Source organism: Pseudorca crassidens, chromosome 4 (genome assembly GCF_039906515.1).
Source record: "Pseudorca crassidens isolate mPseCra1 chromosome 4, mPseCra1.hap1, whole genome shotgun sequence".
Lineage (NCBI taxonomy): Eukaryota > Metazoa > Chordata > Mammalia > Artiodactyla > Delphinidae > Pseudorca > Pseudorca crassidens.
Genome location: NC_090299.1, coordinates 22283432 through 22415724, shown reverse-complemented (window position 1 = coordinate 22415724; position 132293 = coordinate 22283432). Strand labels below are relative to the sequence as shown.

The 132293-nt window shown below is 40.0% G+C and overlaps 1 protein-coding gene and 1 long non-coding RNA gene across 3 annotated transcripts; one reads left to right on the top strand and one right to left on the bottom strand.

The window, feature by feature from the left end:
* Window positions 1–20869: 20869 nt before the first annotated feature.
* SEC24D (SEC24 homolog D, COPII coat complex component) lies at window positions 20870–132081 on the bottom strand. 2 transcript variants are annotated; one of them, XM_067735192.1, is made up of 23 exons: window positions 131928–132081; window positions 129596–129754; window positions 121261–121390; window positions 116109–116257; window positions 114286–114564; window positions 113873–114003; window positions 97914–98025; window positions 88014–88141; window positions 64864–65002; window positions 61333–61448; window positions 51877–52001; window positions 47096–47287; window positions 46050–46143; window positions 38365–38481; window positions 37187–37357; window positions 36067–36163; window positions 35789–35934; window positions 34657–34795; window positions 33747–33865; window positions 28404–28583; window positions 25937–26128; window positions 24885–24974; window positions 20870–21704 (listed from the first exon to the last, which is right to left on the bottom strand). In XM_067735192.1, exons 2-23 carry the CDS (start codon window positions 129711–129713, stop codon window positions 21564–21566), a joined length of 3105 nt encoding a protein of 1034 aa, XP_067591293.1. In that variant the 5' UTR covers window positions 129714–129754; window positions 131928–132081; the 3' UTR covers window positions 20870–21563. The 2 variants fall into 2 exon arrangements, with proteins under 2 accessions (XP_067591293.1, XP_067591294.1); XM_067735193.1 differs by having other exon boundaries at window positions 113873–114000.
* LOC137223459 (uncharacterized) lies at window positions 21701–25222 on the top strand. Its single transcript, XR_010942883.1, has 2 exons — window positions 21701–22801; window positions 22932–25222. It is a non-coding gene; the product is annotated as an uncharacterized lncRNA (long non-coding RNA).
* Window positions 132082–132293: the final 212 nt, after the last annotated feature.

Here is a 132293-nt window from a genome sequence, read left to right as displayed (position 1 = left end):
ACAGCAAAATCAAATCCCATAACTGCTGGGTGGGTGACTCACAGACTGGAGAACAGTTATACCACAGAAGTCCACCCACTGGAGTGAAGGTTCTGAGCCCCATGTGAGGCTTCCCAACCTGGGGGTCTGGCAATGGGAGGAGGAATTCCTAGAGAATCAGACTTTGAAGGCTAGTGGGATTTGATTGCAGGACTTCGACAGGACTGGGGGAAACAGACTTCACTCTTGGAGGGCACACACAAAGTAGTGTGTGCATTGGGACGCAGGGGAAGGAGCAGTGAACCCAGGGGAGAATGAACCAGACCTACCTGCTAGTGTTGGAGGGTCTCCTGCAGAGGTGGGGGGTGGCTCTCTTTCACCATGGGGACAAGGACTGGCAGCAGAAGTTCTGGGAAGTAGTCCTTGGTGTGAGCCCTCCCAGAGTCCACCATTAGCCCCACCAAAGAGCTGGGTAGGATCCAGTGTTGGGTCACCTCAGGCCAAACAAGCAACAGGGAGGGAACCCAGCCCCACCTGTCAGCAGACAAGCGGATTAAAGTTTTACTGAGCTCTGCCCACCAGAGCAACACCCAGCTCTACCCACCACCAGCCCCTCCCATCAGAAAACCTGCACAAGCCTCTTAGATAGCCTCATCCACCAGAGGACAGCAGAAGCAAGAAGAACTGCAGTCCTGCAGCCTGTGGAACAAAAAACACATTCACAGAAAGATAGACAAGGTGAAAGGGCAGAGGGCTATGTACCAGATGAAGTAACAAGATAAAACCTCAGAAAAATAACTAAATGAAGTAGAGATATGCAACCTTCCAGAAAAAGAATTCAGAATAATGACAGTGAAGATGATCCAGGACCTTGGAAAAACAATGGAGGCAAAGATGGAGAAGATGCAAGAACTGTTTAACAAAGACCTAGAAGAAATAAAGAACAAACAGATGGACAATACAGTAACTGAAATGAAAACTACACCAGAAGGAAACCATAGCAGAATAACTGAGGCAAAATAATGGATAAGTGACCTGGAAGACAGAATGCTGGAATTCACTGCTGCAGAACAGAATAAAGAAAAAAGAATGAAAAGAAATGAAGACAGCCTAAGAGACCTCTGGGACAACATTAAACGCAACAATGTTTGCATTAATGGCGTCCCAGAAGGAGAAGAGAGAGAAAGGACCCGAGAAAATATTTGAAGAGACTATAGTCGAAAACTTCCCTAACATGCGAAAGGAAATAGCCACCCAAGTCCAGGAAGTGCAGCAAGTCCCATACAGGAGAAACACGCTGAGACATATAGTAATCAAATTGGCAAAAATTAAAGACAAAGAAAAATTATTGAAAGCAGCAAGGGAAAAACAACAAATAACATACAAGGGAACTCCCATAAGGTTAACAGCTGATTTCTCAGCAGAAACTCTACAAGCCAGAAGGGAGTGGCATGATATAAAAGTGATGAAGGAGAAGAACCTACAACCATGATTACTCTACCTGGCAAGGATCTCATTCAGATTCGATGGAGAAATCAAAAGCTTTACAGACAAGCAAAAGCTAAGAGAATTAAGCACCACCAAACCAGCTCTACAACAAATGCTGAAGGAACTTCTCTAAGTGGGAAACACAAGAGAAGAAAAGGACCTGAAAAAACCCAAAACAAGTAAATGGTCATAGGAACATACATATTGATAATTACCTTAAACGTGAATGGATTAAATGCTCCAACCAAACGACACAGGCTTGCTGAATGGTTACAAAAACAAGACCCATATATTTGCTGTCTACAAGAGACCCACTTCAGACCTAGGGACACATACAGACTGAAAGTGAGGGGATGGAAAAAGATATTCCATGGAAATCAAAAGAAAGCTGGAGTAGCAGTACTCATATCAGATAAAATAGACTTTAAAGAAGGTTACAAGAGACAAGGAAAGACACTACATAAAGATCAAGGGATCAATCCAAGAAGAAGATACAACAATTATATATGCACCCAACATAGGATCACCTCAATACATACGGCAACTGCTAACAGCTGTAAAAGAGGAAATTGACAGCAACACAATAATAGTGGGGGACTTTAACACCTCACTTACACCAATGGACAGATCATCCAAAATGAAAATAAATAAGGAAACACAAGCTTTAAATGACACAATAGACCAGATAGATTTAATTGATATTTGTAGGACATTCCATCCAAAAACAGCAGATTACACTTTCTTCTCAAGTGCGCACGGAATATTCTCCAGGATAGATCACATCTTGGGTCACAAATCAAGCCTCAGTAAATTTAAGAAAATTGAAATCATATCAAGCATCTTTTCTGACCACAACGCTATGAGATTAGAAATGAATTACAGGGGAAAGCATGTTAAAAAAACACATGGAGGCTAAACAATACGTTACTAAATAACCAAGAGATCACTGAAGAAATCAAAGAGGAAATCAAAAAATACCTAGAGACAAATGACAATGAAAACACCACAATCCAAAACCTATGGGATGCAGCAAAAGCAGTTCTAAGGGAAGTTTATAGCTATACAAGCCTACCTCAAGAAACAAGAAAAATCTCAAATAATCTAACCGTACACCTAAAGGAACTAGAGAAACAAAGACAAACAAAATCCAGTTATCAGAAGAAATCACAAAGATCAGAAATAAATAAAAACAAAGAAAACAATAGCAAAGATCAATAAAACTAAAAGTTGGTTCTTTGAGAAGATAAACAAAATTGATAAACCATTAGCCAGACTCATCAAGAAAAAGAGGGAGAGGACTCAAATCAATAAAATTAGAAATGAAAAAGAAGTTACCACAGAAATACAAAGCATCCTAAGAGACTACTACAAGCAACTCTATGCCAATAAAACGGACAACCTGGAAGAAATGGACACATTCTTAGAAAGGTATAACCTTGCAAGACTGACCCAGGAAGAAACAGAAAATATGAACAGACCAATCACAAGTAATGAAATTGAAACTGTGATCAACAATCTTCCAACAAACAAAAGTCCAGGACCAGATGGCTTCACAGGTGAATTCTATCAAACATTTAGAGAAGAGCTAACACCCATCCTTCTCAAACTCTTCCAAAAAATTGCAGAGGAAGGAACACTCCCAAACTCATTCTATGAGGCCACCATCATCCTGATACCAAAACCAAAGATACTACAAAAAGAAAATTACAGACCAATATCTCTGATGAATATAGATGCAAAAATCCTCAACAAAATACTAGGAAACAGAATCCAACAACACATTAAAAGGATCATCCACCATGATCAAGTGGGATTTATCCCAGGGATGCAAGGATTCTTCAATATATGCAAATCAATCAATGTGATACACCGTATTAACAAATTGAAGAATCAAAACCATATGATCATCTCAATAGATGCAGAAAAAGCTTTTGACAAAACTCAACACCCATTTATGGTAAAAACTCTCCAGAAAGTGGGTATAGAGGGGACCTACCTCAACATAATAAAGGCCATATATGACAAACGCACAGCAAACATCATTCTCAATGGTGAAAAACTGAAAGCATTTCCTCTAAGATCAGGAACAAGACAAGGATGTCCACTCTCACCGCTATTATTCAACGTAGTTTTGGAAGTCCTAGCCACGGCAATCAGAGAAGAAAAAGAAATAAAAGGAATACAAATTGGAAAAGAAGAAGTAAAACTCACTGTTTACAGATGACATGATACTATACATAGAGAATCCTAAAGATGCCACCAGAAAACTACTAGAGCTAATCAATGAATTTGGTAAAGTAGCAGGATACAAAATGAATGCACAGAAACCTCTTGCATTCCTATACACTAATGATGAATTATCTGAAAGTGAAATTAAGGAAACACTCCCATTTACCATTGCAACAAAAAGAATAAAATACCTAGGAATAAACCTACCTAGGGAGACAAAAACCTGTATGCAGAAAACTATAAGACACTGATGAAAGAAATTAAAGCTGATAAGAACAGATGGAGAGATATACCATGTTCTTGGATTGGAAGAATCAATATTGTGAAAATGACTATACTACCCAAAGCAATCTACAGATTCAATGCAATCTGTATCAAATTACCAATGTCATTTTTTACAGAACTAGAACAAAAAATCTTAAAATTTGTGTGGAGACACAAAAGACCCCGAATAGCCAAAGCAGTCTTGAGGGCAAACAATGGAGCTGGAGGAATCAGACTCCCTTACTTCAGACTATACTGCAAAGCTACAGTAATGAAGACAATATGGTACTGACACAAAAACAGAATCATAGATCAATGGTACAAGATAGAAAGCCCAGAGGTAAACCCATGCACCTATGGTCAACTTATCTATGACAAAGGAGGCAAGGATTTACAATGGAGAAAAGACAGTCTCTTCAATAAGTGGTGCTGGGAAAACTGGACAGCTACATGTAAAAGAATAAAATTAGAACACTCCCTAACACCATACACAAAAATAAGCTCAAAATGAATTTGAGACCTAAATGTAAGACGACACTATAAAACCCTTAGAGGAAAACGTAGGAAGAACACTCTGACATAAATCACAGCAAGATCTTTTTTGACCCACCTCTGAGAGAAATGGAAATAGAAACAACAGTAAACAAATGGGACCTAATGAAGCTTAAAAGCTTTTGCACAGCAAAGGAAACCCTAAACAAGACGAAAAGACAACCCTCAGAATGGGAGAACATATTTGCAAATGAATCAGCGGACAAAGGATTAATCTCCGAAATATATAAACAGCTCATGCAGCTCAATATTACAAAAACAGACAACCCAAACCAAAAATGGGCAGAAGACCTAAATAGACATTTCTCCAAAGAAGTCATACAGATGGCCAAGAAGCACATGAGAAGCTGCTCAACATCACTAATTACTAGAGAAATGCAAACAAAAACTACAATGAGGTATCATCTCACACCAGTTAGAATGGGCATCATCAGAAAATCTACAAACAACAAATGCTGGAGAGGGTGTGGAGAAAAGGGAACCCTCTTGGCACTGTTGGTGGGAATGTAAACTGATGTAGCAACTATGGAGAACAGTATGGATGTTCCTTAAAAAACTAAAAATAGAATTTCCATACAATCCAGCAATCCCACTACTGGGCATATACCCAGAGAAAACCACAATTCAAACACATGCACCCCAATGTTCATTGCAGCACTATTTACAATAGCCAGGTCATGGAAGCAACTTAAATGCCCACCGACAGATGAATGGATAAAGAAGATGTGGTACATATATGCAATGGAATATTACTCAGTCCTAAAAAGGAACAAAATTGGGTCATTTGTTGAGACGTGGATGGATCTAGAGACTGTCATACGGAGTGAAGTAAGTCAGAGAAAAACAAATATCATATATTAACGCACATATGTGGAATCTAGAAAAATGGTACAGATGAACTGGTTTTCAGGACAGAAATTGAGAGACAGATGTAGAGAACAAACGTATGGATACCAAGGGGGAGAAGGCGGAAGTGGTGGTGGTGGTGGTGGTGTGATAAATTGGGAGATTGGGATTGACATGTATACACTGATGTGTATAAAATTGATGACTAATAAGAACCTGCTGTATAAAAAAAAAAAAAAAAAAGAGATGCTCCAGTTGCTCAGTGTAGGTCCTTAGAAATATCAGCTAGGGAGTGACTCTGTTCTTTAAACAGGACTGTAGTCTGGTCCATGCCCTGGGCCTAGCCAAGAGACGCAGCATTTCTGGTACTTAGCTGCTCTAGTCATCTGTGAGATCTGTATCATAATGTCATCTTACAGAGAGTTAGGAATGGCTTTTTTGTAGATTGAAAGTTAAAAGGAGCCACAGCCCACCATATTTAGAATAGAGTAAATAAGAAAAGAGTAGGTGTCAGGAAAAAAAAAGTAAGGCCTAGAATTTCTCTTCGACAATGTAATGATCATTTTTATAATGGGATGGAATTGACCTACTAGTTTTGCTACCCTTCACTTTCAGTAAAGGTTGGGATATCAGTTTTACAATAGATCTGCATTCATTGAGGAACGGTTTCCAATGAAAACTCAGTTACTCTGACCTCTTCTGACTTTTGGTCATCTATTTATATTGATCATTTTTATATGTCACAGAATCATCCAGGGATCACCAAAAATGATTTTTAGTTGCTTTATTTACTAATTCCTTATGGAGGATTGAAACCGGTAACTCTGTAATAACCCTAAACTTTTTTAGTTTAAAAATTTTAAGATCAGCATTCCTAGTATTATACATAATTACAGTTCTAGGTATCTTAAGCTAAATGTTGATGTTTATTTTCCTTGGCAACAGTTTTCCCTGTTACCTGTCTCCTTTCAGAGGATGGAGATTAGGAGGCCCAAAGTACTTTTTGACTTTCCTCACTGTGTAGAATAGAAAAGGGGAGCAGGTTGATGGTGTCAGATAGGGTAGAGTTCGTGGTGGGGAATATCATACCCAAATACTGCTGCACCAGATTAGACCAAGGAATTGTAGAGATGTCAATCAAAGTGTGGAATGAGACAGCACAGTGCAAGAGGTGTCAAGCTGGTGAGCAGGGGATCAAGTCTGGCTTGGCAGCCAGGTCACATATCCAGAGTTGGAGTGGATCAGTACTGCACCAGCAGTATACTGCTGATACTTTGGTAAGTAGAAGAGCCACCTATGAGTGCCTAGATCATAAATGTAGAAACTTAAACTGTCAATACATGTCTCTCTTATTCGAAAACCCAGTAAGCATTATGCCACAGTTTCATTTTAAGTTGACGGAGTCGTAATGGTAGGATGCTTGTGAGTTTGAGTGTGCTGTTGATAGCTGAGAGTCTTGTGTCATGGCTGTTACTAGGAATGATTCTTTTTCATGTCTCTTAAAATACTTCCTACCCATCTTAATTGATAAATTACAATGTTCTGATTAGTTACAGCAGCTTATTTTAAAACACGTACTATTTTCATCCTGAATTTGAGAACATAAGATTTGGTCTTTGAAGTATAGTTCTAGATTTACCAATTTAATGTAATTTTTATTAACTTGACAAAATGATGGCCCAGTTGGGATTCATTCTGAATAGTAGTCCTTGATCTGAAAGTGTTTCATATTTGTGTGAGCTATTAAAAACATAAGACTTTGCTTATAAGAAAGGCCTTTCTTAGAACAATCCTGAATCTTGGAGTCCATGTAGGACTTTTAGCATTATCCTGTCTTTGATGTTTAGTGATAGGGATTGAATTGTCCAACTTGGGTCTCAAGTATCTGCCATCAGTTTTGAAGCTATAAATTTGGGACTCACCAGAATGTTAGAACATTAATCCAGCAAATTGAGCCCATCGAAGACTCCATTTCTGAAAAAGTCACATTGCTTCTGCTCTCAGGGTCCCCAGTCAATTACTCAAATATAAACATTTCTAGCTACAGTGCACAGAGAAAATACTACCTCATTTACTCTAGATGTTCATTTACAGTAAGCCCTTTTTCTAGAGTTAGGCAAAATGTCAAAATGATCAGTTTAAGTATGTGCTACAGTTCTTGCCTCTAACTGGAGGTGCTAATAAACAGTGAAATCAGATAAGGTAGGTTTTTTCCAAAAATACCTCTAAAAAATTGAAATCAAAGTCAATGATGTAAAACACATATAGGACCTAAGCATGTAATATAAATCAGTGAAACAAGCCATGAGTTTGTAGTGGAATAATTCTTTTTTAGACACATTTTATTTGCATACTTAATGTGGGAGTATTTACTTACATTCATTTACTTTCTCCCTTTTGTCTGTGCTGTTTTCCCACATTGGTGGATTTTCTCAGCTCCTCTCTAAGAAAAGCGGAGCAGCCCAGAGCCCCTTAATAAACATACACTGACTTGATCTCAGGGCCATGGAGACCTGAGAGGGAGATGGGGAGAGACCTCATTCCCTAGGTAAGGTGGACATCACTACTCAACTCCAACTGATTGTCACCACAGAGGGAAGACGGTAAGTCTGAAATGTTCATGTGAAATCTCCCTAGATGTTGGCAATTAAAATAGTTTGGTGGGGGCTTCCCTGGTGGCACAGTGGTTGAAAGTCCGCCTGCCGATGCAGGGGACATGGGTTGGTGCCCCGGTCTGGGACGATCCCACATGCCGCGGAGCGACTGGGCCCGTGAGCCATGGCCACTGATCCTGCGTGTTGGGAGCCTGTGTTCCGCAATGGGAGAGGCCACAACAGTGAGAGGTCTGCGTACGGCAAAAAATAAATAAATAAATAAAATAGTTCGGTGTCCTTGCTTATATTTTCCTTTCATAGAACTAAAATTTTTAAAAATTAATTTGACTAGCTAAATACTCCATGCATATTTTAAATTCAGGCTTCTAAATACTATGACCAAATTTACTTGAAAAAAAATATTTACTTGAAGAAAAAACTTTACTTGATTAGGACAGAAACCATCACCTTTGAAAACAAGTTATGTAGTTGGTATACTTTGGAACACACAAATAAGTGCAGACATGGACTAATACTTTAAAGTTGAATACAGTGATGTTACTACAGCCATTCATGCATCTGTCCAGTGGAGAAAATGTGGAGGTATAGACCTGTGCTGTCACACCTTTTATAGAATTCCACATCTGCACAAGTCTTTAGTTTATAATTACAGTTGTTAATATCATAAAAGAATACATCATTATTCTACCTTTTTTGCGTGTTCTTTTTGTTTTCTTTGTCTTTTTAAAGCAGAGGACAAAATGTCAAACACAGTTTTGTTCAGAGATGCCCAGTTTAGTAGTTTATGCTGGTTAAATTTCCAAGGTAATTGCTTAAATGTCTTACAGAATTTGCCATCATTTTATAGGTTTATGCTTTTCAAGACAACTGGGTAGGTACATACTTTCATATTAAGTAAAGGATTGTTTTTTTTTTTTTAAGAAGATGTTGGGGTAGGAGTTTATTAATTTATTTTTGCTGTGTTGGGTCTTCGTTTCTGTGCGAGGGCTTTCTCTAGTGGCAAGCGGGGGCCACTCTTCATCGCGGTGCATGGGCCTCTCACTATCGTGGCCTCTCGTTGCGGAACACAGGCTCCAGATGCGCAGGCTCAGTAGTTGTGGCTCACGGGCCTAGTTGCTCCGCGGCATGTGGGATCTTCCCAGACCAGGGCTCGAACCTGTGTCCCCTGCATTAGCAGGCAGATTCTCAACCACTGCGCCACCAGGGAAGCCCCAAGGATTGGTTTTTGATGTAATCATGTTGACTATGATTCAGATAAGCTGCATAGGTGGAGGGATTATTTGGCCTTGTTCAAAAAGCAAGGCATATATATATGCATGGTAAATAGGAGCTCAAGATTATAGCTTACTTTTCTACTGCTATGTCTTATTGAAATAAAAATGTTAAAGCATATAAGCATGATTAAGAATATTTATAAAAATAATTCTAAAGCAAAATTTAAGAAAATATAAGCACATGTAAGCTTGTCAGCCAACTGACTTCCTAAATTTTAAATCCCACCCACCTCCTTGAGATGATACTGACAGGAGATTGGGTCAGAATGGCATTAGAACCTCTTTGGGGAACATTCCCAGTTCTGATTGCTTTCGAGTGATTACTTCTTAAGTGAAAGATTCCCGTTCCATTTGATAACCTGTCTTTGCGGGCTCATTTAGTTCTGAGTTAATAACCCTGCTGCTCATGCTCTTAGCAATTGGTCTGTGTCATTGACTTTATAAAGGCAGCAGGATGCTTTCTCAGCGTCTACTGTGTGACACATAGTAAGTGCTCAATAAATAAATAATCCTTTACTCTTTGCTTGACTAATAATTGTAAGTAATTCCCAGAGGATTTTTTAATAACCTTCTCTTTTCACTTCTTTTCCCTTCTGTTGTTACTTTCTTGCTGCATAAGAGTAATGTGTTTCTCTAGTAGGGATTTTTTTTCTCTCAAATAACAGAATATCATCTTTGAGGCTGAGGAAACAAAGTAATTTCCACTGACTTACTACTTATCAGTGGACTTACAGAATCAATTTACTTTGGTCTGACTTTAAAAGCATCTGACTCTTTCCCCAGGAACAAATTTTTAAAATACTTGTGCCAGATGCAACCTATTAAAAACAAAGTATTTAACCACATCTGTATCACCTTGTTAATAATGGCTTAAGTAAAAAGTTGGACTGTATGCCTCCTATTTGTAACAGTGGACCCAAGGGAGAGTAGATTGCCTGAGAGTGAGGAGAGGACAGGATGGTTGAGGACGGGCACAGGGTGGCTCCCAGGAGTCCTGGGAAACTGCTGCTGGTCGGTAATATTGCCTCAGGGAGAGATGACCTCACCGGGAGGTAGCTGAGTTGCGCACAGAGGAAAGTGTCGTCCCCAGGCTACACATTCATTTCCCCAAAACACAACGTGGAAGCAGAGGAGCCCTGGACTTCAGGAGACTGTGGGGCTTTGACACTAGTCATCAGTATGGACCAAAGATAGGAAATCTTACCTGCCAGTCCTATGAAATAGAGATTCTGATTCAGTTAGGTTGATTTTTTTAAAAAATATTTATTTTTGGCTGCGTTGGGTCTTTGTCGCTGCGCGTGGGCTTTCTCTAGTTGCGGAGAGTGGAGGCTACTCTTCGTTGCAGTGCGCGGGCTTCTCGTGGTGGCTTCTCTTGTTGTAGAGCATGGGCTCTAGGCGCATGGGCTTTAGTAGTTGTGGCTCGCGGGCTCTAGAGCACAGGCTCGGTAGTTGTGGTGCACGGGCTTAGTTGCTCCACGGCATGTGGGATCTTCCCTGACCAGGGATCAAACCTGTGTCCCCTGCATTGGCAGGCAGATTCTTATCTACTACACCACCAGGGAAGCCCCAATTAGGTTAATTTTTTTTTTTTTTGCGGTACGCGGGCCTCTCAGTGTTGTGGCCTCTCCCGTTGTGGAGCACAGGCTCCAGACGCGCAGGCTCAGCGGCAATGGCTCACGGGCCTAGCTGCTCTGCGGCATGTGGGATCTTCCCGGACCGGGACACGAACCTGTGTCCCCTGCATCGGCAGGCGGACTCTCAACCACTGTGCCATCAGGGAAGCCCAATTAGGTTGATTTCTAAAACATGACTTTTTTTTGTACACTAAAGTTTACTGCTGCAAATTTATATCAGTATGCTGAATCTGATTTCCCCGAATTTATAAATGTAATAACCTTTCTGCCAAATAGGCATATTAAGTCCCTAAAACACTGATTGGGTAACATTCTAAATCCCATGGGGTATCCTAAAACTATTTTTCAAACATTAATATGTTTCCAAAGAAACAGTTTTTCATGGACCCAAAGGATACCTCAGTTTGAAAAATACTGACTTCAAAGTCTTATTCTGTAAAAGGTCTTAAAATTGAAAATTCTTATCATAAAAGAGCTGTGTGTTTATAACTCGTAACAATTTTTTTAAATGTCTTGAAAATAAAAAGTACACCCTAGAAATTCTTGCACAAGTCATACTAGTGGGATTGGATCTGCAGTCACTATTATAATGATAGTTCCCTAAACTAGACACTAGTCATTTTGCTTCCCAAATTGAGTTTGTTCATTATGTGATTTAAAACTGGATTTTATTGTATTAAGTTGGGATGACAATGGCTCTGGAAATTATGTTCATGAGGACATACTTTGGGAATTGGGAGAGTTTGGCCTGGACAAGGGACATGATAGGGATACGTGATAGCCTTTGAACTATCTGAAAACTGCCATCAGGTGGAAGAAGAATTCACCTGTGCCCTCAAAAGACAGTTTGCACAAAAAGGGGATATTTCAGTAAAACAGTCTGCTAAGTATGATTTTCTAACAGAACTGTTCATAAATGGCTGCTTGGGAAGGAGTAAGCGTCTCATCACTTTTTTTTTCAAGCAGAGGCCAGAAAACATCTGTTAGAGATGATGACTAGGGGATTTCTCTTGCCTTTTCAATTAAGATTTTTTTTCCTTTTTATCCAGGTTATTCAGTATTACATCTTAGGTTTTCAGCAATTATAAATCACATTTAATTCTCCCCAAAGAATTGTCTTCTCTGGAAGATTACTGACGAAGCTTTTTGGAAGCTTTCAGACACTATAGTGTGTAATGCCTCCTAGAGGAGCTGAAGTTCAATTTCAGATTATCCTTGAACATGATGTAAATTTTGATCCTTACTCCTCATTATTACATTAATAGAGAACCATGTTTCCATCTGACAACATTACAAAAAAGACTAATATACTGTTCCTAATTCTCAACCTACTGTCATTAGGTTAGATTTCTAGGAAGTGAAATCTCTGAAACCATCTTTTAACTGGACCCTTCTATAGCATTTAAAGATGCTTGGTTTTAAGGATATAAATTAAGATTCTCATGGCATGTAGGAGTCCGATTAGTCCTACTTTTCATGATCCTTAGCAAGTTTAATTTAAAAACCTAATAAAATAATAACGGCAATGAACTGTGATGCCTGGGTGCCACACTGTGCCAGGGACTGTTCTAAACCTTTTACACTTATTAACCTAATCCTTGAACAACCTAGTAGGAAACCGAGGCACAGAAAGGTTTCTAATTCACCTGTATCACACAGCTGTGTGGTAGAGCTGGTATAGAAATCTGTGTGGTTGGTTCTGGAGCTCATGCTCTTAGCCATTATGTTCTAGTGCCTCTCAAGGTTTGGGGGAAGGCGTGACTGTTTCAAAACACCATGGGTCAGCACTCACACCATTTTTGGCAAGTGGTCATTCAGGATTCACTGGAGCAGTTCCATTATATATTGGGTTCTTCTACCATTGAAATCGAATCTCTCCATTTGTACTCTGTATTATATTCCCTTCTGTCCTCCAAGTCTTGCTCTTCTAAGGGTTTTGTTTGTTTGATTGGTTTTGTTTTTTTTTGTTTTTTTCTGTTTTCAATCTTCAACATTCTTTAGAGTTGAAGAATGGAAGAGTACTGCCACTATTTTTTTTTCCAACATAATACTGGACTCTCCACCAGCATTTAAATGTCAAATCATCCCTGCCCGTCCTAAACAACAAAATCCTCCCTTCTGTCTGTGACCCTCTCTCATCCCCTTCTTGAGTTGCCGCCATTCTGCCCCCCATTTCTCAAGCTATTCCAATCTAGCATTTAAGCTCGTTGACCCAGTAAAACTGCTCTCACCAGTTCCCCATGACCTTTTTACTAATTTCAACATGTTTTAGTCTTCTTAGCTTGCCTTTGGGAAGCCTGCAACTTGGCTGCCCACCCTCCCTGCACCCCTCCTTTCCCTTGGCTTTGTGACATCCTCTCACCAGGTTTTCCTTCTTACTTCTCTGGCCCTTCCTCACCAGTCTCTTCAGGTTTCTGTTTCACTCTGTCAAGGATTTGCTGTGCTCTCACTACAGTGTTGCCCTGTTTTTTTCATCCATTTGTGTAGCTTTTTTCCCCCTCTTTATGTAGGTGGCTTGCAAATTTCCAGCCCAGAGTTCTCTCCTGAGCCTCAGACCCCATATATTTAGGTGCTGTAGTTGATCTCACTTGCATAGCTTACAAGGGACCTCAGCATGTACAGATGTGAACTACTGCCCCTTACCCCTTACACACAGAGAGACACACATATGCACAATCTGCTTCAACTCCTCTGTTTCTTAGGGAATGGTCTCACTGTCTACCTAGCTGCCCAAAGCAGTAATCATTTTCAGACACTTCCTTTTCCCTCACTAACTCCAATTCCTCCCTGTCCCCCTCTGTCAGGTACCCTTATTTTAGTTCAGGCCACCACATGTATCCTCAATGGACTACTCTGAGAGCCGCCTAAATGGGCTCTCTGCTTCTAGTTCTGCCACCTTACACCCCCGAAGTGATCTTCCTAGAGTGTGATATTTTCACTCTTGCTGAAGTCACTGAATGTCTCCAGTTTGCCTTTAGGCTTAAGTCCAAACTCCCCCTTGACTAGGACTCACTCAGTTTTATCTTTTGCCACTTTTTTTCTCCTTAGTAAGTTCCAGTCAACTTTAAACTTAAAATCCTTTGAGTTTATTGAAAGGGTAATATATGCCCTCTCTCACTCTGGGCCTTCATGCGTATTTTTCCCTCTTCTGGAATATTTACCAATACTCCCAATGACCTGGCAAATGTCTACTAAATTTTCCAGGTCCCAGCTTCAGTGTAACTACTGTGAAATCTTTACTGACTACACCCTGCCCCCTAGCTAGACTAGGTCAGATATCCCTAGTATATATGCTACATATATATTTGCATATCAGGAATACATATACATACAATATATATATAGCATATCATGACATTTATGAAACTTTAGTTGTAGGGGTGGCAGGGATTTGGTTTGTGCTGCTTACTGTTGTCTGTCTCCCCAGTAGAGGGCATAGTGCCTGGCACATAGCAGGTGTGAAATAAATATTTGTTAAGTGAGAACATACTGCCTCTTTGAACAGCACATTCTTTGAGCACCTAATTACTTAGGTTCTTCTTTCAGTTGAGCAGCACCTTGTCACTTCTATTTATTGGTTCTATTTCTGTACCCTTGGGAACACACAGGGCAGTCATTAGACTATCTTTTTATTTTTTTTAAAGTTGTACCCCACTTATAGTTATTATGAAATATTGGCTATATTCCCTGTGTTGTACAGTATATCCTTGTAGTTTATTTTATATGTAGTAGTTTGTACCTGTTAATGCCCTACCCCTACCTTGCTCTCCCCCCATTCCCTTTACCCACTGGTAACCACTAGTTCTCTATATCTGTGAGTCTTTTTTTTTGTTATATTTACTAGCTTGTTTTAATTTTTAGATTCTACATGTAAGTGATAACATACAGTGTTTATCTTCTCTGACTTATTTCACTAAGCATAATACCTTCCAAGTCCATCTATGTTGTTGCAAACGGCAAAATTTCGTTTTCTTTTTATTGCTGAGTAGTATTTCATCGTATATGTATTCCACATATTTACCTATTCATCTGTTGATGGACACTTAGGTTGCTTCCTTATCTTGGCTGTTGTAAATAATGCTGCTGTGTACATTGGGGTGCATGTGTCTTTTCAACTTAGTGTTTTTGTTTTTTCCAGATATGTACCCAGGAGTGGAATTGCTGGGTCATATGGTAGTTCTGTTTTTAGTTTTAGTTTTCCACATTGGCTGCACCAATGTACATTCCCACCAGCAGTGTACAAGGGTTCCCTTTTCTTCACATCCTCGCCAACATTTGTTGTGCCCTTTTCGATGCTAGCCATTCTTTTTTTTTTAAATCTTTATTGGAGTATAATTGCTTCACAATACTGTGCTATTTTCTGTTGCACAACAAAGCAAATCAGACATATGCATACATGTGTCCCCATATCCCCTCCCTCTTGAGCCTCCCTCCCATCCTCCCTATCCCACCCCTCTAGGTCATCACAAAGCACCGAGCCCATCTCCCTATGCTATGCTGCTGCTTCCCACCACCTAAGTGTTTTACATTTGGTAGTGTATATATGTCGATGCTACTCTCACTTCGCCCAAGCTTCCCCCTCCCACCCCATGTCCTCAAGTCCATTCTCTATGTCTGCCTCTTTATTCCTGCCCGGGAACTAGGCTCATCAGTACCATTTTTTTTTTTAATTCCATATATATGTGTTAGCACATGGTATTTGTTTTTCTCTGACTTACTTCACTCTGTATGACAGACTCTAGGTCCATCCACCTCACTACAAATAACTCAATTTCGTTCCTTTTTATGGCTAATATTCCACTGTATATATGTGCCACACCTTCTTTATGCATTCATCTGTTGATGGACACTTAGGTTGCTTCCATGTCCTGGCTATTGTAAATAGTGCTTCAATGAACATTGTGGTACATGACTCTTCTTGAATTATGGTTTTTTCAGGGTATACGCCCGGTAGTGGGATTACTGGGTCGTATGGTAGCTCTATTTTTATTTTTTTAAGGAACCTCCATACTGTTCTCCATAGTGGCTGTATCAATTTACATTCCCACCAACAGTGCAAGAGGGTTCCCTTTTCTCCACACCCTCTCTTCGGTATTTACTATTTGTAGATTTTTTGATAATGGCTATTCTGACTGGTGTGAGGTGATACCTCATTGTAGTTTTGATTTGCATTTCTCTAATAGTGATGTTGAGTACCTTTTCATGTGTCTTTGGCCATCTGTATATCTTCCTTGGTGAAATGTCTATTTAGGTCTTCCACCCACTTTTTAACTGGATTGTTTGTTTTATTGATATTGAGCTGCATGAGTGGTTTGTATATTTTGGAGATTAATCCTTTGTCTGTTGTTTCATTCGCAAATATTTTCTCCCATTCTGAGGGTTGTTTTTTTGTCTTGTTTATGAGGCTAGCCACTCTAACAGGTGTGATATCTCATTGTGGTTTTGATTTGCATTTCTCTGACGATTAATGATGTTGAGCGTCTTTTCATGTGCCTGTTGGCCATCTGTATGTCTTGGAAAAATGTCTATTCAGGTCTTCTGCCCATTTTTTTAGTTTTTTTTAAAAATTTATTTATTTATTTTTGGTTGCATTGGGTCTTTGTTGCTGTGCAGAGGCTTTCTCTAGTTGTGGCGAGTGGGGGCTACTCTTTGTTGAGGTGTGCAGGCTTCTCATCGTGCTGGCTTGTTGTGGAGCACAGGCTCTAGGCACGTGGGCTTCAGTAGTTGTGACACTCGGGCTCAGTAGTTGTGGCTCGCGGGCTCTAGAGTGCAGGCTCAGTAGTTGTGGCGCATGGGCTTAGTTGCTCCGTGGCATGTGGGATCTTCCCAGACCAGGGGTTGAACCTGTGTCTTCTGCATTGGCAGGTGGATTTGTAACCACTATACCACCAGGGAAGTCCTGGGTTGTTTGTTTTTTTGATGTTGTATGAGCTGTTTATACATTTTGTATGTTAATCCCTTATCGGTTATATCATTTGCAAACATTTTCTGCCGTTCAGTACTTGTCCTTTCGTTTTGTTTATGGTTTCCTTTGCTGTGCAAAAGCTTTTACATTTAATTAGGTCCCATTTGTGTTTTTGCTTTTATTTCCTTTACTTCAGGAGACAGATACAAAAATGTATTGCTACAGTTTATGTCAAAAAGCATTCTGCCTATGTTTTCTTCTAGGAGATTTATGGTTTCTGGTCTTACATTTAGCTGTGTAATACATTTTGAGTTTATTTTTGTATATGGTGTTAAAGAATGTTCTCATTTCATTCTTTTACATGTAGCTGTCTTGTTTTCTCAGCATTATTGAAGAGATCGTCTTTTCCCCATTGTGTATTTTTGCCTACTTTGTCATAGATTAATTGCATAAGTGTGTGGGTTTATTTCTGGGCTGCTTTGTTCCATTGCTATGTATCTGTTTTTGTGCCAGTACTGTACTGTTTTGACTACTGTAGCTTTGTAGTATAGTCTGAAGTCAGGGACCATAATTCCTCCAGTTCTTTTCTTCTTTCTCAAGATTGTTTGGGCTCTTTGGAGTCTTTTGTGTTTCCATACAAATTTTAAAATTATTTGCTCTACTTCTGTGAAAAATGCCCTTGGTATTTTGATAGGGATTGCACTGAACCTGTAGATTGCCCCAGGTAGTATAGTCATTTTAACAATATTAATTCTTCCAACCCATGAACACAGTATATCTTTCCATCTGTTTGTGTTGTCCTTAATTTCTTTCGTCAGTGTCTTATAGATTTCCAAGTACATGTCTTAGGTAGGTTTATTCCTAGGTATTTTATTCTTTTTGATGCGATTGTAAATGGTATTATTTCCTTAATTTCTCTTTCTGTTTGTTCTTAGTATATAGAAATGCAACAGATTTCTCTGTATTAATTTTGTACCCTCCAACTTTACTGAATTCATTGATGAGCTCTAGTAGTTTTTTGGTGACATCTTTAGGATTTTCTTCCTATAGTGTGATATGTGCAAACAGTGACAGTTTTACTGCTTCCTTTCCAATTTGGATTTCTTTTATTTCTTTTTCTTGTCTGATTGATGTGGCTATGACTTCCAACGCTGTTGAATGAAAGTGGTAAGAGTGGGCACACAAGAGTTACTGATATTAGAGGAAATGCTTTCAGCTTTTCATCGTTGAGTATGATGTTAGCTGCGAGCTTGTCATATATGGCTTTTATTTTGTTGAGGTATGTTCCCTCTTTGCCCACTTTCTGGAGAGTTTTTATCATAAATGGATGTTGAATTTCGTCTAAAGCTTTTTCTGCATCTGTTGAGATGATCACGTGGTTTTTATTCTTCAGTTTGTTAATGTGGAGTATCACACTGATTTGTGGATATTGAAAAATCTTTGTATCCTTGTAATAAATCCCACTTGATCATGGTATATTATCCTTTTAATTTATTGTTGGATTTGGTTCGCCAATATTTTGTTGAGGATTTTTGCATCCATGTTCATCAGTGACATTGGCCAGTAATTTCCTTTTTTTGATATTTTCATCTGGTTTTGGTATCAGGGTGATGCTGGCCTCATAGAGTAAGTTTGGAAGTGTTCCTTCCTCTGCAACTTTTTGGAATAGTTTTAGAAGGATAGGCGTTAACTCTTATCTGAGCCTTTGGTAGAATTCACCTGAGAAGTCATTTGGTCCTGAACTTTTCTTTGTTAGGAGTTTTTTTTTTTTTTTTTTTTTTTAATATTACTGATTCAATTTCATTACTGGTAATTGGTCTGTTCATGTTTTCTGTTTCTTCCTAGTTCAGCCTTGGGAGACTGTACTTTTTTAGGAATTTGTCCATTTCTTCTAAGTTGTCCATTGTATTGGCATATAGTTGTCCTTAGTAATCTCTTACGATCCTATGTATTTCTGTGGTGTTGGTTGTAACTAATTTTGTGTTTGATTTTATTGATTTGGGCCCTCTTTTTTCTTGATGAGTCTGAGAAAGAAATTTCAATTGTTTGTTTTACCTTTTCCTAGCCCAGGTCTGGGTCACAAGGTGACTGACTGCAGAACCCCGGGGGCCCTGTGGCTAATGCTGGCTCACTGGTGGGTGGAGTCAGGGTCCAGGAGACCCTGTGCATTTGCCCACCCACTGGTCGGTAAAGCCAGCTCCTGGGGCTAGTGCTGGCCTACTGGAGGGCAGAAACAGGTCCTGGAGTCTGGATGCAGGGCCCAGGTGTCCCAGAGCTGGTGTCAGATGGCTGGGGGTTGGGGCTGGTTCCTGACACAGTTGGGTGTGGGGTCTGGGGGATCCTGAAGCTTCTGTTAGCTTGGTAGTGGGTGGGCCAGGTATGTAGAGCTGCAGTTTTCTTTTGGCTGGTGTCTGCCCTCTGGTGGATAGGGCTGGGTCCTGGGGTCTCTGGCTGGAGAGCCCTGGGCTGTCCCAGGGCTATTGCCTGTGGTCTGCTGTGTAGGGCTGGGCCCTGAGCCCTGTGGTGGCAGGGCTTTGCACAGAGGGTCTTCAATCAGCCTGTCTCCCTGTGGGTGGGCTTGTGTTCCCATGCAGTTAGTTACTTGACCTGAGGCATCCCAGCACTGGCACCCACAGGCTGTTGAGTGGGGCAGGGCTGGGTCCTGAGGCTGATAAGCTAGAGGGATGGTTCCAAAATGGCACTTGCCAGCACCAGTGTCCACCTGGTAGAACAAGCTCCCCAAAATGACTGCCACCAGTGTCTGTGTCTCCAGGGGAGCTGCAGATGCCTCCTGCCTCTCTGGGAGACTTTTCAAGATCAGCAAGTAGGCCTAACCCAGGCTCCTATCAAATTACTGCTTCTGCCCTGGGTCCCGGAGCAGGTGAGGTTTTGTGTGCACTCTTAGAGAGTGGAGTTACTATTTCCTCAGCCCTCTGGGACTCCTGAAAGTAAGCCCCACTGGCCTTCAAAGTCAAATGCTCTGGGGGCTCATCTTCCCAGTCCAGGACTCCTGGGCTGGGGAGCCCGACATGGGGCTCAGACCTCTCACTCCTTTGGGAGAAACTCTGCAATTGTAATTATTTTCCGATTTGTGGGTTGCCCACCTGGAGTTATGAGACTTGTTTGTATCATGATTCCGCCCCTCCTACCCATCTCCCTGTGGTTCCTTTTTATCTTTAGTTGTATATCTTTCCTGGTAGGTTCTGTGTTTTTGCATCAATGGTTGTTCTGCAAATAGTGTTTTTGTTGTGCATGTGAGAGGTGGTGAGTTCAGGATCTTTCAACTCTGCCATCTTGGCAGATCTGATTCATTAGACTGTCTTCAAGTGAATTAAGGAATGTGGTCTGGGCTTCTGTTTCACACATTGTATGGTGCCTAGAACTGAACACTCACCTCAGAGTGGAGTGGGATCATCGCTATACTTACTTGACAGGCAGTCCTTGTAAAAAAGTAGCTTGGGATCGTATATGCTCTCATCCCACTGAACGTTCATGTTGACAAACCTACATTTCTTTTTTTTTTTTATAAATTTATTATTTTTATTTTTGGCTGCATTGGGTCTTCGTTGCTGCGCGTGGGTTTTTCTCTAGTTGTGGTGAGTGGGGGCTACTCTTCAGTGCAGTGTGTGGGCTTCTCATTGCGGTGGCTTCTCTTGTTGCGGAGCACGGGCTCTAGGCGTACGGGCTTCAGTAGTTGTGGCTCGCGGGCTCAGTAGTTGTGGCACGTGGGCTGTAGAGTGCAGGCTCAGTAGTTGTGGTGCACAGGCATAGTTGCTCCGTGGCATGTGGGATCTTCCCAGACCAAGGCTCGAACCCGTGTCCCCTGCATTGGCAAATGGGTTCTTAACCACTCGGCCACCAGGGAAGCCCCACATATTGGAGAACTTTTAAATTGCCTTTCTCAAGTACACTGTCTCTGACATTGCTTATATTTATTTATTTACCTAATTCTCCTCAACTCCCCTGCAAAATATTTAGTTTTTAGTGATCCATCCAAACAATGTTTTCCAAGACGCTTTAACTACTACCCTTATTTCTTTTTAAAATCTCAAAATACCTAAATAATGAATTCTGTCTGCTGAGTAAGAGCATATGAAGTGATTTATTGAACTGGTTAAGATCCATTATATACAGGTAGAAACCATCAAAATTGTACAGGGAACCATTAAGAATATTGATAAAGACAGTTTTACAGATAAAACGACAACTGGAAAATAGTTTTAACATACATAACATATAATTATGAAAAAAATATAGAACACAAATTGTTCTACCAAATAGATTCCAAGGTTATTTAAAAGTCTGCTATGCAAACTTTAAGTTGAAAAATGTGTTCAATGGGGTTACATGGTTTTAAAAAAATTAAGCATAATGTAAAAATTAAGTTGTTTTTTTCCTCACTGCAAATGGGAGAGGAACCAAAACTTTTTACTCCAAATCTATACATTTTGAAAAATAATTTATATGTCTAGCACAAAGAAAGAAAATTGAGAATGTTTACAGTTCTGTAACCTATGCCTTTCAAGAAATGCAAACTGCATCAGTTTTAACAGGTAAAAATTGTGCAATCAGAAATAGACTGTTCCCTTTAAGGTACAATTGTACCTTCATTGGCTTTATACCTGAGCACCAAAGCTGTAGTTCTAAATGCCGTCTTGGAAAGCTATTCTGAAAATGAGTAAGAAATCAAAACTAGCCTGTTATTGTCAGGAGAATTAGGCACCAAGAAGGAGATTATCTCCTTAGAAATGCAGTATTAACAATAGAGAAGTTTCAATTAATTAAGCAGCTGACAGATCTCCTTGTGAACACAGCAAAGGAAATCCACATAGGATGATCCTCCATAAAGTCCTTTGTCTTCTACCAGGAACTGTCGGAAAACCATTTCTGGCTGTTCTCGCTGCTTTACTATCGTGAGCTAGGAAAAAAAACAAGTTAGCTGGTTATAAATATTTTCTGAATGTGGCTAAATTTTGTATCCTTCAATTTCACCAAAATTACATAATGTCCACTGTCTGTGAGGCCTTGGAGGATGATAGGAAAGTGCCTATTATCCAGAGTGGAGAGAGGCAATAACCCCAAAACCACAAAAACCAAGACATACAATTAATTATAAGTGGCAACAATGAAACATAAGCCAAGTGCTACGGGAAAGGCTTCACAATGTAGTGACTGTACCGAACCTTAAAGGACAGGGTGGGATTTCCTTAAGGAGGTGGGGGCCGAGCTAGCATTCCATGCGGGGACCACATACAAAAGACACAGTCCTGCCTGGTATGTAAACTAGCCCACACTTCTGAAAGGCAATGGGAGGTAATGCCTTTGGGTTTTTGTAGGGAATGTGATCCATTGAAGGTGTTTAAGAACAACTGGTTATGGTGCCTAGAATGCACTGGGGATATGAGGGAAACCAGACGGGAAGCAGTCGGAAGCATCTAGGTGGGAGATGATCAGGATCTGAATTAGGCAGTGTAGGTGCAAAGGAAGTGGATGAAAGAGAAAATGTAAAGTTCTTCAACCACTAAAATTAATAAATTAATTCTTCAAAAATATTCAGAACAATTTTTACACTGATTACATGTGGAAATGATAATATTTTGGATATACCAGGTTAATAAAATCCATTATCAAAATGGATTTTTTACATTTGAATTGTGGCTACTACCAAGTATAGAATTGCATGTGCAGCTTACATTATTGGACGGTGCTGCTCTAGAGGAAGAGGCACGTGGAGAAGAAACCCAGAAGAGGGTAGTCCGTCATGAATACTCTGAGCCCTTCTACTTACTGCCTCCTTACTCACTCCTGTTTCAGGAATTCAGAGCAGATGATCAGGACAAATTTGATATCTGTTGAGCCATGAGCGTGGTTAATGGAGCCACACATGCAAATCACTGTCTCCACCTGCCTCCTGTATAATTCAGAAGAGCCAGGACATCATCTTACTTCCTTTCACGTGCGGAATCACCCAAAGGACCTGCAGCTACTAGCTTCACGCCAGCTGCAGCGAGGAAGGTTTGTTACATATTGGCTGGGAGGGCCCAGCCCTCCCTACTGCTGCTTTATATAGGCTTTTTTTTTTTAATCAAGTAGAATAGTGTTGTCAACATGGCTTGCTTTTTTTCCTTTGTGTTATTTTGGCCAGGGCCTTAGGCTGATAAACTCTGAACCAACCCTGAACTAATAATAATAATATAACAACTGCTGCTACCATTACAAGCCAGCTAATTCCATGTGGATATGGACACGTGTGATGTCTTGGCCTGTCAGTGCCAAGCCCTGGGAGCTGACACTGGAACAGCTGTGTGGATAGTCATATTCCACTCTGACATGGGGAAAGAAACGAACCCCTTCATGGAAACATCTCCAAAGGAGTTTAAGATGTGCATCCTGGTGAGCCTGAAACCAAGGCACTTTTCTCTTTTCTTGTGTTTTCTCCACCTTTCACCAGGTAACACTAAGACCTCTGCCATTGTCCATTACCGGCAACAGCAATGTGGGTCCAGCCTCATTGTGGGTCCAAAACCTCAACATTTTGGTTTTCATGTGGTACTCACTGTAAAACCTTCTCTGATGAATGCATCTGGCCATCATGTGAAGTGGGAAATAGAATGGGGAATGAATTTCGGCCTTGGGGGAAACTCAACTATAAGGTAAAGTAATTAATATCCTGCTCTACCACTTGAGTCTCTACAAAGTTGGACCACCCAGCACTTGTTGGTGGAAGGTCTCAGGGAATTGCATTTATAGAAGTGTGGGATATGCTGTCTTGACATGCTAGTGGTCTTCTCCTCAAGGGGATTTTCAGATGATACCCTGAAAATGTCAAGGATTTTACAAACAACAGATAAGTTTGCCACTGGTACATAAAAAAATCTGATTAAGTATTCAAGCTAAAATTATTTTATTACACAATTGCTTATATTTTATTTACATATCATATTTGGAGCTTACCCCAGATATTTTAATAACCAAAGCTGACATGACCTTGATAAGGAGTTACTGGAGCAGGTGGGAGAAAGCAGAGGAGAGGAAAGGGTTTTTTTTCCCCCTGGAAGGAGGGGCTACTGAGCACAAGGATGATCCCCATGTTTAGTTTGGCCTCTTCTCTGCAAATGGGGTCAACTGTGGAGATGCAGTTGTTGCTGCTGGGACAAAGGTGGATCATCCTTGCTGTGCATTCTGAGTACCAGCGGTCTTCAATTTGTGTTTCATAAGACCCTAAGATTTCATTACATGTCTCCAGGGTGTTCAGAGAGTGAAGAACATGTTTATTTTGAACCTTCTCTGCCATCTCTAGGTCCTGTCCTAAAACTGAACCCAAGTAGTGATGTAAAAACAGTTCTGGAAAGGTTGTCCTTTCCAGAGATTATAGAGATTATAAAGCTCTATATTAGTTCAAATTTCCTAAGTTCTACCCAAAGTTGATATTTGCATGCGTGAGTATCAATGGTAAAGATTGTTGATGTAAACTGATATCACATTTATGTTTCAGGGGAAAAATAGCCCCATAATATCCTGGCTCCTATAGAGGCCTGCCTTCAGGTGAGTGTCCTGTACCTCTGCAGGAAGTAGTACAGTAATAGACCACTGTCATCTGTACATTCCAAACTCCAGGAGATTCTAATATTGAGCTTGAGAAGGAAGACAGAGGCCAGTACATGGGATTTAGCGACAAGGCATAATTTTCCTGAGATACAGACATTTTAAACTCCTCCTCAAACTCAAAAAGGAGTCCTTAGACGGACTAGAATAGCAAAACTTTTCAGAGATAATAAATCAAAAATTATAAAATCCAAATATAACAAATGTTCTAAGTAATTTTAAGCACTGATGGAAAAATCATTTCAAAGCCTGTTAATATTATCAATTGTTTCTAAGTTAATACTTAGTAAGATGACCCATGGTTAACCCATGGTGATAGCTGTTTATTTTTATATGTTTGTGATTGACAAGTAGGTAGATATACTTAGAGGTTAATGTGAGTTTTCTATCAAAAAATCATGTTATAAAAATATAGGACATGCATTTTAAAAGTTTGTAAGGAAATTTTTTAAAAAAGACTTGAAAAAGGAAAAAAATAAAATCTCATTCTTACCTTCATTGAATATGGCCGCTTTTGTTGGATAATACCCATTATCATTCTGAGTGTTTGTGAGTATGGGTTTCCCAGCTCAGGCAATGATGTCTAAATTTAAGAAATTCAAGTTTAAGTTTCAGTACAATTTCTGACATTTAGATAGAAGCAGAATGAGATTACTAGAATGTTAAAGTTAAAAAACATCTTTCTAAACCATATACTGAACTCTTGGCTTAGTTCATTTACCTAAAAACCAAAAATATGAAAAAATGTACTAAAAATTATTCATATGTATCAGCATGCATTTCCACCAATGAACTCTCTTTTGAAAATAAAAATCCTTCCCTGGAACTTGACACATGTATATCACTGAAATGACACAAAGGGTGTTATGTTTTTTTTACAAAGGATGTCTTTAATCCCTTTGCAAGATGGATATTTCAAGGCTATGTTGTGTGAGAAAAGGACACACTTTATTCCTTCAGCGGATCAGTTGCAGGACCCTGAGGCATTACCCCATTTGGAAAATGCTATCCAAATACCACTGTTTCAACATTAAAATAAACCACCAAATGTGATTTCTCAAAGGGAATGTGGCCTCTTAGATTTCCCTGAAATCTGGTTCATGGTGAACAAAAGATAACACCCAGCTGCATGTGGCCCCTGGGCGATGTGAAAGATCTGGACTTAGATTTCCTCCATTAAGACAGTAAAATGCTAATGCTTACTTCTAAGCAAGAAGACACCAAGAGCTAATAGATCATCTTTGAGTTAGCCATTGAAAAAGTGAATTAGAACATTTTACCACAAAGTCACAAGTCTCAGGAAAAGATCATGGCCAATATTTTTCATAGGAGTTGTTAAAAAAAAAAAAAACAGGAAATTCATTACTTATATTCACATTCCACTCCCTCTGTGTATTCTTTGACATTAAGACTATTAAGATCTTTTTATTTAAAAAAAACACATAAGTATACTACATATGTATGTCTCAAAGTGCCAACTGCCTCTAAAAAGAAAGCAACTAAGGATTTGTATATTACTACAAAACAAAGAAAAAATATACTTACTATATCTGTGTTGACATGTGCAAAAGATGGCACGTTAAATATTCCTTGGATGAGTTCTGGTGGGCTACTTACTCCCAACCATAAGAACATGTTCACACCATTAGCCAATAGGAATATTCCTTCTTCTGAAAGACGGCTCTCAGAGCAACGAATAGCAGCAGGTAATGTTGTACTCTTGACATCTAATGTGTGCTATGCAGGCAAAGGCAAGAGAGTTAGAAACTCCCTCTTTCTTCCCTTCCTTCCTTCCTCTCTTTTCCCCTCCCTCCCTCCCTCCTTTCTTCCCTTCCTTCCAGTACATATTTAATGAGTTCCTACTCTCTACTAGTCCTATCTACTACTATCCTACTAGTCATTAGACAATAATCCCTGCCTTGTACAGCTAACCATTTTGTAGAGGGAAGAAGAGACAACAAATAATCTAAGTTAAATATATAGAAATTCAGGTGGTGTTAAGAGTTATGAAGAAAAGAAGCAGGAAAGTGGGATAGGGCACGTCCACGGTGGCAGTGTTACAGTTTTAAATAGGGGAGCCCAGGAAGGCTTGTTGAAAAGATAACTTTTGAGTAAAGACCTGAGGGCATGAGTGGAGGGCCATGGGGATATCTGGGGAAGAGCATTCAGATGGAGGGAACAGCTGGTGCAGAGGTCCTGAGGCAAGAGCTTATCTGGGATGTTCAAGCAAGGAGGCCAGTGTGGCTGGAATGGAGTGAGAAAGGGGAGAGTAATAAGATGAGTCAGACAGAAGGGAGGGCAGAGTAGCACAGGCAGCACTGGGCCAGGGCAGTAAGAACTTTGGCTTTTACTGAAATGCGAAATCCTGGAGTGTTCTGAGTAGCGGAGGGACGTGAACTGACAATTATTTTAACAGGATCACTCTAACTTCTGTGCCAAAAACAGACTGGAGGGGCAAGCAAGGAGACTTGTTAGGAGGGATTGCCGTGGTCCACAGGAGAGGTGATTATGCTTGAGTCTGGGTGGTGACATATGGAGGTGAAAAGTGGTCAGCCTCTGGATAATCTTGGAAAGGAGAGCTGACATGTTTGCTGATGGATGAGATGGGGTGGATGAGGAAGAAAGCAGCCATGGGTGACTGCAGGACGCTGGTCCTGAAGAACTGGAAGGAGGGAGGGGTGATAAATGGAGATGGGGAAGACTGCAGGAGAAGCAGGCGTGGGAGGCCCAGTCAGGACTCAGTTTAAGATGCCCGTTAACACGCTCACGGAGAGATGCTCAGGAGGCTCCAGGCACAGACACGTCCACGGTTCAGGGCAGCGGTACTGCTGGAGATAGGAACTTGGGAACCATCAGTATAGAAATGTTGCTGAGAGCATAGGTAAGACCCCCCCAAGGGATTAAGTGTAGATAGACAGGAGAAGCTTCCCTGGACTGAGCTCCGGGGTACTTGAACAGGGAAAACAGGGTAAACTAGCAAAGGAAGCAGGAGAGAAACTGGGACAAACCAAGTGAAGAGGGTGTTTCCAGAGGGAGAAAACTGTGTCAGATGCTGTGGACAAGTCAGAAAAGAGAAGGACTGCCCACTGGATTTAGCAAGGCGATTTTAGTGGAGTGGTGGTGTTCATGTCCCTAAGAGTTCTAGTTTCTCTGGCACATAGCTGATAATCCAATTTTATATGAAAATCAATTGTTAACAATTTACATCTAACATTCATATTGATTGAAAGGATCAATAGCTTTTTATTTCCAACTTAATTTAACTCTCCAATTGCACTGAGAGCCTGGGTATAAGTTTGGATACAGGAGTTAGAAATAAGCCATCAGCCTTCCCCCCTTTTATCCCCTCAATTATAACTTGTTAGGTCTCAGGGGAAGGAGTATAGTCAGAGAGTACAAGGGCATTCACGACATCAAGGATTACCTTTAAATAAGTAGAATACATTGCCAAGTAAACACTCTGAGGACAAGGACAGTTCCTTCCGTGTACAGTGTAGGTAGCCTCAAATATATGTTGATTTGTAAACCCCTGATAGCATTTGCTTAAGACTAATCATAGCCATTCTGATTAAATGTGGTGACTTAGACATTCATGTACTGTCAAAAAACAGATAACGTGTGCACGTGAAATCCCGTATACACACGTATCAGTTGCCTTTCATGCCGTAAGGCTGGATTTCTTCAACTACTTGTTGACTCACTTTTCAACCTGCCTATTCAACTGAAGATTACCAATTTGGGAATGAGGAAGGAAAAGCAGTCATCTGAAGGATTCCGTGAAGAACTCCTCAGGTCCGCCCACCACCCACACGGACCCCGAGCGCAGGTTGAAGCGCATGCGCAGCTCGCCCAGAGCCCCGGCTCTCAGGCCCACGCTACGCGTTGTGAAGCCATACGTGACTCGTAAGTTTCTTGTTAAGAACGAAATATTTCAGACATAACATATGGGAAAAGGCAAAATATGATTCCCTTCCAGACTCCTCTAGGAAATGCACCAGCGCAGTGTGCTTACTATTGGCCGAAGCTGTGGGTAGAAGAAAAGCTGAGAGTCGGCCACACCCATGGTCATGACCAGCTGCCTCTGGTAGGCCCGCTCATCCGTTGAGATCTCTGGTCTGCTGAGCAGCACACAGTTTTTTAACAAACAGTTCATGTACACTGGCAGTACTTTCATGGAATCTGGTAAAATAAGCTGGAAGAGAGAGACATTAGTTTCAGATGCTTGGTCTTTACCGAAAATCAACACCTGCAGCACTTCACCTGTAAAATAGAAAGGTTTGCTGTTGAGATTGTGGAGAGGATTAAATGGTAACCCACGTAAAGCACCTAGAGCACAGAAACTGGCACAGAGTAGGTACTGAGAGCGCGGCAGGTGGTTTTATTTTCTCTAGTGCTCTAGCAGCTTGGTGTAGTGCTTATCAGCACAACTCACGGCCGGCAGTGCCGTCCCAGCGCTGCCTCTCACCTGCTGTGTGACACTGAGCAAATTCCTTACCCTCTCTTTCCCCCGGTTTTCTCTTCTAAAAAAGGAATAATAGCCCCTCTACTTCATGATCATGGGGTTGCTACGAGGATTAAATTATTTCTAATTTGTGAAGCACTTACAATAGTGCTGAACAGATAGTATCATATACATGTTTATTAAATAAAATGAAATAAACAAGTTATTTCCTAATCTGTATTACCAGCTTCTACCTCTTGAGTTCAAGAACAGCATTTCCAACTGTCCACGAGATATCTCTTCCTCTCTGCTCTTCATGCATCTGTTAGTCATAGACTCATCAGACATTGAATGAATGCCACCACGTCACAGGTTCTATCAAAGTATCAAGGATCTACAGAGGAATGATGCAAGATGTCTAATGTCTACTGGGGATGATATACATATAGAAAATAAACCATAATAAGGAAATTGCAATACCATATGTAGAAAATAAAACAGGAAGTGCTTCATGAATTTATTAGCTGCGTAACTACTGTATGCTAACGAAAACTCAAACTCCTACAATTCCACAAACATACAAACATGTTCTTCCTGTTATGGTTCCTATTTTAGATACTAGAACTACCAGATGAACCCTAATTTCACTTTTTCTTTACCTTCAATTAGTACATGAATTCTTTCTATTCTACATTTATAATCCACCTGTACCTTCCTCTCCATCCTCTCTTTGGCTCATGTGACCTCATTCTGACTTCATTCTAACCGCCTCAAAGTACATACCATAAAGTGACGCTCCAAATAACACAATTAAACAGTTCTAGAAACACAACCTGATGGGTGAAAAAACTACAAATAATTTGTAATTTGTAAAATTACAAGTAATTTGCCTGTGTGTTTAACCTTCTTCCCAACTCAATTTTATAAATATGGCTAAGAATCAAGATCGAATGATCTGAGTGTCACTTCCTTCCATTTAACAGTAGGTCAATGGACAACGAAATATCCAAAAAATAAAGTATATATAGGAGATAATGATAATCTGCAAATAGAAATATCTGGTCTATAAATTCATGATTTCTTTTTAGCTTTCTATCTTAATGATGAAAAAGAATATATACTTTTCAGAATCCATACCAAAAAGGAAATTTCCCTCAGGGCTCTGTAAGGATTTATTCCTCAACTTAAATCCCTTTATCACAGGTCTCTTCTCATGATCTATTAAGTAAGGAATGTGTAAACAGAACTTACTTCACTGGTTCAGGAAAACATATTTCAGAACAATCCTACTTTGTAGTTAGTTTTCCCTCTCAACTTTTATCTCCTTTCAAAGAACCAAAGACAGTTAAATAAATTTATGTTTCCTCATATGAGGAAAAGCTCTTCTTGTAATTTGCTCTCTAGCATAAATTTTTTTTCTTTTTTTAGGTTGAGGAATAATCACTGTTCAACATTATATTAGTTTCAGGTATATATCGTGATAATTCATGTTTGTATATACTGTGAAATAGTGACCACTATAAATCTAGTTAATATCATCACTGTACAAAATTACAGAATCTTTTCTTGTAATGAGAACTGTTAACACCTGCTCTCTTAGCAGCTATCAAATATGCAGTTCAGTGTTATTATCTACAGTCCCCATGCTGTACATTACTTCCCCAGGACTTATTTATGTTATAACTGGAAGTCTGTACCTTTTGAGCCCCTTCAACCATTTTGCCCACCCTCCACCCCCCACCCCCCACCCCCCACCCCCCAGGCCTCTGGCAATCACCATTCTGATCTCAGTATCTATGAGCTTGGTTTCTGTTTGTTTTTTAGATTCTACATACAAATGAGATCATATGGTATTTGTCTTTCTCTGACTTCTTTCACTTATTTAGCGTAAAGTATTTTTATTTGACAACGTATGGTACTGGAGTATGTTTTCAGCCAAGGAAAATTAGGATTAAAAAAAAAAAAGAAAAAAAAATATTATCCAAAGGTATAGGACACAGATCATGGTCATATTCCAGAGCCATGTGTCTCCAATACTGTTTCGGGGCTAATTACCAGTTAGGCATCTTAGATGTTATGGATTAAGAATGTTCTTAGATTCCCATAGAGAAGCATATATGTACAGTTTTTTAATATCGTCTTGCAGTTCACTGGTTGCTGCTCATTAATCAGGTCATATTAAGACAGTTTAGAAATTTGTTGTCCTGAAAACCACAAAGAGGCCCATGATGACACTATCAGGACTAAAAAGTCTCATTAGAGGAGACTGGATTATAGAGGGCAGGGGGAAGAGAACAGAGGAGGTAAGAAGGAAATTTTATTATAAAGCAGAAAAATGGAGTTAGAGTGAAAGAAAACAGAGAGACAGTCTTAGTGTTTTTGAGGTGGGGAAGAAAATGTGGCACCAGATCAGCAATTAAAACCTTTCCCCACCTCCTTGATCCTCTCCATAAATAATGAAATTATTCTCAGGGAGAAAAAGTGTGAGTGAGGAAGGAGTGGAAATTCATGAATCCACAGTTTAATTGAATTTGGAGAATTCTCCACTTTGGGTTTTGAAGTAACAGATGTGGTAATGAAAAAAACTATTACTTTGCAGTTAAGTTCATGTGACTTGCCTCTTAAAGTCAGTGTACTCCCATATGATGTAATATATTTAAGTTCAGAACAGTAAGTTGTTAGATTTAATGAAAAAGAATCTACATTGCTTATGTAAACTTAAAAATTTGTTTTAATGTTGTTTTTAATTATAGGTCTTAACCCAGCATCTATCCTGTGACCACCCCCCCCCCCAAGGTGGGTGTCTCCTTAAATTTTACACCTTAAGCACCTCTTCTGCATCAACCTAGTCCTGGCCCTGGCAATTCAGTAAAAGCATATCTCCTGAGGTCCAGTATCATATAATCCAAGTATATAGGTCCTTAACAGTCTTGCTTTGATCAAGGAAACTGGGCTCTATAGTAAAACAGTGCAATTCCTTTACGAATTTCTCCATGGAAATTATTTCTTGCAAGTGAACTATGGAAAACCACCAGATTTGAAGTTACATTCTCTGAGGAGAACCTTAAGTCCAGCCATTCTGTTTTTAAATAATGGTATATTTTAATATATTATCGTTATTAACAGTTTTATAATCTCTACATTTTCCCCACTCCATGATGGATAATCCTAGGTTAAAGGTACACTTGAAATGTGCTAATGGAGAAAGAAAAATCTCCAAAAGAACAGGAATAATCTTTATCCATTTTTTCAGAAAAAAAATTGTCATCATAATGTTGTTACTCCAGAAACAATTCAACTGCAAACAGATGATCTAGTAGTAGAGTCAAATCTTTTAACTTTAAACCAGCAGCAACCGACCAGTTTCATTTCTTCCCTTAATAGGCAACAGATCTTTGACTTAAGGTCTCTGAATCCAGTTGTTTTAACATTAGCAAATAAACTTCCTGAGAGGACACTAACTGTACCTGTTCTTCTTCAACAATCCTTCCGAAGTATGAGACACTCCAGAGACAGAGTATGGAAACACTCCATGTTTCCAGAGCTCCAAAACAAGTAGTAAAACTGGGGAGTAAAGTGGTCTTGGTTGGACTATATCCAGGTGCACCTGGGGGGCTTTGTATAAAGTAAACACGTGTGCTCTGAAACAGGACTGATACTGGAATTTACTGGAGTGGCAAGTCCTCTGAATAATAAAGAGAACTGACTTACACAGATTTAAGAGTTCCTTTTGTGATTATCAACAGGAGATGAAAGAATGGATGGCCACTCTCCGGACAGCACAGAAAGGAATTTTTGTGAGAAGTCCAAGCTAATAACTATGTTTGTTTTAATTTCCTTCTTTACCCAGATTATGAATTTGGCCCCCAGATGTATCTGCACTATCGCTGCTGCTGAAGGGTTGCTTTGGGTGGGGTTTCAGATGTCACTGTCCACAAGGAATTAACCAGAAAGTTTTCCCATCTGTTGCTTACTGCCGTCTCTTTAATCCAAATTCTATACTCAGATATTCAATACATAACTATGAAAAATGGCATCTAGCTTTGATGGGGAAGAATATGAAAAAGAAAACAGATGCAAAAATAAATGTGGACAAGAGGTTCTACCTTTTCTTTTTGCTTTTTTTTGTGTTTTGTTTTCACAAGAGAGAGGTTTATTTAAAGGATCTTCTAAAATTTCAAATTACTAGATGAGAGAGACAATTTTTTCAAAACTCTTCATACCTATTATTAACTTTTAAATATAAAGAACTCCAAAATTTATAAATTTTATTTGTTTATAAAAGAGGGGCTTCCCTGGTGGCGCAGTGGTTGAGAGTCCGCCTGCCGATGCAGGGCACACGGGTTCGTGCCCCGGTCTGGGAAGATCCCACGTGCCGCGGAGCGGCTGGGCCCGTGAGCCATGGCCGCTGAGCCTGCGCGTCGGAGCCTGTGCTCCACAACGGGAGAGGCCACAACAGTGAGAGGCCCGTGTACCGCAAAAAAAAAAAAAAAAAAAAAAATATATATATAAATGAATCATTACTGCCATTAGTTCATGTCAACTTTGATTGTTAATAAATGTCCAAAAAGTATTTAAGCACCGACATTTCATAACTCTATATCCATCTTCATCCATGCAAAAGATAACCCCATTTATATTGACATTTCTTACATATAACATGCTTTTGTTTATAAATAATGTAGTGACCCTCAACACGTTTTTGGGTTCATGCATCTTGTAAAGCCACTAAGCATTTTAATGTTGCTATAAATAAACCATAGTCCCCCAAAAATGGCATTGTCAATCTTGGTTGTATGGTTTACTATACAGCATCTAAGTGCCTGGAACATCATAAGCCTTTACTAGCAGAACGCTGAATGAACAAGTAGGTGTTTGTAACACTTCAGCACCTGAGGACAGCAGGTAACTTACCTGGCTGGCTGCAGACGGACTAGCACAATTCTTCCGGTAACAGGCCAACACGTGGGCGGTCTGATTAACCAGAATTTCCCTGATGACCTTCAAAGGCTGGTGTAGAACTGCTTTAAAAGCTACTTGCACAAAACAGTGAAAAGGGCATCAAAGGTTTAGCTCAGAAATTGATCCCTTCAAATAATAATAAAAAAAATTGCTCTTCAGACCACTCAGCAAGGGATAACAGCATTTAAAAATGTTCACGCCATGTGTTAATGCTCTCCTCTTGACTAATTATAATTTAGCAAATGAAGAACAATAGCCTACCTACAACAATAGGCAGGTAATTGGTCCAGAATTTTCCTCAGAATATTAGAAACAGAACTCTGCACACACACAGAAAAGAAAGACCAGTTTACTATCTCCTGATGTTCTGAATTCTCATGGGCTGGATTGCTCTTTCTTCTAAACCTTAGTGTAGCATTTCAATTGGGGTTTGGAGCAGGGAGGGGAGAAGCAGCCAGAAAACTCCACCTCAGGCCCCTACCACTTCCTAATTATCTTGGTATGGATAAGCAAATTCAGTCTCACGCGAGGGACCATCTTCTATTATCCTCATGTCCCAGAGGGCACACTCATACCATAATGAGTCTTAAGTTATCACCTTCCTCAATTTCAACTCAGTCCCCCTGGGAAAGAAACTTTAAACAAAACTGGATAGCACGGCCCGACTCACTGCTGTCCTTGTTAGTCTAGAGTTAGAAATGCTGATTATTCTCCTTCACCCTTTGCTTTTACAAATTCTGAATTTACCCACCGAAAGTCTGCACTACCGCAGGACCTGTCAGCTACTAACTCGATTGACCAACGAGGCCTGCCTGCATTACCAGGCAAGGTATACTGCACCCCAGGATTAGCAAAGTGTTACCTGACTTGGCAAAGAAGTTGATAAGGGCATCAGTCTCGCAGCTCTTATAGAGATCAGCCAGCTGGGAGCTGCAGTTCAAGCCCAGATTGTGAATCCGAAGCCTTCTCTGCCCGCTGACAGTCGTGTAAAGCACGGCACACTGCAGAGGCAACATGGAGGGCACATGTTTTTCTGGTTAACATATTCACCCAAGCTAGCCTGACCTTATTTACATTTACAGAACAGTGTGTACAGCCAAAAGACCTCTAAACTTTCCTACAGGATTTTTTCTATTATTGCTAAAGACTGAACAACAACACATAAGGGAGGAATAATGACCAGTCATACACTGGGTTCTCATGTAGCATTTCACTGGTTTAAACTTAATAGGGCTGTTCACATGCAAATAACTGTGTGCATTTCCACAACTAGTCTACATTTCGTAGCTCAGATTTTATTACCAGGGATCCAGGTCCAGAAATAATACCTTCATGTTCTCATAGTCCTCCTCAAGGCTCACTTCGATTAAAAATGGACAACTAGCTTTGGTGAGGTACTTAGGTTTTATACTAATAATATATGCATACATTTCAAAAATGCAAACAAGTAACCATTTCCCCAAATAGGTGTGATTTTAAAATAAACATTAGAGTTTTTCCTCAACTTGATGCCAGTCTCTCTCCTTTCTTTGAGGTTGATGCTCGTGTCTGAAAACTATGACCATTAGAATTTCTCCTGTTTTAATTCAAAGTCTCCATGGCTTCTAGTTAATCTTATTTGCTACAAAGCCAAATCCTATCGTTACTTGCTTCTGTTATGATAACACGTCTCAGCAATGGTGTCCCGCACACGGCAGTCAGGAATGCAGCAAACCAGTGAGTGAGTGGGTACTGATGCCTGCCATTTTGACCTCAAGTCTGCGGGGCTCTCATGCAAAGACATACATAATGATTACTTCACATAAATAGCATATATGAATCAGTATGGAGAATACACCACAGAGTGCTCTAATCTAGTGACTTTTGCCTTTGGAGAAATGGAGTTGAATTTCTTTATGGAGAGACTAACACAGTTGATGGCCCTGGACTCTCCCCCACTGATCACTGTCAGTAACAAACTACAAAGCAAAAGATGGGAAGACATTTTAGATCACCTGGATTAAGGCTCCACTGTCTTCACTGAGTTTGTCATCATGCTTGAACTCCACAGTCACTGCCTTGTCACAGTCAATGGCTGCCATCTCTACATCGGTGGTATTGTTCATATAGATGCCACCAAAGAAGTCAGTGGCTCTGAAACCTAAGGATGAGGGAAAAGGGAAATTTTGCTTCTCCTTATTTTACAGTTACTTTCTTTGTTGGCCTGTTAATGAGTTTGAAGAGGAAACAATTACACAACAGAGACCTGAAAAATAATAAAAACGAGACGTACCTGTGCTGGTACGAACCCTCATAATAGCATCAAATCCTATTTTCTTCTCAATATCATTTCTGAGGTCATTCAAAAATTGTTGGCTGTCCAAGTGCACCTAAAAAATAAAGTATGATCACGCCCACCAGGTGGCGGCAAAATACTTAAAATAACAATTCTTTTTTAAACAAATCTTGATTAAAACCTACTTTATCCAGAAATCTCAGAAAGGGTTCTGAAAGCTTTTTCAGTGTCATTTCATTTATAATCTTTGGTCTTATCAAATCCCTCATCTAGTTCCTAATATAAATATGTAGCTAGGCAATGAAAAATAACTGCTTTCATCAAAATACAACTAGATGATGAACACTGTCATTTATGTTGGGGGAACACTCGTTCCCCCTCCATGTTTCCCTCTGGAGGTACGTAACTTAGAGGTGCCCCCCAACCTCTTCTCCTCAGGGGAGGACAGGTGACTTATCCAATTTCTAAGCTTGGGAAAAGGAACTGGGCAGGCGTAGCTCGGCCTCTTCCACATCTTCTTTCTGGGGAAGCAGCCTGCCTGCAGGAAGCACACGCTTCCTGGCCCTCAGTACAGCAGCAGGAGGCAGGAGTCCGCAGGAGACGCTTTTGTCTGTGCCGCCTCGTGCCTCGGTGTAAAGTTTGTCTCACTGGGGAAAGCGCTAGCAAGCCCGCTTGCCCACAGACCTAGGTCCGTTGCAGGGCTGGCGTTCTGATCGTCTCTTGACTCTGTCTCTCAGTTCAGGCTTGGAGGGGGCGGGGGGAGTATCATGAACTGACCCGCCCCATATCATAACACTTTAAAACAAATATATAGTCACTTTTAAAAACAGTACCTTAAATATATTTAATATAAAATACCAAGATTTTATATTAAATATATTTCCCCCCAACATGGAAGCTTAACATTGACATTCAACTCTGAGGCTGAATGAGTCAATCTGTGGCCATACCTTAGGGAGCAGGCAAGCAATTCCTAACCATCTGTCCATCCTTTTCCATCGGACCTAGAATTTACATTTGTCGGCTGCCCACAAGGGGGCACAGCTTTCTCACAGATCTAAGCACCAAAAGTAAACCAGCAGTGGAAAACCGAGGCAAACAAATTGCTGGCCTTTACCTGGAAATTGTTGTACTTGTAGAGGGTTCCTCCCGTGAGCTGAGGCACGAGACCCAAGGAGGCCACGTCCACGTACTGACTGGGGAAGAGGAAGAGCGTCACGCAGCAGCCGTGAGCCACGCAGTCCTTGGCTAGAGGGTCGTAGACATTTGTCTGGGGCTGGAAAAGGATCTGAAGAAAAAGATACACAAAGGGAAAAAAGAAAACCACGTAATGTTTCTGGTTTCTGTTTTTAATTTCTATTGAATTCTCACTGAAGTTTTTTTTTTTTTTTTTTTTGCGGTACACGGGCCTCTCACTGTTGTGGCCTCTCGTGTTGCGGAGCACAGGCTCCGGACGCACAGGCTCAGCGGCCATGGCTCACGGGCCCAGCCACTCTGCGGCATGTGGGATCTTCCCGGACCGGGGCACGAACCCGTGTCCCCTGCATCGGCAGGCGGACTCTCAACCACTGCGCCACCAGGGAAGCCCCTCACTGAAGTTTTTTAAATGAATTTTTTTTCCCAGTTAAATGCATAAGAAGTGAGCCGTGATAATCATCAGTGCAGAGGCCATGTGTCGAGCACCCTGTGCGCCAGGCGTGTGCCGTGTTTAATACACGTATGTGCGCAATGTTATCTGATCCTCCGACAGCTCTAAGGAAGCTGATGTTTAGTCCTCCCTTTGACAGACCGAGATGAGGCAACTTGCTTGGTGTCACGTGGCCGCGGCTGGATGCTTACCTCACGGTTTATCCTTTCCCCCGACTTGTCCCCACGGCTACACTGCCAGAGAGGGTCTGAGCAAAGCATACTTTGAGCCCCAGGCACGTCTACTTCATGCCTCGGGAGTGCTGTCATACGGGACCGTCCACTACATTCGCCCTCTACCTTTATCTTCTTTCTGCATTTCCCCCCATTTCTTCCATTCCCCTAATAGTCTTATTACTCAGTCTCTTACACAGATTATACATGAAAAAAGCTTGAGACCTTATCTTATGTCAGACATCAGTTTTTCTAGGAATATACAATTTCCTAAATTATTTACAATTCAAAATTTTCCTACAAAATACAATGTCCTGGATTTATACATTACATGTAGCTTCTCCCCCTTTCCTATACAAAGCACACACTCCCTCTCCCTTTATTCCATCTTAAGAACTGACATATGGGCTTCAAAGGGCAACTGTTTACAAATACCTTCTCTTTGTCCGTATTAATCAGTTTTTTGTCGTCTCTGTTTTTGAGCTTCCCTGGTGCTTCCGCAGTTGGCAAGGAGGAATGGAAGATGAACAGCTTCCCGGGACAGTCAGCTGCCTGGGGGGAAAAAAAAAAGAGTCTTGGGTGGGAAGTTTTATTTTAAGGGACTCAGGAAAGTAAAATATAAGCACTTTCTATGAGCCAAGCACTGTACACATCTCATTAATACTCACAGTAACCTTGTGTCTTCTATCGATTGGAAAACTGAGGCTCAGGGAGGCTAAGTGATTTGCCTAAAGTCACACAAGTTATAAACGAAGGGGCCAATTTTTTTTTTTTTGGGCCACACTGTGCGGCTTGCAGGATCTTAGTTCCCTGATCAGGGATCGCACCCGGGCCCACAGCAGTGAAAGCACCAGGTCCTAACCACTGGACCACCAGGAAATTCCCCAAAGAGTCAATGTATAAATGTAGGTCTCTATACCATGATGCTTTAAACACCTATTAAAATGATGTGTCCAGGTAAAAATACTTTCTCATTTAGCCAACAGTAGTCTTTCAGGACCAGGTAAATCCCCTGATGATAGGATTCCCAGGATCATGATGTAATACAAGCTCTTCTTTGAAATCATTAGTAAACAGATTAAACCTGAAGGGGTACTTCAAGGAAGAATGCACAAGAATGCAGCGGTGGTGTGGCAACAGCAGACACAAGGAATCAGCTATCAGGCAAGATGACAAAAGGAAAAAATGCGGGATCAACATCACACTATCTGTAGTCCCTGGGAAGCAACAACAAGCCCAGGGAGGCTCCATGAAAGTCAAATCAGCATTAAAAATATTTAAAATCTCATTTAGGGAGCTAAGAAGTAACGTACAAGAAAAATTTACTGAAATTAAATGATGCAGTATATTGCTCCTCTCCCATCTTGCCTCTCTCCAAACCATCCAGGCACACTGTTGCCTTGAAATAATTTCAAGGCAACTGTTCTGATCACATAGGTGACTTTTCTCCTCAAGACTCCTGAAGGCTTTCCATTACAGGATAAAGTCCACATTCCTTTATTTGGGTGGGAGCAGGAAGGCCGGGAAACAGTGAGATGTGTTGCTACCAACGTTCCTTCGCTGTGTGCAGCTCTGCACCAGACCCTTCGCGCACATCTCTTATGTAATCCTCACAACCTGGTGACAAAGGTAGTATTGTCTGCATGTTAAGGATAGGAAAACTGAGGCCCATCCAATCTGGCGAGGTCACACAGCCTGTGAACAACAGTTTTGAGGCCCTTTGGAGTTTAGTCTGAATCTGCCTTTCCAGTCTAATCTCGCCCCTGACCATCCCCTGCACTGGAAGTTGCAGCCACACAACCTTCTTGCTTTCCTGGAACACACCACGTGCTTTACACACCTCCGTATTTGCTCCCTCTGCCTGGAATCCATCTTTCCTTTTCCTTGGCCTGGAGCTGTTGTTTGCACACTTGTGTGCCTGGGTCAGCTGCAAGATGTGAAGTCATTTGCTACTAATAATAAGGTACTTGGGTTTGTGAATAAGTTCCTTAAAAAACAAATGAAGAGAATTCAAGGCTAGCCCTGTCTTAATGTGTCTCACCGAGTGACACTGTGATATGCTTTGTGGAGTGGGTCCCAGCTGACACCCTGGGGAGGGTGTGTAACCCATGCCCCATCTTGTCTTTGCTGTGTGGCCAGTAGTGAGCCGTGACTTTATTGTTGCCCAAGTCTTTTACCGCAAATTACTGATACATAACAGCATTAATAAGAAGGAAGGCAAGGCTGAATGAAGAGCACGGACAGTTACGGACCCTCCATGTGTATACACACCACATAGGAGAAAGATGTTTTCAACACTTTGGCCAACAAAGACAGTAGTTCCAATGACCAAATCCAAGTAAAAGTTCCAGTAATATTGATAATAACACGTTAAATATTTTGCAATTCTATGACTAAATTTTTTTCATTTCTATCACTTTTATAAAAGTACTTTTAATTTTAATCCAAGTAGCAGAAAAGGTATAAAACTTTTCTTAAAAGTCTACCTTTTCCCTGACTTTTCATGCCTCGCCTGCCCAATTCCCCTAAAGAATTCATTGTCAAAAATTCTTCTATCGGGCTTCCCTGGTGGCGCAGTGGTTGAGAGTCCGCCTGCCGATGCAGGGGACACGGGTTCGTGTCCCGGTCTGGGAAGATCCCACATGCCGCGGAGCGGCTGGGCCCGTGAGCCATGGCCGCTGAGCCTGAGCGTCCAGAGCCTGTGCTTCGCAACGGGAGAGGCCACAACAGTGAGAGGCCCGCGTACCGCAAAAAAATAAAAAATAAAAAATAAAAAATTCTTCTATCATCTAGATCTTCTGTACTCACAGACGCACTGTAACTTTATACCACAGTAGTTAAAAGCATGGGTCCTAGTTCCTAACTGCATGGGTTAGAATCCCAGCCATTTTATCAGCTAAGTGACACTGGGCAAAATATTTAACTTCTCTAAGCCTCAGCTACCTAATTATATGATGCAGGAAAAACAGTAACTACAAAATATTGTTGAGAGAATTCAATGACCCAGGACATGGTGTTAATCATAATTACACATACATGATTGCCTAGTTAATATTACCTATGGAGTAAAACTCTGAAGGAAAAAAAAAGTACAATATTGAAAAAAATAAAGAAGCCCTATTTATCTTTTTTCCTTATATAATGGCTATTAATTTCAGATTTATTATTTCATTAATCACATCCTTATAAAATCTTTTATGAGTAGCAATAAAAGAAAGAGCTCCTATGGCATTATATGCTTTATAATCCCTACAAAATTTATGTTTTTACCAAAATCTGATTGTGCCCACGTAAGTGCATCATGTAGGGTTAGACGAATGACATGTCATTCTTATTATGGTGGAAACAGGTTGAGAAAGGCTGGCCTGGAGAACCCATTGTTTGAAATTCAGCTCCGATGTCCTTTCCTCTGAGAGATGTGTTATTATCCCCCTCAGCAGAGCTGGTTGCCTCTACCTCTATGTCCCTACTCTGCTTTGTAAATAAGCCTTTTCTAGAATTAATGACACTGTGTTACAACTTTAGGTATTCTACTGTCTTCCAAGGATCACAGGCTCCATGAAAAAGGAAGGACCTTGATTTTTCTACAATGTATTTCTCCAAGGCCCCTGCCCAGGGTCTGGTACCTTTCGCTCTATAGATGTTCCGTACATTTTTGTGGAAGGAATGTTGTGATGCATCGTCTTGAATCCAAATTTAAGCATATATTAAGACAACTGAAACATAAATTCCCCCCACCTAATGATATATTTGAAGCATAACCACTAAAGGTCATTTCCCTCCAACATTTTGCCAAACTCTATTTATCTAGTTTTATGGGGGAAGTAAGAGCTAACTCAGAAAACTGTTCTAAGGCCAACTTAAAAGACAATGCCAGAAATTCACATATAGTTGAGTTATGAGTGTCAGATTTTGAAAGAGATGCAGATTTTGGAAGACTATATGGAAAAAAAGACACTAGGAGTACAAGAGGCTGTGGGCACGGAAGCATGTACAACAGAAAATAAGGAATGGAAACCTTTAGTTGGATAGTTCAAGGGATTTTGAGAAAGTATGCATCAGAAGTTACCAAACAGTCCCTCTTTATCTTTGTGACAAATTAGCACATGTTTCATGTTAGTTTTTGTCTACTCTCTTCCTTTGCTTCAAAAAGTTTATTACAACTAATTATATATAGATTTTACTTGGCATCTAGCTGATAGAAAGTAGAGCTATAATTCAAATGGGGGAGTCCAGTTCTAAAATGTCTCCACTTGGACACAAATAAGAAACATTGCACTCTGATGCTCTCTCAGTTTCTCCTCCCCTCCACAGAGAATGAGACTCTCAGCTCCGGCCTCCCGTGCAGAACACCCTGAGCTCCTCGGCTGACCTGCTACGGTCCCGGACTTCCCAAAGTTACTCTTTGCTCTCCTCCCCCACCCCCTTTATTTTTGGGAACATAAGCAATGAACATCACACATGGTATTACAGAGTTACATCTCTTCTACACTATGAGCAACTTAGAAGCAGGGACAGTAGTCCTCACATTGTCTTAACAAAACACAGGCATTTAATCAATCTTTGTTGATTGAAAGAATAAGTGAATGAATGATGTGGTCTCTTCAGTATTTAGATATTACCCTGCAAATTCTCAAAAGTGTTAGCTCTTACCTAATAATGACTTCAGGCAAGAATTTTAGTACCCTGTATATGTTATACAAATTTAAGTCTTACTGATTTTTAGCCACACGGGACCTGAAAAGATGATGAGATGATGTGACGGTCACAGGCAGCTAAGCTATCATACACACATCAGACGTTTACACACATCAGACGTTTACACACGTCAGACATTTACACACACACACACACTTTTACCTTATTTGGAATTTTTTTTCCTTCATCCAAACCTGATAAAGTTGCTACGAGGGAGAAAGTATCGAATTGTACTACAGCAGTGTCTGCTCTTATACAACGAATTATAATCACCCCGAATCTTCTTGGAAGATGCAGAAGAAACCTTTTTCATTAAGGTTATTTATGGCAATGGTCTATTTATACAAAAAAGTTTTGAGGAAACAGATGATTAAAGGTACCTATATAATAGAAATGCTAAGGCAAATGTAAAGAACTGGAAATCACTAAGAAGGTCAGGGAAAAGAAATCGTTATATTAGAATATCTACCCTAAGTAGTATCTTAGTAGTTAAAGCTAAAAGAAACATTATGCGTTAGACTGCTTAGAGCAACCGGCTCTAGGAAACCAGCTAGCGAATCTTTCTACATGTAAGAGACTGAATCATGCAATAAGGTCTCCAGTTAATGTTCTACACAAGAAAGAACTTTCTTCATAGTGTTCTTTCTTAATTTAACCATTAATTAACAGCTTAGGGCAAGACATTAAATCATAGTTAAACAGAAACGTTCTTAGTGCAGGTGTAATGTGAAGTTGTACGGGTCAGGTATGCAATTTTCTCGTGAGTTAACTTAATGTAAGGATATTCCAAGAGATGGCAGAATGAATAACAATTCTTTATGCTGGTGGTTCCCAAATATGGATAATCAGCAGAGCAAGCTGGGGAGCTAATGAATCAGGCAGGATCTCTGGAAGTGGGGCCAGAGATCTGCATTTGAAAAAAGTACCCGCCCTTTAATACGTGACTCCACGACTTGGGGCATGCCTGCCTTCCCGGTCTTCTGCAGCCGTGGAGTCTGTGTGAAGACGGGCTGGGAGAGCGATCTGCCAGCAGGCACAGGGCAGTAAGCACCACTAACATTATGTCCAACAGTGTCATTTTATAAAGGTAGCTTCTTATCTTCATATAAAGACAGTTCTTGGGGCTTCCCTGGTGGCGCAGTGGTTAAGAATCCGCCTGCCAATGCAGGGGACACGGGTTTGAGCCCTGGTCTGGGAAGATCCCACATGCCGCGGAGCAACTAAGCCTGTGCGCCACAACTACTGAGCCTGCGCTCTAGAGCCTGCGAGCCACAACTACTGAACACGTGTAACACAACTACTGAAGCCCGCGCACCTAGAGCCCGTGCTCCACAACAAGAGAAGCCACCGCAATGAGAAGCCTGCACACTGCAATGAAGAGTAGCCCCCGCTATCCGCAACTAGAGAAAGCCCGCGCGCGGCAACAAGGACCCAACGCGGCCAAAAATAAATAAATAAAATAAATTTATAAAAGAAAAAAAGCTATAAAAAAAGTTCTTTACCTTCTCTAAAGGGAGTTCATTCTACTTTGTAAGAATAATGCTACTTATTTACTTTGATATTTGTAAAGTTATTCTGATTATATTTAGATATTAGTTTCTTCTCATCTTTAAACTTCAGTGTAAAAGTACATGCTACTCTAACATTAAAAATTGAAAGTATAACAAAAAATAACATGCAAAAGACATGAAAGTAGATTGACTGAAATGCACTGGCCTCTGGCAAACGACAGGCAGCTGAGAACACTGACAGTGCAGTTATCATGGTACTGAGCAACCTCGAAGAACATCATGCTGAATAAGAACACAGTGGTTTTCAGTCATGTGTCACAATATCACATTTTAGATACGTGGAATGCATGTACACAAGGTGCTTTATATATTTTTTCTTTCAAGGCTGCTATGCAGCCTCTAGACCTCTTGTGGACTGCCAGTGTGGAACCCACTGTGACAAGACAGTATTTGCTCCCTTTTAGAAACGATATATTCGTTTGAGCTGGGATTCTGGATGCATGTTTTAATGAAGCCTGTATATTCTTTCATGGATGAAGCTTCCTGTGTGTGTGTGTGTGTGTGTGTGCGCGCGCACGCATGTGCCTATCTGTCTTCTTTAAAATTTATTTACTAGCAACTAAAGAAGAGCCATGCCGCACTCTTCTTTCCACTCTACTGTCTTAACTAATGAGTTATTGGCTTATGAATATCCACTCATCTTTCACGCATGAGCACGTGAATACAATGTTACTCCCAGTACTAACTTCTCAGAGTAGAAAGACTTGTAGCATCATATATAACTTATCACGTATCAGGAAATTTACATATGAATTTCTAGACACCTTAATGGAGGAGAGAACAACAACAGTTGCAAAACTCTTTCAAATTGAAACAGAAGATATTAGTCTTTAGCAATGTGGAATAAAATAGAAATTCCCAAGTCTTTCTGTAGTCCAAACAAGGATCACTGCTGGCTTCCACGGGATGAAACTCAACATCTCCAAATCGCTTTCTGATGTAAAATTTATCTTTAATTTTATGTTAAATTAACTTGTATTGAGGCTTTTTGAGGGATATCTACGAGTCTTTGATCCCGTAAGTGAACACTCTGAAGACCAAAGAACCCAGGCAAGAATCACTATGCTGGATCCAGACTATAATGTTGGGTCATAAAATTTACGTGTAAGTATTTCACAAACTTAGTTCTGCAGGGTTGTTGTTGCTGTTTGTTATTACTGCTAGCCATTTTATCTTAAAAAATAATTCAAATGTAACTTTAATAATAAAATTTAAAAATCAATTTTAGGAACTAGCTGTCTGGGCCAAAGTGGTTTGACTCTTGTGCTAAGGTAATAATGATTAAGAGTAAGCACTTTCCAACCATTCTGCCTTCCTCAGATTAATGTCGTTATTACTATGAAAACGACCAGAGTCCCTTGGGCTCAGCTTCCCAACCAGGGAGTCAGCCAACCCCACTCTGCTTCTGGCATTCAGCAAGGCCCCAGGCAGCATTCACTTCTGTCACTGAATGTGACGACCTTGCCCTTGCATGTTTGAAAACCCCAAGGAAGGAGAGAGATGGAGATTTTTCTTTTCATATCTGGTGGTTCAGATATTGTTGAAATAATTTAAAAATAGATCATATAAAGTTCACATAAAAGCCAAAAGGAGGAGCTAAACTGGAAACCCCGACAAAATCAGTTGTTCAGATGCTAACAGTGCTGGAATGTAAACGCTGGGAGCAAGCTGTGGTTTGGGCCGTTTCCTCCTGAGATTTGTAGGGAAGTTTGAACAGCCTCCAGCAACCTGCGTGTTTTAATGAAGGCTGTATCATCTTTCATGGATGAAAATTCCTCTGTGTGTGTGTGTGTGTGTGTGTGTGTGTTTTTAGAATTTATTTACTAGCAACTAAAAGGGCCTTCTTCTCACCTTTAGTGCTTCCATGCCAGCCCGGATGACAGGAGCAAAGACGGTCTCATTTTCATTAGAGTCTGCAAACATCTCTGGAATCTGGTCCAATAAACTGCAAGAAATGAATGAGCAAAAGGTTTTAAATATTTAGCATATGTGTAATAAACATCAGGAAATAAATCACGAACACTTCAGGCCTAAGTACATATGGTGTTTTTTTTACACTGAACACCTGTGGGGGACTTTCAGAGGTTATTCCTCAAGGAATGATATCCTGGCATGGTTTGGCACCAAAATTTATGATGTGGTTGGAACATTTACAAAGTCACACTCTTGATAGATTTTTTTCCTACTTACTACATTTCTGATCTCTTAGACTATAGATTATGGAACAGTGGCTATATCATCACCAAGTACTCTCATGCGCACTCAGGAAATAACTCCCTTGCATTGCCTTCCAGCAAAGAGACGGGACTGGTAGGGCTGAGTATGTGTACTAAAAAAATTCCTCCTTTTAGATACCAGTCTGCAATGAAAAGAGACAGAACTAACACAAATAATAGAGCTTTATAATCCATGTGTTAAAACCCCCTTGCTAATGACAAAACAAAACATGTGTGATTGAATCAAAACATTAAAAAAGAGAAAGACAAATTATCATATGATATCACTTGCATGTGGAATCTAAAAAACGGTACAAATGAACCTATTTACAAAACAAAAATAGTCACAGATGTAGAAAACAAACGTATGGTTACCAAGGGGGGAAAGAGGTGGGGAGGGGTAACTCGGAGATTGGGATGGACATATACACACTACTATGTATAAAACAGATAGCTAATAAGGACCTACTGCATAGTCCAGGGACCTCTACTCAGTGCTCTGTAATGACCTACATGGGAACAGAATCTAAAAAAGAGTGGATACAGGGATATGTATAACTGATTCCCTCTGCTGTACGGCAGAAACTAATACACCATTGTAAACCAACTCTACTCCAATAAAGATTTTTTAAAAAACAGACAACTGATTAGGATCTAAATTATAAAGCACTAGATACTTACTTGTGAATCACAGATTGGGATTCTTGATAGCTGACAAGGAAGCCATCCAACAGAGGAACAAAGACCTCGCTGACGTCGGTCACCACCATCATCTGGGGCCGTGCCAAAGTGCTCTTTACGTTAAAGAAATGGAGGACTTTGTTGTACGTGATGAAACCGACTCGAAGTGAGGAAGTCTCTTCCTGATCCTCCCTGTGAGAGAGGAAAAAAGGGTTTGACGTTCTTCCATGAAGTCCTGAGAGAGTGGCTTCTATGAGAAATTCAGTAAGAACACATTCTATAAAATATACAGAAGACAGGTGTAAAGGTTTGGTCTTAATTATCGTTTACAGGATATAGATAATACTGAGTCACAGTGGTAGGGGATGGGAGATACTACAAAACTAACTTAAGTTGATTTGAAAAAAATTCTCAAAAGTCTAGGTAAAAAACCAAATAGATATTATGGAAACATGTGCTGATATTTTCTACTATATTTATTCTAACCATAGCAATTACAAGGTGCTTTTTTTTCCCCCACAAACAAGCTAGGATTATTACAGTCTTTAGAAACAAAGCTCTCAGAAGTCACCAGAAGGTCAGAGTAACAAATGGCATATCTGAAGCAAGAGAAAGGCATATTCAGATTACAAACAGGACAGCTATTTTTATCAAGGACTTGCTCCTCCTGTGTGATTTTTTTTTACGCATTCTCAAGACTCTCAACAGAAAATGGGCTAGATTTTAAAAGCTGTATACCATATAAACATATAGTGTAAATACTAAAATAAATCATATATACGAATTGACAATGTAATTCTTATTAGGTAACGATTTGTGATGTTCATGGCTAGAGAATAAAAGCAATAAAATCTCCAAAACTGTAACAAAACGTAAAAAAAAATTTTTTTTTTGAGTAAAATTTTTTTTGAGGAATTCCAGGACAAGGCCTTAATCTTCCGGAAAGGAGTACAAAGGCATGAATATTGCTGTTAAAGTCTATACTGAGTATATTCAGAGTTGAGTGGTCTAGACTCGTTTTTATTCTGTCTCTCCTCCCCCTCCCTCCTTCCACACCCCCTCCTAAAAAAACATACCTCGACACCACTGATATTCTTACTCATTTTCAGCAGTGGATATAACATAGTGCTCAGCGGCTACATGAAAGCCATTTTCTTTGACCCTTAGACATCGGTAAAACTTATTTTGCTTCGGGGACAACTTTTGTGAAAAAGAACCTAGTTTGCTCAGTTTCTACATTTTGCACATAGCCAAAAGACTTACTTGAGTACAAGAGAAAGGACAATGGAAGTGTCTGAAGTTCCCACCGAAGACTTCCCAATTTCCTTGATGTTTCAGCAGAGTACAGGCTGACAAACTATTCACTTTAAACTCTGTTCCATTTCTCCTCTACTTACTTTGCTAACTGAGGACATTTGCTCTTCACTGTGGCCTTGATAAATGGCCGGGCAGTTTAAATAGATCCTCATAATCCCAAAAGCACTTGGTAGATGTTTACATTTTGGACTCTTGCAAAATTTTTAGAAATGGGAATCCTTATCCTTTGTAGCTACACATACACAGACTTCACACACACACACACACACACACACACACACACACACACACACACACACACACACACACACACACACACCCCTCCACCATCTAAACTGTATGACTTTATGCAACCAATGACTATACTATATTGTATCCGTGTTCCCCTTCCCCCTCCCTATTTATTAGAATTTTACTCTTCAAGGCCAAGCACAAATCCTCCTTCTGTGAAGTCTCCCCCGATGCTACCAACCAGAAGTTATTTCCTCTTCCTAAATTTCTACAACTCATTCACATTTGGCTCTTGGTAGAAAGTGCCTTTTAGTTAACATTTCAGGAATCCCTGACAATAAACCAATAAAGGGCAGGGCTCAAGGCTTACACTCTCTGCTCCTGGAGGGTCAAGCACAACGTGGAGAAGAACAGAGGTCTCGTTGAGAATGACTGTCATGATGTGGGACACTGTCTGAGAGGGCAAGTTAGAACCCAAACTGATAAACTGATTTGTCTGTATCCCTTCTCAGCTCCCATGGAGTGATGTCGCCTTGGTAGTTTAAAATCAGCCCAGCTGGAAGTATTTATACCACAGGAATGAGCAAACACTACAAATCAAGGCTTTATTTATTTGAGAGCCAGTTTTCCAGCACACCACTGGTTAAGCTCCTATTTCCCAGTAAACCTTTTACTACATAGGGTGAAAAATGTCCAGCAAGTCATGAAGGGGATTTATTCCTTTTAATAGTTAATTTGGAGTCAACCAAGGCAAAAGACACAAAAGAAAAATTAAAGAGAAGAATCTGGATTGCTATTCCCCATTGGATTTGGACATTTTTAGTGATGGGAAAAGAGTATCCTGGGATTCATAGGGTTCACTTAAAATCTAATTAACATTTTTTATAAACATCTAATCAGGACATCTCACATTATTACAAAAGAGTAGTAGTGTTTCCATTGGAACAACTCTTTTTAAATTTGAGAAACAAAGAACTATCCTAAAATGTTCTTTTTCAACAGTATAGCTGCCTTGTTACATCATATCCATGAGAAAACAAAACCTCAGTCTCTCCTTCATTTGATTCTACACAAATTTTGTAAAGTTATATGAGGGATATCTTAATAAAGAACATGTTTTGTTCCATTTTTCAATGATCCCTTCCCTCAACAGTTGCCCCTATTAATGGAATGAATCTGACAGAGCAACACTGAAGATATTAGTAACTGGAAGAACCAGAATATTCCAAAATCAAGCATTTTGAACATCTTAGCTACAGCAGCATTAAAAACAAACAACCAGAAAAAAGTCTGAGAGTTTGATCTGAGTAACGAGTGAAGCACTTCAAATCTTTTCTTTCCTGTTCCAGAGAAGTCAGACAGAAAAGTCTGGCAACCTGGCAATATCAAAGATGCAAATTCAAAGTTAAAGAGTAGGAATGGGCTTTCCCTTTTCAAAAGATTAGCTGAGAGATGAACATACCTTAGATATTAATCAAGACTTATATACTATGCTTTAAAAACACTGCTTTAGTTCACAGAAGTAAATCAAATTGACGGCAATCTTACCATCGAAAATATAAAGTTATACATACACGCAGCCCAAAATAAATTTCAGAGGAGAAAAGAGAAAACAGATTTATTTTAAAAGATAAAGAAAGAGAAGGTATTTTGGCTTGAATAAAAACTTTCAAGAGAGTTACTTGAAAAGTGGAGGGGAATAGCCAGCAGTATTCTCCCCCCCCGCTCGCCATCTCTTGCCAAAGCCACACTTCTGCTCCAATGGGATATAAAGGTCATGATGACACCTAACAGTGTGATTTCATAACTTGCATCAATAGGTTACAAGCTTCATATCACCAGTGTGTTGAAAAGAAACAAGGGGTTGGTGAAGTGACTATGAAAATAGGTTATGAGAAACTAATTTGAACCAGTTTGAAGAGAGGGAGAGAGAGCGAGAGAGAGAGAGAGAGAGAGGAGAGAGACAGAGAGAGACAGAGACAGAGAGAGACAGAGAGAGACAGACCACTTCCAGAAATTAGAGTAGTTTGCTTTCATATAACTCAAGTTTAAAGTTCAGATGTAGTGTTAAAGCAGCCCTGGGGGAGGTCTGTGATCAAATATGCCATTTTAGGCAGAAAGTCCATACTTGTCAAGTGTCCCTGAGAATGAGGTCACAGAAACTATAGCCACAATAGTCGGCAGGCATCAGAGGCCTTTCTTTTGCCCCATCTTCAACTTGCTCCCAGCTCATTCTTCATTGTAGAATTCAGTTTGAAATCACCTCAATGTTTTTTAAACATCCCCACTGCTTTTCCAAACCATCCTTGAGAATATTATGACTTCAGCTTCATGGATACAAACAAAACTACTCCTGGGAGGTCCAGAGTTCGCTCAACTGAGCCTCACAGGCAACCCAAGCACCCGCCACATGTGGAACAAATACAGAGGAGTGGGCACCCGAGGACCTGGGGAGACCTAGGGGCTGCGGACAACTCGCCCCTCAAAGCATCCCCGTTCAGAACAGAGGTTGCTTATGTTCAGAACATAGGGAGGGGTGGAAGATGCTAAGACTGGTGCAGACACTAGGTTTCAGACAGACAATCTTTTCTAACCTCTTTTATTTTCTTAAGCATGTCATCTTCTCATAAAGGAAAGCTTTCTCCCTGCTCACAAGTCTCCTTACTAGAAGCTAGTTCCCAGCCTAAACAACTAGTTTATACACGATAAAACATAGTCATGTTTTCTAATATACCTTTCCACCTTTCCTTTTATGCGCTGCCCCCTGCAACAGCAGCACAAATGATGTACCCTGTGCCCTTAAGTTACAGGACATAGAGGCAGGAAAGCTGCAGAGGGGTTAGACAGGGTACTATAAGGGCAAAAAGGAATTTGGCCACGCCCAGCAACCTACCCGTTTCTGCTGGAAAATCAATGTTTTTGAAAAGTGAATAACAGACTTCCAAGGCCTTTTCCACCACACTGCTGGGATTCTCCTTATAATCTAGAATGGATTTTTTGAATGTTGTTTACCGTGGCATTATTTCTTATCAGTTGTGTTCTTTTGCTTTGTACAAAAGATCACTCTGATTTTTTAAGGTCTGATGCTGTTTATAATTGTTTATAAATTATAAACGATTATGCGATGTCCCCATTAGCAAAAGAGACCACGGGCCATTCAGCACTTGTTTTCTGGCCAATATACTAATTCAGCAATACTGTATAAGTCACAAAAAGAATGGCAGTTCCCTTACTTTGGAAGTTTTTCCAGCACAGTCTTCAGTTCTTCACATATGAGCTTCACAAGTCCATTCTTAATGTTACTATAAGAAACATCAATCATGAAGATAAAGGCTGGTGGGTTGGGAGGCTTATTCTTCTACAAGAAAGCAAACAAGTCACACACATATAATTATAATGTACAAACATTTCATAATCAAATTAAAACCCCCAGAAACTCTTTAAGGTCATCAGACATCTCATTTAATATAACATGTGTGGAATTAAGTCATTTTCTGGAACAGTCTCTGATGCTATAAAAAAGATAAAAGCTGTTTATTTTCCAGGCTATGACCTGGGTCCCACTATTGAATTAGACAGGATTATGACAGCTAGCAGAGAAAGGCTCAGAAGACCTTATTACCACAATTCCCCAAAGGTGAGTACAGTCTTGTGGCGACCTCGCTTAGAACACTCTGCCTTAGGGGAAGAAATATGTCTGGAACCCTGGCAAACTGTGGCCCAAAATAGTACAAAACTATAATTAGTGTTTGTTTTTGAAACTGAAGTAAAGCTTCGTTAACTTGATATCACCATTTTCAACTCTCTTCCTTTATAAGCTCTTCAAAGATATGAAATTAAATACTAAAATATAATTGTATACTTAAAAAATTGTGCTGTATTATTAAATATGTACCTGTTCCTTACATATTTATGGTAAAAAAAAATTGAATACTGGGCCTTTTCTCTGTTTAAAACAATCACTATAACATAAAGCAGCTGCTACATAAATGTTTTGTAGCTTTTGGTCCCTTTACTGGCTGGTGTTCAAACAGCTCTTAGGAAGCAATTCTTCAGTTGGATCTTACAAAATATTTAGAAAATAGAACCACAGGCAAACAACTTTAGTGACTCACACTAGAGGGTAAAGAATTAAGGCTAATCTTTGTGATAAATGAAAAAAATGCTCTAGATTAAATTTTAATTGTTATAATTATAAAATTAGATGACACTATCTCCAAATTAAGTTACTAATTCATCCTATGTCCACTATAGGGCTAGATGTAACGTTCCTCTAATAAAAGTCTTTCATTTGAAAAAAGGAAAAAAATTGTAGGACTTGAAAATTATCAACCTGAAAACTCCATTGCTTTGCCACATCCAAAATCAGACCAACAAAGAAATGTAGGAACTCTGTTGCTGTCTACATGAGCAATGATTTTTTAAAATTTATTTATTTATTTATTCATTTTTGGCTGTGTTGGGTCTTTGTTGCTGCGCGTGGCCTTTCTCTAGTTGCGGCCAGTGCAGGCTACTCTTCGTTGTGGTGCGTGGGCTTCTCATTGTGGTGGCTTCTCTTGTTGCAGAGCACGGGCCCTAGGTGCGCGGGTTCAGTATTTGTGGCTCGCGGGCTCTAGAGCGCAGGCTCAGTAGTTGTGGCGCAGGGGCTTAGTTGCTCCATGGCATGTGGGATCTTCTCGGACCAGGGCTTGAACCTGTGTCCCCTGCACTGGCAGGCGGATTCTTAACCACTGCACCACCAGGGAAGTCCCATGAGCAATGATTTTTATTGCAAACCATTCCTGATTCCCACCTAATCTAATTCATAACAGAAACTTATGCTGATTTACATAGAATGAAAATAACAATTGTTTCCACTAATTAAACCAAAACCTGTGACCAATCCAAATGTGGCTTACCATTCTCACATTCTCTCCCAAGTTCAGCATCACCAGTTCCCCACTGAATATTTCTGATATCTCCAACCTACACGTTTCTACAGAATGCTTCACCGTAACTTGTTTTCTACGTATGCAAAACTAATACATCACTCCTCTATAAATAACGTTCTCTTCCAATATCTCTATCTATAACATCACTACACGTCAACCCAAAGGCTTGAAAACATGAAATTAGATTTGACTATTCCTTTTCTTTCCATCACCAAGCCCCATTGATTTATTCTTTCAAAATGCTTCTTCCACATGTTTTACCCCATCCCCACTCTTAACCACCCGGAAGTCTATCCTCCTGCACCTAGACAACTGTACTGGCTTCATCCCTGGCTGCCTTAATCGATCACTCTACCCATTCAATCCAGCTGGCTTTGTCCGGTCAACCTCAGCGTGTATGAACTCTATAACCTGGTTTACCGTGACATCTTGAAGCTCACAGATCTCCTGGCTGCAAACTACAGTGATCTGAAATAAAACCCGGCTCTCATCCTCAATCTCTCTTATCTCTGCAATTTTCGGCCGGGCAGACCCCTTTCCCTTTTTCAGCGGCCCAGGCACCGTGGTGTCATTTCCTCTCCCACTTTTCTGACTGCTGCTTCTGTTTTTCATTTTGTTATCTTTCTCCAAAGGATACTCTCTTCTCTTTCCTTACCACATGCTCCATCACAGAATCTCATTTGCTCATTTTTAACCAGCACCTCTCTGTAGGCGACCCCTCAGATTCTCTCCATGTGGTCTGTCTTCTGAGCTCCCGACCAGCATTCCAATCAACCACAGCACACCTCCACAGCAAGGTCCCGCCAGCACCTTACACTCAAAATCTTAGAAGTGAAGACAACATTTCTCCCACTATGCTGGCCCTTTCTACAAGGAACTTACAGAAAATATGATCCTCCAGAATGCTCTGGGCTTGACGCCTCATCTCCTCTGTGGAATTGTTCATCCCCCTTGCTATCCACACCTAGTTAATTGTGAAGCCCTCAGCGGCTCCTTCTTGCTCCAGTACCCAAATTCAGACCCTCATTTTCATCCTTTTTAAAAACTATTTTCAACTGTGGTAAAATACACAGAATATAATTCACCATCTTAACCATTTTTAAGTGTGCAGTTCAGTGGTTTCAAGTACATTTACGTTGTTGCGCAACTGTAACCACCATCCATTTCTAGAACTCTTTCTATCCTGCGGAAACGGAAACTTTGTACCCTTTAAACAATCATTTACCATTTCCCCCCCTCTCCAGCCCTGGGAACCATCTTTCTACATTTCTACTTTCTGTCTCTATGAATTGGACTACTCTAGGTACTTCATAAAAGTAAAATCATACAGTATTTGTCGTTTATGTGATTGGCTTATTTCTCTTAGCATCACGTCCTGAACATTCATCCGTGTTGTGGCATATGTCAGAATTTCCTTCCTTTTTAAGGCTTGATAATATTGCATGGTATGTATAGTCCACATTTTGTTTATCCATTCATCCATCGATGGATATTTGGGTTGCTTCTACCTTTTGGCTATTGTGACTAATGCTATTATGAACATGGGTGTGAAAATATCTCTTTGAGACTCTCTTTTCAATTATTTTGAGTATATGCCCAGAAGGAGAATTGCTGGATCATTTGGAAATTCAGTTTTTAATTTTTTGAGGAACTGTTATATTACCCTCATTTTCTCTTGTTTCGACTACTACCTTAACTTTTTTTTTTAACATCTTTATTGGAGTATAATTGCTTCACAATGGTGTGTTAGTTTCTGCTTTATAACAAAGTGAATCAGTTATACATATACATATGTTCCCATATCTCTTCCCACTTGCGTCTCGCTCCCTCCCACCCTCCCTATTCCCACCCCTCTAGATGGTCACAAAGCACCAAGCTGATCTCCCTGTGCTATGCGGCTGCTTCCCATTAGCTATCTATTTTACGTTTGGTAGTGTATATATGTCCATGCCTCTCTCTCACTTTGTCCCAGCTTACCCTTCCCCTCTCCCCATATCCTCAAGTCCATGCTCTAGTAGGTCTGTGTCTTTATTCCCGTCTTACCCCTAGGTTCTTCATGACATTTTAATTTTTTTCTTAGATTCTATATATATGTGTTAGCATATGGTATTTGTCTTTCTCTTTCTGACTTACTTCACTCTGTATGACAGACTCTAGGTCCATCCACCTCACTACAAATAACTCAATTTCATTTCTTTTTATGGCTGAGTAATATTCCATTGTAGGTATGTGCCACATCTTCTTTATCCATTCATCCGATGATGGACACTTAGGTTATTTCCATCTCCTGGCTATTGTACATAGAGCTGCAATGAACATTTTGGTACATGACTCTTTTTGAATTTTGGTTTTCTCAGGGTATATGCCCAGTAGTGGGATTGCTGGGTCGTATGGTAGTTCTATTTTTAGTTTTTTAAGGAACCTCCATACTGTTCTCCATAGTGGCTGTACCAATTTACATTCCCACCAGCAGTGCAAGAGTTTTCCCTTTTCTCCACATCCTCTCCAGCATTTATTGTTTCTAGATTTTTTGATGATGCCCATTCTGACCGGTGTGAGATGATATCTCATTGTAGTTTTGATTTGCATTTCTCTAATGATTAATGATGTTGAGCATTCTTTCATGTGTTTGTTGGCAATCTGTATATCTTCTTTGGAGAAATGTCTATTTAGGTCTTCTGCCCATTTTTGGATTGGGTTTTTGTTTTTTTGTTATTGAGCTGCATGAGCTGCTTGTAAATTTTGGAGATTAATAACTTCTAATACCTACCTCCCTACCTCCAATCTCCCTCCTCTCATTATACAGACTGCTATCAGAATAAACTATCCAAGGCACAAGATAGATCCCAAGGCTACTGCCTCTGAGGACAGGAAGTTTACTGAGTCCCCAGAGCCAAGCACAGAGCATGGCTCAAGAGAGCGCTCAATACTGTTAGATGAGTGAATGAATGTGTAGATGGATGGATGGATGAATAGAAACAACTCCCACTTTGCCTTTAATTGTCCTCAAGGCCTACTGAATTAGTACAATCCTTCAATGGCCTGGCATTTGAGACTGCCCATAATACTCATTTAGCAAACACGTATAAAAGCCTAAGAGATCAAAGCTCTGATGCCAAGCCTAGTGGAAAATAAAAGGATAGTCTGTGTCTCAAAACAATTTCCCAGCTTTACTTCCTATTATGCCCCAATACACATTCCTCCAACTAATTTAAGTGTTTGCCATTTTCAAAACATTTTCTATCCAGAGGTCCCAATCTAGTGGGCGTGGGCCAAGAAAAGTATTTCCTTGGCTGGAAAAGTATTTCATTTGGCATAGTGTTTTAAAAAATATTTGAATTTGAATGTGCTTTGGGGGAAGGGGGAATATACGCTCCAACTATCCTAGTCTCTATACTAGGTCCCCATCACTCATCTACAAAGCCCCCCATAGCCCCTGAAGAAATTGGAATAAGTTGCAAATACCTCTGAGAAACTGCCTCTGCTTACCATTTAGTTTCTACTTCTCTGCTCGTGGTTTAACCAACTCAAATGTCACTTACTCTTAGAACCCTTCCCTGATTCACCAAATCATAAATTATTGCTCATCTGTTTTCTTATGGCACTCTGACTATTCTATTCTTACAGCATTTATCATATTATTTATATCATAATTATATACTTTAATTATCAGGTCTATGCACGCTAAGGACTTTGAGATCAGGTTCATATTCTTGCTAATCTTATTATCACTCACAAACACAGCCAAAGTGCCTTGGACATGCTAGGTGTATAATAAATGTCAAAGTGAACTAAAATTAAGTGGAGAAACTACATTTGTATTTAGGAAAAAAAAAAGCAGGCTGGCTTGGAATGAGATTTTACCTTTCAGGTACACTTTATATGTAGATAGATATATTCTGTAAACTTCTAAGTGAAAAACTGTCAGTTATTAGACAGAGCTGGGTCTTTTCTTCCAGGGGAACGCCATGGTGATTTTGTAAATACATGCCTACATATCCATAGTGATAGAGAATTAGGGGTTCTGTGGTCATTTTCTATATGTATGGCCTGAGGTTGGTACTTAACCTCTCTAAGCCTCAGCTTCCCCACATCATGGTGATACTCACCACACGAGGTCACTGTGAGAACTAAATGATAGAATACATAGAAAGCACTTAGCACAGAGCATCACACATAGTGAATGTTCAATGAATGTTAATTCTGTTATCTAAAATTGGCATTAAGATTATCTAAAATGAACAGGAAAAATGTTATTTTGTAATTCTCCTTTAAGTTTGTATGGTATTAAAAAATACACATACCAATTATATAAGCTCTTATTCATCACCCAAATCCCTAAGGCAATTCATGATTATTCTTCCTTTACATTTTAAGGTATAATTAAATTTGAAGATATTAAGAGTTCTTTTATTATGAACCTTATTTGGAATAATAAAAGGAAGATTAACCTCACAAAAAACTCTTCAAAATGTACAGTTTTTATTTGGTTCCTTGCCTGCTCTGTGAGCTTTCCCATCAATTAGACATCTGGAACATTTCCAGATAAAAGAGTTTGAAGATACTGAGACTTTTGTTCCCAGAAATAGATTTGACTCCCTGCCTAAGTTTCTGCTAAGAAAAGCATAAAATCAAGATAATATAGCCTTTTTGGCAGAGAACTGGAAAGTCAGAGCATAGTTAGATTTACACTACGGTTGCAAAGATGAGTGAATAAATTTTCCATCACTAGATACAATGGCTTTATTACATTTAATTAGAACTTCAAATGTTTATGTTCTGCCTGATCATTCTCCTTCAGTCAACAACAGTAAAGGACAAATAAACTGTCCAAAAGTAACTGGTATTTTAGGACATTTTTTTGTTGTTTTGTTTTTTTCTGCGCCTGAAATAAATCATTTGTACCAAAAATGTTCTTATGTTTCCCAAAATATGTTCAAATGTTACAGTTAAAGCTAATAAAGTGTTAATTCTTCTTTAATAACTAGTTGAAAAACTCATACAAAATACTAAAATAAATGCAAAACGTATGTTAATTGGAAAACATTTTAAAATCCACTCAGTTGAAAAAACTTCTAGTTAGGAATAATGTTCTTTGTAATTTATATTCAATACAACATGGACTGGTCCCCTAGCAAATATCTAGGAAAGAAATCTGTGGTCAGAGGCTATTTTCTGAGGACTGGGCACTAGGAGGCATTCATTTGTGGAAAAGGAAGTAAGTCAGAATGATTCTGTTTCTTCGAGTCTACACAGGTACTTCAGATACAAGCTGAAATCTGAACCAATACTCACGAAGATATTTTCAAATCACTGAAGAATTTGAAAGATATTCAAGATATCCATAATGATGTCACTATCACTATGACGCTGGAGAAGGGAAACAGCCAGCCCTGGGAATAGCGACCCACCTGCAAATTCATTCACTCATTCACTCGCTCATTCATTCATTCATTCATTCATCCACATGCATTGATCAACTGCCTACGCTGTGGCAGGCACTATGATAGATGCTGTAAAGACAGCTAGGACAAGATTCTTGTCCCCAGGGATATCAGAATCTAGGAAGAGGGAAAATATAGGAAGATTTAAATTCTATGGAGATAACTGCTAAAACAGACATATGGACCAAATTATATGGGGAAAAAAATCAGAAGATTTAGTAAATAACAACCACGATGAAGTCAGAGAAAGGTGTGTGCACATTCACACACACTCACATAAAACAAAATTTCAGCCAGGGATTAGAGAATAAGTAGGAGTTTGCTAGGTGGGGTATGTATAGATGTAACAGGAGGATGGAAAGGTAGTTGGGTCAAAAGAGCATCTTAGATAAAAGCATGGAGTTGTACAGGGGAGTGATGTGTTCAGAGTACATGAGCCAGAATTTTCTACAACTGAGGACGTAGCTAAGGTGGTAGCTAACGGTCTTATAAAGAAACTTAAATTTTTGAATTTAATTTTTTAGATTAAGGTAGTGGGGGGAGTCTCATGGTTACATTTTAAAGCAAGGAAACCAGAGGCCAGGATCCCAGGCTGCTGAAACAGTCTCAGGGAGACTCTGAGAGCCTAAATCACTGCAATGACAGCTGGAGTGGAGAAGGAGCTACAGAAACACGTCAATAGTCTTACTGACCGTATCAGCTGAGCTTCTCCCTTGGAAGGGAAATTTTTCTGAGATGATTGACAAAACAAATAAGGCAGAGGCACTATATGAAACTGCTGCATTAAGAACCTAGCGGAGGGCCTTCCCTGGCAATCCGGTGGTTAAGACTTCACCTTCCGATGCAGGGGGTGTGGGTTCAATCCCTGGTCGGGGAGTTACAATACCACGTGCCTCGCATCCAAAAAAACCAAAAAACATAAAACAGAAGCAATACTGTAACAAATTCAATAAAGACTTTAAAAATGGTCCACATCAAGGGACTTCCCTGGTGGCACAGTGGTTGGGAATCTGCCTGCCAATGCAGGGGACATGGGTTCAAGCCCTGGTCCAGGAAGATCCCACATGCCATGGAGCAACTAAGCCCGTGTGCCACAACTACTGAGCCTGCGCTCTAGGGCCCGTGAGCCACAACTACTGAGCCTGCGCTCTAGGGCCCGTGGGCCACAACTACTGAACCTGCGCTCTAGGGCCCGTGGGCCACAACTACTGAGCCTGCGCTCTACGGCCCGTGGGCCACAACTACTGAGCCTGCGCTCTAGGGCCCGTGGGCCACAACTACTGAGCCTGCGCTCTAGGGCCCGTGGGCCACAACTACTGAGCTGTGCTCTAGGGCCCGTGGGCCACAACTACTGAGCCTGCGCTCTAGGGCCCGTGGGCCACAACTACTAAGCCTGCGCTCTAGGGCCCGTGGGCCACAACTACTGAAGCCCGCGCTCCTTGAGCCCGTGCTCCACAACAAGAGAAGCCACTGCAACGAGAAGCCCGCACACCGCAACAAAGAGTAGCCCCCGCTCACTGCAACTAGAGAAAGCCCGTGCACAGGAACGAAGACCCAACGCAACCAAAAATAAATGAATGAATAAATTTATTTTATAAAAAAATGGTCCACATCAAAAAAAACTTAAAAAAAGAAAGAAAAAGAACCTAGCATCATATTCTATCTGAAAGGGACATACAAATGAAATTATCACTATTATATATATATTTTTTGGCTGTGTTGGGTCTTCATTGCTGTGCACGGGCTTTCTCTAGCTGCGGTGAGCAGGAGCTACTCTTCATTGCGGTGCGTGGGTTTCTCACTGCAGTGGCTTCTCTTGCTGCGAAGCACGGGCTCTAGGTGCACAGGCTTCAGTAGTTGTGGCACGTGGGCTCAGTAGTTGCAGCACATGGGCCCTAGCGCACACGGGCTTCCATAGTTGCAGCTCGCGGGCTCTAGCACGCAGGCTCAGTAGTTGTGGCACGTAAGTTCAGCTGCTCCACGGCATGTGGGATCTTCCTGGACCAGGGCTCGAACCCATGTCCCTTCCGTTGGCAGGTGTACTCCCAACCACTGCACCACCAGGGAAGTCCCTATTTTTTTTTTCTGCCACCACTTTTTAGTTTTTAAAGATGATCACTGCAGTGGATGGTCTGGCTATTTAATCACGTTAACAGCCTAGGAGGATTGATCTGTGTCTTAAGACATTTCTACATCCCCGTGGCACCACCCGAATGCTTTGTCTGTGAATCAAAGGTCAGTTCATGACATATAAAAGTAATTCACTTGTATCGGACATCCATATATAAACACTTGAAGTCCTGGGAACACTTACTCTGCAGTAATCCAAAGTAGCAACATATTCATATGATCCTAGAGATAGCTCTGGCTTCTCATAGTGGTCCAGTCTTCTTCCGATGTGGTCCAGATGTTGGAAATAGAATGGTGGAACTAATAAAAACAAAACAGGAAAGGAAATCTTTTATTTTTACAATACAGACAATTTAGTAAGTTCTCAAAATTTATTACGGGAAGAAAGGAGTTAGTATGAGAAAAAAATATTTTAGTATATTCTAAATATCCACTATTAAAAAGCATGTCTTAGAAAGAATAAGGGTTTTCTAAAATATCTTCTTGACCCTTCTGCAAATTATTGATGACAAAGAATCATTAATGACTTGGATCGTTACAGAGAAATAGTGGATAAAAGCACTGGCGTTTTAAAATTGTCACAACCAAAATTTAATTGTCCCTATTTAACTACCTCTTTTAAAAGGAATTTTGACTTTTCTAACTATTTAACAATAAGCAGGTAATTGGTCCAGAATTTTCCTCAGAATATTAGAAACAGAAGTCTACACACACAGAGAAAAGAAAGACTCGTTTATACTATCTTCTTATTTGGACCATATTATTAACAATAATGTTTATTATCCTTTAATTAAGAGATGTCTTCAGCCATGGGTAGTTTGCATGGTAATCTTTAATGTTTGGGCTTCAGAGTGGAAAGGATTACTGTATTTGGGAAAGAATACACCACTAAGATCTCAGCTGAGGAACTCTTAATTTGATTCAAATGTCTAAGAAGGTTAGTTCTGGCAAAGCGCTGGAAGTCATCCAATAGCATAGGAACACTTATGAGTCACACACCAAACACTTGGACAAATATGGCCTGGTGTCTCTGTGAAAATGAACTCCTGTTGCCTTGAGATTAACACAGCTGGCTGTTAAACCACTGACAATAGAAGTATTTAGAATAAGCAGTCATGCTCTGGTTTTAAGTGTTTCGTAAAGAACAACGTTTTCATTTGTAAAACCACAGAAGTAATGACCTGTTTTAAAACCAATAACTCAGTATTCTTTATTTTCAGTTGTGAACTAACACATGGGCTACAATAGGACTGTTTTCTTAGTTTTTTTTTGCCTTAAGAAAATAATCACCAAGGCTTGATTTTTTTCTATTTTCTTACCATATCATGGCCATTTCTTTTTAAACAAGTTTTATAAGATTCATATGTACATACGGATCTCTGAATTAGGAAAATTCAATGCCTTGAAAAGATTACGGAAGTGGGACGCTGATAGTCTTGGCTGAGCTAAGAAAGCTATGGGGGCCTTAAACTGCTACTTTATTACATTTAGATGCGATGAAGGACGCTGCACTGGCTGTTCTAGGATGTATGGGTGGTACTTTCTGCAGTTCCTGTAATTTATTTTCACACATCTGCATGTAAGATGTGAAAAAATTTCCCCTTAAAATCAATTAATTTTAGGGGGAATCAAATCAATCAAATCAAATCAATTAATTTTAGCATTTAATATTATCGGCCATGTTTTATAAACCAGAATTCAAGTCCCCCCCGTAAATCGTGCACAGCCACACGATACTTGTCTTCCAGCCTGTCTTTTGGCCTCATGTGCTTCCCACTGTGTAATCTCTGGACGCTTTGAAGGGAAACAGAGTGGAGCCCTGTGACCAAGCCCGGTGGGTTCTTTCTAACTCCAACAAACCTCTGTCTCCTTTAAACCTAAATGAAGAATGCAGGCATCTGTGTCAATCTAAGGGAGTCTGGCTTTCTTGCAGGAACTAATGTTGGAGAAAATGAACATGGCAGCTTCCTAGGCGTGGATATCAAGGGAGGGGAATTTACTGTGTAGAAATACAGGAACTCTGTGTGGTTTTTCTCTACTAGGAAGTGGCGGGGCCTTTTAAGGTTCTGAGCTGACACTTTGGGCATTAAGCCAGAGGGTCAGCCCAAATTGAAGATCCTAGATGCTCTAAGTGGATAGATGCTGGACAAATTTCTGATCACCTTGCTAAGAAGGTTGAAGGCTCGAGTGAAGACAGTGGAAATGTGGTGACCTTGGTGGAGGCATTTATCAAAATGCTTCAGGAGAGGCCTCTGCCGTCTCGTGACTTTTTTCCTCCAAAACTAAAGCCCCGGGAAGTGCACGGTCACAGGGTTCCTAAAATCCAGGTCCCAAGATTGTGTGACAGCCAAGGATTTGGTTGTAGATTTCGTCCAGGATGAGAGATGGAATAAGATCTTCCTTAGAAAGAAAAGTAAGGGTGGAGAACGAACAAGGTCTGGTCTCACTAGTGTATCCAATTTGCACTGAGTAGGTGCCACAGGTGGAGCAAGGAAACAGACCTCCCAAGAGGACCACGACCCAGTCTTTGAGATGAGGCTGGGAACCAATGAATCCACCCCACAGCAAGGCATTTTTAAAGGTCTTTGTGAGTAAGCCTCCCCATGTCAGTCTCTGGCACTGGGAGTTGGGCAAAGCCATGGACTGTGATAAGGGGGCGGGTAAACAAGGAGACCAGCATTGCTCTCCCACCAGAGCACACACAGGAACCAAGGGGCCGAGAACGCCGTGACACAGGCAGAAAACTGCCCGAGCTCCCTTTTCATCAAGGAGCAGCCAGCAGCCACAGGCTCCTGGGCAGAGTGCTGTACGTGCCTCAGATCTAGTGCCCTGGAGGGAAGGATGTCTACAAAGATAAGAAACAGAGGAAAACACGTAAAAGACTCATGCTCTCATAATCATCATGTGGTTCTAGAAAAACTCTATAAATGTAAATGAACATGGGAATGTTCTCAGCCTGAGAATGTGCTTCATTTCACACCAAAGAATTAAAAAGAGAGACATGTTATAAATATAATGAATGTAAACACTTTTGGCAAGCTTGCAGTTTTTTTCAACATCTGTGAATTCATACCAGGATGAAATTGAAAATACAGTGAATCTGGGAAAGCCCTTCATAATAAAGTTTTTTTTTCTTTTTTAAACAATCTGACATTCATATTGGAGGAAAAAATCTATATATGTGTTAAAGCCCTTAGCTATACCTGAGCTTTTCCTAAATACTGATGAACTTATTCAAGAATAATTCGGAGGAATGGTGAAAGATGGAACAATCTCTCAAGTTTATCATCTGTAAACGTAGATAAAAGACAGTTCTGTGTAATTTCCCTGAAGGGAAGCCAACCAGAACACCCTCAGCTTAGGACATCATATCCAAGCCCCTCCTACTCTCATATAAATGCGTGAGTCCCACAGGGAAGTTGCTATGTTTCTTATAAAACTCAAAAATAGGGAAGTCACTTGATTTCTCAATTCCTTTCCACAAAGCCTCAGTTGGAGGCAAAATGAAATTTTACCTCTTATGTTTACAGAAGATAAACCTCAGAGATTGTCCCTTGTCTCATCATTCCTTTGAGTTATTCTTGAGGGTGTTTAGGAAAAGCTCAGGTCTAACTAAGAGCCTTAACAGACATATATTTTCTTCCTAAGCTAAGAAGTATAATATGTTCCGTTTACTACAGAACTTTCCCTGAGGGCACGTGCTGGCGCCACCTACCGTCATTCACGCAGTTGCAAAATCCACACTGGTACCTCCTTCCTCCTTCAATGAACTGCATGAATGGGCACATGTAGGCTTTACACCTGTTGCATCTGACTGGTCCAGTCTCCCCATGATTTACCAAGTAGAGGGGCGTCTACAGGAAGCAAGCACAAGTAAGAGACATGTGGGTACAGGATTTCTAGGTTATTCTAAATAACCAAGGTTATTTCAGAAGTCTTACGTATTAATTGTAATTTGAAAACTCTGGACTCATTAAGGAACTCAACTCTCAGTGTTCACCTGGGGAGTAAGGTTGCCTCTCTTGGTACCTTGTGGAACTCAAGGCACTACCCAAACAAAAATTAATTTAAATGTACATGTAATTAATAAGCATATGTGTACATTTATGTATATGTGTATTTACCCACATGTGTGAAGACAGAGAAAAAATACCATGATGGTAGTAACAGTTAATAAAGCTTATGTTGGAAACGTCCCGCACACCGTGTATCACATATTTTGCTAAGTTTGTTCATTAACTATAAACAAAGAAGGAGGAACTGGGTCTGATTTTAAAAGCTCTGGTTTGAAAGAAAAAAAAAAAACAGAGCAGGACTTCCTTGGTGGTCCAGCAGTTAAAACTCTGTGCTTCCACTGCAGGGGGCGTGGGTTTGATCCCTGGTCAGGGAACTAAGATCCCACATGTCACAAAGAGCACCCAAAATATTTATAAATAAATAAACAAACAAATAAACGCTCTAGTTTGCATAGTGGTAATGCCACTTAGCTAATTCCATCACAGTATGGATGGAATGTTTCTTCAAAATTTTGCAAAATGCAAAAAGTTGCATTTCTTCAAAAATGCAACTCTCTGAAGAAATATGCAATAATGTTCACTTATTTAGGCAAGGAGGTTGATTCTGCCTTTTCTGTTTCTTTAATCCCAGGACAAAACGCCTCATGAAGTACTTTCAATGTGGCTGGTCATGCTTTGTCAGAACAACAAAATAAATATTTCAATTGCTTCTTCCTCACAAACATGCATAGAAACACATCTTTTTACAGCTTGAAAGTGAAAAAACTCAGCATTAGAAGTCTGCCTTGTTCCTCAACACTTCCAGCTTTCAGAATAAAACCACACAGATTCTTTTTGCTTTTATAAATCTCCTTAAAGATAACATTTCTGGAAAAGCTTGACAATTACAGGGTTTGGCACATCAACCAAGTTTTTCTTTAAAGAAAAAAATGTAAATAAAGCAGACTGCTGTTTCATGGAGACTTGAAGAGCAGGAGGAAGGTGTCGATGAAGTGGGGTCATAAGGCCATTTTCTGCCATTTTCTCGGGGGAAAAAAAAAGAAATGAGAGAGATCTACTGTCTGTCGCTGCCCAGACGTTCAGTGTGAAAACTAATCCACTGCTGAGGTTTCAGAAATGAGTTGTGAGATCTCAAGAGTAGGAAAACATAGATAGTAGAATACATAAAAGAATCAGGAAAAGGATAAAAAAAAATACATTCAGAATCACTCCCTCTGCACTGCCCTCTCCCCCATCTCTTGCCTCAAGGAAGCCAGAAGATGGATTGGACTTTCTTATTTCTGGTCTCTTCTGATCTGTACGCATGGCGTAGCTCTGGTGTCCCATGGACAGGGTTGTGACAGGATTAAATGAGGAAGCCATGTGCAGGACAGACTACTAAGCCTGCATAACTAACTGTTGTTACCACATCTGTGCTGAACAGACTTTCCTCCAAACCACTCAGCTCAGGAGAAAGTGTATATTTAATAGGACAGTTATAGTCTGATAAGTGTGAGATAGGCTTGAGTTTCTAAAGGCATTTATTTATATAAACTTTCAAATTAGCTACCTTTTTACTGTAAAATGTTACTGTAAAAAATGATCTAGAAGACAGGGAATCTACCTTGCTGGAGCTTTTGATAGTATCTGATGGTTACAAAAGTTGACAGGTACAGCAGATTTTAAAGACATTCTAGGAGTTTGATTTAAATACACATATATATTCAAATATTGACATACACAATACTTTCTTAACATAAATTTTTTGTTTGAAAAGCATAAAGTGATGAATGTGTATCTTCTTCAACTGGTAATAATAAGAAATAACCTGAGGGGACAAAAGGGAAGCAAACAAAGATATTGGTACCGACAAGAGATTCTTAGGACAGTGAACAGAGAATCAGAATAAGAAGTGAAAGACAACAAAAAATGTAACAATAAGGTAGCTTTTTCTGGGTCAGAAATCCAGTCATCGGTCATGACTTTGGTTGCTGCTCTGTTCTCCAGCTTCAACCTCGCAGCTGAGGAGATGATTTCAAGAGAGTTAAACTAGGGTTAAAGCCTGCAATGTGCATAAACTCCAGCCAAGTTTACTTCTCTCATCCTTTTATTTTCAAAGAGTTCAAAGGCTATAATTAATTCCCTGAGACACTTTAGAAACAAAATCTGATGCAATTATTTGCTAGACAAAGCAGAGGTAATGGAAGGAAAATTAACCTTATTTTTACTGATATGATTTACTGAAAGACAGGCCCAGCCTAAAATGACTGTGAAATTGTCGGCAGCTACCACCTAAGCATTCCAGTCCTGGCAGATTCAAACTTGCAGAACTGAAAATGAATGTCTAGTAACAAATTGGAGTCGAGTAATGACTGTATCGAGCCTGTGAAATACGCCTGCATTTTTTCTATTTTCACTCTTCTGGAAACTGGATGATGGATAGGTAAGGAAGGTCCTCAGACAATGGAGGTGACAGTAAAGAATGTTAAAAGCTTTTTAACTGTTTGCATTTTCTTTTTGGGCAACAGGACAAGGGTTTCCAAATTACACTGTCTTGTTTCATCTCTCTTAGGCTATGCTGAAGACCATCAGAGATTTTTCTTTGCTCTCTCCAGATGTCTGCTTATCTGCTCTACAGTAGCGTACATGAGCTCAGAAATAGCTAATCTCACTTTTCTTCTGAGTTCAACTTCAGTGTATATACGGCTTTAAAAAAAAAATCACATTACTTTCCAAAAAGTTGCCTACGTTTTTTTTTCTCCTTACCAAGGGCATTATATTATACTTACCTCAGAGCTATTTTCAGACTTTGCAATTTTGTTTATAAGTGTGTTTTAATCTTTTGGCCTCTGGTATATTCCTGCCTGCTCTTTCTTTTCTGTTCTTCTCTTAAATGGAAAAAGTAAAAGGATGGAGAGCCTTGCTCTAAAACCTTCATCTGCCTATTCTTGGCTCTGGTCCTGTGTGGCATGAGTTTATATAACATGTAAGTGATGGGGATGCTGGGGAAAGAAGAGGGAGGAGAATAATATTTGAATCTTTGGCTTGTATTTTTGGACTACCAGGGTTATGCCAAATACTTTATTGGTAGTAGTTTTAATTAAGATGCTTTGATTGAATAAAATGTATCTCTCTTTTGTGCATATGTAACACCATGGTCGATTCTGGAGAACAAGAAAGAATATAATTCATTGAGAAATTAGGTTCAGTGGTAAAACTTTCAGTTATTATTCCGCGTAAAAGGAGTAGATAACAAAATGTATCAATCAACAACTCCTCGGCACTACTGATACAATTTTTAAAGTTTTCCTGTATTTACATATTACCAGTTGTCTAAGCATTACTGCCATTCTCTTTAACATCTGTGCATTCGGTGCTGGGTATGCTGTGTGCCTTGGTGGGGCATACAGTCCAGCGGGATAGAAAGACAAACAAACAAGCAGGCAAACGTGCGATTAAAAGAGCAAGGCCAGAGTAGAAAGAATACTTGCGAAATCATCATTAATAAAAAGTACCGCCAAACCATTCACAGATTGTAATCCAAAACAAACAAAGAAATGAAGCACAACCTAGAAAGATCCAACATGAAGAATTCTGGCAAAGTTTAGAGCCTCTGTATTTTTGTTTTGGCATCTCTATAACTAAGAAAAGTCTGAATACCCAAGTCTTGCTGTATAGTCTTTGTCCTAGCAAAGTGATGAATAACAGAAGGCAGCTAAATATTACAAGCTGATTATCCCAAATCTGGAAAGCTGAAGAAAATATGAAAGTGTTCTTATAGCATAGATCCACTAGGTGGCACTGTACAACTAAAAATTAAAACAAAACTATAATTTCCTCAGTAGGTAATAAAATACTCAAGATAATTATGCTACATTCATTTTATGTAACTATAATAACATTGACCTGACTGACATCAGTTATTACCATCACAAAATGAAGAAACTTATACTTTTCTTGAAAAATCCTCTGATAATGTTTAAAAAATATTGTGGGTGAAACAAAACGTGATTAAACATGAAATACAGGCTATTTTAAGCATGAATGACATAGAAATTACAGAGTGTGCCAAATTAACTGAAGATAATAGCCAAGAAAAACTTATTTTAAAAGTTTCTAATCCTCTTCCAACTTTTCCTTGTCTACATGGAGGAAAACGGACACAGTGATGGGATAGGCAGCCCCGAGCACAGCAGGCACAGTAGGCCGCTGACAGCAGCCTGGGAGGTGAGGAAGCCAGCGCTCCTGCTGCCAGCGCCCAGCCCCCGCTCTCTGCGTTCGCACTCGAGGTGCAAAATAACAAAGCAAAGACAAGGAGGCTTGCATCATGGTGCTCAGCAATGCACTGTGATGGAGAAATGATTTTCTTCCTGTTGGAACATCAAATCACAGGCAACAGTGTGGCTGAGGGGAGAGACGAGACAGAGTGGCCAAATCGGAGATTTCAGGAACACCCTGGCTTGGGAAGGTATTCCTGCCTATCTCCAGGATATTCCTGGGCGAAAACCGTCCCCCTCTCCTCTTTCTTCTTCCATTGCTCCACTGTTCACCTCATTTTTTCAGGACGAGCGTTCTCCTAAGTTCTAACGCACGCACACACATGCTCACACTTTAACCACCTACTTTCCCCTGTCTTCTAACACTTGTTTACTGATTTTGAAAATATACACATTTCCCATTTTCAATGTATACTTCTCTTCCTTTTTTTCCTCTCCTTCTATTTCCTGCGTTAGACGTCTCCAGGAAAGTAATCAGTGTCCTGGGATGATATAGTTGTTCCCACCTGACCAATATTCTACTTTACTAAGTGCCTGAAGGAAATATCTCAGCTAAATAATTACTAGTAATGGGAGAGACATTTTTGCCTACAGTGGTTCCTAAATCAGATCAGAAGATTTACAGCAAGAAGACCTGCCAAAATGTGACACGGTCCTCCAGCTCGATAAAGGATCGTATTCAACATCAGATTATACTCCCCAATAAATTTGATCTTTACAATGGTCAGCAAAGGTTTTGTGTCAAATGTGATTCCGGCACACAGCTACTTCTTTGGGACTGGAGTGCATCTTATTTTTTGGATCTGTCTCAAGAGAGGTCAGTTGGTAATTTGGATTAATCAGGGGGTATAAGTACAAGCATGAAAATGGTATGTGAAAAGATAATCCAGAACCTGTGACAAACAACTACCCTCTAAAAATGTTAAACATTCAGACTGTTAGGCACGCTGGAGGACAAGCAGAGTCGGATTCCCAGAGGATTATGCCCAGCAGCGAAAATGAAAAGAGAGTCTGTATCAACTGCACTTATTAAAGATATTTCCATAGGAAAGAGAAATGAGAAGCAGCTTGTGTGTGTTTTCTATTTTTGGCTTCACCATATATGACATTCAGTCAGCCTACATGGGCAGAAAAAGTACAGGACAGTAGGCTGCTTATTGTACACACGTTTTCTCAACAGCAGTTCTATTTTGTTGGACTCTTTAAAATAACAAGTGTGGCATGAAAGAATAATATTTTCTGAATGCCTTTTAAAAATCATGTTATGCAACCTTTAAAAAGAAACCGAGCCTGATAATAAAATACTCAATGTACTGTAATAATTATGAAAATTATTTAGACTTTTAAAAAATGTTTTCAGTTGGCCCTAAAACTTGGCATTTTCATATTTCCAGAAAATTAACCTCTTGCTAGTTTCGGTATTTGTGGCACTTGAGAGATTATTTTCAACTTTTTCCTCTTCAACAATGCTGTTAAATCTATTTATTTTTATTTTTTTTTAAGTCTTTATTGAATTTGTTACAGTACTGCTTCTGTTTTTATGTTTTGGCTTTTTGGCTGTGAGGCATGTGGGATCTTAGCTCCCCAATCAGGAATCGAACCTGTACCCCCTGCATTGGAAGGTGAAGTCCTAACCACTGGACTGCCAAGGAAATCCCTGTTAAGTCTATTTATTCTTGTTATAACTATATCTCGAGCTTATATTGGATTTGAACATGTCTTTTATTTGGAAATTGGTCTTTTTTGGTTTGGGGGGGGGGTGTTATTTTTTGTTTTGGTCTATCCAGCATTGAAAAATCCTGGAAAACGTTACTGATTCAAATTTATAATATATGAAAGATCATAACTGTCATCTGTATGATTTATATTCAATAGTTTTAAATGCTTTCATGTATATAAACTCTAATCGTGACGTTGAGATGCTAACAACCCTGGCAGTGGGAATTGTCATCCATGCTGTTCAGAAGGGAATGGACATGTGAGGGGCAGTGACTTGTCCAATAAACTGCAGAGCTATAGCTTGAATCCCCATGCATTTTCTGTGTGAAACATTCAGAAACAGCTTGCAGCTCGCTTCTGTAGAAAAAGCACATAATTTCAGAGAAAGCTGCCATCACACACGGTCTGTGACTTGAACCAAGCCCTTGGTGGTCCCTGGTACCCATGAAGTGTCTCCTGCCATTTCTCTCTCTTTCTCTACAGGAGCTATTTTATATCTTTTAAACTCCATTTTATCCTTCGAATAAGCTTTCCTCCCACCGCCCTCAACAGGTAACTTTGCCGCATTGCTCTTAAGGAAAAACAAAAAACCTCAGAGAGGAACTCCCTTGACTTTTCCCCACGGATTTACCAGCACCTACCTCAGGTCTTCCTTTCTCCCTCCTGTTACAACAGAAGGGGTATCCCTCCCTCCTCCTGACTTGTTGTCAGTGACCTTGTCTAAACTGGGACCAAGTCTCAATCTGGCCCCTCAGGGCTGGCTTAGGCATTTCAGCTGTGTGTTACCAGAGGACCTTGCGCCCAACAGCACTCATCACAATGCTTTACTTTTCAGCATCACTGCTAAATTCTCAGACCCATGCCTCACATGTCTACCATTTGTTTTATCGCGTGTCTCCTGTGGCACAATACCTGAGAGGGTGGGCAGTGATAGTTTTTGAATGAACGAACAGAATATCCACCAGTTACCCACAAATATACCACCATGACTCAGGGGCAGTTCATGATAGGTGCTAAGCAAAAGGCACAGACAAAAGAAGAAATCACTTGTGGTGATGGGGGGCGGGGCTGGGCACGGGGGAGTGGTCAATAAAGCATTCTTTCAAGGTGGGTAGTTCCTCAGAGAGACACTTCCACTGACTGACAGAGAGGGAAGAGTGAGAACAGCACAACTCGGGAAGAAAAGCCTGAGCTTGGCGTCTGTTGGTGAGTAGCATGCAAGTAGCCTAGTCCAGCTAAGAAGGAAGATAAAGAGGAAGGATGGAGTGATTTTATGGAGAGTTGTCAAAGCCAGGTAGAGTAGTATGTCCTCACTGACCAGGTTTCTCTCTCTCTCTCCCATCTCAAATCAGTTGTTGCTGCACAGTAACAATTCTGACAGAACACAGTTAAGAGATTTCACCGTGCACAAAACAAAAATCATGTCTTTGGAAGAATGGTTGGTATAGGTTTTGAAACCTGCCTATCAATTAGTAAATTCTATCATATGTTTTACAATTACCATGAGGGAATCTTTAGAATTTCTGTTTGTTTCATCATCCCCTGTATTTTATTCAATTCCTAAAAACTCTTTTAAACATAAACTCAAAAGATGTTTGAATATTAGATCTAATTTTTAAGGTAAATTTCTAACTATAAAAAAATTCATTCCTCAACAGCCTAGGTAAACCTCAGGTTCACCACTGATCCCCAGGGCCTGTATTTCAGAGTATATGCTCAATAAATATTTACTGAATACATGATAAGAAAAGGAGGGAGGAAGGGAGGGGAAAAGGAAAAACTGAAGTCTGAATGAAAACAAAAAAAAAATGAAGGAAGAAGGAAAATACAGAAGTCACGTTTGGACATGAGGATATTTGCCAGTTTTTATCACAGAAGATTAGGTGTGGGTGTGAAAAACCTTAATATGTTAAATAAGTTCATCCCAACAAATAACTACACCGGGAGACTCTTCTCTTGCAATGGCCAATAGCATCTTAAAGCAAACACAGCTGTGACCTTTCTCCCCAGGCCCTCTAATGCCAGGGGGACTTTTTAGTGGGAAGGTCAAATTGGACTATATGCTGAAGTCTATGAAAGGGCTGCTCCTCGTGATGGGGCATCCAGAGTTTCGAAAGTGAAAATAAATACCAGTGCAGTTCGGAGAGCAATAATATCAGTTTTCCTGAATGGAAGTCATAGTTCATGACTAAATTATAAACCGTGAGAAATGATTCTTAACCAAAAACTGCTCTGTTTGGATTGGGTTATGCTGATGCAGTCTTTCAAGTTATGGGTATATTTGCAAAGATCAGCCTCATTTTTCTTCCTGGAACACATGTTGGCAATTTGAGTAAGACATTCCCTCTCAAGGAGCTATGATATTCAGGAATTCTATAGCTGAGAGACATTTTCCCACATTTCTTTTAAACTTTGACCTATTACAGTTTATCTTTGGTCCCTAAGGAAGAATTACATTTTGTTGTCTAATTATAGACCACTTGCAGAAGCCATGTTTAATTGCTTCAACTGCTATAAGAACGCACAATGTTCCGCAGATGATGAAAATATATTGTAGACTTAAAAACTCTATGAATCAAGTTTGTTTCTTCCATAACAAAATGATTGGCAGTTTTTTGTTCCTCAAAGGAAAGTTGTAAAATACTCCACTTTAAAGATGAAAGCGTTAAAAATAATAAGCCTAGAGGCAAACTTCCTTTGTCTCTCTGACAGAATTACAAGTCAGACAACATATTCCCTCCATTTATCTCACTTCTTTATGGCCATGAAAACACCTTCAAAATGTTCCCCCCATGCATGAGTCAAGTCTACTATTTAAATGACACCCTCTCAATCAAGCATACCTGTCTAACCTATTCAATCAGAAACCTGCACTCTACCCCCTCCCACGGGCAGTTCTCATCCCACAATCCACTCTACTTTTTCCCTCCTCCATTTGTTCAATAATTTTCTTATTATCAGGTTCATTGTCTTGCCTCTTTCTGTTAAAATGTGAGCTCGATGAGGGCAGAGGTCTTTGTCTGTTTTGTTCACTGACATATCCCAGGACCAAGAAGAGTACCTGGCACATACTGGGTAAAGAGTAAATGTTTGTTGAATTCAATACCTGTTGAATAGCACAGAAAGAAATAAACCCACGCACCTACGGTCAATTGATCTACGACAAAGGAGGCAAGAATATACAATGGAGAAAAGACAGTCTCTTCAATAAGTGGTGCTGAGAAAACTGGACAGATACAGGGAGAAGAATGAAATTAGAACATTCTCTAACACCATATACAAAAATAAACTAAAAATGGATGAGAAACTTAAATGTAAAACCTGATACTATAAAACTCCTAGAGGAAAACACAGGCAGAACACTCTTTGACATAAATCGCAGCAGTATCTTTTTGGATCCGTTTCCTAGAGTAATGGAAATAAAAATAAACAAATGGGACCTAATTAAACGTAAAAGCTTTTGCACAGCAAAGGAAACCATAAAGAAAACAAAAAGACAACATGCAGGATGGGAGAAAACATTTGCAAATGATATGACCGACAAGGGATTAATCTCCGAAATATATAAACAGCTCATACAGCTCAATATCAAAAAACCCAAACAACCCAATCAAAAAATGGGCAGAAGATCTAAATAGAGATTTCTCCAAAGAAGACACACAGATGGCCAAAAGGCACATGAAAAGATGCTCAACATCACTAATTATTAGAGAAATGTAAATCAAAACTACAATGTAATATCATCTCACACCAGTGAGAATGGCCATCATCAAGAAATCTACACATTATAAATGCTGGAGAGGGTGTGGAGAGAAGGGAACCCTCCTACACTGTTGGTGGGAATTCAAGTTGGTACAGCGACTATGGAGAACAGTATGGAGCTTCCTTAAAAAACTAAAAATAGGGCTACTGCATGATCCTGCATTCCCACTCCTGGGCACATATCTGGACAAAACTCTAATTCGAAAAAATACTTGCACTCCAATGTTCACAGCAGCACTATTTACAATAGCCAAGACATGGAAGCAACCTAAATGTCCACCAACAGATGAATGGATAAAGAAGATGTGGTATATTTATACAATGGAATATTACTCAGCCATAAAAAAGAATGAAATAATGCCATTTGCATTATAAATATGAGCTAATAAATTTTCTATCCTTCTCCATTATTTCATGGACTGTCATATTAAGTGAAGTAAGCCAGACACAGAAAGACAAATATCATACGATACCCCTTATATGTGAAATCTAGGGGGAAAATGACACGATGAACTTATATACAAAACAGAAATAGAGCCATAGACATAGAAAAGAAACATGTTTACCAAGGGGAAAAGGGGGGGGAGGGATAAATTAGGAGTTTGGGACTAACATACATACACTACTATATATAAAACAGATAACCAATAAGGACCTACTGTTTAGCACAAGGAACTATACTCAGTATTTTGTAATAACCTGTAAGGGAAAGGAATCTGAAAAATATATATATATGTATATATGTGTGTATGTATAACTGAATCACTTTGCTGTACACTTCAAATTAACACTACGTTGTAAATCAACTATACTTCAATAAAAAAAGAAAAAAAATCTTGTTGAAATAAAGTAAATTAGTAATCCTTCATAAAAATGGACACTGCTCATCATATCACAAAACAATGTATTATTGCCCAGATTATGTTGTACAAAACAATTGAAAAATTCCTAAAAATTCATGTGACTATAAAACTGATTCTGTAAATAAGGATATCAGAAAAGTCAAATTACTATTTCCCTTTTCAGAGTTGACACCTACAGAAGCTACACATTTATCCAAGCTTTTTATATGAATTGCTTTTAGAGTGGGAAAAAAACACAGGACTCTAAGACTCATGCAGTCCGATGTGCTATCAAGGTCACCATCCCTGGTGGACAGCCCCATGCACTGGCCAGGCCACTTCCAAGTAATGCAGCAAATCATCTTTTGTGAGTTAATTTGATCTGGGCAAATAGACCAAAGACATTGGGAGGTAAGACTTGAAAACAGGGTTTTAAAAAAAGTTGAGAAGAAATTTTTAATTTAAAAAATGTGTGTGACCAATTTGAAAGCATCTAGAGAAATAAACACATTTATATATTTATTATATATCAATAATGAGCTGGAAGGAGAGGAAAGATGACTTTTTAATTTATCAAATAAATAATAAAAATTGATAAATATGAGCTAATAAATTTCTATCCTTTTTCTACAGGAAAAGGAGAAATGCAGACAAAACTGATGCTTGAAGTACTTATATAAAAGAGTTTTTCAAAACTTTTTAAACTGTGGAGGAGAAGAGAGTATGGAATATAGTAAACAAAAAGAAACTTAAATCTCATGCTCATGTTAAAGACTATGATATACATCAATTTACCTTGGTAGTTCAGTTCTGGATTAAGAAGAGTGAACTTGGGACTTCCCTGGTGGCGCAGTGGTTAAGAATCTGCCTGCCAGTGCAGGGGACACGGGTTTGAGCCCTGGTCCGGGAAGATCCCACATGCCGCGGAGCAACTAAGCCCGTGAGCCACAACTACTAAGCCTGTGCTCTAGAACCCACGAGCCACAACTACTGAGCCCACGTGCTGCAACTACTGAAGCCTGCACGCCTAGAGCCTGTGCTCCGCAACAAGAGAAGCCACTGCAGTGAGAAGCCCATGCACTTCAACGAAGAGTAGCCCCCGTTTGCTGCAACTAGAGAAAGCCCACGCGCAGCAACGAAGGCCCAACACAGCCAAAAATTAATTAATTATTTTTTTAAAAAGAGTGAACTTTGTGGTGGATGAGTTCCATGATATCTACATACACTAGAGTTCATCATTATGGCTCTTCTGTTTTACCTGTATTTTGCAGATATATTGTTCAAGAAAGTCAAAGATGCTCTTATTTTCCCAAATAATAACATTTTAAAGATTTTAATCCTTTTTTTTAAACATGTCCATATATCCTCCCCCCTCTCTCATAAATACACACACACACACACACACACACACACACACACAGAGTACATCTTTACTTTATAGTGAGATGATATGGAAAGAAACAAATACTGGGCGGGAGAATAAAGTGAAACCTAAGCTAAACATATGAAGAATTTTACTGTCCAGGAAATTCTTTAAGCAACTATTATCCTAGTCAGCACAACTTGGCTCCTGGATTGTCAGCTCCTTTTTTTTTTTTTTTGCGGTACGCGGGCCTCTCACTGTTGTGGCCTCTCCCGTTGCGGAGCACAGGCTCCGGAGGCGCAGGCTCAGAGCCATGGCTCACGGGCCCAGCCGCTCCGTGGCATGTGGGATCCTCCCGGACCGGGGCACGAACCCATGTCCCCTGCATCAGCAGGCGGACTCTCAACCACTGCGCCACCAGGGAAGCCCTGTCAGTTCCTTTTTAAATTACCTTGGAACTTGTTCAGTAGCAAATGCAGCATTTTTACGTAAAGTACATGCTCAATAAGTGTTTCAGCATAGATCTCTATGTGAAAATCTCATCAAATTACTTGGCCTCAAAAGTCTAATTTACTTCCAAATACAAATGATATTGTGGAATGAAACTATCATGTTAAATATTGATTTAACACAAAGGTTTTCCAGGAACTGTTTTAGGTCTTGGGAATAAAATAGTGAGGAAAAATTACAGGTGGTCCTTACCCTCATAGAACCTAGTGGGAGAAAGACAGGAATCAAATACACAAATACAAAATTGCAAACGGTGATACATAGTATTAGGAGAGCTCCAGGGAGTATAATGCGGGGTATCCTGGAAAGCTATCCGGAGGAGGTGACCTTGAACTGAAATCTAAAAAGTGAATAGTAATTAACTAGGCTAAAAGGACAGGACAGTGTGTGGGAGATGGAGAGAAAATTATTCCAGCAAATGTCCATGAAGCACCTTATGAAAAAACAAAGCTATAGAAATGTTTATATAACGGTGGGTGTTTATCATTTGAATAGTAAAAATAGAAAATAGTGATGTAATGTCAAATGACAGAGACCATGCAACATTTTTTAAAAAACGTAAATGAGTAGCTCTTTCCCTTTTATATGAATATAAACTGTGGCATCCACATCAGTTTCCTCCTTCTTCTTATGTAAGATATGTAGCTAGAATCACTGAAGGGGTATGATAATATCTCTCTTAGATGTATACACTTCTGGTAAATTTAAATTACTGTAGTTTTCATACTTCTCTTCCTTGCACATAGTAGAAACCCCAAGTCAATGATTGTTGGATCAAATTAAATTTTCCTAACAGGAATTTATATGGTACAGAAAATAATCATAACTAATGACAAAGATATCATTTCTCATACCAGTTTATTTTATTTTTAAACAACAAGAGTTAAGTGGTGTTATAATTTTATGAGACAAATGAGGTTCAAAAAAGTTAAGTAAAAATTTTCAAGGTCATACTGCTAGAAGTGGTAGGCAATTTGTGCACCCAATTTCAATTGACGCTCAAATTCCTGCCTGTACCACCTTACCCACACGATGTTCAATTCCTGACAAAGAACTGGTCCCCAAAACACTTGTGCATCAGACAAACTTAGGTGCTATTTTCAAACATTTCATGAAACAATTTCAAATTACAGTTTGCATAGGGCTTTCTCTTCCTTCCACCCTTAAAAATATGACTTTATTAATTTTTTTTAGCCTTTTATTCAGTGAGAACTTGTTGCTTAGGAAACTTTCAAATAAAAACCTTTAAAATTTTGACTTTCGTATACCTGAGCACTGAGGAGACACATCAACTGCAGAAATGTTAAGTTCTTGTATTACCTAAATATCCATAAAATGTGACTGAAGTTAGTAATAACGAAGCAGTGTAGAAACAGTGTACTTCACCGATTCTAAAATCTCATCAAACTTCCAACTCAACATGACACAATGCTAAGAAGTCACTGTTAGGAAGATATATTTCTCTTTTAGAAATGTTAAAATGTGAAGAAAATGTGAGAAAATGTGGGCCTTAGAATTGATGAAAATGATAGTGAGAGGCTCTAAGATACTTCCTCTCCTGTGGTGGCTCCTCACAGATGCCTAGCATTCTACATCCAGGGAGCCTGGTCTTCTCGGCTCCTATGTGATGGATGCTGTATACTCAATTGCCAGGCAGTGAAGGTCATAAAACCCACACCTGGATTCACTGAAAGTTAAACCAAGGAAGAATGCTTTCTTTTTCATTCTTGTTTCTCCTGATGTTACTCTCCATTTAATTAAAAAAAATAAAACTAAAGAGTTACATGAATAATTCTGTGATTGAAAACATAAGCTTGGTATATTTAAACTTCTAAATTGTAACTTAAAATAGAATTCTAACAACCTTTGACCTGACAAATGTGACTCTCCCCGTATGTCTGCTGTAACACCATTCTAAAAAGGGATTACATTCTGTTCTTCAGCTGCCTAGCTTTTTCATAGTACTTTTTCATAGCACTATACAAACAGTGGCCAAAATCCTTAAGGGATAAGATTTAGTTTCTAAAGTAACTTTATACATTTTTTTTGTTTTTTTTTTTTTGCGGTATGCGGGCCTCTCACTGTTGTGGCCTCTCCTGCTGCGGAGCACAGGCTCCAGACGCGCAGGCTCAGCGGCCATGGCTCACGGGCCCGGCCGCTCCGCGGCATGTGGGATCTTCCCGGACTGGGGCACGAACCCGTGTCCCCTGCATCAGCAGGCGGACTCTCAACAACTGCGCCACCAGGGAAGCCCTACACGTTAAGTATTTTAAGTGTTATATTCGTAATTCTATTTCTACACGAGTACATAGATTTTATTTTTCCAAGTTTTTATATTAATACTTTTAAAATATTGCATTAAAGCAAACAATTTAAGACTACAATGCACATATTAAAAAATAGATTCAGGTTTTTGAAGCTTTCATTTTAAAATAATTTAAGATATAAGTCTTCTTTAAGTTCTTCAAAGGACACAATATTATGCAGTAATCAGTTTCATTTCAGAGCATATTTATCACTAAAGCTAGCTAAATTGGGGCTATATATAAAAAATGCATAGTCTCACAATCTTCATGTGCTTTTTAAAGTGAATAATATACTACAGATTTCTTATACTAAAGGCATAATATAAATGAAACCCCTTTGGGTTGGGTTGTACAACATATTCACATATATTTCTAATAACACATAGGATGTGTGACAAATACATGGTAATCCACGCTGAAAGTCCAGTAAAGAGTGGAAAAGTAAAGCAGACACTAGCAGCCTTCTAGATTTATAGAACATCTGAGCCAGGCTTCTCCCTCTTGGGAATGGCGCCCAAGGTCACAATACAAGGCACAGCGGAGACCTACAGGCATTTCCTGGCTCCTGATCCAATAGGTGTTCCACCTATTGATTACTATCTATGGTGCTTTGGAGAAAGTAGTCAATTTTTATTGGTTTCTGAAATATCTTTATATGGTCAAAAATTCTTCCTACTTGTTTAGCTGTTCTGCTCTATAATGAAATATAACCTCTCTCATTAATGTGATAGAATCTATCTATGATCTCTCAAATGATTTTTTTCTTTATCCACAGAGTCTGTCAGAAGCCTAAAATACCTAGAAATCAACCACTGTTTTGTAGTTTGATTTGTCTTTGTCTTTTAAATGTCATGTCTACCCAATCCTCAGAAGAATGCATTTACTCACCTAGAACCTCTACTGTATGCCCAGCCCACTGCCAGATTCTGGATGGTCTTTGCCTTCAGGGAGTACTAAGCAGCAGCTTGAAGTCAAAAGACTTCAAGAAAAGAGGTCTAAGATGGACATGTCAAGATAACTCACAAGCTTGCAGAAACAGGAGGCCCATTGCTAAAACAACTGCCAGCAAGAGAAAGGAATGCTATTTTATGTGTTTAACCAAATAAAACCTCGACAAGACAGATGTTGCTGAAAGAACTCGGAATTTGGAAACTCGAGTTCCGGCAGCATTACTTATTAGCTGTGTGACTTTCATTGCCCCAGAACCTGTAGAACTTCTATACCTATAAAACTCGGATAACGCCCATTTCACAAGCTATCTTCCTTTAAAAAAGTTGTTGACACACAAACAAAATACTACAGTGAGGCAGAATTTTTTTCCTTTGATGCATTAAACAGCAGTGGAAACTCTGCCTAAACTCTGCCAACTCATGCCAGCAAGATTGGCTAGGTCAAGTGTATGACCAAGCAACGCTCTCTGCAGGTGATGGATGTGGACGTAATGTGTTGATGTTTAGTTTACTCTCTTACAGTCTTTTCCCTTTTTGTTAACCTCATTTGTCAGTTCACTGACATCCCTTTTTCTTTCCAATGGCATCTTCTTCATACCTACCGAATCTATCAGAATATGAATAATCATAAAGAAAAATAATTTAAACAGTATTTAATAACAGTACAAACTTCTTTATTCATTAAGTCATAACTAATGTAAAATTTCCCTGAACCTAAACTCCAAAGAATGAGATTATTTCCATTACAGCCTTTTTCACACTGTACAAAAATTAGCTCTGTCCCAGCAGATTTTCTATACGTTCTAGACAAGAATAACTGGTCTTGTTTTTCCCCATGTTCCTAAAGTCCAGCTCAGTTCCTATAAAGTAAGTAGGGGATTATAAATCAAGTGAAGTTTAAAGTCTTGGATAAAAATTTATCTGATTAAATTAATTCAATAAGGAAGGAAATTACTTTGACTGTTATATCCGTTTATAATCTAAAAAAAATACACAGATATTCCTGAATCTATTCACAGATGGAGTAAAAGCTTCTGCCATCTGGTTTATAGGTGAAATTATTTAATTTCATGTATAATTAGATGACGTATGTACTTGCCCAAAATCTAAAGATTTCCTATTTTGAAGAAAATGCAAAATTAAGTATAATCTTCAATCCTTTGTGCTGGAAATCTATACCATTTCTACCTCAGTCTTAAAATACGGCATCAAAAATAAAATCACAGGTTACTAAGCAAAAGAGCTTACAAGATAACTGATTACTTTTGCTGAATAAATACCTCATAGTTAAGTATATTAAATATGGCAATGGGTTTCATATAAAACACATACCAAAAAAAGTTAAAATTTATGGTAAGGAATATGAAATATTAAACAAAGATGACACAGATATGCCCTTGGAAATAGCATACATCTCCAAAGCAAACGCTCACAAGGAACATTCTGAGATGGTAACTGCCCGGCCTAGGTTTATTTTTATAGTCCGTTGCTAACACCATGACATGCTTTAATGGTTCTGTCAAACAACAGGACTTAAAAAAAAAAAACACAAAACTGTACTAAATAAATCCTTTTGATCAATGCCATATCAGGATATCTTTTTATAAATTGCAGTATTGACGGTAATATTAGTCAGATAAGGAATAAAATCTTTATCTGGATTTTCCTTATAGGAAAGTTTTACTATACCTAAAAATAAGCAAGCCATTTATTCTAGAGGAAAATAAATTAAAATGCTACTCACAGGGAGAATAGCAGTATTCATGTAATTCATTAACCTTCAAGAAACATACTTTAAAACTTATTTCCCTGATTATAGGTTATAAATATCAAAAATCAGCATTTATTAGCGCTAATTGTTTAGCTTTGGGCTTGAACAATTAAATAAATGATAATGCCATTTATGGATATGTGGAAGTATGAACAGGCTTAGGGTGTAGAGATCAGAAATTCACTTTTGAGCATGTTAAGTTTGAGGGGTCTATGAGTTACCCAAGGAGAGATTTCAGAAAGGCATTTGGATATGTGAATGCGGGGTTACAGATATAGGGATGAATGAATAAGAGAGCAACAGCATAGTGATTTAGAGTTAGGGACTCGGGTTCTGACTGCCTGGCTTGGAATCCTAGCTCTGTTATTTAGCAGCCGTTGGCCTTAATGAGTTATCTAACTCTGTGCCTGTTTCCTTATATCTAAAATGGAACAATAAATAGGTTTATGTGAGGATGAAATAAATAAACATACATTTAAAAACTTATAATCGTGCTCAATGAGTACTCTATAAGTTTTGACTACTATTATTCTCTCTAGCTACTCTAGTAGCTGTTATAGATGATACTTAGTCCTTGGGGGGACAGGGAGTATGCGAGAGAAAAGAGGAGACTCCAAGCCTTAATGAACCCCAATATTAGATGTCAGGAAGACAACAAAGGGAACTCAAATGTTCCCTGCTTGTGAAGCAGGAAAAAATACACCAGAAAAGGTGTCATGGAAACCACAAGAGGGGAAGCTGCCAAGAAGGCCCAGATGCTTGGTGACCCAGACTTTCATCCAGGCAGTGGCAGAGAGGAGCAGTGATGGTTCCCTAATGCTAGCGGCTCTCCACGTTCAGGTCCAGTTAAACGCCCAAAGAGGGAGACAACTTTCTTGAGGGCACAACATTTAGGAACTTCTTCCTGGTGTTTTAGCATCCCTTTTACATTTCTTTTTTTTTCACCTTTAAGTCTATTTCAACAAATAAAAGTAAAGTATTCTTTAAAATAGAGAATGTCTTCTTTCAACCCAGGACACACTGCTATATAAGAAATAGCAATCCTTCTCAAATACAGTATATCCATTAAATAGCTTACAATTTTGTTCATTGATTTTACCTCAATTATATATATAATATATATAAATTAATTATATATAAATATTCATATGTATAATACATAAATATATCTTTGAGTAATCCTGTTCTTGAAGGTCTAAGAAAAAAGGAAAGGCTTCTGTAGAGAGAGCCTGAATAGAGAAAATACGTTTACCTGGTCAGCACACAGGGTCTACAGCAACATGAAAAGACTAGAGTGTGTTATTTGCTTAAGCAGAGTTTCACCCTAAGTCAGATTCTGAAAATAAGCCATCACTCTAAACTCATCTACTTATTACTTTGGAAAGCACAGAAACTAAAATACAGCATAAGTTTCACTAAGGGAAAACCTTATGCTGGTGAGAAGGTGCTATTTGGTTAGATCAAACAACTTCAGACAACAGAAAGCACACACATTCAGTGTGTGTATGGAATGTGTATATACGTTTAGGGGGAGGTTTGGACTAATGTTTGAAACCTTTTTTCAACCAAAAAACTAAATACAAGGTTTCATTTTCAGGAAACGTTACTGAATAATTTCATTGTTAATATGAAATGGTGATAACAAGAGGGTGGTTACACATTCTGGTTTGGGGTCTGGAGAACGTTGAATTTTGTTCTGTTCCTGGCATGCATGACCCAGGTCAGCTGTCTAGTGGGGAGGGGGCAGGGAGGAGAGGTTTTTTGCTAGCATGTAGTGAAAACTGCAAACTCATTGCCATGAGCAAGATATACTCAAGCTAACCCTGCTGGGGAGCATACATCCCATATTGATAAACAATAAAGTTGCTGCCTAGATTTCTTTCAGGGTAGAACTGTCATCTTCTCCTGATTATGAAAATAACAGAAGATCGCTGTAGAAAGATTCAGACAGTATGGGAATGAGTAAGACAGCGTGCACATCTGCTGCAATCCCATATACATTATGTTAACATATCTCCTTCAATTTTAGGATTCATGTTCTTAAATTTTCACATTTCTGAAATCTGTAGGTAACTTAAAATTGACACCTACAGTTACAACAGTGTTTGTCTTACTAATATATCATACTACACAGCTGTTGCAAAGGATGAGGCTGCTCTGTAGGTAGCAACATGAATGAAGTGCCAGTCATATTAACTGAAAAAAGAACAGGGCCGAACAGTGTGTGTGCTATACTATCATTTATATATATATATTTTTTTAAGGATGGATAGTGATATGCTGGTATATGCATATTTATTTCTAGGAGGAATCACAAAGAATGGGTAAAAACTGTCTGTAAGGGTGGGGAGTGGAGTAGAGGGGTAGGAATGGACCATTGTTTTTTTGTTTTTGCGGTACACGGGCCTCTCACTGCTGTGGCCTCTCCCGCTGCGGAGCACAGGCTCCGGACGCGCAGGCTCAGCGGCCGTGGCTCACGGGCCCAGCCGCTCCGCGGCATGTGGGATCTTCCCGGACCGGGGCACGAACCTGTGTCCCCTGCATCGGCAGGTGGACTCCCAACCACTGCGCCACCAGGGAAGCCCAGGAATGGACCTTTTTCATTGTATACCCTTTTCATCTTTTGAATGTTCATATTTTACTTATTTAAAAGTAACTGATTCATTAAAAAGCAAAAAATACTACATATTGTTATGGATACATGCATATGAAGTCAACATATAAAATCCACATGTAGGAAGGATTACACATCAAATTCATTAGTGTTTGTGTCTGGAGTGGGGGGGAAGAGAAGAATGGCCTGATTAGAGGAGACATCCTATGTAGCTATGAAGTTTTAATTCTCAGAAAATGATCTTAAGCAAATACGACAAAATATTAATATTTGTTAATGATGGTGGTATGTACGTGGGTGTGATACTATTCACTAGTACTTTAAATTTTGTTCAAAGGATCAAGATTAAAAAAAAAAAAAAATCTCTCATGGATACTACTACACAGCCATCAGAACTGCCAAAATTAAAAAGACAATACCAAAGGTTGGAGAGGATGTAGAGCAACTGGAACCCAGACACCATGTTGAAAGGACTCTAAAATTATATAACCACTTTGGAAAATGATCTGGCAGCTTCTTATAAAACCAAATAAACATGTACCCCATTAGCCAGCAATCTACTCACAGGTATTAATCCAGGAGAAATGAATACATATCCACAGGAAGACTTGTACTAGAATATTTATAGAAGCTGCTTTATTCACAAAAGCCAAAAAGTAGAAATAGCCCAGCTGTTCATCAGTAAAGGAGTAGATAAGCAAACTGGTATATCCACACAATGAAATACTGTTCAGCAATAAAAAAGGAACAAACCACTGAAACTGGCAACAACGGGATGGCTCCTTAAAACATGATGCTGGGTGAGAGAAACTTACACAAAAGAATTTGGACTCTGTAAGTCTATTTATGTGAAGACCTAGAACAGGCAAAACAAATCTACGGTGGGAAAAAAAAAATCAGAACAATGGTTGTCAGAGAAGGGAGGTTATGAGAAGGGCTGGGAGGCTGACTGAGGAAGGGGCATGGGATAACTTTCTAGGGTGATAGTGATGTGCCACATCTTGACAGGGGTTTGGATTACACAGGCGTACGCATTTGTCAAAACTCAGTAAAATGTTTAAGATATGTGCATTTTATTGTAAATGAATTTTGTCGCAAAAGGAAAAATAATATATAACCAAATATTAAACCCTGGCTAATGATATGCATGCTGCAGTATTTATGGGGAAGTATACTTATAACTGCAATTCATTTTGAAATGCATAAAAAACATGGACTGATGGACAGATGGGTCAATGTGTGATAAAACAAGTGTAGTTAAATGTTAATGGTAGAATCTAGGTGGCAGGTATATAGGCGTTCACTGTAAAATTCTTTTAAATTTTCTGTATGTTCAAACATTTTCATAATAAAATGTTGAAAAATATCTGGTTAAAATAGCTAGCTAGTATTCAAAACACATATATCTCTTTGTCATTATATATTGGTCCACTTTATTAAGTATAGAGACTTTAAAGAGAAGTTTATGAGCATTACATTAAATTTCTGGGACCATCATAGAAGACACCATGTCTAAAATAAGTAAATACTGAATGTACTTCTTGATTTACAACTATGAGACCACACTGCATGTAAGACTGGATTTTAGGAATAGCCCAGTCTGTCTTCTATGCCCAGCTCTAACCCAGTTCACTATACTCTCAAAAAGAAGAGATGGCAGCATTCTGCTACACTCATAAAACGAGTAAGTGGACATCTCAAAGGCCACTGCCCATGTGGACACTGTCTCTCTACTCTTTCTTCCCTCCCTGAGGGGACACAAAGCAGGCCGCCTCCCCATCCCAGGCCACTTTACCCCCCATCCCGGCTGGCGTGACTGGCCCAAGAAAGGGTACAAATCTATTCTTAGAGATGCTCTACCTCTTGCTCAGGTGCTTCTAGGTGTGCGTTAGATCAGCGACCTCAAAGGATCACTAAAGCCAAGCTGAGGTTTAAATTGGGAAGAGAATCTGAGGCTTCGGCCTTTTAGTGAGCGAAAGGAATCAAGAATTCAGTTCAGCCTAGCTTACTGGACCACTGTAAGGAAATTCCAGCCAGAAGTAAGGCTTTTCTTCACCTCCCATCTGACCAGCTCTGCTATTGTATCTTGTGTCTGTCTCCGTGTGCATGTGGGTATCCACCACTCAGGGGCATCAAAAGGAGGAATGGCAGCTGCATAGAGTAGATGCCCTGATCATAATATCATAATATCCACTAGCATCCTAATATCAGAAATCTTAAATGTACACCACTTCTTGTCTTTTTTCCCCATTAACTATAAATTGGGCACAGCTTCCCCAGTTGAAAGATACAGATTTATCTACCTCATGCTTTCTAATCATGCTGACTTTAAATAGGAGTTTATGAGCATCTTGGCCCAGTGATTATTAAAGCAGATGTAGTAGTAAGACCAAGCACCTTAGGCTCTATTATCTTCCTTTACCTGAGCACCTAGATATTGGGGCCCTGAACTAGGGCATAAGGGCCTCACAAGAGGTTTGGGTATTTGTCACTGTGTGATAGTCCATATTTCCCATATATGTGCATTGTTACACTAAGCCAAAAAGTGACCTAGCCCATCAGTGTTTGGAATACAGGATGCCAAAAAACATAGTTTGTCAGATTTTTGTTTCCTTAATGAAGTGAATGACTACATGTTTTTCACATTATATATACTCCAGCTTTCTGTTTACAATACAGAATAATGCATAGGGAAATAATGATGAAAGAAAAATTCTGGAATTGATAAATTACTGAATTTTTTTTTTATCACTTACCTCGTTTGAGGGAATCGTGGCAAAGGGTTTGATGATGGCAGCTAATGGAATCTGAGCTTGCTTGGCCATATCTGACGTGCATGGGAAACAGTATGTTGTGCAACGGATGTATCGAGGACTTGCATTACCTGAAATATTCAAGGATGCATACTTAAAATCGGCTTAGAAAAAAAATCTGCCCTATAATATTTAAATATTTATAAAGGTACCTCTAGGACTTCCCTGGTGGCACAGTGGTTAAGAATGCCAATGCAGGGGACACAGGTTCAAGCCCTGGTCTGGGAAGATCCCACATGCTGCAGAGTGACTACACCTGTGTGCCACAACTACTGAGCCTGAGCTCTACAGCCTGCGAGCCACAACTACTGAGCCTGCGAGCCACAACTACTGAGCCCGTGTGCCACAACTACTGAAGCCTGTGCTCCATGACAAGAGAAGCCACCACAATGAAAAATGCGCACCACAATGAAGAGTAGCCCCCACTCGCCACAACTAGAGAAAGCCCGTGTGCAGCAATGAAGACCCAACGCAGCCAAAAATAAATAAATAAATAAAATTTATTAAAAAAATAAAGTACTTCTAGACAATGCATTGTCTTCTTTGTAAAACTTCTTCATGATTTCTACAAAAAAGGTAGTATTGTCTAACTTTACAATCCATAGTCTAAGCACACTATAGTTTCTTGTAAAATAAAACACTCTGCATTCCACTGCAAAAATATAAAAGAGATTTTAAACTTATTATTATTTTTCAGAAGCCGGGTATTAATATAGATGCTCAGAGACTTGAGAGGTGTTTAGATTCAATGGGAGAAATAAAGCAAAGGTACAAAACATAAGAACAAAATTTCTTCTTCATCCTCTTCTATTAATACATCTGCTATGGGAAAGGTAAGTATTTGTATGCCATTTCACATCAGCAAGTTATACTTTGTCAAATATGATTCCATTTGACTATGAGTTTTTTTTTCTAAACTTGAAATTCAATTTAGAAATGAAAATTCTAGATAATAGAAATATGGGCTTCCCTGGTGGCGCAGTGGTTGAGAGTCCGCCTGCTGATGCAGGGGACACAGGTTCGTGCCCCGGTCCGGGAAGATCCCACGTGCCGCGGAGTGGCTGGGCCCGTGAGCCATGGCCGCTGAGCCTGCGCGTCTGGAGCCTGTGCTCCAAAACAGGAGAGGCCACAACAGTGAGAGGCCCACGTACCGCAAAAATAAATAAATAAATAAAATAAATAATAGAAATATTATTTTTTAAACACCCTAATCTATTTAAAAAACACATTAGGTTTCCTGACCAAATATTTTTTTCAAGACATACATGAGAATTAAAACTCTATCCATGACATGAAGAATATTTTTAAATCACCAGAATAACTTATCTAAAATAAATTTTGAGTTAAATTATAATATATTTTGGCAAAAGAACATCAGATGTTTACTGAGTGTCTACTAAGTTTTAGACTAGGTGCTTCCTTGCAGAGCTTATGTTCTTGCAGAGGACACAGACAGTAAGTATTAAACTCAATAAATGAGTAAATTATATAGGCCCTTAGAAGATGATAAATGCTATGAAGAAAACATTTCTGGTTAAGGGGTGCCATAGTGGGAAGCAGGCCGCAATGTTAAATAGTTAAGAGTTGGTCTTCATCACAAGGCAACATTTGAGCAAAGACTCCAAGGTGGCAAGGGATTTATCTTGCAGGTATCCGGCGCAAGGGCATGCCTGGCCTGGTAGAGGAATGTCAGGAGCCTGACAGTGGGGTAAGTGGGGCACAGCAGCTGTTGAGGAGTTCAGAGAAGTCACAGAAGCCAGATTAGCTAGATGCTTGATACCATTTTTCAACCCTCTGGCTTGTACTCTGAATGAAATGGGGAGACACTGCCAAGCTTTGAGCTTTGAGTCTGTGATCGGACTTAGGTTGACTCTACCTGTGGTTTTCAGGATGGACTGTAATAGGGAGGAGAACCAGGAAGACCAGTTTGGAGGCTGTGCAGTAACAAGGTGAGAAACAGGGTGGCGGCGGGAACCAGCCTGATAGCAGCAGATTCTGGACATATTTTGAAGGTACAGTGGCTTACTTGTTGATGGGCATGATGTATGAGGTGTGAAGATGGGGGCTATGACAGAAGGACAGGGTTAGGGATGACTCCAAAGTTTCTGGCCTGAGGAATCAGAAGCACGAAGTTGCCACCAACAGAAAAGAGAAAGGCTGCAGGGAGGGGACGGGTTTTTTTTTTTTTTTTTTTTTAACAGATGTGTGGGTGGAGATCAGGAATCTGGGTTTGGACATGTCCATTTGGGAAATCTATTAAGCAATCAAACAGTGATGCTGAGCAAACACTTAGATACATGAGTCTTGGTGTTGGGCTGAAAGCTGAGCTGGAGATACACATTTGGGAGTTCTTAGCATATAGATGGCATTTGAAACCACAAAAGTAGATTAAAACCACCCAGGGAATCACGGTGGCCAGAGAAGAGAAGACGACCGAGGACTGAGCCCTTGGTCCTCTTGACATAAAGAAGCCAGAGGAAAAGGAGAAATCAGCTAAAGGACTGAGAAGGGAAAAAACAAGGGAGTCTGGGTGTGCTGGAGGTGAAGTGAAGGAAGTACATCAAGGAAACGGCAGGAGCATCTGTGCCAGGCGGTGCCTCCAGATCAACATGACCGCTGGATTTATCAACGTGGAGGGTGGTGGAGACCTGGAAGACAGAATTGGTGGAATGGGGGAGTGAGGAGTGGGGGTGCGGTAGGGGGGCTGCCTAGAGTGAGTTTAAGAGAGAAAGGCAGGCGGGGAATTGGCAATAGTCCTTTCAAGTTTTATCGTGGAGGGGAGCAAAGAAAAGAGGGGTAGCTGGTAAAAGAAGTGGATCAAGAGAACATTTTTATTTTTTTAAGATAGGAGAAGATTTTTTAAAAGATGGGAATACTTGTGTAAAAGCGGAAATATTGATGGCGTAAGAATAAAGAAGGGAAACTTATGGTAGCAGTACACTTGAGCAGTGCACAGCAGGGGAGGCTGGCTTACAACCAGAGCACATTTATGGCCCAATCGGGAAGGCAGAGCCTGAGGACACATTACAACAGGGGGTTGATGCGATGGTGAGAACTCTCTTCTGATTGTGCACTTTTCTCAGAAAGGAGGAAGTAAGAGCAGCTGAAAGAAAGGATGGGAGGTTACCGGTTTCAGAAGGGATTGTGAAACAGTTACTAAGGAGAGTGGAAAAGTGAAAGGACTTGGGAAGGACAATGTGCTGGGAAGTTCATGGTCCTGAGTTTAAACAGACCGTGCAGTGTGGCTGTGAGCCTTTCTCTGGCCATGTTTCACTGCACAGGTGGGTCCAGAAAGAGGGGAAGGCTGGACCTAAGAAAGCTGAGTTTCTTTTCATCTTCAATCTATTATTGCCACATTTTACATTTTGGGGGGGACCAGCTAGAAATATGGATCTTTACATAAAATATTCTGATTTTTATATAATGGCAACTAATTCAAATAGAAACAAATTATTCTGTATGATTAATTAACATGACTGTAGGCTGAATCCAGTTCGGGGGCTCTGCTGCCAAGGGTCTGAGAAAAGGGAGAAATGTGGTACTAACAAAAAGGATAATAATAATAACGATAATTGCCAGTGGGTTAGGCATTATTCTAAGACTGTTGTATGTAAATTCACTTTCATCTCACAGTCGCCTATGAGGTTGATACCCTATGACCCGATTTTACAGAGGAGAAAACCGAGACACTGTGAGGTTAAGGGACTTAACTTAATCAAAGGGTTAGTAAATGGCAAAAGTGGTATTAGAACCTATCACAATTCTCTACAACATCCCAGATAAGTTGGGTCCAGGTCTTGAATCCTGGATGAGGAGTTAAGACCAATCCTGTTTGCCCAGGGGAAATGATGGGACATTTTTTAGCAATATGATCAAATAAATACCTGAAGAAAATTCATCTATTCGGAATGTACTGGATAGCTTCTGGGAGCAGGAAAAAAGATCAGAGACAGGTAGATGGGTCCATTGCTGTAAGAATCCAGGTGAATACTAACACAGGGTAAAACAAGAGTTTTGGCAACCGGAATAGAAGAAGAAATATTGGGTTGGCCAAAAAGTTCGTTCGGGTTTTTCTATAAGATGTTACAGAAAAACCCGAAGGAACTTTTTGGCCAATCCAATATTAGGTAGTAAATGTAAATATGCTTGAACCCTTATTATTGTATATTTCATATAACTTAGATAAAATCTTCCTCATTATCATCATCACACAAAGTTACATATAGTGGGAAATAAGAATTTTTGAATACTTTAAGGTATATTCTTTCATTGTACTCAATTTTCACTACTCAACATTTCCAATAATATATTGAAATTATTTGTTACCTTTAAAACACTTATCTTTTACAGTGAAATATGCATATGAATGAGCTCGTGAAGGTGACTAAACAAACTTGTTACAAGAAGACAATGCACACAAAGAATAAAATTTTTAAAAAGCAATGAAGAATTTGTTTTTTAAGCCAGTATACAGAAGTGGGGCGTGAAAGGTAAGGTAGTAGTAGATAATTTAGCAACCTTGGTAATTAAGAGCCAAAATTCCTAATATGCTTAATAAAGAAACTTATGGGATAATCTGACTAAAAACATTCAATAAGTTATTCATTCAACAAATATTTATGAAGCCAATCCCCATGCTAGAAGCTTAGAGATAGGACAGAATGAAGCTTCTGGCTTCAAGGTCTGGTAGAAGAGAATAATAATAAAACAGATAATTACAACATGGCTGGTAAGTATCACAGAAGAGCACATCAATTATGAAGTGGCCCAAGGGAGGCAATGAGTCTGCCACGTGGATCAGAGGTGACTACACAAAGGATGCAGTGCTTGAACAGGGTCTTGTAGGATGGGCAGAAGCACAGAAACAAAGGACAAGTTGAGTCTTAAATTAGATCCTGCAGCCAAAGGCAAAGGAGTAATATTCTTGAAGTAGGTGTTTCTCTTCACTGGCTTTGCCACTAATCAGCTGTGTGGCCCTGGGCGAATCACTTAACCTCTCTGGGCCTTAGTGCCCTCACGTCTGTAAAGTGAGAGAACACACTAAACGAAGTCCAAGGCTCCTTCTGTTTCTATACTTTATTTATATCTGTGAATTTCTGTGTGTGTCTGAGATCCTTGGGCTACATCCTAAAAAGTCTACTAATGCCCAGAAATAAACCCACATACCTACGGTCAATTAATCTACGACAAAGGAGGCAAGAATATACAATGGAGAAAAGACAGTCTCTTCAATAAGTGGTGCTGGGAAAACTGAATACCTATATGTAAAAGAATGAAATTAGAACATTCTCTAACACCATACACACAAAAAAACCTCAAAATGGGTTAAAGAGCTAAATGTAAGACCGAATACTATAAATCTCCTAGAGGGAAACATAGGCAGAACACTCTTTGACAAATTGCAGCAATATCTTTTTCAATCCGCCTCCTAGAGTAATGGAAATAAAAACAAAAATAAACAAATGGGAGCTAATTAAACTTAAAAGCTTTTGCACAGCAAAGGAAACCATCAACAAGATGAAAAGACAACCTACAGAATGGGAGAAAATATATTTGCAAATGATGTTACCAACAAGGGATTAATCTCCAAAATATACAAACAGCAGTTCATGCAGTTCAATATCAAAAACAAACAAACAAACGATCCGATCAAAAAAACGGGCAGAAGATCTCAATGGAGATTTCTCCAAAGACCTACAGATAGCCAAAAGGTACATGAAAAGATGCTTAACATCCCTAGTTATTAGAGAAATGCAAGTCAAAACTACAGTGAGGTATCATCTCACACCAGTCAGAATGGCCATCATCAAAAAGTTTACAAATAATAAATGCTGGAGAGGGTGTGGAGAGAAGGGAAACCCTCCTACGTTGGTGGGAATGTAAATTGGTGCAGCCACTATGGAGAACAGTATGGAGGTTCCTCAAAAAACTAAAAATAGAGCTACCATATGATCGTGCAATTCCACTCCAGGGGATATATCTGGAGAAAACCATAATTTGAAAAGATACGTGCACCCCAGTGTTCACTGCAGCACTATTTACAATAGCCAAGACATGGAAGCAACCTAAATGTCCATCAACAGATGAATGGGTAAAGATGTGGTATAGTTATACAATGGAATATTACTCAGCCATAAAAAAGAATGAAATAATGCCATTTGCAGCAACATGGATGTACCTAGAGATTATCATACTAAGTGAAGTAAGCCAGACAAAGACAAATATCATGTGATATATGATATCGCTTACAAGTGGAATCTAAAAAAAAAAAAAAGACAGGAATGAACTTATTTCCAAAACAGAAAGAGACTCACACAGACATAGAAAAGAAACTTACGGTTACCAAAGGGGAAAGGAGGGTGGGGGAGGGATAAATTAGGAGGTTGGGATTAACATATACACACTACTGTGTATAAAATAGATAATCAGCAACGACCTACTGCATAGCACAGGGAACTCTGCTCAATATTTTGTAATAACCTATAAAGGAAAAGAATCTGAAAAAGAATCTATATAAAACTGAATCATTCTGCTGTACATTTGAAACTAACATGATATTGTAAATCAACTATACTTCAATTAAAAAAAATTTTTTTTAAAGCCTACTAATAAGTATTAACAAATAACCCAGGCTAAAGGAAGGGGCTTTACAGCAAATGGGATGTGACTGGGCCAACTTCGGGGCTCCCTCCATGGCAGGCAGGTCTTTCTTTTTGCCAAAGGCTGGGCTGCAGGCTATAGAGAGAAGATAATGATGTGGACCCTGCCATCCTAGTCTTTCCTTCTCTTTCTGCTTCTTCCTCATACTCTTTCCCTACATGTACCATATGACCCAGCAGTTCCACTCCTAGGTATACACCCAAGAGAACTGAAAGCAGGAACTCAAAGAGATACCTGTACACCAATGTTCATAGCTATGGCTATTCACTGTAGTCAAAAGATGGAAACAACCCAAATGTCCTTCAAAAGATAAATGGATAAACAAAATGCAGCATATACATAAAAGTGAATATCATTCAGCCCTAAAAAGGAATGAAAGTCTGATACATGCTACAACATGGACGAACTTTCAAAATATTATGCTAAGTGAAATAAGCCAGACACAGAAGGACAAATATTGTATGAATCCACTTATGTGAGGCACCTAGACCAGGCCAATTCATGGAGACAGAAAGTAGAATATGAGATACCAGGGGCTGGTGGAGTGGAGGAGTGGGCAGTGATTGTTTATTGAGTACTGAGTGTCAGTGCAGGTTGGTGAAAACCTTCTGGAAATGGATAATCATGATGGTGCACAATGCTGTGAATGTAACTAATGTCACTGAATTGTACACTTAAAAATTATTAACACAGCAAATTTTATTTTAGGTGTATTTAACCACAATAATAAGATCACCTCTACGTTCAAAAATAAAACAGAAAACAAAAAACTCTGCACATGGTGCTCCTTAACACGTACACCCTCTCCCACTGCCAAACCTTAGCACACCCACTCTGCGGCCGGGCAACCTTTTCCTCTCCCAACGTCTCCACTTTTGTTCTGGTTTACACCTGCTCACTTGAGACTCAGCTTAGTTGTCCCCACTCTAGCAGGACAGGCTGGGTTAGTTACCTGACATATAAGTTCCCACAGCAATATTCCTTTTATCCTGCTATTATAACAGTTTAATTAACGCTAAGTTATCTCTTTTTCCCTGCCAGATTGTACACCCATTTAAGGATAGAACCGTGACTTTTATTTCTGAATAGAGGCAGTACGTGAGTGGTTAAGAGCATGGGCTCTAGCATCAGAATGCCGGGGTTCAAATTCTAGCTTTGCTTCCCATTAGCTGCGTATCTTGCGTAAGTTACCTAAGCATTCTGCACCTTCGTTTCACATTCTGTAAAATGAGAATGATATTAATGCTTATCTCATTAAGTTACAGGGGGGATTAAGCCACATAAAGTGTTTAGAAGACCATCTTAATGCATAGCAAGCACTTGATCAATATTAACCACGTTGGTAATAGGTACTGAATCAATACTTGCTGAATAAGTGAATGAATGAATGAACAAGTACGATCCTGCTCCTAAGTGGCTCATAGGCTCGTGGGAAAGACAGACCCAAAGCACAGTAAAATTTAATGGAACAAGAGCTATGAAAGAAGTGAATACAAAGCACTGTGGGGGAAGAAACTGTAGGAGATTTCGAAGAAAAAATTAAATTGAGTTTAGAAGAACTAAGAATTTCCCAACTAGAAAGGTGAGACTTATATATACCAAATACAGTTATTCAATAGATATTTGTTGGGCAACCATTATATTCTAGATACCAGGTGAATTTCTAGGGGTACAACAGTGAACAAAAAACAGTCCCCAGTCCGTTGCAGAGAAAGCAGTACAAAGTGAGAATCAGAGACAGGAGGGGAAGGGGATGAGTTTGGTATGGCTGAGGCAGATGCAGAGGAAGAAACAGCTGAGAGATGAGGCTGGTAAGGAATATTCTTTAGGTCTGCAAAGTGCCTCAAACTAAAATATTAAATAAATAAATAAATATTAAAAACATGAACATAACACTTACTATTAGGTTGAAATGAAATTGCCATTCTTGTAGGTCAACAATAATAGAAAAAAATCAGTAATTTCATATACCTCAACCTATTATATACCAGGTCCTAAGTGCTTAACAAATGTGAATTCATTTAAGTTTGGATGGATTCTGTAAGTAGTCAGGAACAGATTATTTTTAGAATAGAAAATGAAGTAATCTGAAGTGTGTTTTAATATTAATACCTATAACAGTAACATCATCTGTGACTTACATCAACCCCTTCTACATGTCGAGCCCCCATACATATAAACATACGTACGTGCGCACACACGCACACACGAGTCATCTCTAACCCGTACATTGCCCCTGCAGGGCAGGTCTTAGTCCTAACATCTTACAGAGGGCGACACTGAAGTTCAGAGAGGTGGGATAAGCAGAGCTCAGGACACTAAGGAAGAGACCCTGGATTTGCGTGCAGGCATGTGAGGCTCCCAATCGCAGCGCTTTCTGCCTCACTGTGCTGCCTGCCCTATAAGGACAGTGCCGAAGGCAGCACAGAGGATGGACTGAAGGGAGGGGAGCCCCGTCTGGAAACTGGTGGCTTGACAACTTTGAGATGAGACAACACGATTGCCTGTATACCAATGTTATATTTCCAGGATTGAGTATATGACCCATTAAAAGGGTTTATTCAGAATCTGAGATGCCACATCTCATCAGGCTATATTTTAACTTGCCATAAATAACAGAATAATATATTCCCAGAAAGATCAAACCTGCACGAGGCTTGACAGATATATGAAACTGATAGCAGACATGGGACAGAGTCAGTAGAGACAGAGCTCAGCCTCTCCTCATCCCAGTTTAAAAGTAGGAAACCAGAACCCCAAATGTTAAGGGACCTGCTGAAAAAAATGTCATTGGGACTAGAACCAGGTCTGCTGACTCAAGTACTCAATCCCCTACTGCTCTGCTCATGTCATACTGCCAGGTTTCCACTGTAGTAAATAAATTAAACCAAAGTAGGGCATGAACAATTTTAAACACATAAATTAAAATTTAAAATTTTCTTAAATTGATACATTGCACTGTACCTCACCAGAAACTCTCTAGATTTTTACAAGCAGAGAATACAGTAGAACTCAGACGACAGTACCTTCTCTTTACTTGATTAATGGCAAATTAGTTCCTGTTAACCAGCTACAAAGGGGTTGCCCATCAGTGACAGCATTATTGAAGGGTATCAATGTATTTGCTTAAAAATTGTGAGAAATACTAAGACCTTAGTCAAAACCGTAACTGAAAAGAGATACCTTGGTCTTGTATCGTACAATCTGTAGTGACCAGGGGAGGGATCTGGCCTCTGGTGTTGGTGGTATAAATCTGTCCCCCTCTGGTGGCTCTGTCATTCTCGATCACCTGGATCTGATAAATAAGAGATCAAGAGCACGTTAAAGTAAGTTAAAACTTCCCAACCTTCCCCTCACACTATTCACACACGCACACACAAAGGCATTTTCTAAATCCTTTCAGCTCATTTCAGATCAAACTCTCGTTGAGAACCCACCATGTCTTCAGTCCCACTTTTGCTTACTTTCACAACTTTATGCCAGTAGCTTCCAAATTCTATTCTGTAATGCTCTTGAGCTCTGACCTGATCTTTTTTATTTTTATTCAATTTGTTTCTTGGGCCCATAGATAAGAGTTTTTTGGGAAAAGATTCTCATAGGATAAGAAACTGAAAATACCTTTTTTTTTAAAAGAAAATACTTTTTTTTTTTTTTTTTTTTTTTGCGGTACGCGGGCCTCTCACTGCTGGGGCCTCTCCCGTTGCGGAGCACAGGCTCTGGACGCGCAGGCCCAGCGGCCACGGCTCACGGGCCCAGCCGTTCCGCAGCATGTGGGATCTTCCCGGACTGGGGCACGAACTCGTGTCCCCTGCATCGGCAGGCGGACTCTCAACCACTGCGCCACCAGGGAAGCCCAAAGAAAATATTTTTTGAAGTTAAAGAAAACTCTAAAAGGCTAAAAATAAATTCAGAAGAAATGATTTAAAATATATAAGCTGAAGAAGACTTTTCTCCTCAAATCCCTCTTGATGTTCAATTTGCCTTTCAAGTTTCCTCCACCACACCCCTGCTCCTTGAGACAAAAGAAACAAACAATATCGTGTTCCCATATGATTTTTGCCTATCATATAGAAATGAGAACAAAAGTCCCCTTTTTTTTTTTTTGTTTTGGCTGTGCCGCACGGCACATGGGATCTTAGTTCCCCAACCAGGGATTGAACCCGCGCCCCCTGCATTGGAAGCTCAGAGTCTTAACCACTGGACCTCGAGGGAAGTCCCCTTAAGTTTTGTCCTTTAATTTGGAAACATCTTATATTTCTCTACTGAAACATTTATTGATGAAGACTATAGAGACAAAACATTGCCTTTCTGTTGTAACTGTCTAGGGATTAAAATAATGAGCAAAATCTAGTTGCATGGAGTTAAGAAGGAATTCTAATAATAAAGGGATCTTTCTCTTCCTCTTTATCTTCTCCCTGTCCTCACTTCTTTCTTTATAGGATAAAAGTGACAAGAGATAAGGGGGTAAAAAAAAAAAAAAGGAGGCAGTAAAAAGAGGGGAAAAAGGGGAGAAATGAGATGAGTGCCCAGACTGCAACACGTAGCCTTGGAGGATACGAAGTTTTTGTGGCCCTAAAGATCAAGATGGCAGAGTAGAAGGATGTGGAGCTCACCTCCTCCCACAAACACATCAAAAATACATCTACATGTGGAAGAATTCTCAGAGAATACCAACTGAAAGCTGGCACAAGATCAAAGCTGAAAGAAGGATCCCCATGTAACCAGGTAGTACAAAAGGGAATAAACAAAAAGGAAGGAGGAATCGGGAGGAGACCTGTGCCCCTGGGAGGGAGCTGTGAAGGAGGAAAGGTTCTCTCACCCTGGGAACCTCCTTCCCCTGCTGGGAGGTCTGCCGGGACAGAGGGGGCGTTGGAGAGGCCTGGACTTTGCTCGGGAGGAGTGGCTTGCTGATAGGCAGCACAGAAAGGGACCAGCTCTGACGGCTGCCATGCTGTCCCACTTCCTAGCCCAAGACATGTGCCTCCTGGTGTGCACAGTGGCTGGGTCTTGAAACATAAGCTTCAGTGGACAGACCCAGGGAGGGGACTCAGTTTGGCTGCACAGAGGCAGCCCAGGGGGCCTGGAGTGTGGTCGGGGATGCCACTGTTGGTGTGCGCAAGATGGAGCACAGGTCCACCACACAAGCCCCATTATCAGCATGGTCCTGGCAGGTCATGCCTCTGGTGGCAGTGGGCTTTGGCAGCAGGCACACACCAGAGGTGGGGCTGACATCCCAGTCAATTATCAGTGCTCCCACAGTGGGGGAAGGTCCAGGGGGCACACCAGCAGTGGTGGACTTTGTGGGCAAGCACACCAAGTGGTGGGTGGCGTCACAGAATCCTCACAGAATTGCATGCCTGCAGCGGAAAGCCCCTGGGGAGGAATATACAGCGCCTCCTTTCCCAGCGGGAGCACTCCAGTCCCACCGATCTCACATCACAGCTTAGAACTAGATCTAGGGGCTTCTACTACAACAACTGGGGAGCTGACCCTGCCCATGACAGGGCTGGGACAACCACACAGCAAAGAGGAGGCCCCACCCAACATCCAGTGCAGGCTCTGGTCACAACACCGAACACACCCCATATCAAGGGGACAACAGCCAGAACACTCTGAGGAAAGACGTGGCAGACATCCATACTAAAAACAGCCCTTATATCAAAAATACTGGACTCACACAGTCTACACAAGGACGCTTGCCATAAAAAAAGCCCTTCAAGACCACAGTAGATAACTGTTTCTCCTAAATTCACAGAGTCAGAGAAATTTAAGTAAAATGAAAAAGCAGAGGAACTACTCCCAATTAAAAGAACTGGAGAAACCCCCTGAAAGAATAAACAATGAAAAAGACAACTCCAGTCTACCACATCCCAAGTTCAAAAATGAGGTAATAAAAATGCTGAAGGAATTAAGAAAATTTATCTATAGAAATGCAGGTCACTGTAACAAGGAACTAGAAACTATAAAGAGGAACCAATCAAAATTAGACAACTCAACTGCCAAGATAAATACCAAGCTAAAGGCAATGAATAGCAGACCAAATAATGCAGAAGAACAAATAAGTGATCTGGAAGATAAATAATAGAAATCACCCAATCAGAACAGCAGACAGGAAGACAAATGTAAAAAAAAAAAAAAGAAAAGAAAAAAAATTAAAGGAACATACAAGATCTACTGGATAATACAAAGCATGCCAACACATATACAATAGGGGTTCCAGAAGGAGAAGAGAGAGAAAAGAGGATCAAAAACATATTTGAAGAATTTATGGCTGAAAGCTTCCCAAACCTAAGAAGGAAACAGATATCCAGGTACAGGAAGTACAGAGGGTCCCAAACAAGATGAACTTAAACGGACCCACAATGAGACATAACATAATTAAAATGGCAAAAGTTAAAGATAAAGAGAGGATTCTAAAGGCAGCAAGAGAAAAACAAAGAGTCAGTACAAGGGAACCCCCATAAGGTTATCAGCTGATTTCTCTGCAGAAATGTTGCAGGCCAGAAGGGAGTAGCATTATACATTCAAAGTCCTGAAAGGGAAAAACCTGCAACCTAGGATGCTCTACACAGGAAGATTATCCTTTAGAAGAGAAGGAGAAACTAAGAATTTCTCAGATAAGCAAAAACTAAAAGAAGATAGCAATACTAAACCTAACCTAAAAGAAATATTGCAGGGTCTTCTCTGAGCAGAAAAGAAGCAAGAATCTATAGGAAAGGGAAAAACAAAATAGGAGAGGCAAATATATAAAAAGACTGAAGATCACTTAAATAAGCCAGTAAGAAATTTTTTATAAAAGCAGTTATAACTATAATGAACAGCAAATAAAATAAACATGAAGATGTAAAATAGGACATCAAAATCACAAAATGTGGGGGAGGGGCATAAAAATGTAGATATTTTAGAATGTATTTGAACTTATATGACTATGAGTCTAAAGAAGGTAGAAATAGTTATGGGTTAACATACTTGAAAAACAGGGTAACCACAAATCAAAAACATACAATAGATTCACAAAAAACAAAAAGGAGCTTAAACATAATACAAAAGAAAACCATCAAATCACAAAAGAAAAACAGAAGAAAGGAACAAAGAAGAACTACACAATAAATTGCAAAACAAGGTTTAAAATAGCAATAAATACATGCTTATCAATAATTACTTTAAATGTCAATGGACTAAATGCTCTGATCAAAAGACATGGAGTGGAAGACTGGATTAAAAAAACCAAGAACCTATAATATGCTGCCTACAAGAGACCCACTTTAGGGTGAAAGACATACATAGATTGAAAGTGAGGAGATGGAAAAAGATATTTCATGCAAATGGAAACGACAAGAAAGCAAGGGTAGCAATACTCATATCAGACAAAATAGACTTTAAAACAAAGGCCATAAAGAAAGATAAAGAAGGACACTATATAATGATAAAAGGATCAATACAAGAAGAGGATATTACACTGGTTAACATATATGCACCCAATATAGGAGCACCTAAATACATAAAACAAATACTAACAGACATAAAGGGAGAAACTGAGGGGAATACAATAACAGTAGGAGACTTTAACACTCCACTGACATCAATGGACAGATATTCCAGAAAGAAAACCAATAAGGTAACAGAGATCCTAAATCACACAATAGAATAGTTGAACTTCATTGATATCTACAGGACACTACATCCAAAAAACCCAGAATGCACATTCTTTTCAAGCATGCATGGAACATTCTCTAGGACAGACCACATACTAGGACAAATTTAAAAGGATAGAAATTATTTCAAGCATTTTTTTCTGACCACAATGGTATGAAACTAGAAATCAACCACAGAAAGAAAAATGAGAAAAAAAATGATTACATGGAAACTAAACAATATGCTACTAAAAAAACCAATGGGTCAACAATAAAATCAAGGGGGAAATCAGAAAATACCTCGAGACAAACAACAATGAAAACACAACCATACAAAACCTATGGGATGCAGCAAAAGCAGTTCTAAGAGGAAAGTTCATAGCAATACAAGCCTTCCTCAAAAAACAAGAAAAATCTCAAACAACTTAAACTACTAATTAAAAGAATCAGAAAAAGAACAAAACCCAAAGTGAGCAGAAGGAAGGAAAGAATAAAGATCAAAGAGGAAATAAACTAGAGATCCAAAAAAGAAAAAAAAGAAAAAGAAAAAAATCAATAAAACCAGAGCTCGCTTTTTGAAAGGACAAACAAAACTGACAAACCTCTAGCCAGGCTCACCAAGAAGAAAAATAAATAAATTTAAAAAATAAACAAAAAATGAAAGAGGAAAAATAACAACCGATACCACAGAAATACGAAAAATCATAAGAAAATACTATGAAGTTATATGTGAACAAATTGGACAACCTAGAAGAAATGGACAAATATCGAGAAACATACCGCCTGCCAAAACTGAGTCAAGTAGAAATAGATAATATGAACAGACCAATCACTAGAAGTGAAACAGAATCTGTAACTTTTAAAAAAACTCCCTGCAAACAAAACTCCAGGAATGGATGGCTTCACTGGGGAATTCTACCAAACATACAAAGAACTTACACCTATCCTTCTCAAACTCTTCCAAAAGACTGAAGAGGAAGGAACACTCCCAAAGTCATTCTATGAAGCCATCATCACCCTGATACCAAAACCAGACAGACACTACAAAAAAAGAAAATTACAGGCTAATATCTTTGATGAATATAGATGCGAAAATCCTCAACAAAATATTAGCAAACTGAATCCAGCACATAATAAGGATTATGCACCATGATCAAGTTGGATTCATTCCAGGGTCACAAGGATGGTTCAAAATATGCAAATCAATCAATCAGATAGACCATATCAACAAAAGACAAAAACCACATGGTCATCTCAACTGATGCAGAAAAAGCATTTGATAAATTCAACATCCATTCATGATAAAAACTTTCACCAAAGTGGGTACAGAGGGAACGTATCTCAACATAATAAAAGCCATTTACGACAAACCCATAGCCATTATAATACTCAACAGTGAAAAGCTGAAAGCCTTCCTGCTAAATTCTGAAAGAAGACATGGATGCCCTCTCTCATCACTTCTATTCAAATAGTACTGGAAGCCCTAGCCATAGCAATCAGACAGGAAAAAGAAGTAAAAGGTATCCAAATTAGAAGGACGAGGTAAAATTGTCATTATATGCAGATGACGTGATACTCTATATAGAAAACCCTAAACACTCCACACCAACACTATGAGAACTAATAAATGAATTCAGGAAGGTAGCAGGATACAAGATTAATATACAGAAATCTGTTGCAATTCTTTATACTAATAATGAAATATCAGAAAGAGAAAGTAAAATGGAAAGATATCCCATCTCTTGGATTGGAAGAATTAATATTGTTAAAACGGCCATACTACCCAAAACAATCTACAGATTTAATGTGATCCTATCAAATTACCTAAGACATTTTTCACTGAACTAGAACAAATAATCCTAAAATTTATATGGAACCACAAACAACCCAGAATTACCAAAGCAATCCTGAGGAAAAAGAACAAAGCTGGAGGCATAACCCTCCCAGACTTCGGCCAACACTACAAAGCTACTGTAATCAAAACAGTATGGTACTGGCACAAAACCAAACACAGCTCAATGGAACAGAGTAGAGAGGCCAGACATAAACCCACACACTCATGGTCAATTAATCTTCAACAAAGCAGGCAAGAATATATAATGGAAAACAGTCAGTCTCTTCAGAAAGTGGTGCTGAGAAAGGTGGATAGCCTCATGTAAATCAGTGAAGTAAGAACACTCCCTCACACCATATACAAAAATAAACTCAAAATGGTTTAAAGACTTAAATATAAGACATGATACCATAAAACTCCTAGAAGAGAACATAGGCAAAACATTCTCCAACATAAATCATAGCAATATTTTCTTAGATCAGTCTCCCAAGGCAAAAGAAATAAAATAAAAAATTAACAAATCGGGTCTAATCAAACTTAAAAGCTTTTGCACAACAAAGGAAACCATAAACAAAACAAAAAGACAACCCACTGACTGGGAGAAAATGTTTGCCAACGATGAGACTGACAAGGGATTAATTTCCAAAATATACAAACAGCTCATACAACTCAATATCAAAGAAAAAAACAACCCAGTCAAAAAATGGGCAGAAGACCTAAATCGATATTTCTCCAAAGAAGACATACAGATGGCCAAAAGGCCCATGAAAAGATGCTCAACATCACTAATTATTAGAGAAATGCAAATCAAAACTACAGTGAGGCATCACTGGTCAGAATTACTATCATCAAAAAGTCTACAAATAATAAATGCAGGAGAGGGTGTGGAGAAAAAGGAACACTCCTACACTGTTGGTGGGAATATAATTGGTGCAGCCACTATGGAAAACAGTACGGAGTTTCCTCAAAAAAACAAAAATAGAGCTACCGCATGATCTAGTGATGCCACTCCTGAGTATATACCTGGAAAAGATGAAAACTAATTCAAAAAGATAAATGCACCCCAACGTTCATAGCAGCACTATTTACAATAGCTAAGACTTGGAAGCAATCTAAGTGTCTATCAACAGATGAGTGGATAAAGAAGATGTGGTGTGTGTATACACACACACACACACACACACACGTATATACACCATGGAATATTACTCAACCATAAAAAAGAATGAAATATTGCCATTTGCAGCAATGTGAATGGACTTAGAGATTATCATACTAAGCGAAGTAAGATAAAGACAAATACATGATATCACTTATATGTGGAATCTAAAAAATAATACAAATTAATTTATTTACAAAACAGAAACAGGGGCTTCCCTGGTGCCGCAATGGTTGAGAGTCCGCCTGCCGATGCAAGGGACACGGGTTCGTGCCCCGGTCTGGGAAGATCCCACATGCCGCGGAGCGGCTGGGCCCGTGAGCCATGGCCGTTGAGCCTGCGTGTCCGGAGCCTGTGCTCCGCAACAGGAGAGGCCACAGCAGTGAGAGGCCCACGTACCGCAAAAAAAAAAAAACAGAAACAGACTCACAGACATAGAAAACAAATTTATGGTTACCAAAGGGGAAGGGGCAGGAGATAAACTAGGAGTTTGGGGTTAACATATACACACCACTATACATAAAATTGATAAACAACAAGGATTTACTGTTGTGTTTATAGCACAGGGAACTATATTCAATACCTTATAATAACCTATAATGGGAAAGAATCTGAAAAAAATATATGTATGTATAACTGAATCACTTTACTGTACATACACAATATTGTAAATCAACTGTATTTCGATTAAAAAAAAAAGAAACTACTACTAATATAAAAACTGTCTTCCCCCAAGCTCTGAAACGTTACCTGCTCCATTTTCCCTTCCCATCTCATCCAATCCAGGCCCCACCTGGCATTGATATCATTGGTTTTTACAGCATATCAGAGACAGATTTAGCCTGCTTTTAAATCCATGCATTTCTGTCTTTTTAATTTCATAGGATTTGAATTTTTATTAAATTAAGGATATAGAATATGCTCCAAACACAACTACTGTTAAGATACAAACGAGACTAAAAGCTACCATGGGCAGAGACAAGAAGCAAACAGAAAAATCAAAACACTGTAATTACACTCTACATTTCAACCACAAGGTTCATCTGGTTCATTCAAAACGGGAGTAGTCTACATTTACTGTCATCATTTCAACCAATGAAGTGTCAAATACGAAAGCGAGGTAAAAGTCATAATAATGTATATATTGAACATAGATAGCTCTCAGTCTTCAGATAGACTCTACTTCTAAAAAGTTTATTTTAAATTAGCCATTTGCAACTCACAAAGCACTGCCTCCAAAGAAACAATGTCATTGGTAGTAATTACATTTCTAAATTAATTCACATCTTGGCTAGAATACCACAAAGAGAATGAGAAATATAACAAACAGTTCTAGTAATTTCTAAAAATACAGGGGTTTTTTTGGTGGTTGTTTTTTTTTTCTTTTTTACCTCAAATCCATATTCTCGGAAAACAGCTTAGAGATAAAACACAGAAGTTTCAATAGAGATTGTGACTGTGTCTCAGTTCTTAAAGGGTTTCAAATTTGGTGACAGTGACTCCTGATAATGCCAATGCTATTTCAAAATGTATAGATTTCTTTTTCCGCCACTAGAATTACTTTCACACATATCTGCTATGAACAGAGTATTCTAGTTTCACAAAATAGAATCAGGAAAGAGAAAAAAAGAAAGTGATTCTCTTGAGATAAATGAACAAAAAGGATAAGGGAGAGACAAGATAATAAGATGCATGTACACATCTAAGGCAGGCTGCCTAAAGCAGAATTATTTGCACTTGGGCACAGTGAGAGAAAGAGGAGAACAGGAAGATCTCAACTGCTGAATAATCCTCCTGCTGATACAAAGAGTGAGGAAGAGTTTGATGGTGATACCAGTGTCCTCACTTCCAAAATATGCCTAAGACCACCATCCAAAAGAGTTGTAGTGAGCACTTAGCTCAGGGCTGGAACGCAACAGGAGTTCGGTAAACATGATTTCACATCTTTCTTTCCAGAAGGAAGAATTAATTTAGTTAGCAAAAGCATCCTACTCTGGTATTAAGAATATAAGAACAGGCTCCATCTGGTATTGCTATTTTATTACTTTTAAGATAAAAATAATATTGGACTGACTTATATGTGCATATTTTAAGGGTTTTGAATAAATCACATCGCATACTGCTTATTGCTTTTGTTGTTAACATTCATTCATTGAACAAATATGTGAGCACATACTCTGTACCAGGCCCTGTTCTATGTGTTAGGGGCACAGTAGTGAACAATGCCAAATCCTTGACCTCTTGGAGCTGACATTCTCGTATGGAAGACAGGCAATATATAAATGCGTAAATAAGATACATCCTATGTCAGGTAATAAGTGCTGTGGATATGAAGTGATATGGATGGGGTGCCAGTGAGATGGGGGATGAGCAATGAGGACGTGAAGGAAATGCAGGATTGAGCCATGCCCTGTATGTATGTAGGGGAGGAGAATCTAGGCACAGGAAACTGCAAGTGCAAAGGCCTTGAGGCAGGAGTACGCTTGGCGTGGCTGAGGCGTAACAAGGAGGCTGGTGTGATGCAAAGCAAAGTGATGGAGAAGAGTGGTAAGAGACCAGGTCAGAGTGGCGTGCGTGCGTGCGTGCGTGTGTGGCAGGGGGTGGGCGGTGTCAGGGGTGGCAAATACGGTAGGGTCTTGCAGGCCTTTGTAAGAACTTTGGTTTCTAACTAGAGTATTGGAGGGTTTGTTATGAGCCGTGACATCGTCTGACTTAGAATGTGAAAGGATCACCCTGGCTGCTGTGCAGACTAGAATAGCAGGGAGACCAGTTAGGATGCTCTTATGATAATCCAGGTGGGTATACATGGTAGAGGCTTGGACCAGGATGAGCACAAAAGGCAGAAGCAATGGAATTAGCTAAAGGACTAAATGTGAGAAAGAGAGAATCAAGGATGACTCCAAGTTTTTTGGCCAGAGGACCTGGAAGAATGGGGTTTTAATCTAGATTTCAAGGAAAAGGTCTTGACTAGGACATCTACATTCTCATTTAAAGCCAAGAGAATGAGTCATCGAAAGCGGTACTTCTCAGGCCACGTTTTGGGTTTTTTTTGTTATTGTTTTTTGTTTTTTTTTTAATTTATTTTTTGGCCGTGCTGTGTGGCTTGTGGGATGATAGTTCCCTGACCAGGGATTGAACCCGGCCCCTCAGCAGTGACAGTGTGGAGTCCTAACTACTGGACCATCAGGGAATTCCCTAAAGTGGTACTTCTCAAACCTTAGGGTGCCTAAGAAACATCTGAAGAGCTTGTTAAAACAGGTTCTAGGGCCCCATTCCTAGAGATTTTGATTCAGTTCTGGGGTGGAGCCTGAGAACATGCATTTCTATTAAGCTCCAAGTCAATGTTTTTTTTGTTTTGCTTTGTTTTTAATTTTTTATTGAAGTATAGATTTACAATGTTGTATTAGTTTCTGGTGTAAAGTGATTCAGGTATACATATATATATATTCTTTTTTATATTCTTTTCCATTATGGTTTATTACAGGATATTGAATATAGTTCCCTGTGCTATACAGTAGGACCTTGTTGTTTATCTATTTTATATATATTAGTTTGTATCTGCTAATCCCAAACTCCTAATTTATCTCCCCCATCCCGTTTCCCCTTTGGTAACCATAAACTTGTTTTCTATGTCTGTGAGTCTATTTCTGTTTCATAAATAAGTTCATTTGTATCATATTTTAGATTCCACATATAAGTAATATCATATGATATTTGTCTTTGTCTGACTTACTTCACTTAGTATGATAATCTCTAGGTCCAACCATATTGCTGCAAATGGCATTATTTTATGCTTTCTATGGCTGAGTAGTATTCCATTGTATATATGTACCACATCTTCCTTATCTAGTCATCTGCTGATGGACATTTTGGTTGCTCCAGCCAATATTCATGTGCCGTCCTAGGAGCACACTTCGAGTAGAGCTGACTAGAGAGTAAATGTCGATGGAGAAGGGGACGGGTCCAAAGGCTCTGGGACACTTTTAACACGAGGAGGTTGCAAAGACGAGGTGAAACCAACAAAGGAGACAGGAAAGAGCCACCAGTGAAATAAACAGAGATGTAAAGGAGTGGGTGGTGTTGCCATTACTCTTAAGATAAAATAATATTGTGCTGATTTGTATGTGTGTATTTTAAGGGTCTTGGATGAATGATACAATATACTGCTCATTGCTTTTGTTGTTAACATTCATTCGTTCAACAAATATGAGTGCATACTATGTACTGGGCACTGTTCTATGTGCTGGGGACACGGTAACCCCACTGAAAAGGTGTTTCAAGGAGGATGGAATGAACAGATGTGTCAAATCTGTTGCTGACAGGTCAAGACAGAGGAGATCTGAGAATTGGCCACAAGATTTGGAAATGGGAGGTCACTGGAGACCTGAACAAGCATAGTATTAGTAGGGTTGTAGTGATAAGATCTAAACTGGAACAGGTTCAGGAGGGAATAGGAGATGAACCAAGACAGTGGGTAAAGGCAACCCTTCTAGAGATTTCTTGCTGTAAAAGAGAGCCACAAAATAGGGAGGAAACTGGATAGATATGGGGAAGGGACAAAGGAGGCTTCGTTCATTAACAATAAGAGGTATTTCGGGAGGTTTATATTCTGATGAGAATGATCTAGACACAGAAAAACTTAAGTTTATCTTCAAATAAGTAAAGATAATGCAGCAGAGAGGGGATGTGATGGTTAATTTTATGTGTCAACTTGGCTAGGCCATGGTACCCAGTTTCAAATACCAGTCTAGATCTTGCTGTGAAGGTATTTTTTAAAATGCGATTAACATTTAATCAGTAGACCTTGAGTGAAGCAGAGTACCCTCCACAGTGTGGGTAGGCCTCTTGTGACCTGTTGAAGGATTATGAGAAAAATACCGAGGTCTCCCTGAGGAAGAGGGAATTCTGCTTCAGATGCCTTCAGAGTCAAGCTGCAACATCAGCTCTTCCCGTGTCTCCAGAGCACTGGCCAGCCCAGCAGATTTTGGCCTTGCCAGTCTCCAACAACTGAGTAAACCAATTCTTTAAAATAAATTTATTTCCATATATAGACATATATCCTATTGGTTCTGTTTTTTGGAGAACTCTAATACACGGGACATTTTCTGAAGGGCTGCTCTTGAAAGGCCGTAGAGGTGGATTCTAGGTCACAAGTGGAGGTGATGGCCTTGGTCAGGAGTTTATCCACACTAACAGGAGGAAGAGGGATAAATGAGCACAGATGCAGCGAGATGTGGAAATGAAACATGCAGAGGTCCTCTTTGGATTTCTTCTATTTTCTCAGTGTAATAAGGAGCAGGTTATCATTAAAGAGTCAGAAAAGGAAAAGGTAGTGTTAGGAGTTTCAAGAGAGAAGAAATGATAGTCATCCAGGAAAATGGGAGGGTCAGCGGAGTTGGGTGATGGTCTCCAAACTTGCTACACGTTAGAATTAACAGAGGAACTTTGAAAAACTCGAATGCCCAGTACAATTAAATCGTAATTTGGGGGGCTGGGAGCAAGGCATCAATAATTTTAAATGCTCTACCAGTTATTATTCTGTGCAGTCAGGTTTTAGAAACACACAACTAAAGGTTCACTTTAGTTTAGTGGTTATGAATTCAAAGTGAGACCAGTAAGCGTGGTGTGCATCTTTCTCAAGTTGCCTTCTGCATCTGGGGTGCAGGCACGGCGTAGGTGGAGAGTTGGTTTAACAACAAATGGGAATTTTCTAGGTGAATGCAGTGGAGGGACGGGGCAAAGGAGTTCAGGGTAGAAGATGCAAGGGACAGATTTATAATCATGGATCACATAATATAAGCTGCAGAGGAGAAGTGCGAAGATGAAGGTGGCGTGAGTCAAGAAAAAGTGGTAGGCTGTAAATCCTGGTAGGTGAATTATTATTGAAGTTTGAGTCCTAAAGGGAATGAGCTGAAAAGATAGAAGGCAGTGGTTGGAGGATGGGATGCTTTCAGCTGAGACTTTGAAGGTGTACAGTCACTGGTTATGATAGGAGTAAGTGGGGTAGATACAAAGAACATTGGAAGAAAATAAGATCAAGAACTGAGAGGCCAGAGAAATGGAAGTTTCTACAGATGGATAGTAAAATTGCCAATAACTGTAACAGAAACAGTACTGGAGAGGTTAACTAACAATGAACCAGGAGATAGAAACATCAGAGAATGAAATGGAACGACCCAAAGGGTCTGTAGATGTTGTATACAAGCAGAGAAACAGGAAGTCAAAATGTAAATCATGTAAATACATGATACTTCTTCCACTGGAATAATCAAATAATATTAAACTAGAAAAGTAATGGCTGGTAACATGATCATCAATAAGGGCACTAAGAGTTATTAAAATTTAACTTCTGGGCTTCCCTGGTGGCGCAGTGGTTGAGAGTCCGCCTGCCGATGCAGGGGACACGGGTTTGTGCCCCGGTCCGGGAAGATCCCACATGCCGCGGAGCAGCTGGGCCTGTGAGCCATGGCCGCTGAGCCTGCGTGTCCGGAGCCTGTGCTCCGCAGCGGGACAGGCCACAACAGTGAGAGGCACACGTACCGCAAAAAAAAAAAAATTAATTTCTAACATAGCATCAGATACTTTATCACAAGTCTTCAAGTTTATATTTTAAAAAATATAGAATAAGTGGTAGAGTACAAAAACAGCCAAAATCCTCCACCCCTACCTATACCTATGCCATTTTTAAGGACCTTGTTGCTCCTCCCATGCAGAGGCAGGGTCTATTTTTCTGCCCCTTGACTCTGGGGTGGTCTTGGGACTTGCTTTGGATGAGAGAACACTGCAGACCATCCTCAGCAGGCCTTGCATATTCCTACTTTCCCTCTTGGATCTCTGGCACCGCCAAACCTAGGCTATCCTGCTTGGTGACAGGACTCAACCATCCCCAGCTAACAGATGGGTAACAAATACCAAATGCATGAATGATACCATTTATAGTGGGCTGAATATATAGCCCCCCAAAAAGATACATCCATGTCCTAATCCCTGAAACCTGTGACTAACACTGCATATAGCAAAAGAATTGATTAAATTAAGGATCTTGAAAGATAGTGCTTATCCTAGATTATCTGGGTGGATGAAACTTATGAGAGGGACACAGGGAGTTCTGAGGTCAACACCCGGAAGAAAAGACACAGAGAAGAGGGGGAGGTGATATGACAACAGAGGCAAAGATTGGAATGATGCGGCCACAAGCCAAGGAATGCCTGGAGCCACCAGACGCTGGAAAGTCACCCAGGTTATGGTACTTGGATTATAGCAACCGCAGAAAACTCATAGACCATCCTAGACCATTTGGGCTCCAGTCAAGCCTCTAGTGGGCCCCAGATGCACAAAGCAAGCCCAGCCAAAATCAGTCAAGCCCAGCCCAGAGGACCTACTGACTCATGAGCATAATAAACAGTGATTGTAAGCTACTAAGTTTGCTGGTGGTTTGTTACATGCAAAAGTTAGGCCATATATATACATATATATATATATATGTATATATATATGAAATATAATACCTCTTAGTGCTCCTTAGTCTCTTTCTAATTTTTTCTACTCATGTTTATAGAACCACTTCAAAGATGCAAGTTAACTGTAGACAATTTCATTCTTATTCTAAAGGACTTTATATCCCTGCTCAAAGCCATAAGACTTGCAGTTTCTTCTGAGGGAAGTGTTTATATCCCTCCCCCATTGACATCAGACTTTGTTATATGACTTGTTTCAGCCAAGGGCATGTGTGTGGTTGTGACATGTCCCACATCTGACTGGAAGCTTTAACAGCTATTGAACCTTTTCACCAGTTTTCCTCCTTTTCTCTCTTTGCCATGAGAATACATGTCCCCGATAAGGGGTACCCTTTCACCGTAGATTCTGGAGTGATAAGGGCATATGGAACAGAACCTAAAACCAAACTGCAGCTACTGCAGTGTACATGTAACCTAAGTGATAAATAAATCTTTGTGGATGTAAGCCAAGTTGGGGACTGTTTGTTATGCAGATTAACCTAATAAAAGCCAACTGATACAGTTACTAAAAAGTAATTCTCCAAAGAAAATCACTTGGGTGGAGGAGAATTAAGTTACAGCTCTAATTTTATTTAAAACAGTTTTTTTAAATACGCCAAATACTTTGTACTCCTCTGAGTATCCTGAAAAGGGTCCTTTAGTTTCTTAAAATAGCATTTTTATATAGACTATACTCTTACTACTAATTACTCATTAAATATCAATACATACTGCCAATATATGTGAATATAAACATCAATAGATACTGCCAAGTTTACGTGATACCAAAAAAAAAATGTGCACAGGCTGTTTCTCTCATGGAGACCTCTGGTATGCCATAACCCACCCTCACCACCCCCATACATACACAGAAGGAAGCAAGCCTTATCCATGTGATGGGTATTGTGCTTTGACAATAAAGGACAGGATAAATGCTAACAAACTGAATAGTTTCTGAGAACAATGAATGAAGAATGGTTTTTTGTTAGGTAGACTGTGAGAGTGAAAAGAGCACTTACTGGGCTGGGGATAGAGTCAGGATCCAGCTTCTTCTGGGGCTGCGGTGGACCAGCCATCTGTGCAGGACCTCCGGGGAAGCCTCCTGGGTAGGAGAGCTGTGCACCTGCCATCTGGGGGCCATAGTTGGCTGCTTAGAAAAAATTTTAAAAAGAAATTATTATAATCCCCAAACCCAGATGTAGGGCTCATTGACAATACTATACTGTTCAGTCAAGCACCTTGCATTTTTCATATTAAATAAGGCAGGGAGTTAAACGTGAATATTTACAGTTCCCCTTTACTTTGCACTTGCCACACTATTCAAAAACAGTAAGTGATAGATGCCTAGTAACACAGGAACAAATCTGATGATTCCCAATTAAGGGTACCCCCAGGGGACCCAAGGCCTTCCTCTGAGCCCTGCCCACCTTACCCTGCTGCAGAGGATATCCAGGGCCCAGGGTCTGTCCTGGAAGAGGCGGGGGCTGGTACTGGGCGTTCCGAGGAGCAGGCCCGGGGAGCCCATCTTGTCTGTGCGTTGATGGAGGCAAGGGTGAGGCACCGGGGCCGTTTAGTGCAGTGGGTGGTGGTGGGAGAACCTGAGATCCAGGCTGCAAGATGGATGGCTGCGGAGACCGTGAAGGACCCTGGAATGCTGCTGCTCCTGATGGAGGGCCAGGGGGGCCCTGGCTGGGGGGAGCCATGCCCGAACCTAGGCCAGAAAAAGACCAGCCCACCTAAATGCCACACTTCTCAACACTCTGACTTCTACCACGTATACAACAGGGACACTTCTTTTTCAGAATAAAGCAAGAAGGCACCCGTACAAGTCACATTTTTTTCCCCCAAAGATGAAATCATCATTCAGAAAGTGACACAAATGCTATTTGGAGTACTGCATACAAGTGGAGCAACACTTATAATGATAGTGAGAAAATTAGTAGGATAAATTTAAACTCAGTTGCATTCACTTTTCATGACACATGGCATTAATTCAGGAATTTTATCTGGTACAGAATATAGAAAATCATACAGAAGAAAAAAATTTTTTTGCGTGACAAGCATTATTCACTCAAGTCAATAAATTATTTGCATCCTGTGCTTGACTTGATCGAATGGATTTTGGAAGTAGGCAGAAATAACCAAGGAGACGGGATGGGCCACTAAAATTCTACCGAATTATACTGGAAATCATAAAACCAGATTATTTTTTCCTTTCTTTGATTATGTGAAACTGCACTGCTGCTGCTTTGGAGACTTAGCCATTTTGAAACCAGTAAAAAGAAATACTCTGAGGGGTTTTTTTACTGATACTTTTAAGAAACTAACTTTAAGTAATGAAAACATTTGTCATCAAGATAAATGGCTGACTATGCTGTTGTTCCAGAGAGAATTTCTATGGCTCTTATACAGCATTGCTATTGATGTTAATCTCGGTACTGTAACTGTTTTCTCTCCTAGTGTTCTCTTTTCTGTCCCACAGCATCTGAGCTTCCATTCTTCCCATGATCTAAATGCAGAATTAAAATGCACTGTGGGGCTTCCCTGGTGGCGCAGTGGTTAAGAATCTGCCTGCCAATGCAGGGTACACGGATTCGAGCCCTGGTCCGGGAAGATCCCACATGCCGCAGAGCAACTAAGCCCGTGCGCCACAAATACTGAGCCCATGTGCTGCAACTACTGAAGCCCGTGCGCCTAGAGCCCGTGCTCTGCAACAAGAGAAGCCACTGCAACAAGAAGCCCACGCACTGCAACGAAGAGTAGCCCCCGCTCGCCACAACAAGAGGAAGCCCACGTGCACAGCAACAAAGACCCAACACAGCCAAAATAAATAAATAAGTAAATTTATATTAAAAACAACAACAACAAAAAAAGCACTGTGAAACAAAGAGTACTATATTTTTGATTTGGGGGCCTCATAATAAACACAGGGTTAAACTATCCTCACATTTCTTAAAATAATTTCACTGGTCTAATGTTTATTTGTGAAGTCAGCATTTTTTGTTCTTTATTGATCTGGTGTTGAACATAAGGTATTCTGAGGGCCCTTCAATTATCTTGAAATAAATGGCAGCATGATTTGGAAAAAAATAATTATTGCCTTACATAATACAGATGATTTATATGAAAATGTCCAAATACTACTTCAATATGGTATGCCAGAGGTATGTCTATTTTGAACTTGAAGAAAACCTTTCTTAGTAAAAATACTCATGAGACAAGACAGTCAATGAGCATGAATAATGAAATTGTTACCATAGCTGTTGACGTGCATAGCACTGAGCTGAGTGCCCAGCTGGGCGACAGATGAAGTGGACACCGGACTTGGGTAAGACGATTGTGTAGAGGGTGAGTATGGTGCATAGGAGGGGGCCGCACTGTTGACAGGTGGAGGGCCAGGAAATCTGAGAGAGAAAAGGGGTTTTAATATCATATAGTCTCATATGCAAAATATCATATAGTCTCATATGCAAATGACATACAACAAATGTCAGTAACTTGTAAAATTAAATCAGCCCATCTAGTGGCACTAGGAAAATGACTGATATTATACACTAAATCTTTTATTTATTTATTGTTTAACTCTTTATTTTATATTGGAGTATAGCCGATTAACAATGTTGTGATAGTTTTAGGTGCACAGCAAAGGGACACAGCCATACTTATATATGTATCCATCCTCCCCCAAACTCACCTCCCATCCAGGCTGCCACATAACATTGAGCAGAGGTCTCTGTGCTAAACAGTAGGTCCTTGTTGGTTACCCATTTTAAATACAGCAGTTATACACTAAATCTTTAATTAACCTCAATGTGAGCTCAAAATGAATCATGTAGCATCATCCCGTATCTATGCTTACATGCTAAACATATCAAGACACCTAGCCAACAACAAAAAAAAATTCTAACATAAACAAAGAACAAGTTTTGGAAATCAATTTGGGAAGTTGAGTCCATCACAGCCTAAACTATGCTAGGGCTAATGATCAATAGACCAGAAGTCAAGAAAACTAAAATGCTTTGTGACTGTATCTTTATGATCACTTAGAAATGATTTTGAGAACTGTCTTAAAGATACGTTTTGTAGGGCTTCCCTGGTGGCGCAGTGGTTGAGAGTCCGCCTGCCGATGCAGGGGACACGGGTTTGTGCCCCAGTCCGGGAAGATCCCACATGCCGCGGAGCGGCTGGGCCCGTGAGCCATGACCGCTGAGCCTGTGCATCCGGAGCCTGTGCTCCGCTGCGGGAGAGGCCACAGCAGTAAGAGGCCCGCGTACCGCAAAAAAAAAAAAAAAAAGATGTTTTGTAAATCCACTGCATCATAAAAAGAAATCATTTCTTTTTCTCAAGAAATGATGCTTTTTTGTCTTTTTCTTAAAACTCATACATGGAGTTTCATAGATATATGAAACAATTGCACACAGGCAGAATGTACATTCTCTACAAGAATGTATTAGCGGCTGTAGTGTGAAGTATGGTTACAGGGCTTGGGCTAACCAGCAGTTAATGGGAGGAGGTGGTGGGTAGTGTTATTTGAAAAAAAAATTCCCCAAAACATGTTCAGAGATATTTCACAGATGTTAAAAATATTTTTAAAATATAACATTCTGTGAATCATTTTTTATAGAGATAGTACAGGTAGGATGAAATATGTTTCAAATGGAAGTTATGACAAGCACCCTCAAGTATTTTTTTTAACTTAACAAAAGGTTAAAGATTTAAAATACAGAATGAAAGAATGCACACCATTAGCTATTACTTTTTGACTCGAAAAAACCGACTCATCATTCATTGCATAATACATATCCTAGGAGTTAGGCGTCAGAAATTCACAAATTTTTTTTTCTGATCAACTAAGTCTTAAACAGGTCTGGATTTTAAATGCAATATTATCAACTTAAAAGTAAAAAAGCAAAGGGTAACTTTAATTAAATATTTTTTTAATAAAAAGTATTTTAGGGCTTCCCTGGTGGCGCAGTGGTTGAGAGTCCGCCTGCCGCTGCAGGGGACAGGGGTTCATGCCCCGGTCCAGGAAGATCCCACATGCCGCGGAGCGGCTGGGCCCGTGAGCCATGGCCGCTGAGCCTGCACATCTGGAGCCTGTGCTCCGCAAGGGGAGAGGCCACAACGGTGAGAGGCACGCGTACCACAAAAAAAAAAATTTAAAAGAACTCTGACATACATATGAAAAAAGAGATTAACAAAACATATTAAACATACAGAGTGGTTTAATATTTTTCAATTTCATTACTTTACTAAATTAGTTTATCCAACACCACACAGCATGTGGGTGTCAGAGCTTAGATGAGAATCCAGGCCCCTGACCCTAGCCTGGAGAGCTGGTGTGTGAGCATGGACAAGCCACTTAGTTCTCTGTAGCTTTCAGCTTTCAATCATAAAAATGGAACAATCCCTTTCCCTGCTGTAAATATAGTGTGGTTAGAATTAACAATCATATAGATTTAAATATTTCTCATTGATTACTTCATTTAACATATTTCTGGGCTGAGAAACATTCAATTACATATTTTAATTAACTGTTTCATTGACTGTCAGAAGAGGGCAGATTCACCATCAAAAAAGAACCAAAAAGAACCATAAAGGATCATAACCAGAGGATTAACAAAACATGAAAAGTTAGCCTCAGTTTAACCCTAAACCTCTAGAGAGTTGACTCAGTTGTCTGTGGCCTGCTCAACCTCAAATACTTTTCATTTTCAAGTTTCATTGTCAAATTGCATAGGAAGTGAGCTGTATGCTGAAGTTTGTGAGAATTTGGAGATAAGGTACCAAATTTTTCAAGATTTGACTGATACAAAATCTAGATTGATAAATACTTAGCCCATTGACTAGAGAAAAACAAAAGCTCTGCTCAATCATGTCATTGCTTTACACATACACACACAAATGGAAGAGAAAACAAGTATGTATTTCTCTTATTTTTCTTGTTTTCTCCTTTTCCATTGCAACCAATTTCTTATTAGATTCACCCTAATAATAGGTTCGATTTGGGAAGACGAGTCTCCTTCCAACCTTCCTTCCTACCCAATTTGCCATTTCTTGGTCAAAATAGAACACTTACAATTGACTTTTCCCCCTATAATTAAAAAAAGGAACTTTAGGTTATAGAATTTATTTAGGAGATTAATCCCACCCAGCAGTAACACTTTGTAGATAACTTTAGTACCACTTACAAGTTTAAGACATTTATTCCGCTTTAGCCAACATCAAAAGACAAGTGATTAGGTATGATTTTTAAGTTTTAGGAAACATTACCTTTGAAGTAGCAACATTTAAAAATAAAACTTATAATTTTTAAATTTAAATCAATATAATGACTCTGAATTAATCACGTTTTTATTCGACAGTTTAGATATGGTAAAAATCAAAAGATTTCTATGATGGGTCCATGATGGGTCCTCTAAGTAAAAATGACTCCCTGAAGTGCTATAACCATAGCCAGGTCATATGGGATCTATGCTCTCTGACAACCCCTGTTATCAGACTGGTGTGATTCACCTGCACAGTCACTGAGCCCTTTGTGCTTGCACTGAACTGTACACACAGAAATATGTCCCATGAGGCTAGGTAGCCTCACCATGGAGGCTTAGCCTGAATACTAGACTTTTCCATCTTTAAATCCCATTTCCAACCTTTAATTCACAGTTCAAGTTGAGGCAAGTGAACAGTGGAGGAGGAAGAGATGGGACAAAATCTGTCAGTGCTTCCCTGGAAATCACAATAAGGCAGATTCCTAAACCAAGCTGAGGTGGGTAGCAACACTGAGCTAGTAGGAAGGGCAAGTAAGAGACTGTAGGCTTTCCATATCCAGTGGAAACAGTGCTGATAACTGCTAACATGCATTGTCTTTCATGGGCGCTGTACACTGTGCAAGGTTTTTTGCATGGATTAGTGATCAAAATCCTCACCACCACACTATTATTGCTACAACTGTGATGAGGAAACCAAGGCACATAGAGGCAGAGTAACTTATCCAGCCAAAACTCCCTGAGCCAAGGGTATCAAACGTGCCCAACCCTAGAGCCTCTGTTCATCACTGTGCCAGACGCTGTGCTGAGCTCACAATCACACAGCTTAGATCGGTCTGATGGCAACGTCTGTGATTTACCTACTTCTAAGCAACATAATTCAAGTGAAACAAGTAGAAATAACTGAAAAGATCAATCCAATCTAGGCTAATACCGGTGACTCAAATCTTTTCTTAACTTCAAAGTGGCTGTTCAATTTTTGCATTTCTTTAAAAAAAAAAAATCTGACTTGCTTGGCAGTTCACAACAATGTACTTCTACAGATTTTCTCCTCCGTACTCTGGACTGAGAATTCTACTTCCTCATTTCACAAGTGAGGAAAATGAGGTCTAGAGGCCCAGGAACGTCACCAGCATTACAAGGCTAGTGAATTGCTTGAACCAGAGGCAGCGTCTTGGTTCAGGCTTTCTGCCCTCCCCTCGTGCCTCCCCACCATGCTATTGAGGCTAGAGACAGGAGGGGCAGGTCCTGAGTCAGGCCCTTTGACTTCGTGCTCCTTGTTCAAACCACGATCCCATGTAAACACAATTACTCAGTCTCACTCAGCCAGTGATTCCTACATCAACCTTCACTCTGCATCTCAGAGCTACCACGTCAATGGCAAATGTTATCACAACAGACAAGAGCCAGGGAATGTCAACCTCACAAATGCCCTGTCAGTGAATGAACTTGATGATTTAAAACACTCCAGAGGGAGTTCTCCCACTAGCAGGGACTACAGGCTCCTTCAGAGGGTAACGAAATGGCCTCCCCATCAGCAAGGGCCAGAACCCTCCAGAAGGGTTACTCCTCCACCAACCCCAACCTTGCAGCCTGACAACCTGAGAAAGGAACCTGGGAAATGAAGCCTCTGGGTGATCCTGGGAGAAATTCCAACGTAAACACTGTGTACAGCTTGGCACTGGGATTCTCACCAGCAACACCTCACAGGACAAACAACAATGGGATTCCAGCAGGGAAGGTGTGATGCGGACTCCCTTCCCAGGGCACAGTCCTGAGGGGTTGCATGGTCCCAGCATCTCCCACATCTCATACCTTGGCTTTTCCAGGCCTGCCTCCAACTTCTCCCTTCCTTAATTTATAAACACAGATGATTTATTCCCCGTGTTGTTTTTACTATCACCCTGCCTTTCAAGAGTCCCTCACTGGCATCCGTGTGCCTTCCACATCAAATCCACAGGCTTTACCACTGGTCTAACTTCTCTAAATGCTTTGTTTCCTGGCAGTTTTCCAGTAGATCCTTTAGAGGATGTGGGCAGTATCAGGAGGTCAAAGTTTCAATCAACCAACATGCAAGTGTAGAAGGGACTTGTAAGATCATTTTAGTAGATTATACAAATGAGGGCTGGAATCTCACTCACCTTTGAAGAGGAGGACCTTGGGCATGAGCTCCATTCTGGCCAAACTGATGGGGTCCATGAGGCGGATGGCCCTGAGGCAACATCCCCCCGGGGGCAGCAGCCCCCAAAGGCCCTGCTGGCTTCATCATACCTGCAAGGGAAGGACATGAGTTTAGAAGAGTATGAAAGTGCAAAGAGAGAGGACACAAAGATATTAGGTTAAAAATGCAAAATAGGAGGGGGAGGAGGAAAAACAGGTTAGAACAAGTTCTCCTTCACACTTGCTTTAACCATCTTGCTTACCAATGCCAGGCTGTGGCATCACTATTTGACCATCACAATGATAGAAGAGCAGAAATCCTTTTAACGCTAAACAGAAACTAAAATAGAAGAAATAAATCTTTGCATTTGGTAGAGAGGCAACTTGATGGAACAAGAATGCTAGAATACACAGTGAGAAATGTCCATTGGATATCAGAATACAAATCTGACAAAAAAAAAAAACAGTATGAGGCATCACAAAACATCCTAACTCTACTTATGGGGGGAAAAAGACCTCTGAAAATGCCTTTATTTGAGATACAGCAGGAGGAACACGAACGGAGAATAGCATCTGTTTCTCCAATGAATCCAGAGCACGGCCTTCAGAGTTAATAATTTTTCCAGGATTCTCAAGAGTTAAGGGACTTCTCAAGTCATCATGGTCACTCATACAAAATACGGAATCAGGGCTTCCCTGGTGGCGCAGTGGTTGAGAGTCCACCTGCCGATGCAGGGGACACGGGTTCGTGCCCCAGTCCGGGAAGATCCCACATGCCGCGGAGTGGCTGGGCCCGTGAGCCACGGCAGCTGAGCCTGTGCGTCCGGAGCCTGTGCTCCGCAACGGGAGAGGCCACAACAGTGAGAGGCCCGTGTACCGAAAAACAAACAAACAAAAACAAAAAAAACAAAAAACCCCACAAAATACAGAATCACACGTGATTAAGAGATGCTCTTGGCAGTGCCGGCATTTTAATTTATAAGCAGCTCTTCTCCAATAGAGATCTTTAAAGGTTTCTCTTTAAAACCATTCTCAGACATTTTTCTCTCCTTCTTCTAGAGAAATCATGGAAGAGGAGAAAAATCATTGAGCTTGGGTTAGAGCAGTTCGACGCCCCATCTGGCCACTTACTAGCAGATGGATGGCTCTGGGAAAGAAGTTTATCTTTGTGGACCTCAGTTTTCCCTTACTGCAAAAGGAGAGGCTTAGACTAGATTACTTGCGACACCTCTTTCAGTCTTTTAAAAGGAAAAAAAAAGAGAAGAAGTATATTTCTTCTATTTGCTCTCTCTACTTCCATCCTGCTTGTTTTTGCTCCAGGCCATTAAATTTACTTTTTTTTTTTTTTAATTTTTATTGGAGTATAGTTGGTTTACAATGTTGTGTTAGTTTCTGCTGTACAGCAGTGAATCTGTTACATATATACATATATCCACTCTTTTTTAGATTCTTTTCCCATATAGGCCATTATAGAATATTGAGTAGAGCTCCCTGTGCTATACAGTAGGTCCTTATTAGTTATCTGTTTTATATGTAGTAGCATGTATATGTCAATCCCAATCTCCCAATTTATCCCTCCCTCCCTTACCCCTGGTAACCATAAGTTTGTTTTCTACCATTCAATTTACTTTTGACCCCATTTTCCTCTCTGGCACCACCACCAGTGACCTCCTGGCTGGCTTCTGTGCACTCCTCCATTTGACCTCATGATGGTATTTCATACTCAACATCTCCTTTCTGCTTTTATCTTCTTCTAGAAAGTTTATTCGCTCAGACAGTAAGGGAAGTGACTGGATGACCTTGCAGTAGCCCCGAAAGAATTTCTTACATTGTCACACTGGGTTTGCCAAAAAGTTCGTTCGGTTAATGAATACGTTAATGAATATATTGTTCAATAAAGTTCTTGGTGAAACGAAAAATGTGCCTTTCATTTCTACTCATATATATATATGAGTAGAAATATATATATATTTCTATATATATTTCTATATATGAGAAACAACCCTCATATATATTTCTACTTAAAACTGAATGAACTTTTTGGCCAATTCTTTGGAGCGCATGCTCTCAGATGCCCGGGTAATGCAGGATGAAATATAACCAGTGAGGTGGCAGTATTCGTGAATAATATTATTGAAACTTTTACAAAGGTTTCTTTTCTTAAAACAGGATTCCTCAAACTTAAGAAAAATTTTATATTACCTTTACAGTCACAGTATATTTAGCCATTTTCCATATACCAAGAACAAAAACAACAAATATTACTCTTATTTTTACATAGAGTTTAAACCCCAAATCCAGCAAAGTTAGAAAAACATGAGACTTGCAGTCACACAGACTGGAGTTTGTATTCCTCCCCTACCATTAAACACCTGTGACCCTGACAAGATACGTTGTTCTTTCGAAACCTAAGCTTTTAACACTGTACCATGGCAATAATGTCCCCTGTCTCTGTGGACTGTTCTGAGAATTAAATCAGGCGATGGGTATAAAAGCATCCAGAACAATGCCCGATAAATCAAGGTAATCTCTCAAGAAATCTTAGTTTCTCTCCCTGGCCATATCCCTTGCCCTTTTTTTCAAGGATTTATATTCTAACAAGACATATATACCATAATTATATGCACACTAGTATTTTCATTTTTAAAACATTATTTTGGACAAAAGTAGAAAATCTACAATACTAGCACTAAAGCAGTAAACAATCACATGCACTACAAGAAACTAAAGATATTCTCGTTTCTTAAATAAGTAGGTAAACAGCAATTTCATCAACAACCCTCATATATATGTCTAGAAAATCAAAAAACTGTCCTCGGAGTTACTCATGTCATGTGTACATGAGATGCACATATTAACTTGCTTCTAAAAACAGAACCAAAACAAAACAAAACAAAACACAGTTCTTACTCAAGCAGAAATGTCATACACCAATCTTACTAAAATGTTCTTCCCCTTTTATTTTTATTTTTTTAACTTTTTATTTTATATTGGAGTACAGTTGATTAACAATGCTGTGTTAGCTTCAGGTGTACAGCAAAGTGATTCAATTATACGTATACATGAATCTATTCTTTTTCAAATTCTTTTCCCATTTAGGTTGTTACATAATATTGAGCAGAGTTCCCTGTGCTATACAGTAGGTCCTCGTTGGTTATCTATTTTAAATATAGTAGTGTGTACATGTCAATCCCTTTTATTTTTGGAAATTAACTGTATAGCAATGATTCAAACTCATTCTTGTTCAACATACATTCAATGTGCCTCCGAGGCACTAAGAGCTCTTGGGGAAGAGATAACCATGTAAACAATTACAGTGCCCTGTGACGAGTGTTGTAATGTGCAGAGGGACTACCTAACTCTTCCTAGGGGAATCAAGAAAAGTTCAAAGAGGAAGGACTACTTGAGCTGAATCTTGAAGGACAGGCAGGAGTTATCTTAGTACAGAGACAGGATAGGGGATTCCAGGCAGAAGGCAAAGCTCAAGTAAAGACCTGAGACAGCGTGGTGTGATCAGGGACTGGCAAAAGGTGTGGTATGAACAGATGGTGGGGAAAGTGGCTGGAGCAGAGGTTGTCCAGGTTGGCTGGGGTCAGACTGCAAAGTCCTGGGTGCCATTTGGACTCTATACTCAGGGCAAAGGGAAGTCAGTATCACTGTTATCTGCAAAGTCATAGTCTTTGCCTGGCCACATCACTGGCATTTTCATAAGTGATCAGAGATAAAGAAAAATCAGGTTCTTTACAGAGCAGTATGAGAATTTTAATAGGAAAGCAAAACCATACCAAGAGAAAGATCTAACTATGCTTATGCTCAAAGAAAAATATCTAAAATCATAAACTGGTCTTTAATGCAGTGACAGATTTTATAGACCAGCTTATTCAATACCAATTCCAATTCCTTTCTGGCTTGCCTTTCTGTATGGTCCTGAGCTGGAAAGATGCAATCTCCATTTCCTAGACTCCCTTATAAACTGGGCTGCCATGTGCTCTAAATTCAGCAAAGCCAAACACCTTTGGGAGACCCTGGCCAGGGGGCAGAGATGGTGGCTCCAGGTTAGACAGGCAGTGGCTGCTGACGGAATAGCCCCATGTAGGGTGTGCACTCTATGGACCGCAGAGTCCCAAGCCTGGTTCTCTGACTCTCTAATATTCTCTTAGCTTCCTGATACCCTTTTACACATCTCTTTCTGCTAGACTGGCTTCTGTTATTGGCAAAAGAACCCCGACCAAAACAACATCGCAGAAAAGCACATCTTGGATTTGGCCCTGGATCTGACAAACTAAAACCAAAATTAAAAACCATTTGTTAAAAAAAGTTTATCTAAAATAAACAAAGATAAACTCCCTATTATATGGGCAGAACTGTAATGACTACTGTTCCCGAGGCACTGTGCCTGGTGCTGTACCTACATAAGCTCACTATTTATCAGAAGCCTCACCACCCCCAGAGCCCCCAGCCTCAGTTCCAGGACATCAACAGTTCTTGCCCCTCAGCTTCCAGACCAGTGGTCCTCAACCAAGGGCGATGTTGCACCTGAAGGGACAACAGGCAATGTCTAGGGCTTTTGGTTGCCAGGGCTTGGGGCCGGGGGCTGGGGGAGGAGAGGGAGAACCGGTATCTAATACTAACGGGCAGAAGCCACGGACGCTGCTAAAGGCCCTACAATGCACAGCACAGCCTCCCACAACAAAGAACTAGCTGGCCCCAAATGTCACCAGTGCTGAGGACAAGAAACCTTGCTCCAGAAAGCAGTGTGCCCACTCTGATTCTTTCTCCACACTCTTCCTAATGTGGAGTGTAACTGAAAAATATACATGGGATCGTGACCCTTCCCAGCCTACAATGCTTCAGCAGCACCCCACAGCCCTTAGAATAAAGCCTAAATAAAGCCTTAGTGGCCCCACTTTCCACTTCAGGCACCTCTCACTGCTCACACTCTACACCTCAGCCATGGTAAACCTCTTGCAGGTCCTCAAAAGTGGCACCTCCCCAGCCCCAGCAAGCTGCCTCCCTACCTGGCCAACTCTCACTCATCCTTCAGGTCTTTCCTTCCAGGAAGACTCCCTTCACCTGTAAGCCTTGGTTAGGTGCACCCACTGTGTGCTTCCAGCCCACCTCTACCTCCTCAAGATGGTGCTTCCCCCGCACTGTCATTGTCAATTTCCTTAATGCATGTCCTGCCAGACAAGTAAGTACTATAAGGACAGAGATTAGGTTCATTTTATTCATTGTCGTATCTCCACAAGTATTTTGCTCACTCAATAAATCTGTTATAGTTGTTATTATATAGCACTAGCATTACACAACAGGCACAAATGGCAATATGGTATCTAAGAAATTCAAACCAAGACTTAGCACTGGCCAGATCTACAGTAAAATAGATATTTCAAGGAACCACAGCTAAGTTGCCTGTGTCTGTCACACACACACAAAAAATAACAAAAGGATCACCAAAAGGCTAGAAAAGAAGGCACGTGATGACCAAAGACTAAGAGATCTAAGGTCATTCAGCACAGAGAAATAGAGGCTAGGGTAATTTAGTGACCTCCTTAAATCATTAAACAAAGACACCATAATTTACAGAAAGGTACGTATACAGAGTCAGAGAGCCTGGTATCCATCTGAGAATTGAATAAGGAGAAAGAGGTTTAAATTAAAGCGTGAAGGATTTAATCCAACAAAGACAGTTTTTTTTTATTATTGGTAAACACCTGAGTGTTTTGCTGATGAATGCAGCAGCTGGTCATTCACTCATTCGTCGAACATACATTGAATGAAGACCTTCTCTGCTCAGGCACATCTATTATACACAGTATGGTAAATTGTAGAGAGGCTGCACAGGTGTTAGAGAACACAGGAGAAGAGGATTTACAAATAGCTTGAGGAGGAACAATGGTCAGAAATGCCTGCAAGCACCACAGGTGAACTGAGTCTGAAGGAGGAGTGTGAGGTACGCCCTGCTGGGAGGAAGAACATAGAGGCACAGGTTGGCTTTCTGGTGGTCCCGGAAAGGTCTGAAGCAAAAGAAAGTCAGAATTAGATTTGCAGGCTATAAGAGTCCCTCCAGCACAGGGCTGAATGTTTGGAGAAAGGCAGAGAGGGTTAAGAGACCATGTTAGTAATCCAGGTGAGAGGTGGATGGCTGGAACAAGAATAGTGACAACAGGATAAAAAGGAAATAGGTAGAAAAGACACTTACGATTACCCCAGAAGAATTTGGATTAGAGAAGGTAAAAGGAAGAGATTTTTTTTTAAACAGTGAAACTTTCTAATTTGGGTAGCTGAATGAATGATAGATGCCGGGTGAGATACAGAATATCAGAAAAAAATAGGTTTTATAAAAAAAATACGGAATTATTTTGGACACGATGAGTTTGATATACCTATGTAAACAGGTGGGCAATTGAAAATACGGATTTGGAGTTTAGGAGAGACATGTGAACTGGAGAAATAGATCTGAGAGACTAGTACTTTATCTGGAACGATACGGTTAAGGGAAAAAATCTAGAGTGAGAGGAAAAGAGGGGTGGAGACAGAAGAAAGAAGGAAAAACAGCACTGCTTACGGGTCATGTAGAGGGGTGGGAACTCCTTAGAAGATGTCCAGAAACCCACCAAGAAAAATAACAAAAGGATAGTGTCACTGAAACCAAAGGAGAAAAGAGTTTTGTACAAACAAGAGCAATAAACGGTATCAAATTCAAAAGAGGACAGGAGAGCGTCTACTGCATTTGGTAATAGGAGGCCACCAACGACCCCGGTGGGAGAAGGGGAAGGGTGGATGGGGCCCAAGCTATGGAGCAGAGACCACACTGAGCCATGGAGGGGCTGCAAGGCAAGGATGGAGAGTGAGTGAGTGAAGTGAGTACTTGTTTAAGAAGATGGCTGTGAAGACAGGTAGGAAAAGTGAATAATACTGAATGTTATACTTAGGTGTGTATTGGAGTTTGTTGTTTGTTTTCTTGAGGGACCGGGGCATGAATCTTGGCTACACCACCAGCTCTGTGACCTTGGATAAATCATTGTATACCAGACATTCAGTTTTCTTAGCTGCAAAATAGGGCTAATAACGTCCTGAGTAGCACTGCATGAGGATTAAAGAAAATAATCCACGTAAATCTTTTAGGACCAGCTTTTGATACATGGAAAGCATGCAAAGAGAAATTTATAATTATCATTATATATAAATGCTGAGCGGGAATGACCCACCAGACAGAAAGAAACCAGAGAAAGATGGGTTAAATGGTTCCTACAGGATCCAGACCTAGAAATGTCATGGGGAGGACTGGTCCTGGACAAGAGGAGGATGCCTCATTTGGAGGTTTTTAAAAATTATGGGCAGACTAAGTCATCAGAGTGACTTCTCACAGGAAATTCACAGTCTCACAGCATCTTCTACAGCAAACTGTGCATGGCTGCTACCACCAAGCCTCCCTAGAGGCTTTCCTCACCCCTGGCTGACTCTGCACCCATACATGCTACTCAGCACAGCCTGGATCCTACACACCTGAGTCAGTCTTAGTGAACCCCAAGAGACACTCATTGATTTATACACAGCCCATTTCCACCAAGGATTTGAACTGAATTCCTCAGAATTCCCTCAGAAGTCCCAAGAACTGTCTTACACAAATATTTTTCGGGAATCTAGGATCATCAGAACTGAAACAAGCTCGTATTAGCCTCACTTCTGACTGAAACTTGGTCCCTCAGAGCAGCCCCTTGATAACAGGAGGTGACTTCATCGTGTCAACTGCCATCAGAGCAATAGCAATCCCACTCCATTACTCCTTTTTCTCCCACCTCTGCTCCAAAGCCAAGATTCCCTGCTGGGTACCATATTTTAAGGCAACCAATATTATTCAATAATGATTTCAAAACAAGGCCATGTTTTTCTTGTGATTATCATCACTGAGTAATCTTCTGCATACAAATCTAATGATATTTTTCCAATATCAACATATGTATATATTTAATATACATATATTTAGTATATAGTGTGTGTGTGTGTATATATATATATATATACACACATACATAATTTGTGGGGTTTTTTAGTGTTTACAATAACCTCACACCACTGATTAATAGCAAGAGCAAGTCTAACAGTAAAAACAAAACACTCAGCAAGTGTCTTTGTTTTCAAACAAACTCATTCTGGTCCATGCAATAACCAAACTAATGAGGTAGGCTTTTCCAAATAATCCTATAATCTCAAGCCATGACCATTCAACTCTTCCAAAGCTCTTTCAGAACATCTTATGTCTCTGAGGCTGAGATTCGATAATCACACATGGGTCAAAATAATGCACTTTACCTGGTGGAGAACCTGTGTGAGATGGGTCCCCATAGTGCCCATAATGCGGTGGAGAAAGGCCTATTCCAGGCTGGGACTGAGAATAAGGAGGTGTAGCCACATAGCCTTGTTGACTCATTATGAAAATATCATTCCAAGGAACAGTTCTATAAAAGAACCCTGCAACAGAAAAAAGAAATTGTTAACAAGAGGGTTTGAGTCACTTAACATTATTAAAAATATAAACACTGTTAATAAATGTTTTTGATGGTTTGAGGAAAGGTACAATTATCAGGTGCATGAGACAGCTTCATATCATACATCATATCATTACCCCCTAAAAAGGCTCTAACCATAGCTCTGTGGAACTCAGCAACTCACTTCTATAGCCCTAGGCAAATACTCAGGCATGAAATCCTGAATAACAGCTGCCAACCACTTTTTCATTGTAAGACTAAACTGTTTCACAGTCTCTCATAAACGTATCTACTATTTTGGTGCCTTTGGTTTCCACAGCCCCATTACAGCACAGAGCTTGTCACTGGCAATAATCACCTTGTCATTCAATCGACTGACCAGCAGAACTGCCAGTAGTCTGCAATCAGATGTTTTGACTTGTGTCAGTTTAGTGCTATCCTAATTAGTCATTTTAACCAGGCAGTTAAGATAAAGAGAAATCAAAAGTCCAACAAATATAGCAGAAGGTAAGGTGATAATGGACTGACTTTATGAGTCATATATTGATGAAGCCAGGTGGCAGCCTACAACTATTTGAGAGTTGTCAGTGGTTTCTCGGTCAAAGATGACAGACTTTCTTTCTGATTTAAATATCATACCTCTAAGAACATATGCACATATATTTAAGAAACTAAGGAAAAAAGTCCAATTGCATATGTGTTTAGGCACATACACACACAACTCACAAATACAACAGATCTATCTTGATTCTACTCAGAACCCAAACATCAATTTGTTTTAAATTTGTCATTTTCTCCAAGTTTCATAAATAAGAGACATTTCATAGAACTATTCTTAAAAAAAATTTATAATAGAAAAAGCTCTGAATCCTGGCAAGAGAAGTGGATTTACACTACAAATCTGCCAATACTTGGCTGTGTGACACGGAATAAGCTGAAGAACCTCTCTGGGCATCAGGTCCCTCTTACAAAATAAAGCTTCTAAAAGCCTCTCCAGATATAAAACAATGATTCTATGATTTCTCTCCAGTTTTTTCACCCAGCATAGGAATATTCTTCCTTTTGTTATTTTATGATGCTACCTTTTACGCTAAAAGTTCAGTGCAACCTGCTAAGGTCTGAAATCTATATCCAGGAAACTGCATTCTTCATTTGGTTTCGTTTTCGTATTAAACTCTAAGACTCCAAAATTAAAGCAACGAAGTAAAAATATTATAAGATCACTTTCTTCTCCTTGGAAAAGGAGCTCTAAAGAAAGGAGAGATAGGCCTGCTGGTCCACTGTGTTACTGACAATATATTTTCCCTCCTCCCACTTAGCGGAGAGAGACGTGGCAGCCTGAGCTTTGGTCAAGCTCATCCAACCAAGCGCATTTAGGAAGTCAGCAGGAACACACCTACGTAGCAGCCTGTTGCTGAGTGACAGAAAGGAAAGGCAGGGATGTTCACTCCAAAGAGCAGGAAGCAGTCGGGTCCCTCTTAACTGGTCCTGGCAGGAATTTGCTTCCCCACGCAATCCAGTTTGCCACGTCAAACTTCCTCACACGGAGCCCCAAGTTACAGAAACCTGACTCAGCTTCAAGAGGCAACATGGCAGAAAGCCACTTGCCACGAGCAGACCGAGGCTCAAAATCTGGGGAGCTTCAAGCCCAGGACAACCCCCAGTCCGCTGTCACTCGACCATTCCAGCCAAGATGGAATCTGCCCCTGGGCCAAGTTCAGATTTGGACAAATCAGTTTCACTATCAGGCTGTCCCGAAGCTTGAAGATACAGCTGCCAATATTACCATGAGAATTCACAACATTCCCTTCCTCCAAAGAAGGGGAAATTAAGTTGATACGGAGATCAGAAAACCACTGGCAGCGACGCTGGAATACGGTGGCTACTGAGGGCCGTAATCAGGGAGTTAGTTCCAGCATCCCCAGACACAAAGATGGGGGCGGGTAAAAAATGCCCACGCCCACCCACCCCACCCCCAATTATTAAACTGCACGAAGGGGCTAAAGGAGCAAAGTAGGAGGTCTCCTCCGCTGCCCTGCCACAGGTGAGCATCCAGCCTCTGCCCACCCCCGACCCCCGTCCGGGCACCGCACCCCACTCCAGCTGTGCCTGGGGAGGGTCCCGCCGGAGCGCAGCTAGGCTGGGCGAGGCATTACCTGGTCGGCTCCCGCACGCCGCCGGGCTTCCGAGAGCCTGCGCTCTGCTCCCAGTGCCGGTTGCCCCCGGTGACCCAGGTCCCGCGGCGGCCGCTTCTCCCGCCGTGCCTCGCCTCGGGCCGGTGTCCCCACAGGGTGGCTTCGCTCGCGGAGTTGCAGCTGGGCTGGGAACTGCCACGTCAAACACTCTCCCGGCTGCGCGCCCCCGGCGCCCGGGCTCTGACCAGCGGCCGCGCTCCAGCCGGCGCACGCGCACAAACGCCGGCAGGGCGGGGCCTGCGGCGGCGCCCGCCACCCAGCGCGGCACGCGTATTGGCCGCGCGTCCTCCCTTTTTTTTGTCTTTTTGCCCCTTCCTGTCCGTCTTG

Coding starts and splice junctions, on each gene's coding strand:
- SEC24D (XM_067735192.1), bottom strand. CDS start 129,713: ATGAGTCAACAAGGCTATGTGGCTACACCTCCTTATTCTCAGTCCCAG. Junction 121,391..129,595: donor TCACACAGGTTCTCCACCAG/GTAAAGTGCATT, acceptor CTTCCCTTGCAG/GTATGATGAAGCCAGCAGGG. Junction 34,796..35,788: donor ACAGTGGAGCCTTAATCCAG/GTGATCTAAAAT, acceptor TTGCCTCTGCAG/TGTGCCGTGCTTTACACGAC.